The sequence below is a fragment of the Ixodes scapularis genome, unplaced genomic scaffold (genome assembly GCF_016920785.2).
Source record: "Ixodes scapularis isolate PalLabHiFi unplaced genomic scaffold, ASM1692078v2 PGA_scaffold1__304_contigs__length_218370807, whole genome shotgun sequence".
In the NCBI taxonomy this organism is placed as follows: Eukaryota; Metazoa; Arthropoda; class Arachnida; order Ixodida; family Ixodidae; genus Ixodes; species Ixodes scapularis.
Genome location: NW_024609846.1, coordinates 173,120,238 through 173,242,133, shown reverse-complemented (window position 1 = coordinate 173,242,133; position 121,896 = coordinate 173,120,238). Strand labels below are relative to the sequence as shown.

General features: G+C 45.7%; 1 protein-coding gene, 1 long non-coding RNA gene and 1 pseudogene across 2 annotated transcripts; all 3 read left to right on the top strand.

Annotated features, from left to right (window-relative positions):
- The first annotated feature begins 14,090 nt into the window (after positions 1 to 14,090).
- Positions 14,091 to 40,804, top strand: LOC120849282 (annotated as a pseudogene).
- On the top strand, positions 40,805 to 42,341 carry LOC120849274. Its single transcript, XR_005717897.3, has 3 exons — positions 40,805 to 40,826; positions 40,952 to 41,044; positions 42,188 to 42,341. It is a non-coding gene; the product is annotated as an uncharacterized LOC120849274 (long non-coding RNA).
- Positions 42,342 to 43,498: 1,157 nt separating this feature from the next.
- LOC120849281 lies at positions 43,499 to 47,026 on the top strand. Its single transcript, XM_040221469.2, has 5 exons — positions 43,499 to 43,609; positions 43,693 to 43,854; positions 43,937 to 44,123; positions 45,146 to 45,388; positions 46,851 to 47,026. The coding sequence occupies exons 2-5, from the start codon at positions 43,834 to 43,836 to the stop codon at positions 47,024 to 47,026; spliced, it is 627 nt and encodes a 208-aa protein (XP_040077403.1). The 5' UTR covers positions 43,499 to 43,609; positions 43,693 to 43,833.
- Positions 47,027 to 121,896: the final 74,870 nt, after the last annotated feature.

Here is a 121,896-nt window from a genome sequence, read left to right as displayed (position 1 = left end):
AGTGAAAAATATCCCAATGTCATATTTGAGTGAAAAATAGTGCAATATCATATTTGACTGAGAAATAGCGGAATGTCATTTGAGTGAAAGACAGTGCAATGTCATATTTGAGAGAAAATAGCGCATTGTCACATTTGAGTGAAAATTAGCGCAATGCCAATTTGTGTGATAAATAACGCAATCTTTTATTCGTGCGAAAAATAGCGCAATGTCATATTAGATGCAAAAATAGCGCAGTCCTATTTGAGGGAAAGATAGCGCAATATCATATTTTAGTGAAAAATATCCCAATGTTATATTTGAGTGAAAAATAGTCCAATATCAAATTTGACTGTGAAATAGCGGAATGTCATTTGAGTGAAAGACAGTGCAATGTCATATTTGAGAGAAAATAGTGCATTGTCACATTTGAGTGAAAATTAGGGCAATGCCAATTTGTGTGATAAATAACGCAATCTTTCATTCGTGCGAAAAATAGCGCAATGTCATATTAGATGCAAAAATAGTGCAGTCCTATTTGAGGGAAAGATAGCGCAATATCATATTTTAGTGAAAAATATCCCAATGTCATATTTGAGTAAAAAATAGTGCAATATCAAATTTGACTGAGAAATAGCGGAATGTCATTTGAGTGAAAGACAGTGCAATGTCATATTTGAGAAAAAATAGCGCATTGTCACATTTGAGTGAAAATTAGCGCAATGCCAATTTGTGTGATAAATAACGCAATCTTTTATTCGTGCGAAAAATAGCGCAATGTCATATTAGGTGCAAAAATAGCGCAGTCCTATTTGAGGGAAAGATAGCGCAATGTCATATGTTAGTGAAAAATATCCCAATGTCATATTTGAGTGGAAAATAGTGCAATATCAAATTTGACTGAGAAATAGCGGAATGTCATTTGAGTGAAAGACAGTGCAATGTCATATTTGAGAGAAAATAGCGCATTGTCACATTTGAGTGAAAATTAGCGCAATGCCATATTTGTGTGATAAATAACGCAATCTTTTATTCGTGCGAAAAATAGCGCAATGCCATATTAGGTGCAAAAATAGCGCAGTCCTATTTGAGGGAAAGATAGCGCAATATCATATTTTAGTGAAAATATCCCAATGTCATATTTGAGTGAAAAATAGTGCAATATCAAATTTGACTGAGAAATAGCGGAATGTCATTTGAGTGAAAGACAGTGCAATGTCACATTTGAGAGAAAATAGCACATTGTCACATCTGAGTGAAAATTAGCGCAATGCCATATTTGTGTGATAAATAACGCAATCTTTTATTCGTGCTAAAAATAGCGCAATTTCATATTAGGTGCAAAAATAGCACAGTCCTATTTGAGGGAAAGATAGCCCAATATCATATTTTAGTGAAAAATATCCCAATGTCATATTTGAGTGAAAAATAGTGCAATATCAAATTTGACTGAGAAATAGCGGAATGTCATTTGAGTGAAAGACAGTGCAATGTCATATTTGAGAAAAAAGAGCGCATTGTCACATTTGAGTGAAAATTAGCGCAATGCCATATTTGTGTGATAAATAACGCAATCTTTTATTCGTGCGAAAAATAGCGCAATGTCATATTAGATGCAAAAATAGCGCAGTCCCATTTGAGGGAAATACAGCGCAATATCATATTTTAGTGAAAAATATCCCAATGTCATATTTGAGTGAAAACTGCTGCAATATCAAATTTGACTGAGAAATAGCAGAATGTCATTTGAGTGAAAGACAGTGCAATGTCATATTTGAGAAAAAATAGCGCATTGTCACATTTGAGTGAAAATTAGCGCAATGCCATATTTGTGTGATAAATAATGCAATCTTTTATTCGTGCGAAAAATAGCGCAATGTCATATTAGATGCAAAAATAGCGCAGTCCTATTTGAGGAAAAGATAGCGCAATATCATATTTTAGTGAAAAATATCCCAATGTCATATTTGAGTGAAAAATAGTGCAATATCAAATTTGACTGAGAAATAGCGGAATGTCCTTTGAGTGAAAGACAGTGCAATGTCATATTTTAGAGAAAATAGCGCATTGTCACATTTGAGTGAAAATTAGCGCAATGCCATATTTGTGTGATAAATAACACAATTTTTTATTCGTGCGAAAAATAGCGCAATGTCATATTAGATGCAAAAACAGCGCAGCCCTATTTGAGGGGAAGATAGCGCAATATCGTATTATAGTGAAAAATATCCCAATGTCATATTTGAGTGAAAAATAGTTCAATATCAAATTTGACTGAGAAATAGCGGAATGTCATTTGAGTGAAAGACAGTGCAATGTCATATTTGAGACAAAATAGCGCATTGTCACATTTGAGTGAAAATTAGCGCAATGCCATATTTGTGTGATAAATAACGCAATCTTTTATTCTTGCGAAAAATAGCGCAATGTCATATTAGATGCAAAAATAGCGCAGTCCTATTTGAGGGAAAGATAGCGCAATATCATATTTTAGTGAAAAATATCCCAATGTCATATTTGAGTGAAAAATAGTGCAATATCAAATTTGACTGAGAAATAGCGGAATGTCATTTGAGTGAAAGACAGTGCAGTGTCATATTTGAGAAAAAATAGCGCATTGTCACATTTGAGTGAAAATTAGCGCAATGCCAATTTGAGTGATAAATGACGCAATCTTTTATTCGTGCAAAAAATAGCGCAATGTCATATTAGATGCAAAAATACCGCAGTCCTATTTGAGGGAAAGATAGCGCAATATCATATTTTAGTGAAAAATATCCCAATGTCATATTTGAGTGAAAATAGTGCAATATCAAAGTTGACTGAGAAATAGCGGAATGTCGTTTGAGTGAAAGACAGTGCAATGTCATATTTGAGAGAAAATAGCGCATTGTCACATTTGAGTGAAAATTAGCGCAATGCCAATTTGTGTGATAAATAACGCAATCTTTTATTCGTGCGAAAAATAGCGCAATGTCATATTAGATGCAAAAATAGCGCAGTCCTCTTTGAAGGAAAGATAGCGCAATATCATATTTTAGTGAAAAATATCCCAATGTCATATTTGAATGAAAAATAGTGCAATATCAAATTTGACTGTGAAATAGCGGAATGTCATTTGAGTGAAAGACAGTGCAATGTCATATTTTAGAGAAAATAGCGCATTGTCACATTTGAGTGAAAATTAGCACAATGCCATATTTGTGTGATAAATAACGCAATCTTTTATTCGTGCGAAAAATAGCGCAATGTCATATTTGATGCAAAAATAGCGCAGTCCTATTTGAGGGAAGGATAGCGCAATATCATATTTTAGTGAAAAATATCCCAATATCATATTTGAGTGAAAAAAGTGCAATATCAAATTTGACTGAGAAATAGCGGAATGTCATTTGAGTGAAAGACAGTGCAATGTCATATTTGAGAGAAAATAGCGCATTGTCACATTTGAGTGAAAATTAGCGCAATGCCATATTTGTGTGATAAATAACGCAATCTTTTATTCGTGCGAAAAATAGCGCAATGTCATATTAGATGCAAAAATAGCGCAGTCCTATTTGAGGGAAAGATAGCGCAATATCATATTTTAGTGAAAAATATCCCAATGTCACATTTGAGTGAAAAATAGTGCAATATCAAATTTGACTGAGAAATAGCGGAATGTCATTTGAGTGAAAGACAGTGCAATGTCATATTTGAGAGAAAATAGCGCATTGTCACATTTGAGTGAAAATTAGCGCAATGCCATATTTGTGTGATAAATAACGCAATCTTTTATTCGTGCGAAAAATAGCGCAATGTCATATTAGATGCAAAAATAGCGCAGTCCTATTTGAGGGAAAAATAGCGCAATATCATATTTTAGTGAAAAATATCCCAATGTCATATTTGAGTGAACAATAGTGCAATATCAAATTTGACTGAGAAATAGCGGAATGTCGTTTGAGTGAAAGACAGTGCAATGTCATATTTGAGAGAAAATAGTGCATTGTGACATTTGAGTGAAAATTAGCGCAATGCCATATTTGTGTGATAAATAACGCAATCGTTTATTCGTGCGAAAAATAGCGCAATGTCATATTAGATGCAAAAATAGCGCAGTCCTATTTGAGTTAAAGATAGCGCAATATCATATTTTAGTGAAAATAATCCCAATGTCATATTTGAGTGAAAAATAGTGCAATATCAAATTTGACTGAGAAATAGCGGAATGTCATTTGAGTGAAAGACAGTGCAATGTCATATTTGAGAGAAAATAGCGCATTGTCACATTTGAGTGAAAATTAGCGCAATGCCATATTTGTGTGATAAATAACGCAATCTTTTATTCGTGCGAAAAATAGCGCAATGTCATATTAGATGCAAAAATAGCGCAGTCCTATTTGAGTGAAAGATAGCGCAATATGATATTTTAGTGATAATGTCCGAATGTTATATTTGAGTGAAAAATAGTGAAATATCAAATTTGACTGAGAAATAGCGGAATGTCATTTGAGTGAAAGACAGTGCAATGTCATATTTGAGAGAAAATAGCGCATTGTCACATTTGAGTGAAAATTAGCGCAATGCCATATTTGTGTGATAAATAACGCAATCTTTTATTCGTGCGAAAAATAGCGCAATGTCATATTAGATGCAAAAATACCGCAGTCCTATTTGAGGGAAAGATAGCGCAATATCATATTTTGGTGAAAAATATCCCAATGTCATATTTGAGTGAAAAATAGTGCAATATCAAATTTGACTGAGAAATAGCGGAATGTCATTTGAGTGAAAGACAGTGCAATGTCATATTTGAGATAAAATAGCGCATTGTCACATTTGAGTGAAAATTAGCGCAATGCCATATTTGTGTGATAAATAACGCAATCTTTTATTCGTGCGAAAAATAGCGCAATGTCATATTAGTTGCAAAAATAGCGCAGTCCTATTTGAGGGAAAGATAGCGCAATTTCATTCCCGCCCCAAAACACATAGACCTGTATGATTATGAAATATGTGGGTCTCGCAGAAATTGTGTGGGTGAATGGGTCCCCGAAGGGTTCGCAGTTTTCGTTAGCGCGCGATCAATACAGATTCAGTGGTTACAATGAGGAATCCTAACATTTGTTAACGAGATTAAGCAGAACCAAGACACAATGAAGGCCAACATCTCGGACATCAACTCAAGGCTCCTTGCAGTCGAATACAGCGCCTCTGTTGTAATACAGCTTCAAACATCAGTAATCGAGGCCAGAAATGTTGCCCTTAGTGCACAGGGCGAAAGCATTGCATTGCGAGCACGTCTTGACGAGGCGGAGGATCAGTCCCGTCGAGACAATATGATATTTTTTGGGGTCACCGACATCGTTTCAGAAACCTGGGCCCAGACGGAAGAAAGAACGTTGAGCGTCTTGCGAACGTCACTTGGCATGCCAGTCACGGGCGACACTGTGGTTCGGCGGGCTCATCGTCTTGGAAGATTTTATCAACAAAAATAACGACCTATAATTATAAAATTTTCGTCATTCAACCTCCGAGACCGTATTATTGTCAGCGAAGACTTTTCGCTGGCTTCACGTAATGCGAGAAAAAGACTGCTAGAATTTGGTAAAGCTTACGGAGGAACCTTTAAGCTTAGGTACAACAAGCTGCACATTAACAACCGGTGTTGCACTTTCAACTCCGCAACTGGGAAAATCTACGAGCTTGGCCGCGAACTGACTCGGCCCCGTCAAAATAGCCGTGTACACTCTCAGAAAAAAAGGAGCTAAATGAGCAAAAAAGGGTTCTTTTCGCTAAAAAAGAACCGATTTCGGGGAAGATCCCTTAGAAGCGTGCTTTCTCAACCAAAAGCACCCCTCGCAAAATAAAAAAAGAAATGCAGAGCTAGTTTCCAACCTGGAAAGAGCGAGAAGGGTGCTTGTTGCAGCCAGGAAAGAGATAAAGCGTTCTTTGGAAAAAGAAGGTCGCTCAAGTCTTCTACCGGATAGAGGGACACAATGACCAGGCTCGAAAGGCTTTGCACGCGAGAAATCGGGTGCGCCATTCTGTGGAAACAAAGCTTCCCGTGCGAGCTGTCAAGTCCTTGAGAGCTTAGAGAGGTGGAATGTCGTAGTTATTTACCAAGTCGCGTTTGGTTATTTACCAAACCGAGATAATCTTCGCCTCGGACCACAGATGAAACAGGCTTCGATGCCTTTGACTCCCGGGCCACCTGCTTCAGCGGTTTGAACACTGGCGTTCATTTGCAAGCGTAACTGCTCGCCGTGTTTTATTTAATAAGAAATGTTAGTATAAAGCTACTCTTTGGTACTCATTTGTATAAACCAAACGGGTCATTGAATTAAAGTTTATTTGAAGAAATCTGTACCTGCGGAAATCGATTGTGTACTTTATTTCCCCCCACCCAAAAAAAATGCATACTATTTTTCAAAGGCGCAAAACTTCGATGAATGAGCAACACACACACAAAAAAGTGCGTGTTGCGTTGAATGAGTGATACGGTGATTAAGGGGCGTCGTGTTTTTTTAGTAACAAGAGCCATTTTATAACTCGCTTTCGTGTTTAAACAATATACGCATAACTGCGCGTATGAATGAAAAATAAATAGAACAGATGAACGTTTTCTTTTTTTTTCTTTTTTTTAGTATAGAATGCAGTTGTCCTAGCTTGTGGTCATGAGTCAAGACACCACCCGTATTCCAATACGGCGCCTCTGATTGTTTCGCGGCACGCGTCAAGCCGCAATTTCAAGGATTCAATTTCGATTTCAAGGAGCAGTTATGTCTAGAAGGATATCCGGAAATAATCTCATAGGCATATTCTATAAGTGCGTTTTGAGTGAAGCAAAACTAAACTTCGATATGTTGTGCGTTCAAATTTATGTGCAATAACGCAGTGTAAAAAATGAGTGCTCCGTCCGCCGGTGAACCCCGCTCTCCACTTTGAGGTCGCCCACCAAAAGTTAGGAGAATGGGATGGCATGAGGAAAAAAAAACAACACAGAAATGTGGTCGTTGCTGTTCTCGTAGTTTTCGCGAGCAATATGGCATGGTAGGATGCAGAACAAAATGGCCTCGGACGAAATGGCCCTGGACGAAACGGCCCCGAACAAAATGTCCCAAGTGCAATCCCGGAGAGAATGGTCCCAAGTGATTTTTAGACACTCATCTTTTAATAAGGTGCTACTCTGAAGTTCTATTAAGTACATTCAATGCTCTTATAATGCAACTTTTGTAGAGACTATAAAAAAAAGAAGCTCAATATAGACGGGCAGGCACCTGTCTCGTGTGTTTTTCTTCGACTTTGTACCGTTTATTTTGCACTCTTTTTCATTATCCCGATCAACCAACTAGCCCAACAATCTATTTTACTACTTGATACAACTCTTTCCGATCTCCCGCTCGAAGCTTTAAATTGATGCGGTACAGTTACATTTTGTGAACTTAATGTTTTGCTTTAAAGGAGTTCCCTCGGTAGTTCAACAGAGCTACAAGAAGACGTTTTGAGTGAAGCCATACGTAGCGCACATTTATAACTTAGTTTCTTTGTATGTATTGCATTATGCGAATATTTATCTTTTTATATCTTGGGATTGTACCAATTAAAGCTAATAAAAATAAGGAGCAAGAAAAAATACGAAAAAATTTGTTTGAACCATTTTGTCCGAGTTTATTATTCGAACAATTATGTCCTGGGCCATTTTTCCGGTTTTCGGGCTGGTTTTGTGTTTTTGATTCCCATTTCTAGCGTAAAAAGGGTAAGCGCCGACTGCACGCCCAAGGATTTGCGTGACGTGGCGCTTAACTGAGCTAATATTTGTTTCAGAAATGGCAATTGACGGTTCGAGGGTCGCTCCGATTGGAATAAAAATTATTTGTCAACGACATCTATTCGCTCTGTCTGATTGCTTTATTATCACCTCTCTTTCCAGTTCCGAAATAGGCTCGATTATCATTCAATCTTCTTTTCCAGGCATCTATTTTGTTAAATTCCTATATAAAACACGTCACTGACTGGACACTGAATCATCGAATCTAGGTGCGTTGTTGTATTGCCGTCACAAAAGTAGCTCAGCCACCAAATAGGCCAACAATCTATTTTACTACTTGATACAACTCTTTCCGATCTCCCGCTCGAAGCTTTAAATTGATGCGGTACAGTTACATTTTGTGAACTTAATGTTTTGCTTTAAAGGAGTTCCCTCGGTAGTTCAACAGAGCTACAAGAAGACGTTTTGAGTGAAGCCATACGTAGCGCACATTTATAACTTAGTTTCTTTGTATGTATTGCATTATGCGAATATTTATCTTTTTATATCTTGGGATTGTACCAATTAAAGCTAATAAAAATAAGGAGCAAGAAAAAATACGAAAAAATTTGTTTGAACCATTTTGTCCGAGTTTATTATTCGAACAATTTTGTCCTGGGCCATTTTTCCGGTTTTCGGGCTCGTTTTGTGTTTTTGATTCCCATTTCTAGCGTAAAAAGGGTAAGCGCCGACTGCACGCCCAAGGATTTGCGTGACGTGGCGCTTAACTGAGCTAATATTTGTTTCAGAAATGGCAAGTGACGGTTCGAGGGTCGCTCCGATTGGAATAATAATTATTTGTCAACGACATCTATTCGCTCTGTCTAATTGCTTTATTATCACCTCTCTTTCCAGTTCCGAAATAGGCTCGATTATCATTCAATCTTCTTTTCCAGGCATCTATTTTGTTAAATTCCTATATAAAACACGTCACTGACTGGACACTGAATCATCGAATCTAGGTGCGTTGTTGTATTGCCGTCACAAAAGTAGCTCAGCCACCAAATAGGCCAACACGCGTTGCTCAACAGAATTTGTTGCTTGTTTCCGTTGACGGAAGGTGTCACACCGAATCGAGAATTTCGCTCTTGTTTAATTTGTGTTTCTTTTGGGCAAGAGAGTGAACTGCCAAAAATTTTACCGGCGGTTGACGGACGTGCTTGGTGATGTGATCGCCGTGTTTCCTGGCAGACAGGGACGGAAAAGCGATGATATGTGCATATTATCTTCGCCAGCGAACCATGGTTCGGACGGGTGTATCTCGAAACAACCCATCCTTATTTGAACCCTTCTCGTTTGAACCCATTCGCAAAACGCCCTTCTCGTTTTAACCTTTCGCGTTTCGACCCTTTCTTGTTTATACCCGTCTCATTTGAACCCATTCTCATTTGAACCCTTCTCGTCTGAACCCATTCGCAAAACACCCTTCGCGTTTTAACCTTTCGCGTTTCGACCCTTTCTCATTTAAACCCGTTGTCATTTGAACACCGTAGTGAGATATAGAAAGAAGGAAAAACAGCTGAGGATGAAGGTTGAAGATGAAGCGAAGCGGCACCATCTCTTGCATAGCACATGAAACAATTTTCCTTATGCCTGCGTGCCACCCCGAGTCTGTTGACGTAGCTACGTGGTCACATGGTGACGTGGTTTCAAAAGTGCTAGCGCAGATTCGGTACTTCATTTCTCTTCTGTCGCTGTATGTCGTTAAGATGTCGTCGTTTGGAGCGGATAATTCACTGTGTTAGTCGTGTGTTGCTGCTTGTAATGGCCAATTCGGATGGTCATTTTCCCTGAAAAAAAGTTTTCCCATATCTTCGCCAAGGGCGTTCGCGTGGTCAAAGGCTGGCGGGTGCAAGCTTTTCGGGTTGCGCTTCTCAGGCGTGTACCGGCAATTTACCAGCAGAAGTTTTCCCGAGCTCCAAGAGGTCGGGCAGCTTGTCTGCCAGACTGTATCCGGTATCGTGACATCCGGATCGGGACAGGGAACCAAACGAAACAATGCTCGCTGAGGCGGCAAATAGCGGGTTCGAGTGGCAAACGAAGCCATCGAGACAGGCACCCTTTTGTGCTCCGAGACAAGATAGCAAAAACAAGGAAGAGAAAGATAATTTATGTTTCAAAGAAAGTCAACATTTTTGGAAGAATTTATCCAGCCTGAGCAAGGTATGTTTGCTCTGAGACACGGGCTGCATCATACATCACTTTATTTTACAACTCTGTAATAACAAGGTATTACACCGCTGAAAAAAAAAAGTATGCATAGCGATGCACTTTGAAACTTGAACACGCATTGCAATTTCAAGGAGGGTGGTTGCAATGAGAAGACTGAGGATTCCAAAAAAGGTACTAGAGAGTTTTAGTAGATCGTTCCGATACCCCCGTTAGCCCCGATAACGATACTATGCATGCGCAAGGGAGGCGGTGGCGGAGTATCGGGTATCGTTATCAGAGTCATGGGAACGATCTACAAAAACTCTCTACTAACAGTAAACAAAATATGGAAAGCGACGCTGGCAAGCCTCCGTGGCAACAGTTAATCGAAAAACAAACGAAGTTTATTGAAATTCGACGCGCGTGCGGGAAGCACCACACTGATTTATACATCTGCCCTTTCATTGATTTTATATTTTAATATTCTGTCAGCTGTACGGACTGTGGTAATGCCAATATTTTGAAAAGTTTTGTGAAGCCGCTTCTGTTTACACACATCTCAAAGAGTCGTAATTTATGTTGTTGGCGTATGCAGCGTGCTCATGGTACCATAGAATGAACGAAGAAGAAGTTAACAGAGCTCACTCGCGACCCAGTCAAATCAAAACGGCAGTTCATTGTGCTTTGCATTCGGGTGGAGACGTGATGCGCCGCTGGCGCGTTTTTGGTCGCCGGAGCCACATGCAAGGGCTTGAAGGCAATTAATTACCCCAATTCGCCATAAATACCACAGAAAGATTGCGAGATCACGATGTTGGATTAATTTGGGTTCGAAATGAGAGAGGTTAAAATGAGAAAAGTATTTCTGACAATGGTCAAAACCAGAAAGTATGTTTTGAGAAAATTTGAAATGAGAAAGGTTAAAACGAGAAAAGTCGTTTTGAGAAGGGTCAAAACCCGAAAGTTTGTTTTGAGAACGGTTTGAATGAGAAAGGGAGAAACGCGAAAGTTGTTTTGCGCTGGGTTGAAATGAGAAGGTAAAAACGAGAAGGTAGAAATGCGAACGGGTTCAAATGAGAACCACCCGGTTCGGACATCTCAACGGCACCCCAGAAGATAAGCCATAATGTGTTCAAAAGCGACGTTTCGGGGGCTAATCTGCTCACCACTAGGCTGACAGTTCGGTGGAATCGTCATGCTCGTTCGACCAGTGAACCTTCTGTCTTGCACTACGTGATCACAACCGCAGAGAGAGGTGTGAGGTGATAAAAACCAGGCGACTAATTGGTTCGGCAAGGACGTAGCTCCCACCACGCTGTCAGCTTAGCGGTGAACAGGGATGGGTCGCTGAAGGTCACTAGAGCCAACAGGATCTAGCTTCGTAGCTCGAGGGAGTGCAAGCGCTCGCTCGTCCGAGTGGCGGATCGGAACAATGTTTGACCTCCTCTCCCTTTGGGTTTGAAGCTCTAGAAGGAAGTACCTTCCTTCCTTTCCTTTTAGTCATCACTTGCAACATGTCAGCGGACGTGAGCACATGGGCGATTGGAGACGTCTGCAGGTGGCTTTTTGAAAACGAACTGCAATGTACCTGTTCATCATTTCAAGGTAAAACTTCTTCTTAAAGGGCAACTCCGGCCAAAACTCAAAATGAATTAAATTACTGGTATCGCTTTAGTGACACAAAATACGACCCCAGCGAAAATTTCACGTCCGTGGGACGCCGCATTCTCAACTAATACCCATAATAAATATGCGACCCGCCGCGAGCCGCTGCTCCTTAGCGGGCGGCCAGCGGGTTGCCGATCGCTAAAGCAACATTGGGCCGTGATGTCAACATCGTTCTCTTTTTTTTCTCCGTTCCGGACGGGCGCACGGCGCAGCCGTCGCGCGCGCTTCTTTGTGCCGCAACCACCACTACTTCGGCTTGTGATTGCGTGTTTAGCCGTTGCTTCTACCTGTAGCCCGCGTAGCTTCGGTATAGCCTTTTGTTTATTTGCTTGTGAGGACTCCTAGACTCGTTTTAGCGAGGAACTCGGTGCGCCCAAGACTGCCCAGCTGTTCCTCGAAAGATGCCGAGTACAACTTAAAGCGCTGTAGGCTGCTCAAACAACCCGCTGCGCAACCCGGGGGTGCTTTTTCACAAGTTTCCAACGGATCGGAAATTGGAGAAAATGTAGGTGAACGCTGTTCGACGAATGGATTTAGGAAAACCTTGGACGCCGACCCCCAGATCGAAGCTCTGCTCCGATCATTTTTCGCCGGAGAGTTACGAACGAAACCTACGGGTGTTGGTTGCTTGTGGCTTGTCAGCGAAGGGCTCGAGGCTTAAAAAGGATGCCGTGCCGTCGCTCTTTGTCCATCGTACATGTACAGAAAAGGTAAACATGATAAAAGTATCCTTATCAATAAATAAAACAGTCATTGTCAAGTGCAGTGTTGAAGATTGAGCATTCACGCTCCATGGAATGTCTGTTGAATGGGGAATAATGGACATGTAGAGTACAACCACTAACTAGCTCCAAACACTGAAGTTTGTAATGAAAAGGAAAACAATGTTCTGCTTTGCGTCACTGCTTGTTTACTACGCAATCTCGTGCGTAGTATTCAGGTCCGTAACGACTACTAGCGAACAGCCTGCCCGTGAAGCTCATGCGATATAAACATTCGCCTCCCAATCGTTCGAACCCGTTACGCAGCAGTATTAATTAACATAGGCTTGTGAATACCACAGGGGACTTTAAAGAAATCGCGAAAGTTCGGATTTGTAAGTTACAACTCTCTGATTTACCCGAGTTAGACTGGAGGTAAATATAATATTTAAAAATGCAAAAAAAAACACTTGCCTTAGTCAAAAGTTACGAAGGAGAACTTAAAATCCTATGTATTCCAATAAAAAAAAATTGTTGTGGGTGGGGGTCGGAATGCGGAAGGGAAAGAAAGTGTTTTCACCTTGCTAACGTTCTCTGTTTTTCTTTATCACCCGCAAAAACTTTTGCTAGCCTTAAGAAGAAAATGACTGCCCAAAGAACTTTTCTTTTTTAGTGCGGCAAGTTGTTTTTTTTTTTTTTTTTATTTGTACAAAGATTTACTACCTGGACGAACTTATGTGATGAATTGGTGTCGTAGCTTACAAATTCGGCTTTTACGCGCCTGAGGAAAAAATAACGAAAAAACAGACGTCTACAGCTTAGCACACGTCTGTTCGGGCGTCGCGGCCCGCGCCGGAGAGCCTCAAACCTTTGTGTCTTGGACTGACCCGCAGCGCGAAAGCGAGAGGGCCCCCAGTACTGTACGTCCCTGGCAGCGCGGCGTAGAGCAGCGCCGGTCCATCCACGGAGCCCCGATGACAATTTAAGCCTAGCGACAAGTGCGGGAGACCGCACGCACGCCGACAGCTGCCGAGTACGGCACCGAACGAGTTCACTCGTATTCCAGTCGCTAGCTTTTGGGTATACAAGCAACGAGTACGGCACGGCATAGCGCACGCGCAGCGGCGGCCGCCGTGTACGGCACGGAACGAGTTGACGGGTTTTCCAGTCGCTAGCTTTTGAATATACGCACTAACTCTAGCTACATATGCTCGATAACTACCACGTATACAGAATTAAAACAAAATCAACTTACCTTCTATCTTTAGACGGCTAGCGCAACAGAGGTAGGTGCCGCTTGGACTGCGTACTCGTTGAACGAGAACGATCTTGACGTCACGTTCACATAGCGGCTGATTTCCAGTGTTGCCGAAAACTCGAGCGGCTAGTTTCGGTTTTGTCGGCCGCGCCCCAAACAAAACTTTGAGACGTCGATATTTTTAAAACTACGCACAATAACGAGAAAAAAATTACACCTTGCAATTCAGAGGCGCTAACTGCACTAAAAACAGCCATAATCCCTAAATCGAAAGTATGGACCGGAGTTGCCCTTTAAAGGGCAACTCCGCTTCATTTTTGATATTGAGAAAACTATGTAGCCCTCTTCAGCATCATATAGGAAGACCACATGCCAAGTTTCGCGATGTAGTTCCGTCTAAATATTTATTAATCTGGCCAGCAAACTTTCAAACGAGCCAAGTCGCCGAAATCTGCTAACTCTAGCGCGCGACGTGAAGAGCAATCAACAGCGCTGTCAATACCACGGATCTGGCGCAGCCAACAGTGAGTCCCCTACGTCAGAGGCATGCGTATGTCAGTTCTATGTTTTGGTTGTTTTTACTTCTCCGGGCGAAATTGAACGAAGACGTCGTGAGTGGAAGTGGCTCCTCCCGGCGTTGCGTGTTGGCTCTGTCCACATGATCACCGTAAAACGCATGCGCCAAGTTGGGAGCAGACGCACTCGTTTCCTCGTTTCGCCTCTGCTGCAGTAGGAGCAGTAGGAGGACGGCGTTTTGTGGTTTTGTTACGGTTCGAGCGCGGGCAGCATCCCCGAAGCCTAGCTGCGATGCCTCGCAGAAGGGCCATAGGCTCACGATGTTGTGTTGCTGCCTGCTTGAACTATCAGTCGACCAGCCCGGGAGTTGTTTTTCACAAGTTCCCTCGCGACAGTGCGCGTCTCATTGTTTGGACAGACATCGTGCGCCGTTGGAACTCCGAGAAGCCGTGGTCTTGGCGACCACAGCTTCTCGGAGTTCAGCAGGACATTGATCTGTTCTGACCACTTTTTGCCCGAATGCTACCAGCGAGATCTGCGCTTGTTCTGCGACGCTGGGTTTTCAACCAAGTACGCGCGTCTGGATCAAAACGCCGTGCCGTCGATCCTCGATCCTGGATCCTCGCCTTCCGTAACAGCCGACGGACTGACGCCGGACGCCGTGTCGTCGTACCTCGTTCCTCGATCCTCGCCTCCCCAAACAGCAGACGAATCATGCGTGAAGCGTCGTCGGACCGGGGTACGTATATTCCTCGCTCACGTCGCGCTGGCCGATGCTTTTGTCTCTGTTCGTGCGGGCGAGCACGTGCGATCGCGAGCCTGTTGAGGCGACATTCACGAGCACGTCGCACGTGAACGCACGCGAACGTTTTGTGCTATATATCAGTAGAAGTGAGTGCGCGTGTCCGCGCGCGGGCTGGCGTGCTCTTGCAAACGCTCAAACGGCTGTACGAACTTTACCCAGGACTGAACCGAACCTGAAATTGGGAACCGTAACTCTGAACACCGCCGTTGTGTACTATAATATTAATATATTGTCACGGGTGGTGACCAAAAAAAACAGGAAATAAACAGAAATAAATAAACGTTTAATGTGGCGAACTTGTGCCAAAATAAACGAGTACAAAAGATAATAATAGAGCGTCGCGGGCGTCGAAGTCGGCGTAGCAGCAGAGTCGAACGCTGGTGCGAAACTGACTCGACAAGGTCGCGGGCGGCCTCTTTTCTAGAGTGCGTCGCTATCTCGAAGATTCGGCGAAAGCAGCTCGAGCGTCGCGTGATCGGGCGAGAATGAACACGCACTTTCTAGAAAACAAAAGCAGGAATAAATGATAGAAGTTACATGTGGTACATGAATAAACGAGAACTTTCTGGAGGTCCGTGACCGAGCGTTGCTTTCTCAGCCCTGGGCGCGGCATTATCCCCCCCTTTAAAAGTGCATCGTCCCGATGCAGCACAAAAACGGAAAACAAAAAAAACAAAAGGACAGCAGAATTGCTAGCCGGAGTTCACAGTCCACAGTTCACTCGTCGACGAGAGTGGAGAGTCCTATCGTTCGTAATACGGCTTCAGCCGGACGACATGCACCACCTCGGGTCGCGGCTGACGTCTTGCAGATGGGCGCGTTCCGTCGGGTAGAACTTCGTAGTTCGGATCGCCGAGGCGTCGGATGATCTTGTAGGGCCCAAAGTAGCGCTTCAGGAGTTTTTCGCTGAGACCGCGACGACGAATCGGCGTCCACACCCAAACTCTGTCTCCGGGCTGGAAGTGGACGTCGCGGCGACGAAGATTATACCGGCGAGCGTCGACATGTTGCTGGTCTTGAATTCGTAGTCTGACTAGCTGGCGGACCTCTTCTGCCCGTTGAGCAACCACCTGGGCGTCATCGCTCCCGTCGTTGACTGAAGCCCGCTCCCCATCGCCACGACGTTCAGCCTCCCCAGCGCCACGATCTCGCCGAGAGAGCCTGTCTCCCCTGCGTCGTCGGGAAAACTGAGTGCGGCAACGCTGGAGGTGACGTTGCCGAAAACGACGGAAGCAAACAGCCTCCAAGAACGCCGGAGCGCTCCCACTCTCTCGACGCCCCGCATTGCACCGACGCGCCTGCAACGGTGTCCAACAACCTAAACGTTGTTATTGATGGCCAAAACGCATCGGCACTCGTTGACACCGGGGCAGACTACTCAGTATTGAGTGGGAGGCTCTCTCGCCACCTTCGAAAAGTCACGACGCCGTGGGATGGACCGCAGATACGAACCGCCGGAGGACACCTCATCACGCCTGTCGGAAGGTGCACCGCTCGCGTCGAAATTCACGGCGAGACGTGTCCTGTGAAATTCGTCATTCTACAAGACTGTTCCAGAGACGTCATTCTCGGCATGGACTTTTTGTGGGAATACGGCGGAGAGACGACACTGGGGAGGGCGAACGTCGGAGGTACTCCTCGATGTCGCGAGGGCGTTCGCCGTTCCTCGGGCGTGGGTCGTTCGGGTGGAACCCACGCAGGCCCATTTGCCGGTAGGGACAACGACGGTAGATATGGTCGGCCTCCCCGCAGTGGTAGCAGATGGGTCGTCGATCCGCTGTCCTCCACACGTCGGTTTTCCTTGGCGCCTGCTGTTCTCGGCGGTCGTACTGACGTACTTCGTCGTTGCGTCGGGGGTACGCCTGCGTTGATGGGTCTCGTCGTGGCGCCACCGGGTAGTGTTGAGCAGTTGGCGACGGTCCTCGGGCCACTGCGGCGTAGGTCAGCGCCGGCTCATCGGCTGCGGCCACGCTGGCAGGAGTCTCCGGTTGAATTGCGCGCTGAACTTCTTCGCGCACCACTTCGGCTATCGACAGCGAAGCCGGCTGGTTGGCAGCAGGCAGCAGCTTCCTGAGTTCTTCCCGGACGACGTCCCGGATGATGTCGCGGATGTCCGGGATGCTGCAGCTGGACGGCGAGAGGGCAGCGAAGCCGGGAAGTCTCTGGTAGTGTGAGGCCCGTGCGTGAAGGGCACGTTCGATGTTGGTGGCCTCAGTAATGAAACCCTGGACAGTCGTAGGCGGGCTCCGCACGAGGCCCCCGAAGATATTTTCTTTGACGCCGCGCATTAGGACCCGCAACGTTTTCTCTTCGGGAGCGTTTGGGTCGGCGCGGTTCATGAGGCGGAGAACGTCTTCGACGAAGCTTGTGACGCTCTCGTTTGGCCCTTGGTGTCTTGCTTGGAGGAGTTCTTCGGCACGCTGTCGTCGCTGCTGGTTGGCAAAGGTGCGTCGCAGCTCGGCCTGGAACTCTTCCCACGTAGAAATCGACGCTTCGTGGTTCTCGAACCAGGTGCGCGCCGTGCCTTCCAGAGCGAAGTAGACGTTCTGAAGGCACTGCTCTGGTGTCCACTGGTTATGGCGAGCCACTCGTTCGTAATGCTGTAGCCAATCCTCCACATCCTCATGGGCCTCACCATGGAACGGCGTCGAGTTGCGTGGGGCGACGGGCAGGTATACGACGCTGGCGGTGGACGGGTTCTGGGACGACTGGCTGTCCATATTTGGCCTCGTTGGCTGCTTAGTCTTGGGCGGTAGAGGTCCGAATTCCGGGTGTAGACCTTGGGTGGGACGACTGAACCGGATCTCGGAAGTGCTTTCGTCGGTTCTTCGTGGGCTAGGCGTCGGACTTGCACTGCGGGCCCTCGGAGGGGTACGCGGCAGGGGCATGCGGTACCCCGCACCTCCACCAAAATGTCACGGGTGGTGACCAAAAAAAACAGGAAATAAACAGAAATAAATAAACGTTTAATGTGGCGAACTTGTGCCAAAATAAACGAGTACAAAAGATAATAATAGAGCGTCGCGGGCGTCGAAGTCGGCGTAGCAGCAGAGTCGAACGCTGGTGCGAAACTGACTCGACAAGGTCGCGGGCGGCCTCTTTTCTAGAGTGCGTCGCTATCTCGAAGATTCGGCGAAAGCAGCTCGAGCGTCGCGTGATCGGGCGAGAATGAACACGCACTTTCTAGAAAACAAAAGCAGGAATAAATGATAGAAGTTACATGCGGTACATGAATAAACGAGAACTTTCTGGAGGTCCGTGACCGAGCGTTGCTTTCTCAGCCCTGGGCGCGGCAATATTTCAATAATCTATGCTGTTACCAGTAGAAAGTACATTTAAGAGCAAACAAGTTGTTTTGAAAACCAGTAATCTGAACAATATATCCGATCATTATTGCAAGTTAGACTAGAAAACTGTTCGTTTGTTTGGCGACCAAGATACTCTAATATAGGCATCCAATTGGTATTTATGTTGACACTTGTTGCACATCGTCATTTTAGCACAGGGCAATTCTTTCCACCTCCACTCTCTACTCTTCCTCCCCACTAACATTCTGGCTGACTCCCAGACGGCCTGCCGGCACTTCCTTCTCACCACCTTGTGGTGAGAAGGAAGTGTCCCTACTCGACTCCTTCCTATACTCCACCTCCCACACTTTCCCGTTAGTCTGGGTGCCTGGGCTGTGTGTTTGGGCACGCAGCCGTCCCTGAACACACAGCCGTCCCTGGTAATGAGTGTGCTTGTGTACTCGCCCGAGAACTCTCACACCGGGAATATGGGGAAGATATGGGGTTGCCACCATCCGACCAACTGAACAACATTATTCTCCTCAGCCTTCTCTTACTCGCAGACAGGGCGTTCTATGACATCAACTCTTTTCCCACACTTCTCCACATGGTCTGGTAATGCCAGGACATTCCCTCTGTCTCGCCTCTTCCCAACCCCTCCCCCACCTCCTGGGAGGAGCGGCAGACCGATGACGCGGCCACTGGCCAGCAATAGCAGGTGGACCGTGCCAAATTGGTGGCCGCCATTTTTGAGGCCCCGGACTTTGGGCTTCACCTGGGGGTGCTGGAACCCATCCCTACGATAATGTTTATTCATTCATTATTTTATAACTTTCGCGTGGCCCTTACACTTAAACTAGGCTATAGGGTGTGTTATGAACAAATCAAAGACAATAAATATTGACCGATTGGTTTCACAGAGCGGTGACCACTGTAGCAGCAGCAGCAGCACAGTGTCGAAGAGCAGTAGCTTGCCAGTGGTCACTACATGGGATGACGACTTCGAAGCACCAACATATGAGTCATCGCTGGATGCGCCAGTGGCTCGAGAAGAACCTGTTGGTCAGAACCAAGCCAGAACAGCGTGCCTTAGCCAAGTACGTATTTTTGTTTTCATTGGTACAAATTAGCCATATCTTATGCATGAGCATGGAGATAACATTGTTATGAGTAACGAAACATGTTTACTAATACTGAACGTGCAGGTCCTTGGCCCGCAACGAAAAAGTGAATCATCAACAGCGTCTCGCATTGTTTGATATAAGGTGGTGTCAAAAAACAAAATTTCACTTCCTTCGATTGCACTTCGGAGTGCAGGGGGGGGGGGGGGGGGGGGAAGCCGCGGGCTGCATCCACCATTTGCCCTATTCGTTACGTGGAGGCGCTTGTTTATGAGCGAAGTTTTGCGGTGTTGGTGAATCCCACAAAACCTAATCAGCATCTCTACCGACGGCAGAGCTCAAGAAGCACCATCGAAGACGCTCTTAGGCCTCACATACCTTTGTTCACTACGCTTTTCTGTCCATCAAGGTGGCCCCGCAGCACCGACTGGGGCCATCTTGGCCACTAGTGAGCCAATTCCTCAAGTAACAGATCCTCTAAGCTCCGAATAAATATCAATATGTATGAAAATTGAGTACCAGCCGACGCTCCTTTGCATTGCCGACTTCTTTGACTGGCGCAGCCAATCACAACGCAAAAAAAAAAAAAAAATTGCGCAAGTTGGAAAACATTGTTTCCGCCCGCAGGAAAGCAAAGGGCTAAGGCCCACAAACTAAGAATTCTACCGTGGGTTTGGGCAGAAGGTATATCATGTGAAACAGCCTATATGTACACAAACGCAACTCTGTTATGTCTCGGCGTGGTGGTGGCGCGTCGGGCGCACTTCCGGTATGGGCTGTGGGCGGAAGACCCCATGCGAGACGTGTATTCCTGCATTGAAAGGAACCACACAAAGCCTGCCTTCTAGTCAAAATGCCGCAACTGAGGATGTACCAAAAAAGTCGAGAGGGGTTTGAAGGTTTGTTTTCACGTGCTCGGTTCGTCCGAGAACATGGATATGTGTCGTGAAAAGGGAAAACCAGACGCCGTCGGACCATGATTGCTTGAACGGGAAGCGCTTTGGGTTGAAATCACGGATACTCGTAGTCATCAGCTTTATTTGTTTTGTTCCAACATAACGCCGGAGAACCGTCAAGTTGTGCGGACCACCACTACGCGAAGTTTTGCGGTGTAACGAGCCTCGCTAATTTCGCTGATTCCGCTCAAGTAGTCGGAGATTGCCAGGGCAACAATTCGAACGCGAAAAAGGGCAGGGGAACTCACACCGACGCTTGAAACGTTTGAAAGAGCAGACGACAGTTCGAACGATCAGGCAGCCGTTTGAACTTGAAGACGCACTGAACATGGTCCGCACAACTTGACGGTTTTCTGGCGTTCATGTTGGAACAAAGCAAATAAATCTGATGACCACAAGCATCCGCAAATTCAACCCAAAGTGCCTACCGCCCAAGCAATCGTTGTCCGACGGCGTCTGCTTTTCCCTTTTCACAGCACATATCCAGATTCTCGGGCGAACCGAGCACGTGAAAACTGACCTTCAAACCTTTCTCAACACTTTTGGTACACACTAAAAATTTCAACACCCATGTTCGTGTTAAAAGGGTGTTTTTCCGGGCTCACACCCTTCCTACACCATTTTTACATGATTTTTGAATATCCAAGGGTGTACAGAAAGGCCTACACCCTTCGTACATCCTTTTTACACCCTACGGCTACCGAAATCATGTTAAGGGGGTGTTGCGGTGGTACACCCATGATTTCCGAGTCGTCGAACTCGGAAACCGCCGAATTGCAGACATACGCGCCGACAGCAGAAGTCAAGAAGCAGCCTGCTCAATTTAGAGGATTTCGTGAAGTTCAAGTAAGCACAATGGGCAGCTGACATCCAAGCCAAGCCAACGCTCAAGTTGTTTTCAAGCCAGATGAATGCCGGCGTTGTGTACAAGCTCCTTGGTTGTTTACGTGCAAGCGACCACGAAATAGCATCGGTTACTCACGCACTTCTGCTCAGAATGGTGAGACCACATCGGTTCTAATATGATACATTCCGTCTCATCCTGAGTTGTACTAAAGCGAAGGCTAGACGTGCGAGACGGTTCGGGCTCACAGCTTTACTGTGAGCCTGTACCGTAAAGGTCGGTTCCGACACTTGCGTTTGAGTGTGTTTGTCTGCGTTGCGTTTAGAACCGAAAACGAGTCACCGGCACATCTGTGCTTCGTATGAAGCGCGGATTTTAATTCAAAGAATCATCTTGGCACGCGATATAAGCAGCAGGGATGTCCTGGTTTCTCGCAGCCGCAACGCGGTCAAACGCAACTGTTTGAACCAGGCTTTACGTGGTTGTCCTGTGCTTGTCCCTCGCGCTTTATTTTTTCGATTTTAAGTATTCATTTTCAACTCGCTCGCTTTTACCAGTACTAGTAGATACTCAAGCTGCACGAGGGTTCGTGCAGTGCGACCATCTAGCGATGCTATGAGCTTGTGCTCGAGCCTTGGCTTTAATGCATCTTAGTGGGGAAGGCAATCATCGGGGATATATGACACACGATGATGCCAAGTCTGTTCACGGCGGACTCTCGTGCTGTTGTGATTGGAGGAGAAGGGGCGTGTAAAAAATTGGCAAATGGAACATGGTTAGCGGCAGCGCAAATATATGTTGGAAAAAGTTCAGAATATTGAAGTGCAGCAGCCTGAAACTTTGGAGTTAAGCAATTAGAGAATCATTTGAAGACATCTTTAGAGGTTCAGCCTTCTCTCCCCCCACACCAATATCGAAGGCTGCTAGGATATTGGTTCAGGCTAAGCCCTCTGTCTTTCAGTCAGCGAACTCGAGCCGTTCCACCTGACCTTGTTATTCCATAACAGGTATGTTAGAAAATGGAATGCAGATTTTCTTTACACGGCCAAAACATAAAGTGTTATCAAATAATACCTGCCATATTCATATTCTACATTTACAGACCGGGGCTGCCCCGCCTCTGGAGGGTGAAGATGCGAGCAGCCTCTCCCACCAACAGTGGCTGTGTGCTGAGAGCGAAAGCTGGTGCCTGACGAAGGCCAGATTGATCTTCGAATGGATGTGACTGCCTGCAAATGGCTACATGCGTTGATATTGGTGGGCATATCGACTGCACAGAATGCTTATCCCTACCTGATGGATGCTAGGAGGGTATGCATTCCATTATTTTTTACTGATGTCTACGACAATTGCTAAATTGCGCTTCCCCGCTCCGTGATTGCGGCTGCCGGACGACCATCTTGGGACACGGAAAATTAACCTTTTGGAGCGTTGCAGAGGCTGGCCGGCAGCGTGCTGAAGACATGTTTTTTGCTCGTTTGTCGTCATTGGGAGCGTTAAAGTGGCCATGCAATAACTTTTTGACTGGTTTTTAATTTGGACCGAACCTGAGCGCACTGAACGTAGTAATTTAAAGAAACTTTTCTTTTCTCAAATTTCGCTTTATTTTAAAAGTTATAGACAAATTAGACTTACAAAAACAAGCAAAAAATAACATCCTTCATGACGTCGTAGGTCCTGGCTTGAGTGGCCGTGAAGTAGTGAGCTCATCGAGCGCTCACGGCTGCCGCACTCAGTGTCGACGGCTCGAGAGGGTGCCAATAAAGCACGTGTTGACTAGGCTGTATGAAGCGGGCGGCCAGGGCAGCTCACATTGCATTTGCCGCGCGATTAAAGACTAATTCGGCATAACACTTCATTGGCCACAAACGACGGCAAACACGGGGTAAAGATCAGTTTAGAACGGGAGCCACTTCGCGCTGCCATACCGCCAAAGGGTCAAATCGCCAGCCAAGCCCGCGCCGAAAGCCTTGGGAACGCTCGGAACCGGTCGGATCCTCGATCCGGTATACGACCGCAGCGCCACCGCGTACATCCGGGACCTTTCTAAGCCCATTGTTCGTCGGAGCCTCATCCCACTACGCCTTTCTAGTACTGTATGCGCCGTTTTTTTCACCGCTTGGTGGTGGGTTTGTCGACGGGTCTTTTCTTGTTTCCGTACTTTATAAACTGCATTTGTTTCTTTTCTGATCTAAAATACTGAACAAAAACTACTTTTATAGATAATTGAAACGGTTCGCGACACTTATATTTTGTATCGACTAAAAAAAAAGCTTTTAGCGGCTCTGACCAGTAGTAAGGCCAGGGCCAAAGACGTCACATATTCCGCGCTTTCGGCAACGCGGGTCGCCCTCATAGGTGGAAAAGGTTTCCGCGTCGTCCGGTTAAAATATGACTCACTGATATTTAGTTATTCTCTCCGTGCCCGCTGGCTTGCCCGAACCCAAAGAGACGTGGAAACCGCAAAAGAGGTAGACGCTTAAGTATGATTGCAGCTCCCCTTTAAGTCCACACTCCTTTACTCCTACTCTGACACTCCGAGTTTCATACTCCAGGCACAGCAACTAAACGGCGCATGGCGTACAGGAGCGCGACACATTGAATCTATTGACGAGCCGCACAAGCTCCTTCCCACCGCACGGTTATGACGAACCTGGCATCCCGTGGATACGGGTGGGAGAAGCCAAAATTATTTCGGTGGTAAATTAATTAAAGCCAGTGTAGAGCGGCAGGGTACAAAGTAAAAGAGACGGCGACGTTATGAAGTTTCTACGAACGTTTAAGTATTTCTGAGAGGTTTGGAGACTCGCTTCGAGCATGTGCGGGGAAAGGCACCTTGGCTGATCTATTTATTGACCGTGCAAGCTGTTTATATTTGAATTAAAGACAACATTCTTGAACCCGTTTGTCGACGCACGAAACCCTCACACTTGCTAGATATTTCGTGGTTCCGTATTGCAGCGAGACGGAATGCGATGGAAGCTGTTGATGCGCTATGCCGATACCGGAACACTGTCGTTCAATAGATAGCACGTCAATTCGTTTCAGGCGAGACATGAACATGATGTTTCGGCTTTCCATTCGAAGTATCTTGATTCTCTGGGCAAAGCATCCTAGAAAAAGCAGCGCTCCGACTGTCTTCTCATCTCAACAACTTTTCTGTCGCTGTGCTGTCGGTAACCTTCCGTTCAATAGATGAATTCGTTTTCAGGCGAGATGCACGAACAAATCTTTCCCGCAATGCTAACTGATGCTTCGGCTTTCCAATCTAAGTATCTTTATTCGCTGCAGCTGAACTAAGCAGTTTAAAAAGGGCAGCCGTCCCACTGTCTTCTCGGCAACTTTTCTGTCGCCGAGCTATCAGCACGCTCGTTCGATAGATCACTTTGTTCTCAGGCAAGGCAGATGAACAAACCTTTTCCGGAATGCTGATTGCTGTCTTGGCTTTCAAATCAAATTGTTTTTACCTGCTGGATTAACCACTAATGGACTGAAAAGGAGCAGCTGTCCGGCTACGCCTTTTGTTTCAACAGTCTCAACAATAGCACAGCCATCTTGTTTGTGGACGTGACATCACAGAGCGCAAAGAAGTCACTTGTGCTCCAAGAAATGCTCGGAGCATGAAGAGCACGCTCGAGTGTCAGTCTCCGGCGGCGCTCCCCTCTGTTTAGTGAAAGGAGCGCCAAACGCTCGCAATGTGTAAAAAATGAAAATTTCCTTTGAAAACGCATGAAATTTTTTTGCAACAGCGCGGCACCGCAAGAAAAGGGCACAACTTGTCGAACGTCGAGTCTCGCCGGTCTTGCGGCGTGATCAAAGCTTCCTTGGCCTGCCAAACTGCTGCATCTCTGTGCCTTTTCACGCTTGGATACTTATCAAGAATCGATGCCATGGCAGAGCTTTGAAGGTATGTCGTACATAGGCGTCTTCTCTATCACCCAGCTGTTCCAGCGAGTTGCTATCAATAGGTAACGAAATCGGTGGTTGCTATTATGTATTAACCATGGCTATGTTCCAAATCTACTCAAATGGATCACATGACAGCACAAATAGAGCAATGCTGTGGAAGAAGGTAGGTTTTCGAAGGCAAAAGTATGAAGCGGCAATATTTGAAGTTTGTCAAACGTGGCCCGTCCATATGGTTGTGTGCAATCTGTCGCCGTCGCCATAGCCTCCTACCCCTCCTTTGTCGCCACTGGATCATGCCCGTTTCTGGACTGCAAGTGCCGCAAGTTACAAATACAGTCGTAAGAGTAAAGTAAAATGCTGCTCCAGAGGCACATGCATCTTCATGCACTTTGCACTCACGCAACAAATCCACACGGCGTTAATTCTTGATCGGTATTCAAGCGTGCGAAGACAAAGATGCAGCACTTTGGCATGCCAAGGAAGCTTTGATCATGCCGCCAGAACGGTAAGACTTGCGTTAGACGAGTTGCCCCTCTTTCTTGCGGTGCTGAGCTTTTGTAAAAATTTCCACGTGTTCTCAAACGCAATTCTCACCGTTCGGGGTTTTAACAAACTTCTTCGGTAAATGACAACGAACGAGCAGAAAACATGTCTTCAGCTTACTGCCGCCCAGCCTCCGCAACGCTCCAAAAGGTTGACTGATAATCTTTGTCCCAAGGTGGCCATCCGGTGGCCGCACCTGAGCTGCAATGACCAAGCGGAGACACGCGATCCAGCAGATTGTCGTGGAGATCAATGGTATTGCCTGCACGGCGTACTATTAGTCTTCAGAGCAAACACAAGTGTCGCTGCGGTCGCCACGTCTTGATTGGGTCAGGTGTACCGTGACGTCTGGTGACGGACTCCGCTTCGCGTTCTGGCATCTGGCTGGCTTCCCTGCGCCCGTTTCCTCACGATCGGAGGTTTGTGATCATGCTGACCTACTGTTCAGCGCTGCAATGCAATTTCCAAAAAGAAGCTGGTATCATATTCTACCACCCGAAAACTTCGAGATTAAAAAGAGCATGGACAGTCAGACTAAGGATGGGAAAGGCACCGTCAACATCGGCCGTTGTGAGCTGTAAGCACGTTGAGAAGCGGGGCTTCGTTTACCCAGTGTACAAGGCGCTGGGTGAGACTTATGCCGACAGAATTTTCATAGCTTTTCCAACCGTTTTTGTCACGTTTACCTTTATACAGGGATGGGCAGTATTTCAGATACAAGTATTTGAAATACGTATTTTAAATACTTTGTGTATTTTGCATCTGTATTTAATTACAAATTAGGTAATGAATTTGACGTGTGTATTTAAATACTAAAACGTGGGTATTTCAAATACAATTGTAATTAAATACAATTTTGTGGGCCGAAAATACACCCCTGAAATTTATTTTCACTGTCCAGCGCAGGAAGAAAACTACGTTCTGCACCGAATGCAGTGTCTCTCAATCAAGCACAAGCTTTTAGCGACTTTGTGATTACGCTGCTAGTCCAGGGCAAGAATAGTGTCGAAATCGACGTTCACAGGCAGGCTGGCTAAATAAGTGCCTGTGACAACTTGTGATGCTTTCCAGCCTGATTTCCATCCATATTTTTGCCTGGAACATTCTAAATGCGCGGGTCGTTCAGATTTTCGTAACTGGTGCGAGTTGCAACAATAAAAAATTCTCTAGCTAGTGCTGCGCGTCTTGGTCGTCTCGGTTCTTTGTTGGTCTATACCAAAATGTAATCCACAAAAAAAGCTGCTTGAAGCTCTGTACTTTTTTCACCTATTACGTCCAAGCTGATTACATAAGTTTGTGATTATATTTCTATTACCCTACTAGAGCCTCTCACACTAACTCCCGAGTGTGCAATGCAAAATTAAAATGAGATACCCAGAAACCCGTTGCAGGTGCCCTGAAGTCGCTGACGCAAATTGTGAGGAATGTATTTGGAAAAGTATTTGGAGGAGACCAAATACATTTAGTTGTATTTGTATATTGTACTTAAATGCTTTTTTGGAAATGTAATTAGATTTGTAATTAAATACATTTTTGACGAAGTATTTTGTATTTGTATTTCGATACATATTTGCATGTATTTTGCCCATCCCTGCCTTTATAATTGGGTTATAAGTATGGAAAGCTATCGGTGGAGGCAACTCCGTCGATGAACCCCCCCGCCCCCTCCACACGATATAAGGCGGTTGTGCAAGGGGTTGTGGAAGCGGCGGTGTAAGTGTTTCAGACACTGAAATTCTGTTCTTTGCAGATTCATGAGTTAAGCGCGAGACACAGGCGCGAAAAATCCATCCGATCCGACGTCCGATCCGACAGTACTACTGCCTGATCCGAAAAATTTGGTCGCTTCAGGCGTCAGATCGGCGATCCGACATGCTTCAAACGCGCCAGATAGTTTCGCACGGCGGACGGATTGTCGGATGCGTCCAGCCAATGACAGCACAGCTAGCGCGAACGTCATGATGACGTACTTGGTCTGTCGGGACGAATAAGAAAACGGGACGGGCGACGGGAAGCCAGACGCGTGGATCCCGCTGATCCATTCGAGAAAGATGGCCCCGGCAAAGAATGCACGCGCTAACAAGAACGAGCTCCTAGCTTCGCTCGTGCGAGCTAAACCATCAATCTGGGACCAGAGATCTATGAACGCGGACCTCCGCTGGAGTGCTTGGAAGTTGGATCTCCTGGGCGGAGCCGAACGGATCGTTGTGTCGCTTGCAAGGTCGGAAGCGTGTGCGTGTGTCTCAATTCGGAGCGGCGTTCGGACTGTCGGATCGGACAATTCTGCCGTCCATTTGTCTCGCGCTTTAGGAGAACATCAGACCCCGCTTTGCGGGCATACAAATGGCATTTAAGTCAAAGGCCTTTGGGTGGTCTCACTTGTGATTTTCTCCCCATGGCCCAGAATATATTTAACATGTTGCTCGAGCAGAGTGCAGCTTTTTCGCTGAGACGTTTTTGTTTAGAAACAAAGTTGAAAAAACCTCTTAATTTATTCAAATCATCAGCAGCGTTGATTGTGCGAGATGTAAATATATTGCAATGCTCCTGCAAGTGTGGTGGCATTTCTTCCTTTTCATATACCAGCTGTGATTCATGCACTGTCTGCCCTGGAAACCATGCTCGGAATGTTGGTTGAAGTTTCGCCTGCTGCTACAGACCATACCTCAATAAGGCCGCATATAATAATTCACTATTCCTACGTAAAATGCGCACAAAAAAAAACGAAAGTAATATGTCGACAGCTAACGCCGTCTCGGCCTTTGTAGGGCGAGTGAGGGGGTAAATTTTGTCCTCAGCATGACGTCACCCCGGCTCGCTGTAAAAGGTCGCCACCCAAACTTCTCGGTGCTAATACTCTCACCATACAATGCACCTGTTATTTGTTTGGCCCCTGGCCATGAAATCATTCTCAGTTTGCCATTCCATCTCACCGAGAGCCCGATTTTGGTCATTGAGGTCTCAACCGGCTTGCACTGAAGAAGTATTAGCGAGTTCGTTTCACGGCACTCGTGCCCACGCGTGTCCACTCGCAGCGTGGAGCGGGTTCGTTTCAGCCGGCACTCCACGAGTGGTTGCACTCTCCGAGTTTGTTTCATTGCTGACACCCCACGCGTGCATGCACTCGCTGCACTGAGAAAATCGAGATTGCGCCAAAATGCAATCCCGTCGTGCCTCGCTCCGGCTAGGCCGGCAAGGTGCTGGAGCAGATGACGAAAGTTTGTCTGCTACGATGTGTCGCGGAACTGAAAGGAAAAAAAGTAGATTTTCTTATAGAAATTGTGTCCCGCGGGCAACGGAATCAAACGCGAGCTTGAACTGTGAGCGTCTCCTATTTCATGAAGCAAGCAGTTGGCAAACCGTGCTCTATTTGGAGGTTTTAAGTCGCTCTGTTGCCGTAAAAACGCTGAAATATACCAGTGTGTAAAGAAATGCTCAGAACAAATGCATCAGCGGCTCCCGAGATGTTTATCACCAACGTGTGCGGGTGAAAAATTGAACATTTGTCGACAAGACTGCCCCAGCAGAAACTTTGACTGCCCAATAAGCATCAGAGAAAGCTAAATTTAGTGATTTTACCCGAGGCTTGGGCAACATCATCATGTTTGACATATACCTACTTCAGCTAACGTGCCCCGTCATATTTTGTTCGAGAAAGCTCTCGTTCTTGACGCCCTCACCAAAGCTAATATCTGATCCACCTGTAATGACGATCGAAATCGAAAAGTTTTGCTGGGTATTCCAGCAGACTAGTTTTAAGGCGTACCCTTTCAGTGGTCCACGCATAATGCCATACTCAAATGGATCAAGCTTCTGCTCGGACAGCATCATCCATTTTCTTCAGTGTAAACGGTTATGAGAATTGAAAGATCGCAACCAGCTGCTTGTAGACAGCTGGTTGCGGAAATTTACGCCGTCTGTAACTATCCCTATGACAGCCGAGTTGCTTGAAGTCATCGCAACTATAAACTACAGGCTGCAGCGACCAGCGTTTGTAGATAAACGTTGGTAGCGACTGTACTCTCGCATTCCCACCCAACACTCCGAACAGCAAGGCGCCAGTTTCGGTTTGAGGTCGGTATTCTTTCTACAACATAGATGGCGGCAGCATCAGTCTTCCGCACTTGGTGCATTTGGCGAATTCGTTTGAGTCCAGTTCTCCGTGCAACACTCTGCGAGTGCGATGCATTCTGGGAGAGAACTCGAACGGTGCCAGTGCGTGTGAAACAAACTCGCTATAAAATACCGCTACCAGACGCATCGTCTGCTAACATGAGGGAATAATAATGAGTTTGTTTGCTACTAGGTAGGTATCATTCTCTGACAGAAACAAAATGACGAACAGACTGGCAAGTCATCTGCGAACAGAGCCAAAAAGGGACAATCGTCTGCTATGAATTGTGTGCTGCGCAGAGCGAGATCAAAAACTAATTGAAATATGGAACAAAGGCTATTTTACGGATGCGATTGTCCTGTGCTTCGTTTGGCTATGCTGATTTGTTTTCTGGCTGTGTGTAACTTGACACCCACTGGTGCTAAAACAAGAGCTTGGGACAAGCACCCACCTTACCACGATATCAATCTCACTATCCGAAAGAGTATTGGATTTAATTACTGAGTGCCTTTTCCATTGACAAGAAGGCCCCAACATTTTCTAAGAACTCCAGTAGGGTTTTGTTGTTGCATCTTTATACTCGCAACTCATTCACTTTGCCAATTTCGTTTTTCTAGCCTGGCTCAGCTGGCAAGCTGAGCGGCGAGTCTGAAACTGTACCAATATTGTTTCCGGTCAGACTGTCCATTATTATTTATTGTTCTTCCCTGCTATTGTGATATGTCTGCACTGTAGTCATGACAGGGGCTTGAATGGTGGCTCCTACTTTCTACACATGGGTCCTAGGGAACATTTTGTAAGTGATGAGGTGCCCACAATCATGGGCGTCAGCAAAGTGGCGGAAAAGGGGGAGGGGGATTATTCTGAAGGGGTGTAGCTTTCAAACTTATAACTTTGAAAGAAAACGAGGTTTGCCCCCCTCCCCCTCCTTTTCCTGCAAAACGTACTGCAGATGCCCATGCCCGCAATCTAGGCCAATGGTTCTGGAAAGAGGGTTTGTGGAACCTCTGCGTAAAGGCATTTTAGGAGTCCGCAAAACTCTGCCGGCAATAATTTTTTTTTTTTTAAATATGATTTGGGGCATTGAGTTGAGCCCAGTCCGGCCATGGCACATTCACAGCTCCGGGAGAAAAAGGAATCTACAGAAGAATACCTCTTTTCACTCTTCCCCCTTTTTATTCTTGGTAAACACGTTTGCAGTCCACCCCCCCCCTTTCCCCTTTTTTTACACTGCCTGGCGTCTCCCATCACTTCTGCCAGTCCAAAAAGAGTTTGCTTGCCACGATTGGCGGTTTCCTTCTTCTCTCTATAGACCGTTTTATCGTGGGTAGCGCCATTTTGAGAGCGAGAGAGAAAAGGGGAAAGGGCTACCGGCGCTTTCCCCCTTTCTGATTGTGTAGAAAGAGTGGAAGTCCCGGGGATGAGAGGCTTGGCCGGCGTTGGGCGTCTGCAGTGCCCCAACTTCGTTCGCGCTTTCTTCTACGTTTCAACCTCCAAAACTTAATTAGAGCCATGGTCTTCGATGGCGACAGTCCCCCGGTCATCGGGACACCATTGCTGGGTGACAGGGTGCACGAATAACGACAGAAAGCGTCGAATACTGTCCGAGGACCTATGTAGCTTGCATGGAATCCGGCAAGGCAAGTACGGCCGGAATGTTTTTGAGCTCCATTGCTTTCCGCATGACTGGAAATGATGAACCATTTATACATTTTTGCTTGCAATGGGCCTATTTCAACGTAGCCGGTTTTAGTTGTAATCAACAAGCGATGCACGAAACGGGAACCTCAATTAACTTTGTAAACGCCCGGAGCTGCTACATATCGTCTTGCTGTGCTGTTTTTATCTTCGTGTCCCTGTTCTTATATGTCCTTGTGAATGAACGACGAAGGCGCTCTAGACGTACTTTTATCGAACCGCAGAAAGCCTCGAAGCAGCCACGAATTATTTTACTATTTGATGCAATATTTTGAGTTCTCACCTCCAATTTCTATCACTGGCACGTTCGCTGCCGCTGTTCCCCCCGTCGCCACACTGGCGGTTGCCATGACTCAAACAAAGAAATGTGCACACTGGGCTCGAAAACGCAGATCGCAACACACGAAATGTTCCTGCAGCGACTATCAAGCGCCTCAAAGCGCCTTAGTCAACGGAAACAACCCACCAGCGGCACTTCAAGGAGCGCTTTTGCCGGCTCTCTGGTATCGCGCAGGACATCGCGATTGAAAAACAAACAAACAAACAATAGAACTACGTTTTCAACCATTTCCAGCCTCACCCGGCGGCGGAAATGAGCCTTCAACTAAGTGCTGTAGATGATAAAATCGAGTCAGTCAGCACTGCAAATTATCACTATTAAGATAAATTCAGTTACGGAATTTTACAAGCTGAAACAGCAGTTATCATGAGAAAACTCGCACGCGCATTGCGAGCGTACCCCATGTTCATCGGCGGTACAGCTTTCGGTGCGTGCTCCATTCACGAAATTTTCCCAGCGAAGTCGAGAGGATGGCGTGGAGGAAACGCCTTTTTCGGTTTACGGACGCAATCCACTGCCGCCGGAGAGAGGGGTCATGTGGAAAGCGATGGAGCTCAAAGACATTGCAGCCGCTCTCGCCTTGCCTGGTTCCTTGCAAGCTACATATGTCCTCGGACAGTATTCTATGCTTTCTGTTTTTATTCCTGCACCCTATGACCCAGCAATGGTGTCCCGATGACCGGGCGACTGTTGCCATCGAAGCCCGTGGCTCTAATTAAGTTTGCGAGTTTCAAACAGGAAAGAAAGCGCGAACGAAGTTCGGGCACAGGAGACACCCAACACCGGCGAAGCCTCTCATCCGGGACTTTCACTCTTTCTACACAATCAGAAAGGGGGAAGCGCCGGTAGCCCTTTCCCCTTTTCTCTCTCGCCCTCTTTCAGTTAAACGGTCTATAGCATCCTTTCTGCTAAAGTGGAAAGAGTGTAGACGGAGCTTCTTCCCCTCACCGTACCGTCTTAACCTGCAACATACTATACTCTCGGGAACAAGATAATAGCCTTGTATCTTTTCTGCCGCCACAAATGCTGTGCTTAGCATGTTTTTGGCAGAGGCTTTTGCTGCCACCACATGCCACGCTATGAAGTGGAGTGCCACGGTGTGTGTGTGCCACATGTCGCATAAAGCAGTGCACTTTCAAGCTGCGTGGATGCAATGACGGCAGAAAAAACACCAGCAGAGCGGACAATACAGAGCATGTTATTAACAGCACTGGTTAATTCCCAATAAATCACAATCTGAATCATTACTGTAAAACCATTTATTTTTGCAAATCTGTCACAGAGGACATAATTGCGGCCACTAAATTTTGCGAATTCCAGACGCATGCATTCAAACTCTTAAAGAGATTATAAAAGCAATTTCGAAATTTTATTTGACGTCTAAAATGGGCGTCGGGCTCATCTCAGACACTGTTGACCAAGTTCCAGCCCGAACAGAAGTTTGTGTGCCGCACCAATCAATTAAACAGTTGTGGTAATATTTGCGCGGGGACGATGCCTGAGACCCCCCCCCCCCCCAAGACGGCGGCAGAAAGGTGAACTAAAGTGCGCCGTCAAAGCGTGACGACAACGGGCTCCTCGTCAGGCGATTGCTTCAAACGGTTTAAACGAATGATGCGCTCTTGGTTTAGAATTCGGTAGTGAGATGGCATACAAAAAAGTAATTTGAATGTTGGATAATTTTTCAAGGCTGTAGTTCGAAATTAATAGGTTTCATAGCGTGTGTAGGAATAGGTTCCATAGCATGTGTAGCGTGTGGGATGACAAGGAAGAAGACTTGTGGAAATAAATGACAGCTGTATGCTGTGCTGGTTTTGAGACGGTGGTGTGTATGTTCCTTTTTGTTTCCTTGTCTCAAGGAAACAAAATTTTGACAGCAAATTTTGAACCCTGCTAGTGCGCACACCTTTCTGATCCAAAACTGACTTCGAGACCCAGTAGGTTTCAAAGCCGGTTTCAAATAAGAAAACCAACGCAGAAGTCAACTTCGAAACCTAGGATGTTTTGAAGTGATTTTTGGCGTTAGTTCCCGAAAATATATGTCATCCGTTTGGTGGCCGGGAGCTAAAAGCATTTCATGCTTAAAATCATACTCATCAGTGCGGCCTTTATTATTCTCTGACTGAATCAATTCTGCTTTTATATGCAGGAGGGAACCATTTGGCTTTTCGAAGGCTTTACTGTGGTCATGGCGGCCTACTGGCTTTTCGGCTTCGCCCATGGCCAAAAGACGTACAATACGAGCTGCCTTCTTGAGAGGCTTTGTCTTATTCTAATCTACTCACAGCTACGGCCAGTTGCAATCAAGGTGATTGATACAATCAAGAAAACACCTGTAGCCTGATTGCTGATCACATAGTGCAATCGCCAAAGTCTGTGGGACTCCTGCCAGGATTGTTCCGATTTTCAAAATCATTAAAGGCTTTGTTTGTTTTTCTTGAGATGGCAGCTGCAAGTTGTGTGGCTCACATACCTAAGTATGCTTCAATTCATGACCAGCTTTATTCGTTTATATTCATCACATTTCTCTAGTCCTCCGTGTCGTTTCCTAGACATCAAACTATTAGACACCTGTATGGAGTAGTTACATTTTGTTTTTACGTTTTTATCAAAACGGTTTCTGTCACCCTGTCTGGAATTCATCACCCTTACTACGAAATGTCAAATTAATCTCACGTTGAGATACTTTTTAAAAGTGGAGATGACCGGCATTAAATGTTGTGTTTCTTTATCACTCCTGTTCATACTTTGTATATTACTTCAGTCAAAAGACACCACCAGTGTACAATACGCCCCGTCCGAGCACAAGCTTTTCAGCCTGGATAAGGTGAGCGTGAGTGAGCACGTAGTAAGCAGTACCGAAGGTAATGAGCGTGCACTGCTGCATTTTCAAAGTTTCAGAAATGCTTTTTTTTAGAAAAAAATAAAAGCCAGGCATTGTTGTGGTATATTCATAACATTGTGGCTTTCTTGAAGAATGCGGGCATTCTGAAGGTGTTGCCGAAGGCTTGCCAGGGTGACAGCGCGGTCGAAGGCGACAAGTGCGAGCTAGTACACGCTCTATCGCAAGCTCTTGTTCTGCGAAAGCGCTTCGCAAAGTCGCTCTTGCATGCCTGTAGCCTTTGCTGCCCTGCAGTGGTAATGGTAGGCAACTCCGGCTGACACAAGAAATCATCCCATCGCTGCCACACTCCGTTTCCCTTTAAAGGGCTGATGAACCGAAATTTGGATTTCAGAAAACGATGCAGGAGCCGTAGGCGGGACGCTACAATCCCTAAAACACTACTCGTAGTCACAAGGCGATATCTCGAATGGAGGGCCGTATTTTTGGAGAAAGAGGTTGAGATTGAACGAGGCCGATGAGGCGCGTGACGTCGAGATACCTAGTCTCCTCCTCTCTCTGCTTCGCCCCCTCAAGGCGGCGAGGCGGAGAAGACGCGAGGTCGTTCCCTCTCCTTCTCGGAGAAACAAGACAAACAAATCTGTCAAATGCGCCTCCTTTTTTTTTTAAATAAGGTCATCCATTCGAAATATCGCTGTATGAGTGATGTTTTAGTGTTTGTAGCATCTTGTTACACGCTTTTGCCGCCGTGTTTTATGGAATCCAGATTTCGGTTCAACATCCCTTTAAGTGCAAGTGAAACTGAAATGCCAAGAATGAGCACGTTGTCCCGAACGACAGTTGCACTGCACAAGCGCGCATGCTTAGCAACATTCAAAGCATGGAGATTGCTCTTAAAGCCTCTGCATCAGGCTTCCTGTTGCAGCTCGTGGTACCGAAGCAAGCTTTTGGGCAGACACTTTTTTATAAGCAGAAACTTCACCTGCCATCGCAGAGCTCCGACCTGTACTCGGAGTACTTAGTTGCGGTACTTTAGATAAAACAGAAGGGCAACAGGTGACGTAGAAACCTCACCTGCACCGCAGTACTCCGACCGGTACTCGGAGTACTTACTTGCGGTATTTTAGATAAAACAGAAGGGCATTGAGCAGTGCAAACTATGATTATTGTCAGGTAAGAAGTATTCAGTTGCAGTAATTGTTTTGCTTTACATACAAAAAAGCTGGAGTATGCTTAAATGCTGGGCTAGCAACCAATTGCTACCAGGGGCACTATGCTACACGACGGGACTAAGCGGAATCAAGGAACCGGGAGCCATCCAGCGACCTGGATGCAAAGATGGGTTCAGCTTCCACGGGATTGGTGCCACCTGGATCTTGTCCCAAAGGGCCAGCAGCAGCTGGATAGCCTCGCATTGCGATGCGGGGAAGGGGATGCCGAGCGAGCTCAAGGCATGCCGCCCACTCAGTGTGAGGGCCAGGTGCTCCCACTGACTGGCTAGGTGCATGTTGATGAGTTCCTGGAAGGTGTTGTTTACACTTAGCTGCCGGAGCTTGGCGTTCGACGCGTACGGCGGCACCCCCAGTGCCAGCTAGTACCCCTTGCGAATAATCACGTCTATCTTGCCCTTACCTCTCGACAGCAGGTTGAGATACGGATTTGCGCAGGCGATGTGGCTCACGACGAGTGGTTGGGTCAGCCGGATCAGGTCCGACTCCTCGAGCCTGTGTCTGTGATTCGTTATCCTTCTCGCCATGCGCATGACTTGCGTGGTTGTCTTGACGAGTCGGTCGACCGTGTACTTGGCTCCGCCGTCCCGCTGGAGGTGAAGGCCCCAGGATCCGAACCCGCTTCACCACCGGCACGGGGGTACCATCCTTTAACGTGAGGCGGATGTCCGCCTTCTTCTTCGGGAATTGGCTTGCCCGCGCGGAGGAGCAACAGCTGAGACTTATCGGGGGCGCGCTGGAGGTTGCCGGCCTCAAGGTAGTTCTGCACCGTCTCGATGACTTCTTCGAGGAAGTCTTGCCTCCCGCTGTCCGATCCCGACGTAGCCCGAATCGTCAGGTCGTCCACGTAGAGTGGCATAGAGTGTATGCTTCATCCGGGGAATCCGTTCCAGTAGAGGAGGCGGCTTGCACATCGCCAGGTAACAAGGTGGGTGACAGGACCGAGCCTTGCCGGTTGCCCTTGATCGGTATCGGGATGGTGCTTGTGCGGATGGACTCGACTCCGATGGTGGCCATCCAGTTGCTCAGGAAGTCCCGCACATAATCATACATCCGGGGCCCGCACCCAGTTGAGGCCAAGTTCTCGAACACCAGCGTGTGACTGACGTTGTCAAAGGCGCCCTTTATATCCAGGGCCAGGACCGCCCGTGTTGTCGTACAGGAGATTCTGTCAAGGATATCCTCCTTGGTCTGAAGCAGGACATCCTGCGTGGAGGTGTGACCAGAACCCGAAAATGGTGTTCATGGTGGCATTGAGTTCATACAGGATGGCCCCCTCAAATATCGCTGTAAACAGCTCATCAGGGCATGGGCATTTAAAAAACTGAAATGGAGTGTCCAGGTCTGTGACGCTCGGCGGTATACCTGATAACCTCTATTTCTTTTGGATCCTTTTCAAGGGAGTATATTTTCCACTTCGGGCCACTTTTCTTGTTTCTGGCACTTACTACTGCAGGAACTGTTTCACCCTCACTTTCTTCTTTGCTTTCGCAGCACTCATTTGATGTTAATGTGGAAGGGGATTGGCCGGATTCCACTCTTCGTTCCTACGTAAAATGTGCTGGCGTCCAATACCTGCCACAGAAAGGGTACTTAAGATTCCAAAAATGACTAAGAGTGTGTAAACATATGATGCCAGCATTTCTTTTTTCTTTTTATTTCCAATGAGCAACATTATATTATGCCAAAACTCTCCCTAAGTGCACACTGCATTTCACAGCGCGCTAAACTCTGCCGGAAAAATCGGCACCTGCACGCAAAGGGGCGTCGTTTCCTCAGCAGTGTATTTTACCTTGTGAAATTTTAAGGCGCTCCTTTCTTTTGCAGCTAGAACATCCTTAAAAATACTAAAAATGCGTTCGCCACGGACGACCGAGTCTTCCGCCGGGAAACGCTGTCGTTTGCATACGATACGCCTTGAAATTTTCACCCCATGGTCGATCAGACGCCGATTTTTCCAGTTGCTTTCCCATACCTTGAGCCACCCAGAAACACCGCGGGCGCCCGTAAATTAAAAAAAAAAGAAAAGAATGGAACGGCATTGAGTGTTTTGTTTACTTACCGACTTTGTGCGTGGACCGCGCCACGTTGCGCTGCCTGACGCACCCGCGTTTTGGAACGAATTCAGTTGACAGTTCCCTCCGAAGATGAAGCCACTGAAGCCACGGCGGTAATCGGACTGGTAGGCTGTTCCCTTTCGAACGGGCGGAAGAAGACTACGAAGAATTCGGCAGCGAACGGGCGGAAACTCGATTACGTACAGCTTCAGTAGTTGACGCTTTGTTTTCTCGATTGCGTTCGCGGCGTTCACCGTGGACTCGCGCACTCGGCCGTAGCCGAACGGCCGAACCAGCTGGACGGCTGCCGGCGCGCGTACCGACAGCATCGCCATAGCAACCACGCCGCGAGTGTGGTTGCCAGACAGAATTCACACGATTTTTTTTTCCTCGTCACTCACGTTGAGTTACTAGAAGTTAGGCGCGTATCATTATAATACATTATGCTGTAAGAAGTTATTAAGGGATATGTGTACCTACCTAAGACAAATGCAGAAAAAATATTATTGAAAAATAAAATTGGCGTAATCTTTTCATATCTTGCTTAAGACTAGCGTGGTCACTGGGCTAACCGATGCGCGAAATAGGAGGGCATATATACCGCTCGGGGCACTTGTTGGTTTGTATAAGTAGGATGTACGTACTATTTGTTGTGTGTTGTGCAATTGATCGGTGCTTGTTCCCTGTGTGTATGTACAGTGTTGTGCGTATGTCCAGGTCGTGAATAGATGTAACCGCGCGGCGGGCAGCGAAAAACAAACTGCTGTTTTCTTTTTTCAAATGTTTCACTTTTTTTTTTCGTCGCTAGATGGCGGTTGTCGCCGCCCAATTTGAAAAGTGTGGCGGTTGGTGATCTATAACTATTAGAGGGCTGGATGCCATTAGTCCATCCGTCATGTTGATCGCTCCGAGTTGTTCGGTTCCGCTGGTAGCTGTGTCGCCGTGTTATGCTGCCTGATTGCAACAAAAGGAGGTTAGGCGGCTTCCCCAGCGCGTGTTCTAGGTGCTGAATGCCGCTGTTCACGCACAAACGTTCATGAGTGGATAACGCACGTAACAGAGGTGAGCACAGGCAATAGTTAATCGAGAGCCGCGCGAGTGCGATACCTCCTACCCGCTGTCGACAGAGGGTGTCGGAGCGATTCGTTGTCGACTTGTCGTCCACGGCAAGTAGGCGTTTTGTTCAATAAAGCCAGCCTGCCAGTGTTTTGTAAAGCTATCCCTTCTTTATAAGCGCTTCTGATGCGATGAAAATGCGACCGGCTTTGAGCAGGCCGAGCGAGACTTCGGCGACAGTCTCGGCTGTTCAGTCTCCAGCGGTTTCGGCCTTACTCGTAATATTTGCGGTGTTGGCGCTTGGACATAGGGATGTCTGGAAAGTTTTTTGCGCCTACAGATGACACCAAACGAGCGTGCGAGCCGTATGCTCTTGCTCCGGCGAGAAGCCGCGTACGGCTCGCCAGGCTCGTATCGCCTGTCGCATACTGGCCGCCATATTGTTTTTAGGGTGTTAGCAGTTAACACGATTTTCACCACCTCCGGCGGCTAACACCCTTACACGAATAAAGGCGTTAGCCAGAGGACGAGCCATTTACACGAATAAGGGTGTAAAAATTTTAAGTGTGTACAGTCCCAGTCAAAGCGTTTTGACGAGAAGGCATGTTTGTGTCTAGTTTCTTTCAAAATAATGCAGGAATGCACGTCTGGCATGGGGACTTCTGCCCACGGCCCCAGACCGGACGTTTGCCTGACGCGCCACCACCGCGCCGTGACGTCACAGAGTTGAGTTCGTGTATACACAAACTCATTTCTGTTACGTCACGGCGCGGTTGTGGCGCGTCGGACGCACTTCCAGTCCGGGGCTGTGGGCGGAAGTGCCCATCTGAGACGTGTATTCCTGCGTTGTTTTGAAAGCAACCGGACAAAAACCTGCCTTCTTGTCCAAATGCTGCGACTGGGGCTGTACCAAAAGGGTTGAGAAAGGTTTGAAGGTCAGTTGCTTGGGCGGGAAGCTTTTTGGGTGTAATTCACGGATACTTCTGGCCATCAGATTTATTTGTTTTGTTCCAAAATGAATGCCGGAAAACCGTCAAGTTGTACGGACCACCTGCGAACTGCGTTCAGTGCGTCTTCAAGTTTAAACGGTCGCCTGATCGTTCGAACTGTCGTCTGCTCTTTCAAACGTTTCTGTTTGTCGTCTGCCCTTTTAGAGGACACCGGCCCGTAGACCAAACGTGGGCCCGGCACTTGCGATAAGAAGTAAGTGCAGGCCTCAAAAGACTTACGTTTGAAGGTTGGTAAGCAGGCTCGATGTAAACAGTAGATACGAGGAGATGTTGATCATTGTTACCAGTGGCCATCACCGACTTGTTAGGCCTGATTCACTTGGTTAGATTCTGCTTGCGATTTTCAGTATTGACGTCGACCATCTCAGCTACGGTTCACGCTTTTGCAGTCAGAGCGACGTCGCTATTGAAAATTGCGAGTGAAATCTCATCATGTGAATCAGGCTCTAGCTATTCTGCGGCGTCCACGCGGAATGAATCGCCGCATGTCAGATTATTCACGCGAAGTTTTGCGGGGTAACAAGCCTCATTAATTTCGCTGACGCCGCTCAAGTAGTCGGACATCGTTAGGAGGACGTAGAATCAACAATTCCAACGCGAAAAAGAGCCCGGGAACTTACACCGACGACGACAACATCGCATTTCAATGGTTTGTTTATGGGCGACGGTGAGCTTCTTGCCCACACCCCCATCGCGCATACGCGGCGCCGGTGGCATCCACTAGGGGCGCTCCGGTTTGTTTGTAAACATGAGTTGGTGTATACCGGTTGTAGTAACTATCGCACTGCTTTTACAGAGCGGGGACCAGGCTTCCGCTTCTGGGCCAGGGTGCAACAGCAGCACCGCCGCTTTATGCGACACCGTGCCAGCAACTACTGCAATTGATGGCCATTTTGAACCGCACTTGGAGCCGCCCATCTGCCACATATGTATGTGTGTGGTAACGAGAGGTATGTAGTGACTTGGTTCACCTTATCGTGTAATGACAGAATAGCTTTATCAGTCTCTCTCTCTCTCTCTTTGTGCAATGTTATTCGAGTCTATATCTGAAATGTAATGTTTTTTGGTGTGCCAGGTACACCGACACTGTCTGTGGACAAAGCTGTGCAAGCCTTCGAGGAGCTTTGTCAGACCTCGACTGAAAATCCGGCACTGCCAACATCTTCCGGTGAGTAGCTGTGGTGGCTTAAGAATATAGTGCTATCTATGTAATACAATTGTGACGAGAGTTTTAATAGTATACATAACATAGATGCATTATGTCCGTGTTTCCCCGAGTTTATTTTTGTCAAATTTGGAAAGTGTTATTTGGACTTCATTCTTCTATCAAAACAAATTTTAATAGTGTGAAATATTTACAATGAGCTCATCTATGCATTTCAAAACAAGCAAGTGTGCTTGTATTTACTACAAGCTTGCTGTAATAAATACAAGTGCACATGTTTGTATATGCATGAAAGTAAATGTCGCCTCGCTGTTGTAGGTGCCACAGAAATGTGCCGTGAAAGCGCAGGTTGAACAACATAGTAGTATAGCAACTTCAGCTTCACGCACCCCCATTCAAGTCACTTTACCCGCACCCACTGATGGAACTATGCTGTCCATGGTGACTATGGTCTGAACTTGAGACTGGAACAACCGCTAGCACCGTTAGACGTACAGCCTTATTTCTGCCGTGACCTAGAAATACATTGCCTTTTTCTCTGCAAAAAACAGACACCCACCGTCTTTCTCAGGACCGACGACCCTTCGCACTGATCCAACCTGATCTTTATTGCGCGCTTTTTTCTTTTCCCCGGTCGGTGTGACCTTCAAAATCCTATTTTTTTCGGATGAATTCGAATTGACAAAAGTTTTACAGGCAAATGGTTTTCGGATTTCATCGGCTTTATTTGAAAACACAGAACCACCGTTATATCATAACCATGGTGTTGAACCGCCGATTTTGTGTTTTGTTGTGGTTTGGTCTCGGTTCCAGCATGCCTGCTAGATATTAGTTTGGTTACTGCCGCTACCAAGCATGAACTGGTTCCAACCAGTTCATAACACTACCTTTGACTGTGGCCATTCATGCATTTCCCTCATCTTTCGTTGAGCCTGGGCTATTTGCAGTTGCATGGCAGAAAGGTGGAGACGTAATGTTTTTATTGCGTCAAAATAAACTTGGAAGGGTGAGAGTGACGGATATATATTTTTGCTCATCAATTGTAAAAACTGCACTGCATCACAAGTCATGTCATGCACACTGTTACTGTGCATGTTAAGCAGTTTTGACACCATAATGTTTGCTCTGGCATTCAATCTTTTCCAGGCATGGTTGGCCAAAGCCCTTTGGGGAGCGAGCCAGCTGTTCCCGGAAGTCCCCAACAAGCCCAAGAGAATTCTGCAGACGTTGAGCAAGAATTGCGCCAGTGGTGCTCTACGCCTACAGAGGACAAGACGCCAAGCCCCTTGTCGTTGGAGCGGGATGCCACTCCTGAACCCTCAGAACCTGGGGCATCGCCTTCGGACACCAGTTACACAGAGGCCGCCTTCCTGGACTCCGATGAGGATATCTGCCCTGAGCCAGATCTGTTGGACGAGAGTTACAGGCCGGATAACTCTTTCAACTCCGATGATGAACCGGATTCCGACACCAGCATCTGGTCCAACGACTCTGTGCACTCGGACGGTGCAACAGATGTCGAGTATGTGTCCACTGTAATTTTTCAGAAACCAGAACTCCATTTTATGAATAGGATTAAGCTAGGTCTACCAATCTGGAAAACTTGTAATTATCTGTGGCTTTTCTTCACCTGCAAAAGTTAGACAAATATAAGGGAAACAGTTAAAAGGTTGGCTATATCAGGAGAAATGACAAATGGAAGTGGCACGGCAGTAATAACGAAGCTTTACAGTCGCACATCGGCACAGCTGCACCCAATAATGTTCCCTGAAACATCATTAGATAGTGCAAGCCATTACCTAATTAAATGAATAATTAATTAATTTATTATACTACCAGTTCCTAAATGAAACTTTAGTATGGTGGTTACATGGGTGTTTCTTATCATACATACAGTTTATGGTGCAGTGAAGGAGCCTTAGAAGTACATCTTATAAAAAGCACGACGATCACACTTGGTTATTCGGACCAGGTTGAAATAACGGCCAGGAAATTTAATAGAGATAGTCTGGGAGAACCTGGCAAGGTCAATGAATATGAAAGGAGGAGCTTGTTAGATATCCCGGTTTTGTGCAAAGAACTGTGAGAGATGATGGCAGAATAGAAAAAATTAGAAGCGTTAAAAAAGAACTGTTTTTGAAATTTCCACACTATAATCTTTTGGTTTATTCTTTTTCTTTTTTTAACAGTGAAGGAGGGTGCAGCACGTCTTCAGCAGCAGTGGACCCGGTAAAGGAGAGGAAGTACCTGGTGACTGCATCACAGCTGCTGCTGCTGTTTTCGGTTTGCATCAAATGCCTGGCTCCGACACGGACGAAGCTGACACATCGAGGGACCCTTGTGCACGCCGTCATCACGTGTGCACGAGGGCACAAGACTGTGTGGGAGAACCAGCCCAGAATCAACAGCAAGGCACTCCTCAACATCCTGCTGCCTGCTGCCATCACGTACTCTGGAGCCAGCCCAACGCGCGTTCTTCGCCTCCTGGGATCTATAGGCGTGCAAGTCTTGAAGAAGACTCAGTTCTTCCGGGTGCAGAGCTCTTTGGTCTTTCCTGCTGCTACAAAGGTGAGCAGAAGTGACTACAAGATTGTCCGTTCATTAAACATGTTCACTGATTGAGCCTGACACTGAGTTTTCTTGTTTCAAAGACCTGGGAAGCTGAACAGGAGTCTCTCCTGACAGCCACGAAAGACAAGCTCCACCTTGCAGGCGATGGGCGTGCTGACTCGCCTGGCTACTCTGCCAAGTATGGGACGTATACACTGCTTGACACCCGCATCAACAAGATCATGCACTACGAGGTTCTTCAGGTAAGAAGTGGCTAAATATAAGATGACCTCAATGCATCACATGGATCAGGTATGCATTTTACGGCACCTTTTTCTACCCTAGTCGACAGAAGTCAAGTCGAGCAACCACATGGAGACGGAGGGCCTGAAACGTTCTCTGGACTTCCTCCTGAGCATGGGGCTGTCTGTGTATGTTCTTGTGACCGACCGGCACTTTGGGGTGAATGCCCTGATGAGAGACAGGTACCCCGACACCAAGCACCGGTTCGACGCATGGCATGTCGCAAAAGGTAATAGTATTGATAACTCCAATACCCCTGTACATGGGCCGTTTTAACAATCATTGAGTCAAGGATCATGGACATCTCACTGAGCTCAACTAAGTTGCCTGGTGCTACGCGGTACATGGGCCTAATGACCCGAGTTCTGATGCACGTCACGTGACCCACATGATAGAAAAAAAAGTATTGAGGATAATTGCGTGTAACATGTTTCACAAAACACACACAAAAAAAAGTTTAACTTGACATATACTGTAAACAACTTAAATTTCACGAATTGCCCATATTGAGATCCCACCATGTCGCAAAAATGAAAACCCACAAATTATTCCAAAAATTCAGCTTTGACCTAAATCGTAAAATATTGAGCCTGCTAAAAATAAGTCGTTCAGAGTGATAGATTTTAGTTTATTTTGAGAACAAAGAAAACTAAAATTGGAATATTTCACAGAAATTTAAAGCAAGAGTGACAACGAAAGTCTTACTGCCACCGACATCACAATGGCCGCACTTCCTCGACGTTTCGCAATAGTTTTAGTGGTAGCTCTGACTTCGTATCATACCTCTTCTGATAATATTTGCTGCTATGATAATTTTTAGATACCTTCTTCTGCAATAGTAAATGCTTCGCTAGCACTGGCTATCAGTGGTGATGTGGTGAATGCTGCCATCTTTAGCTCTGTTGGGGTGAACCCCCATCAGTTAACTGAGGTAGGCGAGCTCAGTTGAATTCAATGATCGTTAGCGGCTTGATGGTAGATGGCACTGCTGTGTAACACCGCCCGATCACGATTGAGTTAATGATCGCTGGCTCAATGAACTATAGTGCAACATGCTTTGTTGTCAAGATACACGTGGCATTATTCAAACGTCATATGGTATACTAAAGTTGACGATGTTGTCCATGCTGCACCAGTATCTAGATGCAATTTTACTATAGCTTCATATATTTAGTGTATCTAATATCAAAACTTGTTTTCCAAACTAGACTGGTGCTGAGCTAATAATCATGGAGGCTTTCTAATTTATAGGCATTGGGAGCAAGATGGCCTCTGCAGGCAAGACAAAGAAGAACAGCATCTTGAATGCATGGGTGAAGACTGTACGTGGACACGTCTACTGGTGTGCACAGACCAGCAGTGACAATGGCGCGCTGGTGCTCGCAAAATGGGTGTCCGTAATGCGACACGTGAGCAACGTCCATCAGCACCCCAGCCCCCTGTACCCTGCGTGCACCCATGGCCCAATCGAAGAGCGCTGGTGGCTTCAGGAAGGTAAAAAAGATTCATTCTTTAAACATTCATAACATTCTTTTCACTCCAGTTGTCGGCGAAGCTTTCATAATAAGGACAGACTTCCTTTGGCTGCTCTGGCCAGTCTACAATCAAATAGCACAAGGAGGAATCGGAGATGAATGCTAGTGTTTCCAGATGGGGGGTCAGCATACCAGATTGTGTTTCGGATAACTCGTATGCTCCCCCCCCCCCCCCCTTTTCCGCTCTGCATTTCACACCTGCGGAATTCAAAAGGAGGGTCAGGATATCCCCCCCCCTTCTAGACCTGCCGATGGGAGGACTCCATCTCATATCCAGCTCATAGTACTGAGCGGACATTTCAATTGCATCAAGAGGCTTAAACTGCATGTTTCTAGCCTTATATTTTAAGAAAAACACTCCACTTTTGAGGTCATGAAAAGACACAGAATGAGGAAGTGAAGACCGACTTGTAACATGCAAAAGACGCATAAAAAGTAAAATTGCAGATTATATGAAAATTATTTATGCAGAATTACTGAGCAGAGATCTAGCTTCTGCAGAGATGGATAAAAAATAAAATGGCAGTTGCATCACGTATACAACACAAAAAAGTGATTTGTGGACAGGCTGCAATGGGCACTGGCTTTGCTGTTTAACCTTTTGGGTGCCACCAGGAGTATACTCGGCTGCGCTCTGGCTTACCTGCTCAGTCACTATCGATATAAACTCAGCACTTACAAGGGTCAGGGTGTCTAGAGACCGGCAAAACCGGGAATTGTCAGGGGAAATTTAATTACCAGGAAAAATCGGGGGACTGTCAGGGATATTGCCAAAGAGCGAGCCGAGTCAGGGAAAATGTGCCGGAAACGCTATCGAGTGCCCTGAGCAAAGACTTGAAAACCTGTGGGCAGAAAAATAGGTAATAAATTCTGCTTGGAGCGGAGCCCGCGGGCCCTGCTCAATTGATGTAGAGTGTAATACCCGATGCAAAGGGAACCGCCGACAAATCCAGTAAAAGCCTTGGATTGGATTGAGGGCGCGACACTAGACTAGATCCAGTTAGAGCTACTAGATTTATTATTATTAACAAATGGGAAAGCTGCAGACCCCAATACAATCCAAGCCAAAAGTATCCGAAAGTGTGCATCTGGCGGCTATGCCATGCTGCCATTCGTAATTATTAACATGTCTGGTTCAGCGTCATGTTTTTATTGTGTTTCTGGAAGTGGCTTCTTCAGTGACTATGTCAGGGGGCAAGAAAGTGCTCATTTAATCCGGACAGGACGAACTCAAATATTTCGGAATATGCAAGTTGGGTTCAGCCCGTGCGAAAGTATTGTTACAGTTCTGAATGCTCAATGTCTTGTGTTGTAATGATCTGATATATTTAACCACCTCTACAATGGTCAGGGACCGTTGTAGAGTTGTAATAACTTGCTAGACACCCTGAGGGTTATTTCGGTACTTTCTCTTATCGCAGGGACCGAGCCATACGTGGCTCTCGAAAAGATCGTCATGTCCAAGCAACTACTCAAGGACATTCCAAGGGTGTCTGGAGACGGTCAGACCTATCGCCTAGAGTCGTTCCACAGCATGCTGCTCCGGTTTACTCCGAAATCCAGTCATTTCAGTTTTGAAGGCATGGTGGCACGGTAAGCAGGCATCCTGATATATGCTAGTGATATTTGTTTATTTATGAGCCTTTTCTGAAATTTCTACTGTGCACCACTCACGCAGAAAATTCTGGGGATGCACTTATGTACACTAGCAGATGAGCGAGTGCACATACTGTTTTTAGGAGCGAGGCCCTACGTCAATTTGTACAATCTTTATCTCCCTCGTCTTTAACGAGCTTCTCATTGTTACCGTAAGTCGAAGGGAAGCCATTTTTCATACATACTTGTGTCCGCACAATGGTGGCAAATTGCAGCGCTCCTTGAACTGTAAACGACTTAATTTTCGCGAAGGCCTAATTTTTGTGAATCGCCTACAATTTGCGAAAAATATGTCCCGCAAACAATTTTGGTAGAATGTAAGCACATAAGAATCTACATTGAGATCCCATTGTGTCGCAAAAATTAGAACCTGCGAATTATTACAAAGCTTGAGCTTCGACCCAAATCGCGAAATATTGAGACCGCGAAAAATAAGTCGTTTACAGTAAATGAGAAGTGTCGACTTAATTTTGATCACAATAATAGTGAGTCAATCAATGAGAATAGGATGGGTTGCTAGTGTGTGAAACGATGCAGGGCCATGTTCCCGAGGATGGTCTGCTAGCATACGACAGGTTGCCTGCCAGTGTGGATACGGTTACTAGCATGTGCTGTGCAGTGTGAAAATTTCTGAAAAGTTCTAATATGAAATATGCTTGGGGCATGTTTACAGTCTTTCCTCCCCTTATATGCGGCCCTCACAGGACTGCCGTCGCGGTGCTCCACTACAATGAGAACAGCAACCGTGCGCAGGCCACAACGAAGGACGAAAAAAAGCGAAGTTGTCTGAAGTTTCCCAAGTCACGGAAAGGCGAATGGGTCCTCAGCCCCATCATGGAGACTGCGTCGTACGGTAAACACAGACACTTTTATTCAGACATTGGCTGCAGCTTGACTATCACACTTTCTTACTCAGACTACGTCCAGAGGCTCCTCAATTCCTGCCTGGAGTTGGCCAAGGCTTCCCGGACCTACCAGCAGGCTGTGGCTGCGAACGGGCCGCGTCCTCGTCGACCACCTCTGTGCAGCGTTGCACAAAGGCCAGACAAGGAAGCAGCGGTGTTGGCCCACAGGACCCGGTTCGATCAAGCATAGTGGAAGCCCGTGTATGTGGTCGATGGGAATTCTTTTCTTATCCTGGCCACCACACAGCACGGGAGCCTGACGCGGCGAAACCTGCCCAGTCGTCCCCAAATCCACCAGACGAACTGGCTGTATGCCGTGTACCTGTACCGTCTGAGAAAGTAACAGAAGAATTGGTAAGAGTCTTAGAAAGACTTCATCTGCTACACTTTTACTGTGAACTTGGGGACCCTTTTGCCGCATCTCTATAGGAAAAGGCTTTTCGAAACCTGGAAAGCCCATGATATCTAGACATTTCTAGAAATTTCATGCGTGAAAACCTTTGCCGCTACTTCTGGTGTGCTTTTATAGAGAAGAAATTCACTACTGCCTGTATGGGTGTTTCCTCGTTCTTGAGTGATTGACTGGACAGACAATTTTAAAATTCAATTAAATCTTTTAACTCGTTCATTCGCCTGTGGACTGCAAATTGCAGACTGATGATGAGAAGTCCCTCGACCTGAGGAACTCTCAGGTTGTGCGGGACCTGACCAGTAAGCCATGGTCCAAGGCAGTAATGTTTGGATGTCCCTCTCACCTCAATGTTGTTATTAGGAAGTCGCAGACAATCTCTGCTGTCACTTGACTACAGAAAGCAACCCCAGGCTACTTACTGAACTAGTTTGTTGCAAAACGGTAATGGTGAGAGAAGTTTGTAGAATAGTTCCACAGTGTCTGTTCCAAGCTGTTTCCATGCGCTTATTGGAAAAAGCACTGGTTGTAGAGGTGATCCTTCTTTCGCTGCTTACTTGTCGGTTGTCTGACATGCGTGACAGTATTTGGACAAGCATTGGCTTCGCTATCCATTCTGGGCCACCACAGAAGCATTCACATAGTTGTATTTTTTTGGTTCACACCATTCGTCTGAGTGAAGCAGAAGGAACCAGCAGTTTTGCGTATAGCAGTAAGCCATATACAGAGGAAAGTTCTTTTCGTATCTTGTAGTGGGAGACAGTGCTGATTCCCATAGGTATTTGAGACCCCAACCCATGTTGACACACTATCACCCGAGGTAAATCGGGGTCTTGTTCTTTCTCTTTCTGTACCTCTTCTTGGTCAATTCAGCAGAGACTGCACACAGGGCAAGTGAATTTTCTTTTTTCGACGTATGACTTCGTGCAATCTGAGGAATTAAATGCAGGAAGACGAGAAAGCTCGACTGCCACAACATTCTCATTGCCCTTTTGGTGATCTTGAGGAGACGCATGGCCACCCGGCAATTCTTATCGGTTGTCGACCGTTTCCCTAAATACAGAGTAGTGTAACCAGAGCCTGGTGGTCCATCCTGAGCATGAAATGGTGACCGAAGAGGAAAACATGATGCTTCTCGCAGGCCCAGAGGCACGCCTATTCCTCTAACTCTGCAGAGCGGTTGCACTGGGCGCTGGAAAGCAATCGCGATGTGAACAGGATAGTGCGAATTCCATCTGGATGTTTTGCTGTAGCACTGTGCCTAATCCATAATCCGATGAATCTTTTCTGACGATTGTAGAATTGTAATTGGCGAATTAAAAAAAAAACTGACAAGTAAATTTCTCTCCAACCTGTGACGATAGCAGGCAGTGTCACGTCGAAAACTAAATGGAACAGTTTCGAATCGTGTTTTGACTGATGCAAATGCCACCTCTTGTGCTTTTTGCCATTATAAGGGGACATCTTTCCGCAGATGCACATGCAAGGGCCTCACGTGGTTGCAAAGTTAGGTATGAATTTGAAACGGTATGTAAGCAGGTCAAGCAAAGACCGGTTATGATGTCATGTCTCTTTGAGTAGAAGCTTGCATGGTGGCTTGAACATTATCATGGCATGGCTTAATTCCCTGAGGTGTCAACTTATGTCCAAGAAATTGAAGTTGCTGCACTGAAAAATGCATTTGTTTTTGTTCGGTTTCCAACCTGCGTCCTGTAGGCGGGGTAAGCCTTGTCTTAGGCGGGCATCATGCTCTTCAGTTGTGCAACTGAAGTTGAGCACATCATCCTGGATAGATTGACAATGGTGCCTGTTGTGTCCCAAAGAATACAGTTCTTTATATTTTGAAAAGCCGGAGCAGTGGAAGCCAGCCCAAAACATACTGTGAACAGGAAGAGACTTTCATGAGTCACGAACGCGATGAGGTCCCCGCTCTCCTCTATCAGGTTCAGCTAGTGGTACGCTGACGAGAGGTCCCACTGGTTGAAGATGTGGGTGCCAGAAAGCTGGTGAAGGAGCTCGTTTGGACACAGAAGAGGACGTGAATTGAGAACAACAGAGGTGTTTGATTTGCGGAAGTGGTCTGTGATGCATTATTGCGCTCGATCACCCAGGAGTGCTCCAACTTTGCCGGCTCTACAGGAACTTTGTCATGCACTGCAAAAGTTATCCTTCATAGATTCTGTTGCACCAGACTGATGGACACTTCGTCTTCACCTTGTGAACATACCCAATGGCGTGGCCCATACCTGAGAACAGCTGGAGGAAACCTTTGACGGCCTCTGGAAGGTCGTTTGCCGAATTGATAGTCACCTGTCATCCGCAGGAGATGAAAAGTCCAGTTGAATTTCCAACCCTTGTAAAGCATTTATAGTCCCATTACGGCTGTCTTGTTCGGACGATGTGGAATGTGCAATCGCCATTACTTTGCGCCAACTGTACTGGTGAGCTGGCTTTTTCCAAAATGTTTGGAATAGCAATGTTTTCTTACGGAGTAGCCAATGAATGCAGTACTTGTAGGTTGCAACTTACAAGAATGGAAGCATCTTCTGTAGACGCTTTCCAGAAGGATTGAAACCGAGGGTCTTGTGTCTACTAGGAGTTTGATAAAAAGGAACGCAAGTATCCTGCATGTGGTACAGTTTGCTAATATCCGAGTTCTATATTTCAGTTTGTTCTATGCTTGGTACTTGTGATCCTGTCAAAACTGTTTGCTTGCAAACAAAGGCAAAATGTCCAATCTTTCATTTTCTGCATGCTTGATTCCTTGCAGGACGTTTAGGGTAGTCTGCCATGTGGCACATTGAACCAGATCTGCAGTAAATGCTGGACGACCTTTGATTGGGTGTTTTGCCCCTAACTATTGGTTTCTTTTGGGCTTGAATCTTTGCCACTTGAAAACTGAGTCCCGCATCTTTGGTAAAAACTTTGGCCTCCTTCATCGCCCGCTGAACTTTTTAGGTGATGGCAAGAGCTGATTCGAGTGGTAGCTCAAGCTCTAGTAGTGGGCGGTTTCATACTTCGGCATGAATTGTCTTATTGACAAGTTGATTGCAGATTATTTCATCTGTTATTGTCCCAAACCAGCAGTTTGTCGCAAGGCCCCGGAGAACGTGACACACTCTTGTACTGTTTTGGCCGGTCATCCACGTGTGCAACGAAAAATAAATCTTTCCAATGTTTTACTGTCAAGAATTTTTGTAACTCTCTTGCCACTGCATCATAGGCTCTGGAAATGGGCGATGCAGGTCTGCGCGATTCGGAGGTAGCTCCTGCAGTACTTGCACTTAGATGAGTGGTAGCAGTGGACAAGGCAGAATCATCCGGCAGTTTGCAGTAGGTCCGCTGACTCTCAACTTCAAGTGAGCTAAATAGAATGGCAGTTCTGCCATTATCTAATGTCGACCCATTGGAAGGGATCGTGTACTGGCGTACCATTCCTCCATGAAATCGCAGGCTCGCCTGGGTATGGTAGGAAAGACGGGTGAATCAACCTTTATAATCGAGTTGAAGCTGTCGATTGTGACAATTGTTATGTATAGGGACTGTCTATGCAAGTTTAACAGAAGGCAAGCTGTTCCCATTCAGAGCTCAGTTCGTTCATTCTTATTCATTGTCTTCTTCGGCTCAACCTACACGTAGACACAACAATTTAGGTAATTCAATATTCCCCCCTCCCCCAAAACAAACACCTGGCTATGTGCCTTCTTCGATCCAAGGTACCATGAGCACAACTAACGTTTGCAATATTCGCGACTCCAGCTTAGTCTAGGGGGTGTGCTGGTCAGGCAAAATGGCGGACAAAAGGACGTCGTTTTCATCGTTCAGCACGCGGACCACCATAAATATCTTGCATTGCAGCATAACATCTGTGTTACATAAGAAAGCAAAACGATTTTTCGACAGTAGAAACCTTCTAATCAATGCATGGGAATGACATGGCAGAAGCATAAAAATAATCACTGGAAACAGTGTTTATTTCTATGCTGCCTACAAGAACCAAGCTGTGATAGCAGAAGACAGAATCAAAATGACCTCCTCTCTGGAGCTTCTCGGCGGTGCCGCTACGCAGCGTCGATAGATTTTGTTGGAGTCGCCAATACACTAAGCGGGATTTACAGACTGTCTTACAGTGTAGTGCATTTATATTTGATATGCTATAAAAGTTCTGGTCTTACTTGTTCCGATCCCGAGCTGCTGGCTCCAAATATGTTGGGCGAAAAAATTTCAGCTGGTCGTACGCTATGTTCAGCAGTCGCACATCCAGACATACGAGCAGAAAAAGTTCATTTTCTGTGACACACCTTCCCAAGTTTTTTTGTGTGATTTTTGGCATGTCCCTGCAGCATTGCCCGACCTCCTGGGGGCAATTTCCACATGTGCATCTGAAAGAGGATACATTTCAGTTGAAAAATTATCTTCTATGCTTATGTGAAAAGGGAGCTTGAGGCAGATGTGAGAGTGGCGTGCCAACGTTTCACTAGGAGACCTGCCTTCTTCAGGAGACCTAACCCTGAAGAAGGTAGGTTTCCTAATGAAGTATCAGCACGCCGTTCTGAGGTCCACCTGAGAGGTTAGGTCTTCACATTCTTCCTGCCAGCCTGGACTCCCTTGGTGCTATGTTTGTACTTTCTATAGTTCTGGTCACCCCAGAAAATGCAAGTTGCACAAATAGTTCTTATCTGCATAATGTAGTTCGTACTGGACTTGGGAATCCTGGCTTTCCTGTTGCTGGCTATCACGTCGTTCCCTTGCTAGCAATGGGGGATCAAAGTTGTACGGATCAGGCACATATATAGCTCCTTGCTGCAGGCCTCCCAAGTCTGCTCCAAGCGGCAGGCTGTCGTCGTCGGACATAGATACTGAAAATAAAGCATTTGGATCAATGAAACATTTGATTATGTATGATTAGTTACATTTATTTTTCTCTGACGGTTGCATTAGCTCTGGCAAAGTGTTGTAAACAAGAATGTCTAGTAGGAGTTATTTTAATTGAGTTGTGTAAATTACACATGTGTATTACTTTGTTGTGCTGGTTTTGTGGGAATTGTGTGTATGTGATTGTTCTTACCAAGCTACGGTATCAATAAAAAATGAAACAATAATTGCACCCTCTTTTTTGGTCCTTGACATTTGCATAGGTGGCTACATGTGATTACTTATGCTCATGCCACTAATTTGCTGTTACCCTCTAACAAAGAACAAAACAAAACAAAAAAAACGTGCGTGCAAATATTAGCTACACTCTGAAAACAAACAAATGTGCACTGAAGCGTAATTATAGCAGCATTGATCATTTTCGCGGACACTTTTGCTATTGACAACAAACGTGTAGTCTGTCGTACAGCTCTATAAAGGTGCACAATTGGGCTACTAAATTTGGAAATATGTGCGGTCAAACCGGTCAAACGCACACCGCCTTGGCCGCATTACGCGCCGGGCGTTTCCGTGTGTACGAGTAAATGTCTAGCGCCTGTAGAAACAAGCGGCAAGAAAACTTCGCCATTTTCGGGAAAAGATGCGCAAATTTGGGGGTTTACGTGCCAACCCAACGAGGGGTACCTAGCACGTCCCAACGGAGGTCTGATTATTAATTTGGACCACTTCGCAATCTTTTGACGGGCAACGGATATCTCGGTTACACGGCGCCTTCTCGGTAATAAGCAAGCGTAAAATCACGAGCATCTCGGTCGGGATTCTAACCCGCCAACTGGGGATACGCAAGCTGACCTATGTTCCGGGACAACATTTTGTGGCATATCGGAAAAATTAGAGCGCGAGTACACAGCTTTCGCCAGCGCTGAAAACCCTTCCTGACGAAATGTCTGGTGATGCCAAACCTTCGACGGCACATAAACGATAACTAAAAGAAGAGTTAGGGCACGGGCGAGCTGGTGACCGAAGACACGGAAAGACGATTATGTGGCACGTCACCTCGCACAGCAAAGCTTCGTGGGATGTGTGATGGTTGTAACTAAGCTCAAATGTATCAACTTCGTGAGGACAAACGAATGCACCACACTGTTGATTTTACTACAGTTCTTTTGTTCCAGCGGGCATTGGCCGTGGCACGCTCGTACGTAGTACATATACATGTATTGTTTACTCTATTTCAGCTTCTGAAATGCCTACGAAACATACGCTTGAGAAAACTTGCCTTTTCTGTAAAGAAGCGCTAGCTTCGTCCCCGGTGGTGAAGACGTCGTTGGATGCTGTAGAGAGCTAGGTTGGCGAAAAGTGCGGAGCAGACGACACTGGCGCTTGCTCCCCGCTCGCCCGCCCGTCCGCGATCGTGGAGAGATTCACGTGACGGCTCGAACCACGTGGTTCGTCATAACGTGCACATGCCTCTGACGACACGAGACCAATGTTGCCTGTCGCATTCAAAGTTTCGGTTTCGGTTGCTGCTAATGTTGAAAATACAATTACACAAAAAATATTTCACATTTCGCGAATCCAAAGACGTCAAGTTGTTCATCAGTGCTTTGGGAAGTGGAATCACAAGTAATCCCAATTTTTCTGGAATTAAGGGATGGGTCGCTGAAGGTCACTAGAGCCAACAGGATCTAGCTTCGTTGCTCGAGGGAGTGCAAGCGCTCGCTCGTCCGAGTGACGGCTCGGAACAATGTTTGACCTCCTGCCCCTTTGGGTTTGAAGCTCTAGAAGGAAGTACCTTCCTTCCTTTCCTTTTAGTCATCACTTGCAACATGTCAGCGGACGTGAGCACATGGGCGATTGGAGACGTCTGCAGGTGGCTTTTTGAAAACGAACTGCAATGTACCTGTTCATCATTTCAAGGTAAAACTTCTTCTTAAAGGGCAACTCCGGCCAAAACTCAAAATGAATTAAATTACTGGTATCGCTTTAGTGACACAAAATACGACCCCAGCCAAAATTTCACGTCCGTGGGACGCCGCATTCTCAACTAATACCCATAATAAATATGCGACCCGCCGCGAGCCGCTGCTCCTTAGCGGGCGGCCAGCGGGTTGCCGATCGCTAAAGCAACATTGGGCCGTGATGTCAACATCGTTCTCTTTTTTTTCTCCGTTCCGGACGGGCGCACGGCGCAGCCGTCGCGCGCGCTTCTTTGTGCCGCAACCACCACTACTTCGGCTTGTGATTGCGTGTTTAGCCGTTGCTTCTACCTGTAGCCCGCGTAGCTTCGGTATAGCCTTTTGTTTATTTGCTTGTGAGCAGACTTGCACGTAATCCCTTACAAGTAACGAAATTACTTGTAATCCCTTACATTTATCGGTAATTTAGTAACGGAATAATCACATATTTTCTAGAGTAATTTTAAAGTAATTCCCTTACATTTTTAACGTAACGAATTCCTTGTAATCCGTTACGTTTTTTTCAGGACCAGCCCCCCCCCCCCCCCCCTTTCTAGAGAAAGGGTTGTTTTTATTTTGGTAAAGTTGGGCGCAGTGACAGTGTCACGCGCATTGACCAGCGCAAGAGGAGGCTTGGCACTCTTCAGTTCTGCAAAGCCTTTTTTTGCAACACCAAGCCCCTGAATCTATTTTCTTTTTAGACCCTAACAACAATGTCATGAAATTTAAATAGGCATTTCTACAAAAAAAAAAGGGGGGGGAAGGGACAAGTTATATCCGCTTTTCGTAGTGACTTTGTTTTTTGTTTCTTTGCGATCAAAGGCGGGGTGAGGTGGACACCAAGTGATTGTATGCCTCTTCGAGGAAACTCTAGGCGGTAAGTGCACAGACAAGAATTAATAATGTCCTTCTCGGTTATAGTAACTACGACCATTTCATAATGTCACAACACGAGACAACGCTCCGTCTGCCCTAAAATCCACTAAAAGGGATGTGATAATATGCGAAGGTGTTATTGCCACAAGCATGCTCGCTCTTTGCTGCACACTTATCATCTTCTCTTAGAAAGCAGGATGTATTTTTTTTCTGCTTCTTTCACATTATTTGAACCTGTTTTGAACGCTACTTACTTTTTTTGTGGTCTAATTTTTAGGGTTGGCCCATTTTATTTGTGAATTTCAGCCAGGTTATCCACATCTCAGCCACCCTTTTTGTGAGTCAGCTTTTTGCGATCACTCGGAAAATAATAATTGCCTTCCTTTTTTTTTCGCTGTTTGTATTCCAGCACGGCGCATCTCTACAAATAAAAGATAAGAGATCTGTACAAATAAAACATAATGGTGGCTGACGGAGACTTGAGATTCTGGGCTTGCAGAGAGAGTGAAACTTGTGAGTGGGGAGCCATAGTGTGGCTCAGTTCTCTGCCCTTCGCTGCCCGTGGCATCAGCGGAAGTCTATCTGGAGAAAACCGGAGTAAACTGCAATCGGTCCGTGCTCCGTGCGTTTTGAACGGCATCAAGAAAGATACACACGGCAGACGTGCATTTACATTTCCTTATTTTAACCGACGTTGTGATTATTTTTTCTATTACTTATATTTATATATTAAAAACGTTTTCTTATTCACCAACGCGCCTCAACCGAGGCTCGACCTGTTCAGAATCAAAGGAAGAAGAATATCGAGCCAAACCTTAAATATTATTTTATGATCACCTTACTGGTACCAACTCTACTAAAACTCTCGAATATCAGGCAATGGCTGCAACGATTAAGCTTGGCCCTATCTTCGAGCTAAATAGTACTTCCATTGCTTCGCTGAAAAAGCTCAATGCAGAGCATGAAGCATTCGTGAGGAACAATATGGCACTCCCATCCAGTGCCTCATCTCAAATGGTGTTCAGCGTAGCAGTCGACATCTTCAGTAAGAAATGACGCAGTATATGTCTGACAAGACTTTCAAGAGCCAGCTGTTGCTCAAAATACTCAAGGCCAATAAATGGGACAGGTGGCAACAGTAAGAACTTGAATAACCTTCTTCCTTTTGTTTCTTAATTGAGGAAAATATTGTTGAAAGTAACGCCACGAAAGTAACGGATTACTTTTGAGAGTAACGGTCACTTACTTTTATGAGAGGGTAATTGTAATTGTAAAAAATTACAATTTAGCCTTGAGTAATTGTAAGTGTAACTCCTTACAATTTTTCAGTAACGTGTACAAGTCTGCTTGTGAGGACTCCTAGACTCGTTTTAGCGAGCAACTCGGTGCGCCCAAGACTGCCCAGCTGTTCCTCGAAAGATGCCGAGTACAACTTAAAGCGCTGTAGGCTGCTCAAACAACCCGCTGCGCAACCCGGGGGTGCTTTTTCACAAGTTTCCAACGGATCGGAAATCGGAAAAAATGTGGGTGAACGCTGTTCGACGAGTGGATTTAGGAAAACCTTGGACGCCGACCCCCAGATCGAAGCTCTGCTCCGAACATTTTTCGCCGGAGAGTTACGAACGAAACCTACGGGTGTTGGTTGCTTCTGGCTTGTCAGCGAAGGGCTCGAGGCTTAAAAAGGATGCCGTGCCGTCGCTCTTTGCCCATCGTACATGTACAGAAAAGGTAAACATGATAAAAGTATCCTTATCAATAAATAAAACAGTCATTGTCAAGTGCAGTGTTGAAGATTGAGCATTCACGCTCCATGGAATGTCTGTTGAATGGGGAATAATGGACATGTAGAGTACAACCACTAACTAGCTCCAAACACTGAAGTTTGTAATGAAAAGGAAAACAATGTTCTGCTTTGCGTCACTGCTTGTTTACTACGCAATCTCGTGCGTAGTATTCAGGTCCGTAACGACTACTAGCGAACAGCCGGCCCGTGAAGCTCATGCGATATAAACATTCGCCTCCCAATCGTTCGAACCCGTTACGCAGCAGTATTAATTAACATTAGGCTTGTGAATACCACAGGGGACTTTAAAGAAATCGCGAAAGTTCGGATTTGTAAGTTACAACTCTCTGATTTACCCGAGTTAGGCTGGAGGTAAATATAATATTTAAAAATGCAAAAAAAAACAGAAAAAAAAACCACTTGCCTTAGTCAAAAGTTACGAAGGAGAACTTAAAATCCTATGTATTCCAATAAAAAAAAATTGTTGTGGGTGGGGGTCGGAATGCGGAAGGGAAAGAAAGTGTTTTCACCTTGCTAACGTTCTCTGTTTTCCTTTATCACCCGCAAAAACTTTTGCTAGCCTTGAGAAGAAAATGACTGCCCAAAGAACTTTTCTTTTTTCTTTTTTAGTGCGGCAAGTTGTTTTTTTTTTTTTTTTTATTTGTACAAAGATTTACTACCTGGACGAACTTATGTGATGAATTAGTGTCGTAGCTTACAAATTCGGCTTTTACGCGCCTGAGGAAAAAATAACGAAAAAACAGACGTCTACAGCTTAGCACACGTCTGTTCGGGCGTCGCGGCCCGCGCCGGAGAGCCTCAAACCTTTGTGTCTGGGACTGACCCGCAGCGCGAAAGCGAGAGGGCCCCCAGTACTGTACGTCCCTGGCAGCGCGGCGTAGAGCAGCGCCGGTCCATCCACGGAGCCCCGATGACAATTTAAGCCTAGCGACAAGTGCGGGAGACCGCACGCACGCCGACAGCTGCCGAGTACGGCACCGAACGAGTTCACTCGTATTCCAGTCGCTAGCTTTTGGGTATACAAGCAACGAGTACGGCACGGCATAGCGCACGCGCAGCGGCGGCCGCCGTGTACGGCACGGAACGAGTTGACGGGTTTTCCAGTCGCTAGCTTTTGAATCTACGCACTAACTCTAGCTACATATGCTCGATAACTACCACGTATACAGAATTAAAACAAAATCAACTTACCTTCTATCTTTAGACGGCTAGCGCAACAGAGGTAGGTGCCGCTTGGACTGCGTACTCGTTGAACGAGAACGATCTTGACGTCACGTTCACATAGCGGCTGATTTCCAGTGTTGCCGAAAACTCGAGCGGCTAGTTTCGGTTTTGTCGGCCGCGCCCCAAACAAAACTTTGAGACGTCGATATTTTTAAAACTACGCACAATAACGAGAAAAAAATTACACCTTGCAATTCAGAGGCGCTAACTGCACTAAAAACAGCCATAATCCCTAAATCGAAAGTATGGACCGGAGTTGCCCTTTAAGCGGACAATATTCGTAATTTCTATTAAAAATTGCTATAAGTACAGTAGCGCTCAATATGGCAAGAAGGTGTTTGATGCATATGCATAATAAGTAGGACAGGGGGCGGCCTCTTATTAATTAAGCTACTTGTCGCTTGAATTTTTTTTTTTTTTTGCTATTTTGGCTTGCAGTTGTTCAAACAAGCACGTTGCAAAAAAAAAACATTATTTTGACAGTCTCGTATGTTGAACTACACAAGAAAAAAAGGTTTTTGAAGCCAACACTGGATCTCATTACTACAATACTTAGTTTATATAATATGACAAAATACTGAGTTCAAGCTTTCCGCCAGAAATATCTCAAGAAAGCCGCCAGAAATATCTCAAGAACAGAACTTCGAATTTACAGCGCGAATGAAACGAACAATGATATCTCTTCGTAAATGTAAAAACTTATGCTACCGGGCTTTAATTAGCGAATGTATCCGTATTTATGGCCCCAATAAACGCGAGCAAATAGTGCTGTAAACGTTTCTGTTTTTTGACCGGCCAGGGACATGACACTCCTGGAGCCAATCACTGCAGTTTACGGCACCGCTCAACTAAGGACGATGCCGAACATTTGGTTAGACCCAAAGATGCAGTCTGCACTGTGACATTAAGCAATGCAAAACGTCCCGCTTGCATTGCTTAATGTAACAGCGCAGACTGCATTTCTTGGTCTAAACGTATGTTCCGCGTCGTCATTCGCTGAGCGGACTTCGCAGATCGCAACGATTGGCTGTCGGAGTGGTGTCCGGAAATCGACAGGCGCGAACGTTTTGTGCATTTTGTGTTTGCACAAATGTGGATGTATGTTTGATAAAAATAATTGTTGTACTTGGTCTTATATTCAGTGCTGCAACTATTATGTCAATAGCTTACATGCGTAAACGGCGCATAAACGTAACAAATTGTTTTTGTTTTAGGGATTCGTCGATACTGACAAATGTGAAGGCGCCGTGAGCGTTTGCCGTCATGTCTTGCTCATGAAAGAAGAGATAACTAAAGTGCCCCTGAACGTCGACCTCATACAAGACCGCATGATGCGGACGTTTCAGTCTTGCCAAGAATTGATCCTCAGCGAGGCTGGAGTCCTCACAGTCCTTGAGGAATTTCCGGCAATGACGATTCCCGGAATGGTAATTCAATATTGTCTTCTTTATATTTAGTCTTAAAGTTTCGAGATCTTTGCAGGTCATCAGGACTTCAAAAGTTTCTTACTACCCGTTTTATTGCCTGTGAATGAGACAAGGGCTTTTGATACGCGCTAAACGATATAGTTTTACCTCGTAATAAGGCTAGGCAATGAATTAACATTCCAATTAAGTAGCTATTGTTTTACTCTCAATCACGTAAGTTTTATCGGCATATTGGTTGAATTTAGAGTTACGAAAAGTCTTATAAACAAAACAAGTAAGGAGAATAGTCATGTAATTCTTTTTGTGTGTTTATAACACAATTGTCTCTCATGGCTACTTAAGTGTTTTATATGATTATTATCTAGAGTGGTTTTGAAATTTAAATAATAACTTACAAAAATTTTATTTGAAATGTTTGCCATGCTTTTCTTGTGTATGAGGCACAATGGCAAGTTGCTATTTGAACTTATTATCGTACAAATATGTACAGATACCTTATTTTAAATGTTTGCCATACCTTACTTCTGTATAAGGCACAATGACAAGTTGCTTTGTAGTACCCATTATAAGGCGTAGTAAAAACTTGTCCAAGAAAATATCGGTTGTTCTAGGCCTTTTCTGAGATACAATATCATGCCAGGAGATCAGCGCGACCTATAGATTGATTAACTAATCAATATAAAAGAAAACATAAATCGAAATTATATTAATTGACGCCCAGCCCTGCTCCACTATAGTCAAAGGAAGTGGTCATTTAGTTAATATATATATATATATATATATATATATATATATATATATATATATGGGTGGTTTCATTTCAACTCAGGCACGGATTTAGGGTCGAATTTTTAATTTTGACGAAAAAAATATATGTTTTGGGGCAAATCCTATAATAAAAGAAGACGCAAACGGTTATTTCGTCGGATTTTTCTTTCTCAAGTTATGGACCGTTGAAGCGGTCAAGGTGGAAATTGATGTTTTTCCAGCCTATCGGAGGTGCCATATTTCACTCCTTCCCTTTTCCCTACTTTTTACGCTACATCAATATAACTTTTTGGGAACACTCTAGACATAGGCTTTTTCATGGTAATTAAGCGTCCAGGTCATAACATTCTTAATGATATTTTTTTTATTTGTCAAACCGCCTCTCTGTGACGATATTTGACGAAGTTCAGCAAGCTGTGCTGTGTGACCTAATCAACATATTTTTATGATCTTTATACCACCGTAAAGCGCCAATTATGCTCTTTCTTTTGAGTATAATTTCAATATTTTGCCACAAGTATATATTGCGCTACATGTGCCTGAAAAACGAATATTTCGAAAAACTAGCAAGTTTGGAGTCGATTTTCTAAAAAACCCCACTTTTTGTTTTTTTCATTTTTTTATTCACAGTTAGTTAATATAGTAGTCTATCAGGAACTACCAACAGAAATTGTAATATATTGTATGTATGGCCGCTATTAAGACTCGAATCTCGTGCTATGAGCGTGCTATGAGCGTGCTATGAGCGTATGAGCGTATGAGCGTAACGATCAGTCGGCTAATTAATTGAGATTCGTTAATTAACTTTTTAATTAATGAAAATATACATATGGCTTCAATTAGAAACTTGCTCAGCGTCATCGAAAACCACTATATCAGTAATTTTCAAAAAGACTTTGAGCGCGTGAGAAGCGTAGTAGTGCACTAAAGTTACCACTCGTGGAGCAGGTACAAAGCTAGCGGTTGCGGTAAGGCGCCCGCGCTATTTTTCCGTCTCTTATGTAGCCCCAGCTTTGTACCTGCTCCACGAGTGGTAACTTTAGTACAATACTACGCTTCTCACGCGCTCAAACTCGCTGAAAAAGTTTCTAATTGAAATCATATGTCTATTTTCGTCAATTAAAAAGTTAATTAACGAAATTTAATTAATTAGCCGACTGATCGTTACGATTAGCTCACTATAATATGTCCCCCTGGCCGTATAACTTACCTCCACAAGCGGCATAAGTGTAACTTTCAAGGTTTTTTTTTAACAAATTTGTTAAGCTTTAAACAAAAACCTGTATATATATATATGTGCGTGTTTGCGTGTATGTGTAAGCAATCCGTGTGTACAAATCCATAGCGCATAAATGTACTTTTGTAAACCAGCAACACTCTCCATTCGTTGTTTATTTTTCAGTTACTACAAGAAGTTAAACTGCCGTTCGGCAAAGACATCCGGAGGACATGAGAGCCAAGATGGAGGCATTTACAGCTTCTACATTGGTGTTCCTCAAAGGAAAAAAAAACGTCGCTCTGAACCTCGAAGAGCTGCTTGAAGGTATACTTTAGCCGGTGTTTTTGTAATCTATCACAAGTTTCAGACTGCGACGACGCAGAGGTTTACCTTCGTCCACCATAAATATGCTGGGTTAACTTATTACCTCATTACGAACTCATGACAGCTTATCGGCGCCATTCGTTTAAGACAGGGTTAACTTATACTCGGAAACAACTTTCTGTGGCGTTTCTAAAGTGAAGAGTGCGTGTGCATAGCCTTGATTGGCGCTTTATGCAGAGGAAAATACATGTGTTTATATTCTTGCTTTCTTGTTGTAGGAAGTCCGGACACTGATGCCACTAATCCATCTCCAGGAAAATAAATTTGATATCTCTTTGGACGGTGTCCTCACAGTGAGCGGCATCAGAACGACAGTAGAAGCTGTGTGCACCCGTCTCGTCTTAAAACTGTTTCAAATTTTGTTAGTTTTTTTACTGCGAACAGAACAATCAATTTTTGCGACCCCAATAAAGTATATGAATGGACATGATCTTTACTTTTCTGCCTGTCACCTAGTTAATTACGTACCGGAATGAAGTGTGTTGCCGCTGGCCAGACTGATGTTTGTCAACCTGTCAAAAAGGCCCAGCGCTAGCGGTTAATGAACAATCTAAAGACTTTGGTTGGTATAAAAAATTCACCTTGTGGAGCAAGAAATACAAAATACGATTTACTAAAAACTAACTAGGAATGTTAAAAAAAACGATTTGTCATAAAAGAAGGTTTGAAGTACAAAATATGGTTTACTAAAATAACGCTAACATAATCTAAAGAACTCTGGATTTATTGAAAGAAGGGTTCCGAATAAAACATGAAATAGGGTTCATAAAGAAATACCAAAGAAGAATCCGTAAAGAACCTTGAAATGAGGTTCATTAAGAGCACGAAGAAGGGTTCTGGAAAGAACCCAAATAGGGTTCATTAAAAAGAACCAATAAGCGATACGGAAAGAACCCTGAAATAGGGTTTATTAAGAGCACCAAAAACGGTTCTAGAAAGAACCCGAAATAGGGTTCATTAAGAGCACCAGAAAGGGTTATGGAAAGAACCCGAAATGGGGTTCATCAAGAGCACCAAAAAGGGTTCGGTAAAGAACCCAAAATAGGGTTGATTAGGAAGAACCCAAAAAGGATCCTAGAAGAACCCCGAAATAGGGTTCGCTAAATAGAACCCAGAAGCGTTCTGAAAAGAACCAAAAATAGGGTTCATTAGGAAGAACCAATAAACGATCCGAAAAGAACCCCGAAATAGGGTTCATTAGAAAGAACCCTTTTTGTGGGTTCTTTTCAGCACCTTTAAGGGTGCCGCCCATTGGACAAGCGAAAGAACCCTAAAAGGTGCTAGTTGGCACTTTTTTTTTTAGAGTGTACAACGTCACGGCTGCAGTTGGCCCTTCCCCTCTTTGATGGTGCGAATGGCTATATAGGTGGCTCCGTAGGCGGCCCTGTAATCTTTGGCGGCCCGTTTCTGCAGGGGCGGCAAAACGGGCCGGCTATGCGCATAATAGCGGGGGGGGAAAAAACACTCTCCTCTCCGCTAGATGGCGGCAGTTGAGGCCGCCCAGCGTTCCCCGCGGGCGCAGCCAGCGGGCAGGCAAGCGCATAACGATCATTTCTCTTCTCGGTGTGCAAGGACGATGAATTCCGAACGTACGAAGTACGAATCTAATCGGAAGCATCTGCGGGTGACATTTGGTTTCTTATCATGGTGATGTAAGCCTATGAAGGTAAACGTTCGGCAGCCCTCTGCCTGGTTAGGAGTAGACATGAAGCAAAAAATAGGGACTCTAACATAATATTTAATAAACATTTACCCGACGTTTCGGGACCAGTTCGGTCTCTTGTTCACGGGTGAGTGACGAAAAGAAAAGAACACGTTTCGCCTAAATGTGCATACGGATGTAGGGGGCTTTGCTCACGTCACGCAGTCCCGAGATGTAGCTGCTGGGCAGGGAGCCCGAAGAACGATTCACATTCGCCAATTCCTCTCCAAGGCCAGCACGGTGCTTCCCTCGAAGTCGACAGTGTGGCCGGCTTCTTCTGCGTGCTCCGCAAGGGTGCTCGCCTCCACATCCTTCTTCCGGACATCATATTTGTGTCGCGTAAGCCTCTCTGCGAAGTTCTTACTTTCGCCAACGCATGAGGCTGGGCAATCCTTGCATGATATGCGGTATAAAAAGCCTTGGGCCCTTTCTTTGGGGGGCCGATCCTTCGGGAGGGTGAGGCGATGACCGATCATTAGGGTGTGTATTTTCCGGTTTTAACCGAAAAACACCGATAAACATTCGTCGGTGACGAAAGTATAAAATCGGGTAAAACCGAAAAACACCGGTGGTTGGATATTTTCGCCCCGGTTAAAACCGAAAAACACCGGTCGTCGCACGATTCCGACCTAGCGAAACCCCTTCCCCGTAGAGGTTCGTCAAACGTGTTATCTCGTGGATCCTGCATTCTTCCAATGTCTATACATGGTTCGCACGTGGCGTCAGTCCGCCCTCCTTTCTGGGGGTCAAAAGCGTCTAGTTAACGCAGTGGAAACTAAGCTCTCACACCGCCTTTACCCCATTGTGTCGCCCATGGCCCCTTTTTGTGGAAAAATGAACGCAGTGGAGGGTACGCTCTCACGTGCCCTTTCCTCATTGTGTCTGGCCAAGTAATGTCGGTGCAAGCCATGTATTCAGGGGTTGCTGTGGTTCCTGGAAAACACTGTTAACATCCGTGTCGTACAGAGCTACTGACCTTTCAGAACTGACATGTGTTCCTTGTTATCTGTTTAGTTTCCATGGGCTTTTGGGGAAACGGAAAAAGGGTTTTGTTGGCGGGGGAGTTTTTCGGCTGTATATAAAAGGATCGTTCTGTAAAAAAAATTGCAGACGTGTTTGAGAAGGCGCGTCCGTCCCGCGTCTGCGGGTTTTCTCAACGTGAGACTTGCTTCCCTTCGCCGCCACGCGGAGTAGAAGGCCACCAGGATGGGAAGGAAGTAAGCGGAAAGCTCAGGGTGACAACGCTACAGATTTCATGGATGAATCGTCGTTCTGGTTCCGCGTGCCAATTGTTAATCCGTGCATAAACGTGGAGCTGCCAGAGGGATTTGTGCCTTATGAAAGTATCTATCGGCTGCTCCTCCGAGACGAGAGCTACCTGAGTGACCTAGAATCAGAGTTTCTTTGTTACCGCCAGTATGCTGTGACTAGCACCGTTGATCCAGTGTTATTTTGGAAAGTTCATTTACCTGACTGGCCACTACTGTCCCAAGCCTCGCTGGACATTTTGGGATTTCCTGTGTCCAGCGCAAATGTAGAGCGTGCGTTTTCAAAATTGCGGGTTGTGAACCGCAAGGAACGTGCTGCCATGACGGATGCAAGCCTCTTGAAGTATGCTTGCATCTACTATAATAGCCAAGTGTGAGAAATATATGTTTCCTTGAGAAGTGTATGAAATCTTTGAATAAAATTGGAGCTCTGTCTGTGATCAATCGCATTTGTTTCCACCGATAATCACCGATTTTAGCCTCGTCGTGAAACGTTCCACCGAAATACACCGGTGTCTCGAAAATAAATAAACACCGAAAAACATCCGCCGATTTTTCTCACAAATAAACACCGGAAAGTACACACCCTACCGATCGTCGACACGGGCTTATGAGTCACCGCAATCCCGTAGCGACCGAGGACGTGGGAAAGGGTCTCGCTGGTGCGGCTAATGCAGGGGACACAGACGCCATCGGAAGGAGGACTGCTGCGCCCTAGGGGTGGATGCCTTGATTTCTCGAGTATCCGAAGAATAAACCATTTAGGCTAGCCGTTCTTGCGGAGATCCGATGTAACGACCTTGATTTCCCCCTGGAGGCTTTTCTTTGTGGAGCAGGTGGCGAAGGCGCGCCTGAAGAGTGCAGAGGCCACCAACGCTTTATGACATCGGGGGTGGTGGGAATCAAACACAAAGGGGAACGTGAATCGTTCTTCAGGCTCCCTGCCCAGCAGCTACGTCTCGGGACTGCGTGACGTGAGCAAAGCCCCCTACATCCGTATGTGCACTTAGGCGACACGTGTTATTTTCTTTTCGTCACTCACCCGTGAACAAGGGACCGAACTGGTCCCGAAACGTCGGGTAAATGTTTATTAAATTTTTGATTAGAGTCCCTATTTTTCGCTTCATGTAAGCCTACACTCTAAGAAAAAATGACTACCCTGGGTGGTCAAATGGCGCTTTGGAGGCTTTGACTACCCCAAAAGGCGAGTTACTAGCGTTTGGGCAAAGTGACGACCGCAAACCGCTGTCGAATGACGACCTTTCTGCATTTGACGACAGGGGTGTGGTCACTTTCGAATCCGATATTCACGTGCAGGCAGTCGTAAATGATATTAGTAACTTGGATAGCTACTGGAAGACTATAAATGATATGCTTCCTTAGCTTTCGTGGTCTTTTAAGATCCGCCAATATCACATATGTTGGGAAATTCGCGTAAATTGGTGGAATAAACATTTTTTCAGCGCGAGCAGCAACACTGGTCTCGACAGCCGTGGACCGTGGTGGGGTGTAGCTGTGGCATCATAACAACGACAAACGGCGTGGGTGCTTGCCGAACTGAGGTGAGGATATCTTTCTGCCCTATTTTATTGCAAAGAATATTTTTAAAAAAATGATTAGTTGTATATCTGATCGTGTTAAACTATTGAACACTGGGACCGAGGATCGGCAGGGTAAACATGCTCAGAGGCAGGGCCGTACCCAGAAAAAAATTGGGGGGGGGGGGGGGGCGGGGTTTTCGGGGACAACGGCGGCCATTTTGAAAGTGTCTGTTGTCTTATTTTTGCCTATGAATCATGTGCATCGGTGGCATATAATGGAGAGTTATAGCAAACCGAAGAACCGGTCCCGGTTTGGTACCCGGTAGCCGACCGGTGCCACTGCGCGTGCGCAGAGGTGGAGATTAAAATCGGCTGGCTGCAAGTGCACCGACCAGCGCCATACCCAGAAAAAACTTTCGGGGGAAGGTCAGAACCCCCTAACCCCCCTGGTTACGGCCCTGCTCAGAGGTATGTGACTGTGTCGCGCGTACTGTTTTCATCAATCTCGGACTTGTTGAATTTCTGAGCTGCACCCGTCGTGGTTGTGATCTCCTGGCTGTACGTACGTAGCGCGCGAACTTTTCAATTCAGTAGCAGGTTGAAATTCAGTGGCAGAGTATTAATTGGCTTTTACTAGATTGTTGTGTCGTCACGGGCGCTATTTGTGCTTTTACAAGCGCCAGCGCGAGCCCGAACTTGCGCCTCTTTCACCGTTTGCGTTCTTCTGGTTCGATGTTCTGCTGTACGATTTATTAAACCTAAATCTAAAAGTCAATCGCCTCTGCCTCGTCACCCATCAGGACACCCCATAGCGCTGTCGCTCTGCCGGCCCTTCCTGGATGCCTCCTGCTGCCAAGTAGCAGCCGGATCGTCGAACCACAATCATCGTCGCCTCTCCACCAGAGGATCACTACATGTTGGTGCGTCAGCTACCGCTATATTTTGGTGCGTCGGCCGAGCCTGTCGGCCCGTCCCGTTTCTTCGACTGTTTAACTATTTTCTGGGCACAAAAAGAGCCCCCACGGTTTTTCACAACCTTCTAGCACTCGTGCTAGTTAATTTCTTTTTTTTTTATTAGGGCAGTATGTAAGCTTTTGAGGTTCTTGGCAGTGTTCCAACACTTGTGTTACTTCAGTTCTTTTAGGACAGTAAATAAGCCCCTGATGTTCTTCAGTGTTCCAACGCTCGCGATTGTTCAGTTTACCAGTCTGCCTTGCAAGACGTGGCCTTTCAAACCTTCTGATCTTTTCCCCTTGGCCGGTCGCTCTGCTGTACCGGTTTTGGACTTTACGAAATTTCATTGCATTGAGACATGCTGCCCTATACCCCGTTCAACCCTAAGCCGAGACAGAGCCATATATGTAGAAAGTTTGGCGATTCGTTGGGAAGTATAGGAGACAAATGAGGAAGTGCCATTGGCCGAAAGCAGGCTGGGTGGGTTCCAGGGCGTCTTCACAAATTCGATTGTGGCCAATCAGAAGCCGGAAATAATACCCTGGCGGTGGTTGCGAGAAACAAAATTCATAAGTGCGTCGGAGTAACTCTCGGTGACTGAAAATCTGGTGCATGCGATGTTTCAATCACGGTCATCCGAAATTATGGTGAAAGAGTGCGACTGGTGGAACGATCGACATAATCCGTGCGACGCCGTCTGAGCGGTCATACTCTCCCCGAGCAAAACAGAGTTGAGTGGCACATTTGTTTCTTACATCTTTCTGCATGATCATGATTGTGACATCCTGTGCACCCTATATTAAACCATAAAGGGTCACTACACTTCACACTTACGTGCTTATTAAAACCATACACCAACATATACCTATGATTAAAACAGTTTCTCGGTACTACCGCTAGGGATTCTTTTAGGCTTCTGGTTGGCCAAGAGGGAATGTCAAGCCCACTTTCTCCTTCTGGTGCACGCCCAGGCTCTGCCTGCGCCTAGCACTGTCCAAACACTATCTAAACACGGCTCTGAGCTGAGACTGCAGTGGGAACTACTTGCCCGCCGAACTAATCAGCCACCTCCCTTTCATCCCCTGACCTAGTCCTCGGTCTGTGGATATGAGCGGGAGCGTGATCACATGGCGAAAGGGGGATGTATGACCGGTCCATTGAGGACGTAGCTTTCACCTCAGTTTCAGTTTAGGGATGAATGGAATATAGTCAGCGCGCAGGATGGCCACTCAGCTCCGGCCTCCCAAGAAGTTGGTGTTTACAAGACGGCCGCTGTCTTCATGGGCCTCCTCGCTCGAAACCGTATGCTGAAGAACCAGCGTGCACCAGCATGCGACACGAAGCTTTATCGACGGCTGCCCGTACGCGGACGAGCTAGCATCTCCTCCGTTCTAGACGGGTGAATCGCAGTGCTGTGAAATTAATTGTTTCTCTTTCGATTTTTCCTCTAAGAAAACGTTTTTATCATAAATGCCTGTAACCACAACAGCCGCCATTAAGTCAACATTTTCCTCTGATTGCGACTATCTCAAATATGACAAACTTTTCTCGGATATGAAGTTTTTCCAATATCATTTCTCGTTGACCACTTCTGTGTATTAGAAGATAAGTGTTGTGTTCTGGAATTTTTATTATTGTCTCCCTATAGCTACTGTTAAAAAAAATACTAAGAATGGGAGAGCAGTAGTTTTTCGTTCTGCTTTAATGGGGTACGGAAGCAACATTTTAGCGCCTACTTCTTTGTGTAGACATGGTCTGCTTCGTGACAACAGCTCACAAACAGCAGTCTTTCGTCTATAAAAGCAAGAAAAGCAATTTTAAAACAAATAAAAAAATGTCCTAATACCACCTGGTAGTTGAGGTCTGAGCTTTGTTGGAATGTCTCACGTCACAGGCCCATCAGGAGCTACGCCACGGTGTGGCGTGTCCGAAGGAGGCGTGCGGGAGCGAGCGACGCTTGGCGCACGTCTGAGGTCTAGTACACCGTACCTTGGGCATTCCGACTTGTCAGAATTGTAACGCGCTGACGATAAAGCTGGCGCCACCTAGTGACGGCGATCGTAATTACTATACCCTTGGCCTCGTATGGGCCCGTGGCGTTGCGAGTGTGACGTCACGGGTAAATATCCCCAGATTTGCGTGCCGACTCGATGGCTGTTTTTGAAGCGCTTTCTAGAATCTGTCGGGTTGGAACAAAAAATATAGCCATCTGCTAAAAATACAAGCGTGCCATTATCATTTACGGATATCGTGGATCATATTTCACTTAATTCGAAGTGTTCCGGAAATATTCCAAGTTTTGATTCTGTATCCCCTTAATGTCTTTCTTGGGGTTTTGTTTAAAAAAAATATAAGGAAAGGAGAATCTAATAATTGGCTTTTACTAGTTTGTTACATCGTCACAGACACTATTTGCACTATTATGAGGGCAAGTTCGAGATACGAGCTTGCACCTCTTTGCCATTCTTGTTCTTCAGTTCTGATGTTCTGCTCTATAATTAATGAAATCTAAACCTAAAAGTCAATCACCTCTGCTTTGTCGCCGGCAGGGTTCGCGTTGACTGTGAACCCCGCCACTACTCGTCTCCCATCAGGGTACCCCATCACTTGGCCGCTCTACCAGCCCTTTTTGGATGTCTCCTGCTGCCAAGGAGCAGCCTGATGATTGAACCACCGAACCTCCAACATTTTTGCCTCTCCGTCAAAAAACTACTACAGGTAGGCTGGCCCACTTGTGGGGAAGCTGTGTCCAGAGCTGATCTGCCTGGTGTTGCTGCTGTCCTCTTGAGGTGCCTACTGTTGTCATTCGTATACCATCAAATGAGCAGACATTTTCAGGAATCCACCATAGGCCTAAACTGCGCACCGACACAGTCTGTCCCACACCAAAAGGATGGTTGTCTCCCATGTGCGGGGACGAGACCAAATGCATATAGACAAAAATCAATCGGGGATCTGATGTGGTAGCCAAATAACAGTTAAGAAGAATACTTCCCACCTTTTGCTGAGGTTCTGCAGCAGTGGAACTTCAACAACAGCGGGGAAGTGCTTGCAAGCCTGGTTCCAAGACTGTGAGGCTGAACCTCATAAATTCCCCCTTGTCTCCACATATCGCATGCTCGGATAACCTGATGAACTGCGGGTGATACAAAGGGGTGGTGGGGTGATGTACATGACTGTTGTAAAAACTGTTTGAAAACAGTACTTATTAATCTGGGTTCGTTGCCATCAAACACAAGTGTCCTTGGCTGTCCAAATCGATCAAAGATGTCGCACTGGGCTTCCACTGTGGTCTCGGCGGATGCTTTTATCTGCTTTGTGTTGATCAGTATCACGTAACTCTCCAGCTGTACGGCATACTATAAGCCATGTTCAGCATTGCTTGGTATCCAATCAGCTGACCCGAACCTGCACCAGGGGCATTTAACAGGACTGGGCACATGTTTCGCACCTTCTTACATGGTCTTAAATGTCTTTGTCAACTCCGGCGTACCAGAAGATGGTTTGTGCCAAGCTCTTCATGACTGACCTGCCTGGGGCCCTATGTTGCGCTTTGTGGACTCCCACGGCGACTAGGAACATGGAAGTGACGTCAACAACGCAGCAAGCACAGTTTAAGTGTTGATTAGTGAAAGTCGCTGATGACGAATTCCTGCAGAAGAAAACAAAGCTCACTTTTTCTTTGTTTTCTTCTGCGGAAATTCGTCATCAGCAACTCTCACCAATCAACATCCAATCTGCGTTTGCTGCGTGTTTGACGTCACTTCCTTCTCCCTAGTCGCCGTGGGAGTCCAAAAAGCGCAGCATAGGGACCCAGGATAGGCGTCATGGAGCATAGCCTCCTGTATACTGATAATGCCTGCTCAATTGCCAGTTGCCAGCTATCACTGCAAAGGTGTGTCGCCTTCCTATACAAGGCAGAAAATGTGAATGAAAATAAGCCTCTCGTGCGTTCTTGTATTCTTGGTGCTGTTTTTGGCATTTGTCGTGGTACCTGTGGGCAAGAACTTGCCGGGGCTGTCATTTCACGAGACCCCAAGCAACACCCGGGCTCATGGAAAGTGACTAAAGCTTAATTTGATGGAAGACTGCGTCCCAAATTCTACCTCCCATATACTTAATAGTGTGTGGTAGGCACCTTTTTGTGACGTACATGAAGGAAGGCTTGTATGGTCCTCCTTCGTGGATTCTGCTGAGGTTCCACTTAAAGCCCAGCTTGGCTCAGGCCTCTCTGGTGTCAAAGCTGGATGAGCCCATGTACCCTCCCAGGTCCTGTTTTGGTGCTGCTTGACTGGCTGTTACTGTTTACCTACGCACATCTTTCTCGCACTTCTCGAGGTATATAGTGACGGGCGCCTGACAAAAGGCACAGTGCATCATTACGAAACGTGAGCGCTGGTACAGCTAACACTTTCCACAGTGCTTATGTTACTTCGTAGCGGTTGTTACCCCAGAGGACCCTGCCTGTTGCGATTCCTCTTCACCTTCTGAACTTTAAAGCAAAACCAATTATGCAGCAAAACCAAAGCATGCACTACCTTTCAGCATTTTAGCACCGCTTCTCGGCATCATTGTCGTTGTTGCAATGCTTTGTTTGTTTGTAGTTGAGATGGTGATATCACAACACCTCCCTTGTCGCACATAGTGCTTTCAGTGGCTTCGCAGAACACGAAAACATTCAAACTGCATACACCTGACACTGCAGTGAAATTACCAAAATATGCAGTTGCAATTTCTGCTTGCGTCGGCCAGCTCCCCAAAATGCGACATTGGGACGTGCCATGTCACAGTGTCATAGGACGCCAGCTACGATTGATGTGGGAACCATCATGCAATGCCTGTCTTTGTCGTGCACGTGTTTCACATCTACTTTGCCAACTGATGCAATGAAAATAGTTTTTGTTGAAGGCTACTGAGTTGGCAGGTTACAACCGCCTGAGCATTTAGCTAATTGGTGATTTCACTTGGCTACTCGTTTCAGTGGAATGTGTAAGCTTAATTCTGTTTGTCCATAATGTATTTATTGGCTGGTTTGTTCGAAAGTAACTCAGTCGGTCTATCTAAGGAAGCCTCAAGAAAAAGCTTTGCTAAGGCAGCACTAGCCTTGACAATTTTTTTTGTTGAGACCAAGATAAGGCCACCTGATTTTATTTTGAGCAAGCCAGCACACTGCAGAGGAGGAATGACCGAGATTTAGCATGAAGTTATAGGTTTCACATGAGCACATTCCATTTGTAGCTGAAAAAGAGGTGTCACTTAATTAGAAAGACAAGTGAAAGAAAAGCATTTTTAGATGTTTGGTTAAGAGAGCTGTGCATACTTTAGCTCAGCTTTCAGTATTTTGGGTACATTTTGCTTTGTAGCTTTGAGTTTATCCATGATAACTATTAGTTCACTTGGAGCATGTAAAATACATTGGTTTTGACAGACAATTGCACTTGGGCATCTATCATATGTCTTTGCTGAGCCTTCATTTTTTTCCAGTTGAAGTGTATCTCTTACTTGGCTTGATCAGTATCTACTTCATGTACTGAATGCCTTTTTACAGGGTTGCGTTGCCGCAGGAGACTTGTGCGCTTGTGGGCGTTTGGTGAGTGGTGTCACCAATCACCATGAGCCCCGAGCCTAGCATGGGTTCAGACCCCCCGCAAGCCTGGCTGTGCTAGGTGTCCCCGTGTCTGATGAAACTGGGGTCTTGGCAGTTGAGCCAAGCCCGGGCTAGGTTTCCTTCCAAGGCCCCCCAGGTTAGGCAACACACCACCCCAGCCCACGCCCTGCACAAACAATTGTCTTGTGTTGGCTCGCCTAGGACTATTCAGTCAGTCGCCTTGCTTCACCACTCCTTTCCTCTGACGTTCTGCTCCATCCTTGTACCCTTCATCCTTCTGATGAAGGGTACCTTTCATCAGAAGCCTTTCATCTTTCTGATGGAACAGAATTCTTTGAAAGTGAAGAGGAATAGACCGATCTCACTAAGCGTCCGGCGCATGCGTGACGCCGCCATAACTTTAGTTCATAGCAGGCAGACGGCCGCGCATGCGAGAGCTCGGGCCGTGTCGTGCTTCACACACGTAGAGCTCCAGCGGGGTTGTCGCACGTGCAGAAAGACTAAAGTTCCCTCGATGCACTCCGGCAGTGGTGGCGGAGTCAAACTGCATGCTGATGAGATCGGTCTATTATATAACCCATGGGTGTTGAAAACCACCAGGGTGTGACATGAAGACACCAGATACTTTACTATGAAAATATCTCACCCCATGAGAATCCAATGGCCTGGACACAAAGAGGCTTTGCATGGTTGAAACGACTGGATGTGCAGCAGCCTCAGGGTTTTTGCCTTTGAATAGACCAATCTCACCAGCCAGTTTCATTAAGCCGCCGCTGCCACAATGCATCAAAGAAACTTAAGTCTTTCTGCATGTGGGAGAACCCCGCTGGAGCTTTGCACGTGACGAGACGACACGAGCCGTCTTGTGCACTGCCTCCTGTGAACTGAAGTTATGGCGGCATCACGCATGCGTGGAACGCTTAGTTAGATCTGCCTATTGGGACAGTTGATGGCAACAATAGATGACTGTTCCGGTCTATGGTTGTGGACACCTGGAGCACTAGTCGAGACAGCTGCCTCTGCTGTCTTGGCAAACCCGGTATCTCGGCGTGCCCATGGCAGCCCTCTCCCTTGGTGCGGCATGACTGGTGTACAGTGTGGACGGTGTGATCCTCATGCATTCTCTCAGATGCGTGGTGTCTACACCGTTAGGAGAGCAACATTTGGCAGTGTGGGTACGCTGGCGTAAATGAATGGAGACAAATGTATTTTTCCTGGTAAAGTATTTGGTGACACTGTCAACTGGCATGCTTGTAGCCAGGCTAGCAATGGCCGTGGTAAGGTGACTCGTATCCTAAATGTCCCAAGATGTCTCTGTCACATTTCAATGACTGCATTAGATGTGCTTACAAGAATGGGACATTTACAATAAAAATATAGTAATTCACTAAGGATAGATATTAAACATATTTTAATTTCATTATCACTGCAGGTCAGAAAGTTAATTGACAACAAAATTTGATTGCCTTATTTTTTTCTAGTTTTGTAATTGTAATTCGTAATTGTAATTTGTAATTGTAATTTGTAATTAAATAAAATAATTAATAAAAATAATAATAAAATAAAATAAAATAAATAAAATAAAAATAAATAATAAAAATAAAATAAAAAAATAAAATAAATAATTAAATAAAAAAAATTGTAATTGTAATTTATGGTTTTAGGTGCATCAGCAAAAGACATAGGCATAGTTCCAAGTGATCACTCCGAAAGTTTGGGTCTATACAGCATGAACTAATTGTATTTTTGGATAGTGATCATACCAGAAATAGCACGTTGCTATTTCAGCGGTTGCAGCTCGTGAACTCAGGAGACTGGAATTGCAGCTATTGCTACTTCAAGATGTAACGAGATTTCAGCTGCTCGTCAGACCATGGCCAGGCGGTGGAATGGATCCTCAATCTTTTGGGGGGCGTGCTTGTTGGTTTAGATCGTGAAACTTCCAGAATTCTGTTTGCCTTGCAATGTCAAAATGTTGAAAAAGATTTTTCGTGTGAAGCCAGCCTAAAACATCTCTGTTTGCTACATTGTTACAGGTTTGTCACCCTGTTTTTTTTTATATAGTGATTTAGAACTGTTGTGGGAAACACCAGTGCCCACCGCCGAGCACAGCACCTCATGTGGCAAGCACCAGCAAAAAGATGCGAAAGATGGTTAGCAGACAAGGCCCACCATGTAATAGATGCCACCAGCCCGACAACCCACAGGACCACGTATTGTGTGCAATGAATCAGTTATCGTCGTTAACCTGTCTCGACCACGACATGCCGGCAGCGGTGGGATCCAGTGTTGCCCATGAGAAGAACAAAGGCTATATAAAAATCATAGGAGACGAGTGAACATTGCAGTATGCGCTTCTGCTATTTGTATTGTAGCCACCAACAGCTTGTCAGCTACCCTTGAATAGACCCTTTTCAGAAGTGTGCACCAGCTATACTATGTTCACCCTGCCGGACCCATGAGCCGCCTCCCTCTTATCACCCAGCGATGTGATTGCTGCGCCAATTGTGCCAAACTGCGTCTAAGTGCTTATTCTGCTACACTTGCAACATTTGATCAAAATGTGAGGAACTAGCACCCACATTGCACCAGAACTTAAGTTCAATTAAATAATACTGAAAATATAACAGCTGCAGGCCTTGCTGCCGGGGCGAATCGTTAGTGTAGGCTCGTGCGGGTTTTCAGGACTTTCGATAATCGTCTCAAATAACATACTATTCGATTTGATTTCGCACCAAGCACTGACAGTACTCAGACATTTCGCAACAAGTTTCGCGTTCGTAGTCTGTTCTGGTGGGTTATTTAGCTTTGTTGAGTGCGCTTCTCACCGCATAGTGGTGTAATGCAGTGAAGCAACAATTGCAAATTAGGCGTCGCTATTTTGCGTGTCTTGCTTCGCCACAGCGCACATGCGTACTCACAGGAAAGGTACTCCTCCAGAGCGAGACGGGGTGCAAGAAGGTATATATGGACTCTTGTAGGTTTATTTTTTATGCTTTGTTTTTTTTGTTTTTTTTTGTCTGAATTAAGAGTTGCAGTTTTTTACACCCCCCTTAGAACTTGAAGGACACATAAATCTAGGTGCTCAAAATGATTGTATTTTAACATTTTTTCAGTGGGATTTCGTACCTAAAATAATCATCCACAGCAGTTTACGCTGTTCTTCATCAGTCGTCTTCTTGTTGCCATGTCTGGTGCTTCCACAAGCAACTAAACAGCTGGTGTTTGTTCTCCTAATATTTGCCATCTCTCCTCACATTTGCAGTGATATAAATGAAAATGAAGCGTGCGGTTGTGCTCCAAAAGCTCTTTTTGCTTCTCCAAAATGAACTTTTGGCTGATCAAACAGCTGCTCCAAAATGGCTATGACCAATCACATCACTGCTTTTATCACCTGACCCAACTTTTTGCGCGTGGGTATGGCCGGGAGCGTGATGATGTGGCAAAAGAGAGGCTTATGGCTGGTCTAACGAGGACGTAGCTTCCACCACAGTCTCAGCTTAGAGGTGAGCGGAGTATGAGAGCTGCAGCACCAATTATCGAAGTCTGCCATTATTTGGGCACACACTGTGGCCGATGTTGCTTGATGTTACAGAGAAAATTGCCTCATCTCAATTAACCTTATGCGAAATTGCTTGGTAGTCTGACAACACTGAGAGCGTCACTGTTTTAATGTTAGCAAGCGTTGTCAGTACTGAAGCACGGTGGAGGGCAGTGTGTGATGGCGCGGCAGCTGTGTTTTCCGCCTTCTGACCATGGAACGGGGACGAACTGTTTAAACAACCTACCGCAACTGTCTGATGAAACTTTCGGAGGCCTGTGCAGACGCTGGCGACAACCCGCAGTATGTAAGCTTGCCCTATTGGAAAAACGTACAAGAGACAAACCTGCTGCTTGTACAGTTCTGGTATGACACCGCCGTAATTTCTTTGTGTTACGCATGCAGCTAGTTTGGTTTGGCGTTCTGCATAACTGGAGATACCGGCACCGCTATGGCTCCGGGCATACTTGGGTAGTAATTCAATTACAGTAATTAAATTACTGTAATTTAATTACTTTTCCTAGTAATTTGTAATTGTAATAATTACTTTTGGCTGAAAGGAATTGTAATTGTAATTTAATTACTTTCTAGCATCAGTAATTGCTAAATTTCAGGCACAATTACAATTACTTTTGCAAGATTTTGCGGCGGTGGCGCTTTTCCCCCCTGGCCACGGCGACGAGAGCACAACCGAAGCAATAAAAGAGAGAGTCTCCCAACCTGCTCAAAAAAAGGGAAAAGGGAGGCTGGGATAGAACGGAATGAAGGATTTTGTAGACTGCAAAACGATTTAATGAAGAATTTCAGAAATAATTTGATAAATGAGGGCTTCATTCGCGTCCGTTTTCGTTCCTGTCGTAGTTGAATCTGACTCTTCGTCTCGTTCGCTTCCTGTTGCTCCTGTTTCTAGGGGTCTTTCTTATTTCTCATTCCCACACGGGGGTATGGGGGTCGAAGTCGAGCTGGTTGGCTCCGATCACATCATCCGGTCGAGGCGGGGAGGTTCGAAGTTTTCCTTACGCGTCTTCGCCGCTAGCATATTCGCTTACATATTTCAGTCAAGTTTGGGGACTTTTTTGTTCATGTAATTATTCTCTTTTCTCTATGAGTTTTCACGTCTTTCTCCTCTATCTCGTATGTTGGTACCACTAACAGAGGGTCGTGCTACTCTAATATCGAGGCGAAGAAGCGCAGTTTAGCAACAACAGTTGGAAGTAAGGCAGGGTGAGTCGTGTTAATTAGACCTGCTGCTTCTTTGCTTCTTCGCCTGACATGACGATCCTAAATTTATTATATATCTCAGGAGCTTTTTTTTTTTTTTTGGTGTTACCGTGCACTGAATTAACCCAGAATCCCTGGCAAGAGAGTTGCTGCTATTGTGACACTAGTTTTGTGGAAGCGACCGCAGTTCGCGTGCTACGGTTACCCACATCCGACATGTTACAAGTCCACAGACAGGGAGAGGCAGCGAATCACCGAGTTTTATGATACCAGTACTGTCGCATATTTGTTTCCTTGTATTATTTTTAAGTTTATTTTTTGTTGGTTTGACTTGGATACCATTTGCACAAGCTCTAAAGAGATTCACCTCGCACCTGTGAATTTTGTCGCCATTTATTTTTATTTTTTGAGAATATAAGAAATCAGAAGTTCATTACTCCAAACTATTAAGTTCTATAATCCATTTAACAAATTTCATAAAAGAAAAGTACAATGCGTGACATTTATACAGCGGCCATATAACTTGTTTACAGTTATATGGCCCAAGGTGGGTAACTCTCAGAAATAAGTAATTGTAAAGTAATTGCATTACTTTTAAAAAGTAATTTGTAATTGCAATGAACTACTTTCGCGTAGTAGTAATTGTAATTGTAGTTAAACTACTTTGGGGGCTAAGTAATTGTAATTGTAATTAAATTACATTTTGAAAGTAATTTACCCATGTATGGCTCCGGGTCTGTCTATACTGGCAGCCACTTTGCTTGCCGGTATGATTCGGTGTGGCTGGTATGATTTTGCGTCCGATGACGTAGGCGACTGCCGTCGTTCCAACAAAACGCTTATACCACGGGACCACCGGTATAACCAAATCATACATGCAGAAAGACGACCGCCATCTTCCAACGAAAACGTCCATCGTTCACCACCGCTATCGTTACATACACCATACATGTCGAAAAAGAACATAAGCCACGTTTACACGAATGCGACTTAGTCGTATTGAATCCAGTTGCCGCATTCAATATGCGGTCATGTAAACGGCATAATGCGCAAAGCGCATCGCATTTTGGAACGGGGAGGATTATCGGAAGGCGCTCGCTGCGGGAGCGAGTGAACAGCTGAGAACATGGCGGCGGCCAACCTCGTCGGCGGCGCGGAGAGCGGTCCCGCAATTTTTTTCCCGAGAACGCAAGCTTTTATTGCGATCATAAGTAAGCGGAATATAGCGGAGCTGCTCGGTGAGGGCGGCCCCGTCCAAACCTTTGCGAAGTACGACTTGCGCGTCCAAAGGGGTCACAAAGGCTTCGGTGCAAGCACGAATGACACCGAGAGCTCCGAGCACTGTAGAGCACTGCATGGTAGCGCAGAACGAGCAGCTCCTACCTCGGTGCAGTTCCTGGCTCCGCAAGAGCCTCTCGGACTCGGGGTCCGGTTGGTCTGGTCGCGATCGGCGAGGTCTAGCGCGGCGAAACGCGGAGGCTTCCTCAAAGCGTGCACACACACGTCGCCTCTCGTTCAGAGTGAACCGGCGGCCCGGCCTGGAGTCCTAAACGCCTTCCGTCTCCCAACTTCTTCCACAGCACCGAAGACAGCGGGCACGATCTTTACGTTCACTGAATGCGTCGAAAGGCCTCCACGTGCGATGCACCGGAAAACGTGGTGCGGCTGGTGCCGGAACGGAACTGCATAACTTCGAGCTTTGAGTCAACGTGCACGGCAACAAACCGATCGTGACACCAAGCCGCGGATACCTCATCGCCGGTCGACAGCGGCAAACGGCCCGTTGCTCGTATCGTGGGCCGTGACTCGTACTCGGCCAACTTGGCGTCTTTTCGTGGCCCCTCGCGTCGTCGCAGCCAGCCACAAACCCGACAAACCCACCAGCCCAAAACCGTAGCGACCGTAGCCTGCGTTGGAGAAAAGCGAAACTGAAACTTAAAGCTTCCGCCCAGTGGCTTCCGCTGCCGCGGGTTTTCTAGCTTCGCGGCTTCCACTTCCGGTCGTCGCGGAGATGGCGAAGATGGAGCGGTGTGGGGGTTCGTTGGCTCGTTTACGGTTACGGGACAGATGTTTTGCGGTCCGTTTCTACTGCGTCTCTGGCTCTCAACTGGACGGCACCTCTCATAGTTCAACCAGACGTGGTCAGCCTGCGTCAGGCCGGCTCGACTCGTCCGATCGCCGGACCGCAGGCGACTTCCAAGTACGGCCGTTAGGCCTAGGATCCGTGAAACGGTAAGCGAATCTCGTCCCGTTTTCGTTCTACTTTTAAATTACGTTAGGTGCGCTACAGTATAAGCATGCGTGCCAAGTGTTCGTGACAATTTTGAACTAGAATAATTGTGCTTCATTGCGGTCATTTGCCGAAAATGTAAATCGAGCAATGAACGAGGAGCCATGCTTGAAAACGGTGTATGTACGATGTTAACTTCTACCTGGGCGGCTAAGAAAAAAAAAGACTGGTTACGGTTGGAAGCGAGGCTGGTCCCAATGCAATGGTAAGCACTTAGAGCGCCTTTTTGAACGGCATGTTAGCAATATAGCGATCAACGAGACGAGCGACGGCGAGAAGCTACGAGAGCCGGCGCCGAGCGCCGAAGATTTCTCACTCTCGCTGCTTGCGCCGCTCGGTTCTTGGGCTTCTAGAAAACGTCGCTCATCGCCTCGGTCGCTCGCACCAATCGCTTTCATAATGTGTCTCGTCGCGCGGCTGACTGCCGTGTTTATTCAATATAAATCGACCTTTTTTTTTTTTTTTTTCTTTTTTTTTTTTTTCGGAAATCGTGAATAAAGAATTTCGACACCTACATTCGCGACCAAATTTTGCGACCCTACCGGAGGCATGAAGCTATCGAGTCACCGAGCCGGCGTTGCCGTAGAGCCGCGCCGCTTCTTGTTTCGAAAAGCTTTTGGTTGCCGAAATGGCTCGCCGCCCGCGGTGGCCGGTCGGGCGTCGGATTTCGACATCGCGCCTCTAGCGTTCCCCTTGCTGGGCAACGGGTAAGGAGAGGAACGCGATGCGCCATGCACTTTACCCTCCATCCTCGCAAACGCGCACAAAAAGAAAAAAATGTTATTTTTGTTAGTTGCTTGAGGCGGCTCGGCTCGCGTGTTGCTCATGGCGACACGGCGGCTTTGCTTGCGTCTTTGTAGTTTGTGTTCCGTCGCTTCGCACCTTTTTTCGTTTCTTGTCGTCATTTTACAACGGTGTCAGTGAAGTATTGCTGCGAATTTGCGAGGATGTCTACCCAGCTGACGAAGCTTGGGACGATGATAACATGTCCAGAAGTTCTGACGGTGATGAAGTGTTTGGCATCGCCCCGTGATTTAGCTGAGAGTGATGCAAATAAAGGTTTTTATCTTTCTTTTGCCCAAAATTTCCCCTGTTCTTAAAAATAAAAAAAAAGATCGACCTATATTTCAATTTTTTTTTTTTTTTTTTTGTTCTGGGTGGATCCAATAAATAGGGTTCGACCTATTTTCGAGTAAATACGGTAACTTCAATTTTTATTTTGGGTTACGTCGGACGCAACTCGAATGCTTGACAGTTACGTTGGGCGTAACTTTAATTTTTATTCCGGGTTCCGTCGGACGTAACGTTAGACACTCCGTTACACTTAAGGAAAATAGGGGCTGCTGGTTCATCATATAAAATTATAAACCAACCATTTGTGTTTAATTAAAATGCATCACTGACCTAAAAAAAAAATACTGCTATCCTAGAGTTTATGCTATAGGAATGTAGCGCTTCAGATAAATTTGTTAATTTTTACTTTTAGTCCCTGCCCCCTCCAGATACAACATCTGGCCTAAAGCAGTGTTCCGGATCTCCTTCCAAGACCTCAGGCGGGTCGTCATTCAATCCATGAGTCGGCGGCGTCTCATGGGCGTGTTGCTGGTGCTTACTGGATGGTGCTACCGAGGGAAAAGTGGTCGTGCTTGGGCAAGGCAAGTATGGCCGCCGTAATTATAGATATTGTTTTTACCTTTGCTCGAATCCACTTTTAAGAAATGCACAGTTCGCATGTGTGCATCTCTCAATGTTTCCACAGTCGGCTGTTTTTTTTTTTGTTTTTTTTTGAGTGCTCTAACTCTGTCAGCGCTAGCTTCTCTAGATCATGCAAATGGGATGCAACACTAAACCACATATGCTCTCGCAACAAACGGTGCTGTGCAGAAGCACAGTGGAATTTACTCTAGCTTTATAATGCAGCACAAAATGGTTGACTCCAAGTATAGCTACTTTTGTGACTCCGTTTAACCAAAAGCTCTGCCGAAACAAACTTGCCGCCTTATAGGTAGTGCAAAAGAACCTCGCGTGCCTAACGTGGAGAAGGGCATTTGTTTCATAGGTCAATTTTTCCTTAAACCAATACCTTCAGCCTCCTTGAAATGTTAACATTATGTGACACACGGAAGAACAGTAAACTCTTTAATGTTGGCAAACCTTTAATTTTCGCGGCCTTTAATTTTGCAGAATTCAGTGGCTGCGATTATGTCCTCTGTGACCGATTCGAGAAGAAATATGGGCCACGAAGATAAGGGGGTTTTACTGTACATCGGAGGAAAGAGGAAGTCACTTATGTTTGTATGCAGGAGTAAAACCAACAACAACAATCATGGTGTCGACACTTTGTAAGCCTATCTGTGTCTATTGAATGATATCAATTTTGTTTTAGTTCGTTAAACATTGTTGCCTGTACATTGTGGGATGTCGTCTTCAACACGAGCAGTGGTTTTCTTCTCAAGCAGGCAGCATGAACGCGTGCCGGAGCACAACATAGTTCATTTGCAGGTGGTACCGCAGGTTGAAGGATGGTTGGCACAATATGGGGGAATCACAATTCAATGTTCTACCTCGGGCGTAGACAAGATTTGCTTATTCTAAATCATTTTGTCTAAAAATCTGGGATTTGCGATGAATGTACCCGGATGGTTGGAAGGGCCAGACAAGCCTTGTGAGCGCTTCATTTTCTAGCGTCTCAGTCCTGAACCCACTCACGCACCACATGTGTAGATGTTCCGATAGGTGGGAGCACTTATTTGGAAAATGGTGAATGGCAACTGTTATCTTTATCAGACTTCTGTATTATGGTCAAAGTTGGACCGCATATTTTCAATACTTTTTCTCACTTAAAAATATGTCATACTAAAATATGTAGAATAGCTGATGACAAAAAGAGAATGGCTGGGCGTCCTCCAGCACGTGCTTGTGCTTTTCACCCCACTTTGGACAAATGTGCTTGCTCCAGGCTCATGAGGCGCTGAAACGTCATCGAAGGTAGCAGACGGGCTGGTGGTGGAACAACGGAGACTTCTCCCTGCCTTTCTCATGCTGTCAGTTAGCGTGTACCTCTATACTCTAACTTAGCTTAACCTGCACAGAGCTGAGGAGAATAGGCTTGGCGAGTGCCCTTACTGCATATGCTGAGGTAGAATAGCCGAGGTACAGGTGGGGCACTTTCTGAATCAAGAACATTGTGTATCTTACCTTCAAAAACACATCATTTTGGGGGTGCAAAAGGAATTGTAAGGCATATCTTTGTTTGTATTGTCCTATTACGCATCGCAGGCACGTAGCCAGGGGGAAGCTTATGAGGCCCGCCCCCCCCCCCCCCGATATCTTCCATTTTGCATGGGTCCTCCTCTCCCCCCTCCCCCTCATACAGCGTTTTGTCATGAGGGGGCCCCCCCTGAAACAAAATCCTGGCTACGTGCCTGACGCATCGACTCCAACTTAATGCGGAGTCAACCCACCCTGTTGATAAATTTAATGCCTGCCAGGTAATTTGTTTTGCATTCAGTTAATATATCAGTATTCAGTTAGGTATCCCAAGTCATTAGTCGTTGAGATGCAGTCTCTCTGCAAGTCAGTCATGTTTAACATTCATAAAACTGCTTGTCAAATAATGGCACTGTCGAGGACATGTACTCGGCTCGAGCGATCGCTGTGCACAAGCTGGTCGTGTGGTTACAGGCAGCAAACATCCCGGTTGGAACGTCCTACCTCGCAATGTAGCTGAAGACTAGGTCAGGGCCCCACTCACAAACGTCTATACTTTGCATCTCTTTTAAGCTGGACCACTTTTGACACTACAAGCCATTGCAGCAAAAACAGTGTGAGACATGATTATAAGCTCGACGTACCATGGCATCCAACTAGAAGGTCACATGGCTTGCAGCTTCTGCCGTGGTTACCTTTAAACTGAGATAGTTTGGAATAATGCTCCCGGTTTTTAGTGTTGCCCGGCACGGTTAACAATTTGGTGATATAGTGCTGCATTGAAAAATCTGCATTCGTGACTGTATCACCTTATGAATGCATACTAGCTATTAAACTCTCCATTCTGCAGAGAAATGAAATGCACTTTGCTTCCAAGTGCAGCTACTTCTGAAACTTCATGGTATGAAGCACCTTATGGCTGCAAGCTCTGACCGATCTTGTTCTCTGGTCTTCGCAGGCCCATTGCAGGGAGTCACTCCGAGAGCCTCACCAGAGGTTCCTGCCCGTGGTCGTTCTAAATTTTTTTGTTGTAGGTATGCATCCTTTCTGTCTTTCCCTTAATTGTACTCGGGCGTTTTCTTTTCATTGCCGCAGATTTGCCTCAAAATTGGTTCAGCACAAAAATGGATGCTGTACAACTGTATCCCGCATATTTTGTTCAAGATAACTTTTCTTTGCGAAAGTTAGATTTTTTTTTATGAAGGTTAGTCTTTTTTTGTTTTTATTCACAAATTTATTTGAGTTTCCATGGGCAACAACATTATGCCAAGGGCAAGGACAAGTTCACTGCTCTAACTTGTTCTCAACTGATTGCAAGAAATTTTGTTAATGTCGTGAAACCTCTTTCCAGCACTTGCTTTGCAGCATGGAAACAAATTATACATGGGACATACTTTTCTTTAGACTGCTTGTTCATTCTGCAGGTCTGCCTTCTATAGATGTGCTACTGGAGAGCAGGCGAATTCGATTGTTGGTTTTGCCATTGCTTTTTTTTTTAGCCGTTGTCTGTTTTGACTAGTTAGCTGAAAAAAATGATCTAGTACCCTTTAGTCAGTAAAATAGATAGTGTGTGCGGCTGTTAGTGTCAAGTAGAGATGCACGCTTTTTAGGCATTTTGCGCAGAGTGGTACCCATTTTTATTGGTTAGCCTCTTGGTGCGCCAACTAAACTCTTTCTATCCAGACACCTGCCCTTTGCTTTTATTTGGCAGGCTTTGGCAATAAAATAATACAGTGTTATTCCTCGGTGGCTTAAAAACCTAAAGAAAGAAGTTTCTTCATGTTTAAACGCAAAGTTTTATAAAGGCAAAAATCAATTTAGCCAGTAGCAGACGACACATAGCCTCAGCAGTGCTTCGCGCCAACAGCGTTGCGTCAAAATAGCGGTCGTCTCCTTTTTGCTGCCTTCTCTCTCCCTCCTTCGGCGCTCTCCTCCTTTTCCTCCTCTCCGTCACGTTTGTCACCACACCCACTGGTTAAACTCTCCCACTATACGGCTCTGCATTGCAGTAGTAGTTTTTTTTATAGTCTTTAGAGTTAAATGTGAATATTTGACAGAAATCTCCCTGGTTGGGGTGAAAGAGGGTTAAATGAATGCATTTGATCATTCGCCTTAATTCGGTACCCATCATTTCAAGGCCTGTGTGGCCTTTTCCTGGGGTGTGTCTATGACTGTGGCTGTGAAGGAGCAGTTTTTTAATAGGTGCACGTACAAAGTATAAAAACAAAAGGATCTATGTGCTGATCACGAAAGAATATGCTAGCCATTCTAATGTAGCTCTGCCAAGTACTTGATTGTGATTTGTTTTTATTTCCAGCTACTTGGTTGCCTCAAGATCTGGAGATCCTAGTGGCCACAAGCTTGGACTCAATCTTCTTCTGTGGTCCGGCCAGGACCATGGGGGAGGTAATCCCAGCAACAAGAGCATCACAGTATCTCCCTGCCTGTGACTTTCGATTAGCATCACGACAAGGGAGTCCTCATGCCACCAAGTGTTAGGTATGCTACTCGAAATAAGCATTCTTACCTCTTCTTGAAGTGAAACAGCAAAAGCACTACTAAGCCTAAAATGCAAAAAACATTCAAATCTCGGGTTGGATGGAGTTCCAATTACAAAAAGGCGTCTGCAGACATGATTCACATGTGAACTTAAAGCCCACGGATGTAGGTTCGACAGAGTCACAGAAATAACTTCCCGCAGATGGCTTCGCTAGTGCTATACACAAACAAATTCTTAAAATAATCATTGTGTTACGTTGGTGTCATCAATCTTATGTACCTACCCCACCCAGCAGTCGCGAGATGTGAAATATAAAAAAATGGGAACTTGCACATTGTCAGCTCTGCAAAGATAATGTATTGAACCGAGCATAGCACGTTCAACTTAAGAAAGCAATTCAGTGCAGGCCTAGTTTTAAGCTTCACATATTTGTTATTGCCCTTCATAATGAAGTAAAAACTGCTTAAGTTGTGGCCCACTACAGGCTTTCTATTAGTGTTAAAAAGTGTTAAGTCAGTTTAAACAGCTCGCTCCAAATATTTTCTTGAAATGAATAGGTTTATGGAAATTATTATGTGGATGTTTGCAGACAGTCATGGTGAGACCAATCTTTAGTGCTAAGTGTTCCACTTATTCAGAGTTGGTTGAGTCTGTAAATATTGTAGGTCGCAAATTAAATTTTTATAGTATGCAATGGGCACAATCATCCGTAATGACTAGCTCTACCTAGGGGAACTTCATACGTTTACTACGGCAAGATGGTTTCGCAAAACTAAGTATTTAGTTTATTCAACTCCTGCACTAACCTTATCTCTAGAAACTTTTTATATTCTTTACGATGCTGAGTTAGGATTCTGGAAGTAGTTTTTCTAGAACTACGCTAGACATTTCCAGTTGATAATTTTTCTCGCAAAGCATTCGAGAGAGCCAAACCCTGTAATATACGGATGGAATTCCAGAATGATGCAACTGGCAGTTTGAAACATTTGGCACTGTAACAGTAACAATGACATGTCACTTGCCTATGTAATGCTCATTGTCGCAGATCAAACTGCTTTTTCCGTCTGCACTCATTTTCAGTGGACTCATTCAGCGAACTCGCACCCGAGACTGCAGCGCTGGGTTCTGCGAAGTAATTTGCATAAATATAGATGCAACAGGTTTCTTTTGAGCGTGCGTCTAACACGTATTCTTCATATTGAATCTGCTACCGTATTCATGACCATGTCCTTAATTGTATCCACATTCCAGCTTATTTTTATTTTGACATTTGAGTTTTCTTCAGTACTTTTCTCAACATCTGTGCTTGTTGTGCCGTACTCAAGACCATACATCTTGTCTTTCACTAATACATCAATATATAAAACTGTTGATGCTGAGTGAGAATTCAAGGTACCGAATCTGTCGTGCGAGTTAAATAAGAACCAATAAAAAGCTCTACAAAGGAAATTTTGTTAAAGGAGGCTGTATAAGCACTAGAATAGCACATGCCATGCTAAAAAAAAAATACAAATTCTTGTTAGGTATGCAAGGATGACACTGCTGTGCTGTTTCTGATGTGTCACAACAAAAATCAGTGCCATACAGTGTTCCTTATGGAAGTACAAACTGTCGAATTCAAAGCCCAGAAGTTTTATTCAAGAATGTTCCTCAATACAAATGTATTTAGAGATCTGAGCCACTGACTCATACATGACTATGTGGTGCACATTCATTTTCATGTGCATTATAGTTTACAAGGTCTAGTCTGCATTGATTTATTGCATTCATGCTGAAACTGGGAGGGGTTCTCTGGGTATGAATAAAGATATAAACATTTCTTAAAATCAAAACATTTCAGAACAGACTATACGGCTCTGCATTGCAGTAGTAGTTTTATTTGTAGTCTTTACAGTTGAATGTGAATATTTGACAGAAGTCTCTCAGGTTGGGGCGAAAGAGGGTTAAATGAATGCATTTGATCATTCGCCTTAATTCGGTACCCATCATTTTAACGCCTACGTGGCCTTGTCCTGGGGGGTGACTATGACTAAAATAAGAGGATCTATGTGCTGATCACGAAAGAATATGCTAGCCATTCTAATGTAGCTCTGCCAAGTACTTGATTGTGATTTGTTTTTATTTTCAGCTACTTGGGTGCCTCAAGATCTGGAGATCCTAGTGGCCACAAGCTTGGACTCAATCTTTTTCTGTGGTCTGGCCAGGACCATGGGGGAGATAATCCCAGCAACAAGAGCATCGCAGTATCTCCCTGCCTATGACTTTCGATCAGCGTCACAACAGGGGAGTCCTCGTGCCACCAGGTGTTAGGTATGCCACTTGAAATAAGCATTTTTCTTACCTATTACTAGAACAGCAAAAGCACTACTAAGCCTAAAATGCAAAAAAAATATTCAAATCTTGGGTTGGATGGAGTTCCAATTACAAAAAGGAGTCTGCAGACATGATTAACATGTGAACTTAAAGCCCGCGGATGTAGGTTCGACGGTGTCACAGAAATAACTTCCCGCAGATCGCCTTGTTTGTGCTTTACCCAAACAAATTCTTAAAATAATTATTGTGTTTCGTTGGTGTCATCAATCTTATGTCCCTACCACACCCAGCAGTCGGCACATGTGAAATATAAAAAAACAGGAACTTGCACATTGTCAGCTCTGCAAAGATTTATACAGTAAACAGAGCATAGCACGTTCAGCTTAAGAAAAAAATTCAGTGCAGGCCTATATTCCTGGTTCACATATGTGTAATTGCTCTTCATAATGAAGGGAAAACTGCTTAAGTTGTGGCCCACTACAGGCTTTCTATTAGTGTTAAAAAGTGTGGTAGAAAACAAGATTGCGCTTGGAAGACGGGGACATAGGAAGGACAGACACAACAGAGCGCTAACATTCAACTGATTTAATTCAAGAACCTCAGCGTAGAAACGGACTTTGTCACCGCACCACATCTCAACCAATCCGTTCTGCCACGGACCACAAGTACGCCAACTCCTTATCCGCCAAGTCAATTGACGCCATACTGACACAACTTGTGCCGGAACTATTTATAGTGTCAGCCTCCATAATCTCGCTAACAGTCCTACCTTTGTGCCTCTCAAGAACAGTAGACGAAGCAAATAATTGTTTGCACCCGCAGTCATGACAGTGACACGACAGATCATCACTGCGAGTGCAAACCATTATTTGCTTTGTCTACTGTTCTTGCTAGGCACAAAGATATGACTGTTAGAGAGATTATGGAGGCTGATGCTATAAATAGTTCTGGCACGTGTTGTGTCAGTGTGGCGTCAATTGACTTGGCGGATAAGGAGTTGGCGTACTTGCGGTCCGTGGCAGGGCCACGGATTGGTTGAGATGTGGTGCGGTGACGCAGTGTGTTTTTACGCTGAGGTTCTTGAATTAAATCAGTTGAAAGTTAGCACTCGGTGGTGTCTGTCCTTCCTATGTCCCCGTCTTTAAAGCGCAATTATGTTTTCTAACGTACCATACGAACTTGCCCAACAATCAGCACTTGTTAAAAAGTGCTATTGTGTTTTAAGCAGCTCGCACCAAATATTTTCTTAAAATACATAGGTTCATGAAAATTATTATGTAGATGTTGGCAGACAGTCATGGTGAGGCCAATCTGTAATGCCAAGTGGTCCACTTATTCAGAGTTAATTGAGTTTGTAAATATTGTAGGTCGCAAATTAAATTTTTATGGTATGCAATGGGCACAATTATCCGTAATGACTAGCTCTACCTAGGGGAACTTCATACGTTTACTACGGCAAGATGGTTTCGAAAAACAAAGTATTTAGTTTATTCAACTCCTGCACTAACCTTGTCTTTAGAAACTTTTTTATATTCTTTGCGATGCTGAGATAAGATTCTGGAAATAGTTTTTCTAGAACTACTCTAGATATTTTCAGTTCATCATTTTTCTCGCAAAGCATTCGAAAGAGCCAAACCCTGTAATGTACGGAGGGAATTCACAGAATGATGCGACTGACAGTTTGGAACATTCGGCACTGTAACAGTAATAATGACATGTCACTTATGTAATGCTCATTATCGCAGATCAAACTGCTTTTTCCGTCTACACTCATTTTCAGTAGACTCATCCAGCGAACTCCCACCTGAGACTGCAGCGCTGGGTTCTGCAAAGTAATTTGAATGAATAATGATGCAACAGGTTTCTTTGAGCGTGCGTCTAACACATATTCTTTATATTGAATCTGCTAAGTGTATTCATGACCATGTCCATAATTGTATCCACATTCCAGCTTATTTTTATTTTGACATTTGAGTTTTCCTCAGTACTTTTCTCAACATCTGTGCTTGTTGAACCATACTCAAGTCCATACATCTTGTCTTTCGCTATTACATTAATATATAAAACTGTTGATGCCGAGTGAGAATTCAAGGTACCGAATCTGTCGTGCGAGCTAAATAAGAACCAATAGAAAGCTATACAAAGGAAATTTTGTTAAAGGAGGCTGTATGGGCATTAGAATAGCACATGCCATGCTAAAAAAAATACAAATTCTTGTTAGGTATGCAAGGATGACAGTGTTGTGCTGTTTCTGATGTGTCACAAAAAACAAAAAAAATCAGTGCCATACAGTGTTCCTTATGGAAGTACAAACTGTTGAATTCAAAGCCCAGAAGTTTTATTCAAGAATGTTCCTCAATACAAATGTATTTTGAGATCTGAGCCACTGACTGATACATGACTATGTGGCAAACATTCATTTTCATGTGCATTATAGTTTACTAGGTCTAGTCTGCATTGATTTATTGCATTCATGCTGAAACTGGGAGGGGTTCTCTGGGTATGAATAAAGAGATAAACATTTCTTGATATCAAAACATTTGAGAACGGACAAAAGGAAGGATCTGAGAACGGTATCTTAGATTCTCCTTTTTCTTACAGTATATCTAATGTTCACTTTATTTCACCTGATGCATTTAGTTTTTAGCGCAGCTGTTAGCACCCGTTTCCGCGTTTCGCGGCGTCGCTGTAACCGCCGAACTAAACTTGGCAGGAAATTGAATTAATGTTGTGGTCATGTGACGTTAATATTTCCGCTAAGTCTAGCTGAGAAACTGAGTGTTTTTATGGATGACGTGACACGGTCATGCGACGTCATTTTCCCCGCTACTTTTAGCGGAAAAACTGCATTTGTGTTGAGGTCATGTGACATCAATTTCCGCGCTAAATTTATTGGGAAACTTAACCCGCTAAATTTAGTGGGGAAATTTCCCCCTAAATGGGAGGGAGCAGAAGAGGAGGAGGGGAGGGGAAGGAGGGGCATACCCTCCCATCTTCCTCTTCGAGAGCTGTACTGTATTTTCTCATTACAGAGAATTGTAAACGTCTCATATTTCATCTCATGTTTTTTCAACTTTTATATTGCAGGTGCGCTTGCAGCACAAATCTGGGTTGTGCTGATCCTCTACGCACAAGTTAGGAACTCCTGAGTGACAAGAGTGGGAGTTTGGTCTGACAGCTCAAGGGACACCGTTGTTCAGTATTGAATTTTTAATTATCTTCTTTTGAGCAAAGTTAAGCTTTGCTGCATGCAGTTCTTCTAAAAATAAATACCTGCAACCAAATTTACCAGGTCACGACATTTCGCCTCTGCTCTTAGTGCTCCTGGTGAGCCTCGGATGAGAGCTTACTGGTGTGCAAACATCATAATTGTTTGAAACCACTCCCTGATGTAGAGACTTATTGACATCCAGCATTCCAATGAAACGCTGGATATCCGCAAGTCTTTCTTGAACAATGCAAGCGGTAAAGGAACCATACAATCATATTGTATTGGGGGACATTCTACAGAGTGTTTTTTTGTATATTTTACAGATTTTTTTAAAAAAAGCCGTAAAAGCTACATTTACGCAGTCTGTACACGTGAATTATATGGCCAGGGCGGCATAGTATAAAAGGCTAATTTGTAATGATCAGTCGGCTTATTACAGAGATGTGCCAGACTTCTTTCAGAAAACTAGGTGGAGGTTCATTCTCGCGTGGTTTTATCCCGCGAATCTGAATATCCCGTTCGTTTTCCACAAAGATATAACTAAACGTGAGAAAACACAAAAAAAACATCCTACCAATAGTGACATCGTAAGAAGACCTTTCAGCCCCCAAGTGTATGTCGCTTAAGGGCCGCGCGTCCAGTCGCAAGTTTTCTAGGTATATTCTCCCGCATTGACACCAGTCGTGACACATTTTTCTGCCCCTTTAAAAAATAGCATGTGCGTGCATAGCTTTCATAGGCACTGAAGATGCGTGAACAAAGATTTTGAAAGCTGCTCTTGTGACGTCGCTCTCTAGGGAAGTGCTTTCAAAGCGCTTTAAGAATGACTCTATGCAGCCTCGATTAATTAAATTAGCAAATAATTTTGATATTTGAGATTCTGGAGGTCAAATGAAGAAGATTTAAAAGTGTTTTCTCAAATACAAAACCGCTTCAGCCTCTCTCTAAGTATAGTATGTTCCTAAAATTTTTAATCAGTGAAAATAGACCCATGGTTCCAATTAGAAACTTCTAAGCATCATCAAAACACACTAAATCAATTTTCTTTGTGAAGATATAAGACAAGAGCAGCATTTTATGGTGTTCTAAAAGAATGGTCAATTTGGACGCGTTTCCAGACTTCGGTTTCTTACCAGAGCGCATCTTTGCACCTACGGTCCTGCTGCCCGGTGGCCGCAGTGCGAAGCCGCCCCCTCGCCTCCCTCGTAGGATGGAGGGAAGCAAGGCGCACGTGTGTTGCGCGTCTAAGCCCCTGGGGAACAGGACCGTGGGCGCAAAGATGAGCTCTGATAAGAAACTGAAACCTAGAAACTCGTCCAAATAAAGCATTTTTACAGAACGCGTAAAATGCTACCCCTGCATTATATCCTTCTAAAAAGAGTTGATTTTGTGGTTTTCAGTGACTCAGCAAGTTTCCAATAGAAACCATAGTTTCATTTTCACTTATTAAAAAGTTAACTAACAAATTGTATTTAATTATCTGACTGATCGTTACGACTAGATCCCTATACTACGTACGCCTGGCCATATTACTCTCCTGCACAAATCGCATTAATTTAGCTTTCACGGCCTTTCTAAACATATATGTAAAGCTTAAAACTAAATTGCCGTGTACAACAGTGAAAAGGCGAAACCACCATGTTGGAGCCATATGGCTCCAACACGCCGGTATCGCCTTTTCGCTGGTATAGGATGTCCCATATTACGTTATCCATGTATGGTTCCGTCCGCCTACATGGTTCCGCCATAATCCACTACGCCGGTATAGGATGTCCCATAATACGACACGCTTGTATGGTTCCGCCTACCTGTATCGTTCCGCCGTAATCCACTATACTGGAGCTGCCCTTTCGCTTGTATAGGATGTCCCATATTACGGTTACGCTTGTATGAGCCTTTTCCATCATCTTTCCATCATCGATATTTTCCAACAGGGTGTACAGCAAAGGCGTAGGACGTGCTCCGCTGCTTCGACGAGGTTGTTGCCAGCGTGCACAGGCCTCCTAGAGCTTCATCAGACAGTTGCGGTAGGTTGTTTAAACTGTTTGTCCACATTTCATGGTCAGAAGGCAAAAAACAGCTGCTGCGTTATCGTACACTGCCCGTACGGCTCTTCCTGATGCCTCCACCGTGCTTTGGTACCGACGACGCTTGCCAACATTAAAATGGCGACGATCTCAGTGTTTTCGGATCACCAAACAATTTTTCATAAGGTCGATTGAGCCTCTTTGACTGGTTGCCACCTTTTAAAAAAAAAACAAAAAAAAAAACATGGCATATACTGAAAGCTTTTGGTGTAGTGATTCGTTCCAGGTTGGATGAAAAAATAAACGGAATGAATTTCCTGAAAGGCGGGCTGTTTCTAGTACCAGCTTCCGCCGCTAGCAGCCCTTTGCAGCACCCTTTCCGAGCGAGTTTGCCGACTGGCATTGTCTGCTATAAATATTTTTTCCAAGCACTCCAAAATGTTTTTTTTTTTTTTTTTTGCAATGTCTGATATGAAAGAACAGCATGGGGCTGTGAAATATTGCTTTAGGTAAAACTGTGCCGAAAACTCTTGTAATACTTCAGAAAGCTTACAAGGGAGATGCTAATAAGAAATTGCAAGTGGTTTTCTCGCTTTAAGACTGGTGATTTTTTGATCAATGACCAACCTCGGTCTGGGCGACCTTTAACCTCCTCAACTGAAGAAGAACACAAACAAATTTGGGCATTGATCACTCCGAGTTTGTTCCTCTTGGTGAATCTGTTAATCAGGTGTTTTACCGGGGAATTTTGCGACACTTGCGAAACTCAGTAAGGCGGAAATGCCCCAATATGATGGAAAGGGGGAATGATAGTTCCATCACAACAAGGCCCCAGCAGACACTGTCCTGGCATGACACCGCTTCTCCACCTCCCGTATTCTCAGGACATCGCCCGTGTGACTTTTTTCTGTTCACCCGTATGAAAAGTCTTGAAAGGAACTCATTTTATGGATGTGGAAGGTCTTTCAAAGTCAGACATTGCAAAAAACAATGAATGATTTTGAAGCGCTTGGGGAAAAAATTCAAAACATGCCGCTAGATCCTTAGCAGACGACGCCGGTCGGCAAACTAACTTGGGAAGGGTGCTGCAAGAGGTGGATGCTGGTACTACGAACGCCCGGCCTCCTGAAATTCATTCCGGTTATTTTTGGGTACCCACTCCTACTTTTTTATTGTTGAAACTTTGGTTCTATGGCCCAGTACCTTGCTTGGTGTAAATCCCTTTTTGTGTTATACATATTTTCAAATATTTTTTTTTTAGAATGGGGAAGTGACTGTGATGTTGCATATTTTGATGATTTAATATGTTTGTAATGCATACATAACATTGTTTTTTTTATAAACGTTCCCTGTTTCCACGCAAGTTTTCTGGTTTGTTTCATATTCAAAGGGTTGTTTCTGGCTTTTGAAAGTATCATTACTATAACTATTATAGTTCGATAGTCTGGTGCTGGAAAAAGACTCCTTTTCAGATTTCCATTTCCACAATGTGTCAAAAGTACCTACAAGGTTGTTTTAGGAGTTTTATTTATTTTTTAGAGGAAAATATTTTCAATATAAAATTGTATAATCAGGTTTGGAAAATAAAAGAATGCAAACAATTGCCACCTGAGCACTTGTCTTCATTATAGCCACTTTATATATATATACACAGTATAGTTTTGGTTGTAATGCCCTAATGTTTTGAGCTTAATACACTGTTTATATCAAGTGTCCCCATTCTTGAAAAGTGCCAACCTTTTGTTGTCAACAGAAAACTGAAAGTTTTAAAATAATTTGATATCGGTGTACATGTCCTCTGAATGCAGCACAAAAAAAAAGAATAAACCTCGGCCATGCTAGTTGTTTTTGTTTCTTTTACAGGTACCGCGATCCTTTTTTTTTCACATGAGTATAATTTAGGAGATTCTAAAGTGGAGCGAGTCGAGCGACTCATCGGTCACTTGATCAACACGGGAAAGCGTGCCGCCAGCGTCTGCCCGCTACAATTGTCATTTATTCTCAAGCACTAAATTTAAGTGCTTGAGAAATTTAAGCCCAAACATATTTCTAGGCAAATTAAAATTGTAGAAACTTGTGTGCCTTTATTTATGGCTAAGGTGGGTACATTCAAACAAAAAGAACAATGAAATTTCAAACCAGTAAAAAATTATTGAACGTATCAAATATGATACACTGGGCTTTTCTTCTACGTCCTTGCCAGCTGCAGTCTCGTGGCTTGTGGTATTCAAAGAAACAGTTGCGTCGCTTGCTCAGACTCGGAGTTACATTGCATTTTGCGCACACAACTGTGCTAAATCTGTTCACACTGGGCACACAGTTCCTGCATCAAAGTCGGTTGCTCGCCACAGTTGGAAGATGCACAACCCCGTCTTTTCGAACGTAATCTTGGGGATGACTTGGCGTGAACTTCCTCTTTTTCATCGGAGGCGAAGGCAGACTGACCGGCCGTCCTCTTGGTGCTTTTCCAGTAGAGATCGGGCTTTCTGATAAACTGGCAATGAAGGTTCTCAGCTTGAGTGGCCGCTCCTTCAGCTGATGGCTTTGGCGCCTGTGAATATTCCACGCATTCACGACGCAGATGAAGATAGCATGATATATGAAGTACGTGTACCAGCGCCTCGACCGAATGGTTTATTTGTACAGCGAAACCTGATAATTATGCTGGTCGCTCCCCCCCCCCCTAAAACTGTTTTACATACCAACAATTGCCAGGCGTGTGATGTCAATGTGGAGTTTGGCCTTCCGGTCATACCGTTTGACTTGCTGAATTGACTCAACAGAGACGAAGTTAGACACTAGGGTAACAGCTTTCCTGTCAAACCAGCGAACTACCACAATTCCTTTGTCATGTCAACTCTGTAATCATGTGAGCCTTGGCCAACTTTTCTCAGAGTCTTCTCATCCTGGAGTTTGCAGTTTCTCAGCCGATTTTGCCTCAGAGTTCCAACGTACTGTATTCCTCTCGTTAACTCTTCAACAAGGTTCAAAGAGCTAAAAACATTGTCAGCTGCAACCTTGAAGTTTTCATTTGAAGGTATTTCAGAGCAGATGCTCAGGACAGTATCACCCCCAAGTTCAAAAATGTAGTTTTCTTTGGAGTGGCCTTGGTATACCTCGAACTGGTAAAGGACACCGGTAGTATTGCCCGTCCCCAAAACTTGAAACCCCACGGCGTCGGTTTGTTTGGGATGTACTGTTTTAGCGAGCTCCTTCCGGTAAATAACACCATTATCTCATCCACCGCATTGAACTCCTCTTGTTCAATGCTCTAGAGGTTGTGCTGAAATAATGAAATCCAAGGACGAATCTTCCACAACTTGTCCTCCTTCGCTTCTTCGGTGGTTTCCATGTTGTTTACAACATGCGTGCACTGCATCAGCTTCAAGAAACAATTTCTCGACCTCTTGTCAGCAATAGGAGAATACTTTGTCCCAGTGCTTAAAGTCTACCGTAAGTTGAGGGGGGTCCCTGCAAGAGGGTAGGGGGGGGGGGGGGGGGGTTCTGAAGAGATGTACTAGATGCACATAAAATAAACCCCACTGCTGACTCTGCCCACGCTGTTCCCGGAACCCTACAATTGCTAATCCCCAAATGTCCGATTTCTAAAAACAAGCTTTTTTTTTATCGCAAGATATGCTTTTGATTTCACTCATGCTGGGGCTGCGGAGGGGGGTCTTAGACCAACCGTTAAAATCAGTGGGGGGTCCGAGACCCCCTGAGACCCCCCAGATTTTAAACCCTGCCTTGTCCCATTCTCCCAGTAGCACGGGAGCATTTTGTAAGCCCCATTTTCGGTATATTCTAATATATTGCTTCAGCTCTTGCAGAGTTGTGTCACGGAGCTGCCGTAATTCTGCGTACTGTACAGATTTGTTTGCTCCACTATCATAGTGAGCATATCAGTACTTGGAAACTGGCGGAAAATGAACAATGGTGAATCTATGGCATCCGGCTCAGAGAATACTTTGGAAAATTCAGCATGCCTGTTTTGGAGCAATTCCTTCGCCATTTGTTGTATGCACGAGAAGACGAAGCTACAGATGATCCAAAGGAATTTTCTACGGTTTCTTCATCATCACTTGTCTCAGAGGGCTCAGCCGCGGCGGGGGGACTAATTTTCGTCACTTTCCGACAGATCACTAAAATCGCCGACATCTTCGCCGGCGACGATGTTGTTCAATATGTTCCTAACTTAAGAACCTAAATTAGAAGGAAAAATCAATAATAAACAAACTGTTAAAACGTGTACCATTCAAAGCTTTACCAAGAAAACGTATCAGAATTGGTGCAAAAATTGTACCACTGTATCGAAAATTATCCGCAGAAATTTGAAGCAATGTTAGCAAGCGGACGGGACTCAAAAACAACAGCGAACGGAATAATGTGGTTCCGCAACACTTTCTGAGCAAAAAGAAAAAGTGCCTAACATAGGACGGCTTACTGTTTTTCGAGTAAAATGACGCCGACGGTATGCCTTCGAGCGAGCTGCTACGTGCAGCCATCTTGCTCTAGCTGCCAGCGGCAGCCTGGCGGGGCCTTGCTGAACTACCCAAATCGGAAAGCTCTCTGTGAGTGTATCAAAACCGATACTGCGGGCTTTGGCCTTAGCCATAGAGTTATAACAATAATAACGCTGTGGTCTCAGCTTCACGCAATTTATTGTCACTTTTTGAGTTATCAAACTCCACGTAGCAAATATGATACTTGGGGCTTTGTGGGGTATTTAACAACACAAGACTAAAAATTATGTTACCTTCAGCCGATTACTGACTAGGAATGCAGATATTATTGTAACCTTTGCTGCTATTACACGCGCGGAACGAACATGGGGCAACATGACATTAGTAAGCTTATCACTGCGTGAATCTGAAACCGAAACTGATGGGGAACATGCCATGTGATGTTACTTTAGCTGATTGCTTTCATATCATGTTGCCTTTCAAAGCGTTAGATTAAGAGAGGTGTCTAGCTGGCCAATCTAGATACTCCGAATTACTGTATACTAATAATACTTGCAGATACTCTTTGTATTCATCAACTAAACAGCGGCAGTCACTTGCCTAATCCTTGTCAGAACCGGGTAGGGCATATATACGAATCGGGTCGGTAGGGTGGTCAGAGTAGAGAGTCGCGGAGGTGTTGTGTTGCAGTTGCTTGTGCCTTGTACTGTTAAAATGTATGTGCCCGTAACAGTGTTCGGTATTGTGGTTGGTGTGTCTTGGCGCATGAGTTGTCATAGGTGCTGTACGTACGTAGCTCAGGAGTTTCAGGGGAGCTAGTGAATGAGCGTTTTTTTTAGTGCATCTAGCGGTTACTACTACACCTCCTAGGTGGCGCAAGCTGCCGCCTGATTCAATAAGCGAAGTGTTGTGCAGTCCTGTAGCTATTGATTACAAACAGCTGGCATACGGTCCAGCCGTCCAGGCTCTGCGGTCCACTGGGTTCTTCTACGTACGTCTGCGGTCCACTACGTGCCTCTCAGGTTGAAAACAATCGTAATAAGTGTGTCACTCGGCCACCTAAATTATTGTTCTGTGTCGAAGAGCAGCGAAGTGCAGGCAGCAATGGATAACCACGTTGGTTGAGGTAGGCACAAACAAGAAGAGATAGGAAAAAAACAAAAAGAAAGAAAGATAGCGGGGCGTTGGTGCCAGTTAAACGCCTCCCGTCGGTGTCGACGAAGGTCCCCAGCGATTCATCGCCGCAAACGACAAGCATACGTTGTCGTCAATAAAGTCAGCGTGCCAAGTACCCGCGTTACGATTTCTTTTTTGAGCGTTCTCCGCCGGCGGTAAAAATACAGTCAATCTAGCGAGATGCCGTCGGGTGGAATCGCGGCGATTCCGGCAAACACGCTGCCGTCTTCCCGGCTAAATGGTACGGTACCGGTGTCTAAGGACGGATCTTTAGAGTGTCTGATTGCGCTAGGAAGACGTCGAATAGGCGTGTGCGCCCTATTCTCTAACTCGACCGAAAAGCCGTGCTGTTCGCTAGGCCTTACCGTGGAATCCGAGCCTCGCTAACCGTCCGCCATGTTGCTTTTGGGGGTAGTCATATTTGACTACCTGCTTTTTGACTACGTATGAGGTCGTCATTTTTACCCTAGAGGTCGTTATATTTGGGACAACTTTTTACCACCCCAAAGGCAGTCACGTATGACTACCTGTTTTTTTTAGAGTGTATGTTAGAGAATGCACCGAAGCCGCGTGACAGTGAGTTAGTTCTTCTGGATGCTCACGTCGAAGGATACCAAAGGAAACATGTGAATGCGATAGGTTCACACGACCCGCTGATCTGGCGGCACGACCAGCACGACCAGCACTACTGAGCCAACTTGGCTGGTGCTGTTAGTGCGGGCACAGTCCTCTTCAGCATAACCGACTGGGTAATTATGTAGCTCACTAGCTAATAACGAATTAGAGTCCATTGCTGAAAGAGTCCATAACTAGTAACTTTTGTTCTCGCCAACAGAGGACAAGTGGGACCCTATCCTGAAGGATATAGGTATCTATACACAATATTTTTGTATTCTAAGAAGCACGCTTGGAATCGGCTTTTTTCATATTTGGATACCGGCTGGCGTCGCCGGTGGAAAGCGGAAAACAGGTTTGCTTCGTTTCACCTTAGCATGGACTTACCATAACGGCTACGAGCGCGGCCTCTTCGCGTTTGACGCCGGCTCGGCTGCGCACAAGCACTCGTGGAGGGTGACAATTTTTAAAGTTATCGGGTCACAGTCGTAGCCCTTACGGTTTACCTATGGTAAGGTCAAGCAAAGAAAGCTAGCCAGCTATGCCTCGACGGTTTCCACCAGCATTTTACAGCGACAAGGTGTAAATAGTTTATAGGGGGGTACTTTTCTCTTGCCGAAGTGTCCGCCGATAGAGCACGGCGTATACGGCGCACTCATCAGTTTGCCCCGTCCGAGGTATCTAGTCGCGCGTCTCGGCCGGCGTCGAAGATCGCGTTGAGCGAAGAAGGACGGCCACACAAGGAACATTTATACTAATAACATTGATGATGAATGTAACATCTAGAATACACTAAGTTTGCCCTTGTGCGTGCACTCTCGTTTGCTCACGCGTCCGCCGACGTCGGCCGAAACGTTCTTTTTGTGTGAATGAGTTTATAAGCATTTATTAGACTAACTGAATTTAAGAAATATATTGTATTAAACAATATTTCTGAAAAAAAAAAGTCAAACTATCTGTTTTACAATATTAGACGCAGTTTAGCAACGTCTTTACCCTGACCTGATCATACTTTTAAATTTCGTAATTCCAGAAAGTTAATTACTCAAAAATTTTGACACCATATTTATTGGAACGTCAAACTTCAAGAATTTTTATAGTAAACAAAATTAGCTTTTTATGTACAACGTGTAGTTTTTGAGCAACGATTTAGCCGGCGTTTCATGACGCAGCCTGTATGATATAGCCATGGACCTGTAGATCCCCGCAAGTGGACAGCCTGAACTCCCCTGCCTCGTGGCGTCAAAATTTTACTGTTTTGTTCCCACTCTTCAAACTGCCACCAAATCTAAAGGGTCTATCCATATGACGTCAGATTGCTTTTTAATGTCGAGTAACTACAAACAAGCATGAACGCCGAAAGCAAATGTGGTTATCTAATTGGCGAATTTCTTTTGCTTTCTTTTGTTTTCCGTCGAGGATATGAATAAACGTTATGTTAGCGGCCATGTTTGTGGCCGATGACTCAGCATCTGAATACTCTAACGTCCAGCAAGCTACTTTCTAAAAACCAGCTGTTTGATAGATTTTAGAACGTAATTAAGGTACAAGACATGTTCTCTCTCCATTATTCTCTTGTAATAAAAGGCTGAAAATTCTTAATCGCAGCAGCATCATGCCTTGACGACAGAGGCAACTGGCCTTCGGACGTGCCGCGGAGACCCGTCTCAACTGCGGCGGGTCCTAGTTCGCCAAGTGTGTCAAGTGAAAACAACGACCATGCTTCCACCAATTTTTTTCAGCAAGTGACGGAAGTTTTCATATACTTTTCTATTTTATTGTTTGAATCTGGTATTTATTACAACAAAGCACCACCTGTATCTTCAGCTGTGCATCTAATTTAAACAAATAAATGGATTGTTTATCTGCGGACCCACTGTTCTTTTAAATGTCTAGAAACCATCGGCCTTGCCCTTGAAACAATTCCTGTATATTTACTTTCCCTTAGAGCACTCGAGAAGTCAATATCTAAAGTATACAATTTGAGCTGGGCAATGTTTTTCCAATATATTTCGACTCACAATTGAAGCTGCGACGTGACTATGTGAATGACGTCTCACAAGAAGACGTCAGGCTCAGTGCCCAGTCACAGCTTTGTTTTTACGGTGAAAATTTTCTGTGCTTCTCAGTCCCCTGGCATTCTTCGTGGTTCACAGTCCTGGATCCTCCGAGATACTCTGCGGTGGAGTGGACGACGGGACATTTTTATAGCCAGCAGAAAACGGGCCACAAGACGCTCTAAAACGGGCCAGCTAAAAAACGGGCCGGCAAGATCCAACTTGTCATGGCAAATTTTGGGGACATCTAAAAAGGGACGGCAAACGGGCTGGCAATTTTAGGTGGCCCCAAAAGTTCCCGTGACAAGTTGGATCTCATTTGTCGCGGCTATAGGTGGCTCCCTAGGTAGCCCCCGATTAAGAGTGTAGAGCTAGGTTGTCGCAGTTTTCCGACGTCTCTGCTTTGTTCACTAACATAAGGAGTGTAATAAAAAACACGTGATGAATCGCGTTCCATTGTTAATACTACCAATGCTGATGTTGTTATTTTAGCCGAAACATGGCTTTCTGGGAAGTTTGATGTTTCAAAAAAGTTCAATGTATATCGGAACGATAGACAGGGCAGGTGTTGCTGTGGCGTCTTGATTGCTATTGCTGGCCAAATTAGATCTTTTTCATTAAACATTGAGTGCGATAAAAAAAATCTAACCTCTGTCGGCCTTGTTTTGAACCATAAGAAGCGGATCATGGGAGTATGTTATCGGCCACCATCATTTTCGTCATCATTTGTTGAGACTTTGCATAACGCCATCAACACCATAGTGATGCGGTATCCCAGCGCACCCATCTTCCTTCTGGGTGACTAATTTTCCCGCCATATCATAGTCGGATGACGTTCATTGAATGATTGTACACACTATAGAGTGTAAATCGTTCATTAACTTGTGTCTAGATTTTAACCTTTCGAGATTAGTTCTTTATCTCACCATGAGTGTCTCCGACGACAGCAAGCGTGTTTTAGAAATCGTATTGACTACTCACCCTGAGCATGCGAGTGACATAGCTTATCTTCCAGGGATCAGTGATCACTCTATGCTACATTTTCTTTTTAAAACGTCGGTATCTAGGCCGACTGTCCAACGAAAGAAAATACGCTATTACAATGGAGCGAATTTTTATCAGATCAACAATGATCTTGCAGTTTTATTTGTCCAGTATTTGACAGAAATTTCAGGGCGCTCTGTTAATGAAAACTGATATTTGAATAAAGATAAGATAATCTCCCTTATCGACAATACGTTCCGCTACGCGATATACCCCTTTTGAAAAATATTTTTCACCGGAATGTCATTTCCAGTAAAAGTCATTTTTACTGGATTAAGGGACTGTTTTTACTTCCAGTAAAGCCGTAGCTTACCGGAATGCCACCGGATTTCTTACTGGAATGTCACCGGTTGTTCTACAGGAATGTTACCGGGTTTTAAACGGGATGTCGCCAGATTTTTTACCAGACTATCATTGAATTTTTACCGGAAGATTATTTCCAGTGAAAATCTATTTTACTAGATTATGTGACTCTTTTCACTTTCAGTAAAGCCAGAATTTACCAGAAGATCACAAGATTGGCCGTAATTTACATTGTTTATTTTTTTTTTCTTTTTCTCACACACATGGAACGAGAAGCCGAGACTGAGCGTTCGTTCCTGGCCGGCCGTTGCTTGTTGAAGAAGAAAGAAAAGGTCAGCAAAACGACCCTCTCGCATTTTCCCCACGAACCCAATGCGAGGGAGAGAGGGTGCGTGGGGACTCGTCCTTGGTGCGAAGCACCATAATTACACAACCAGTCCCCGGCTCGTCTGGGCTTCCCCCACCCCTGCGTCGGCTTCGAGTGAAGTTCGGTAAACAGGGAAGCGAGTCACCCGTTTCGGGTAAGATTTCTAGCAAAACCGGGTCGTCTGGTAAACGAAAGTGCCTGCTGGTCACATTCCAGCGAAATCTGGAAACCCGATGCCGGTGAAATTCAAGCGAAATCTGTTTGCCGGCAAATAATCTAGCAAAGACTGGTAAACTGGTTTCGGATGAAAACGGGTGAAAGTGCCCACCTTTTTGGATCGTCAAAAGAGTTCGCTGCACGCACTTCTTGCAGGATTGCAACGTCGTCTAGAGCTAAAACACGCACTCACGAGAATGCCGCTGCATTGGCGGCCGCCATTACAAAACAGTCCCCCTGCTCTTCTTGGCTTCCTTGCCTTTAGCCGTTCCCCTTGCGTCGGCTTCCAGTGAAGTTCGGTGTCCGTCAAACGAGAGTGGCTTCCGGTAGGATTTCAGCGACGGGTAATCGAAAGTGGTTCTGATAAAACTTCCAGTGACAGTGGCTGCCGGTAATATTTCCACCAAAGACTGGTAAACTACGCTGGTTTCTGGTGAAAATGAGTGGAAATTAACCCGTTTTCGCCGAATGTCACTGGAAGTTTTTGCCGGATTTTAACCGAAAGTGGCTCCGGTAAAACGTCCACCGAAATGAGCGCGTTGCAGACACCAAACATCGGCTGTGGCCGCCCACGAGAGTGACGCAGGCACATTGTAGACAACTTTAATTGGGCGGAATATTTCGATGGTACAAAGATTTGCGATTAGGAGCGACGTTTGTGTACCTTCCCATGAAATCATGTACATACACGTGATGTTTTTTTTATAATTTTGAAGTGGCACACGAATCTTACATTCTACCAAAAATTAAGTCTTTAGGGCATTTGTTATTTTCTCCGGCTTTCAATGACTTTCATTAGTTCGACGCTTTGGGGCCGCGAACTTTCTATCTTCAGAGCTGTGACCTCGACTACGTCTTCTCATAGCTCATCTCCTACGTCTTCTCATCGCTGTTCACGCGCATCTAAGTACGACACATAAACAGTCGTTGCAGAGGCCCCGGGGAGTTTTCGGGCCAGCTCGGCGGCAGACGCACACAGGAGACCGCGGTGAGATAAGCGAACGGCAGGAACATCCTGGCTGCCTTGTGGTTGGGCTGAGTGTCGCATCTCGTTTTGCCATTGCACTTTCCACCGGTTTGTCTTTTCGTTACGCTAAGTACTTTCGGTTACGCTGCTCGACCTATCAATGTTCTGGTTCCGTTGCTGGTCGAAAGTCATTCCTAGAGACAGGGGGCCGTAAGACGAGCGAACCCACCACACGGCAAACATAAATGCGGCTACGGAAAAAATCACAGTAGTCAGAGGAAATATCTTCACACCGGCTGTCATGTTGGTCGAAGGGTTATCTGGAAGACAAAAAAACAATACAAAAAATAAGCAGCTCAATTATAAAAAGCAGGGACTGTTACGTGCAAATTTGCGAAAGAAGAAAGATAGAATTCAATTAAAAGGTGTATATACACTTTTTAATTCAATTCTGTCTTTCTTACCTCCGTGCCAGCCGTAATAATGAAGCCGTATTTACTCCGATCACGGATAGTTCGAAAACGGCAGATAAGAACACGAGCGTTTTTTTTCTCCTCATATTCATCAAAACGTATGTATTTAGAGTCAATGCCCGATTTTTTTATCTATCAGTGTGTGCATTTGTAGCGCTCATTCTTTTTGTCAAGGCAAACGTTGACGTACTTAGCTATTTTAGCGAAAGTATGTTTTTTATAACCGTATATTTGCCGCAGATGTCTGTTTTGGTTGAGCGGTGTAGGCTTATCGAATGAATGCAAGGAGCTAGTGTCATATGTTTGCTCATGTACGAAATTTAGCGAAGAATAATTTCCTTTCAATATATCACTTCGATCATTAAGGCCTGGAATATCTAATAGGTGTATTTTTATGCGATATACAGTATACCAGGGTAGCCAAGCTGCGGCTCGCGGCTTCACCCCCCCCCTCCCCGCCCTCCCCCCTCCCCCCGGGTCACATGAGCACTTACACAAAAAAAGAAATTGAACTTGTTTAAAACCAAAAGGCATATTGCCGTTCGGTAGTCTTGTGCTACCGCTACCTCACGTACAGTTGGACTGCTTTTTACTCGGATAGATTGAAAGTTGTTCGAGTTTCGGTTATTGCGCTGGAAAAATCAGTTTTTCCACTGAATTTAGCGGGGAAAATGATGTCACATGACTTCATGTCACGTCACTTAAACACAAAGTCGGTTTTCCCGCCAAATTTAAGGGGAAAGCTGACGCCACACGGCCTCAACACCAATTCAATTCACCGCTAAATTTAGCGGGGAAACTGAATTTGTGTTGAGGTTATGTGACGTCAGTTTTGCCGCTAAATTTAGCGGGAAAACTCAATGCGCAGTGTTGCATTATGGGACATCACGGACCTACACACCAATTCAGTTTCTTCGCTACATTTAGCGGAAACGGGTGCCTAAGAGATGCGCTCTAAAAATCGCCGGAGTACCCCTTTAACAACAAAGTAAGCCAGTGATATCCCTGCCACACGGTAAAATTAAAGGCCGGTTCTCATATGCAGCAAAGCGCTGATGAAGCGCTGCTCACGTGTCGTCAGCTACTTGTCGTCTGCCATGAGCCAAAGTTTTGACTGTGCGATGCAAAGATGGTGAACGCTCCCGTCAGCATGCACCTAGCGCGAGGTCAGCGCTATGCTTGTAACACTCCGCCGCAGGTGTGAACAGGCCTTTAAAGGGCAACTCCGCTCCATTTCGAAAAACTTAGGCTTCCATGTGATTCACATTCACAAAGCACTACTAAATAACTCTACGTCTTCGGATTCGCGAAATGTGGAATATTATTTGTGTAATCCTAATTTAAACATCAGCAGATACCGAAACCGAAACTTCGGTTGCGTCAGGCAACATTGGACTCGGGTCGTCAGAGTCATAGCACGTCACGTCGAACCACGTGGTCTTGTGACGTTCGGGAGGGAGCGAGAAACAGGACACGCGACGCGGGCAGGTCTCTTTTTTTTTTTTTTTTTTTTTTTTTTTTTTTTTTATTGGACGCGGGCAAATCGCTTCGCATGGCGTGGATGGTGATGGCCCGGGGGAGAGGGGGAAGGGGAGAAGACGAAAGAGGAGAAAGGGAGCGGAGAAACGGACCGATAAGCGCGCAGGGCAGCACAAACTAGCGCATCCGTGTTACGGTGATCACGTAAACGCCCGGTCAGCCAACACCGGGAGGAGAAACTCATGACGTCATCGTTCAATTTCGCTCTGAGAAGTAAAAACAACCAAAACGTGAGAATGACGTTCATGCCTCTGACGTAGTGGTTCAACGTTGGCCGCTCCAACTCCGTGGCATTGACTGCGCTGATGATTGCGCCTCGCGCCGCACGCTAGAGTTGGCAGATTTCGGCGACTTGGCTCGCTTGAAGGTGTGCTGGCCAGTTTATTAAATATATAAACGGAATTAGATCGTAATATTTACATGGGGTCTTCCTATATGATACTGAAGAGGGCTACATAGTTTTCTAAATATCAAAAATGAAGCGGAGTTGCCCTTTAATGTCATTTCCATCGAGCGACATTACCTGCTCGGTCATCAGCGCGCCCCACACCTAGCGCAGTGCGGTATATGCACGCGCGGCGCTCGTATGCAGGTGCACGAGCTGATGGGAATTGATCCTCTAATGTCATTTGACGGAAATTACTGCGTGAAATTTTCTCGCGTCACAGGGTCATAAAAGGTCGACAAAAACAATGGGTGTCGGGGAAGCATTTCGCAACTTAATTTTTATAAAACGGCGCAGACTTTAAAGTTATGCATAGCACCTATATACTGAAAAAGCCTGGCAGATCGCCACGAGAAGCGTCCACCAAAATGAAAAAGGTGGAGCGGCAGACAACGGATGAGAGTAGAGCCACGTGACTGGTGCCCCGCTGCAGCGAGAAGCGGAAACGCACTTCTCCCGAGCGAACAAGTGGGTTTCGGAACCTCGCCGCAGCAAAAGCTGTGAGCTGACGTCCAGGTTCCCCTAGAGTTCCCGCATAGGCTCCCGACGGGAGCCAGAGTTGCGCGTTCATGCCCGTAGCGCCGTCTTTCCTTCACGGCATGTTGATCCTGCTCCTCACGTGACTGAATTCAGGGAATAGCGGCGCCGCGCGTTCCAGGCGCGCGGCGTGCTCATAAGCAGGGGAACGTACTGTCGGGGCGCGTGCAACGTGTACTTTCCTGCACGGCATTTGATCCGGATCCTCACGTGATCGGATCTCGGCGAATAGTGGCGCGGCGGCAGGTGGAAAACAGACGCGCAACTCTGGCTCCTCTAGGCAGCCTATTGGCGACGTGACCGATCGAAAGCGTCGCGGTGGTCGGCCCTCCACGATTGGCCGAATGCTGACTATGAAGTCAACAAAGGATTCCTTATCGACAGAAACAAGAGTAATGTAAGAACTTCGATTTTGACGGTGTTGGCAGTATTGGTTTAAAAGATGAATGATTTCCAGCTTCCAACATGCTAATTACAAACACCATCGAACTTGTTATTCACGGGGTAATGACGTCACGAGAGGTAACCATAGGAGGGCGCCAGCCAAACATCTCGCCGCTAATACAGGAACTCTAGGTTCCCATAGAGTTAACACTGCTGAATGCTGGGCTAGTTGGTATTGGTCTTGGGTTGCCAAAGGCATGGTAGCGCTTTTTAGACGAGGGCAACAGAAAGAAAGACAAGACAGACACGAGCGCTGACTGCAACTATTTAATCAACATGGAAATGTGGCATAAATGCACGCTACGGTCCTATCAATCAGCCAACCCCAGGTCTTGCCGCCGCTCGCATGAACTGCACCTCCTTATCAAAAAGGTCGATGGATGCAACGCTGACACACCCCACACCTGCCCTTTTTATCTCGTCCGCTTATCAAAACGGACGAGATAAAAAGGGCAGGTGTAGGGTGTGTCAGCGTTGCATCCATCAAACTTTTTGATAAGGAGGTGCAGTTCATGCGGGCGGCGGACAGGACCTGGGGTTGGCTGATTGATAGGACCGTAGCGTGCATATATGCCACATTTCCATGTTGATTAAATAGTTGCAGTCAGCGCTCGTGTCTGTCTTGTCTTTCTTTCTTTTTTTATCGAAGCGGACGAGATAAAAAGGGCAGGTGAAGGGTGTGTTAGCGTTGCATCCATCGATCTTTTTGATAAGGAGGTGCAGTTCATGCTAGCGATGGCAAGGCCTGGGGTTAACTAGAGCCACTCTATATGGCAGCGTATCTGCCAGAGTAGCGACACGACGCAAAATTATCTAGATGTACGACGTCAGAAGCGCTGATAGTGATCTCCATTTTGGGCCTGGGAGGTGGCCATGGTAACTGTGCTTCTAGCGACGCCGGGCGGCAACCTTTGTAGTCTAGTTGATATCTCCATTCGTTCATTGAAAAGTGGTAAAAGACGCTTGGCATCGCGGTACGGCAAGAAATTCTGGAGGAACGGTGCCTGTTTTTTCTGAAAAGTGAAACGATTTGCAGCCTAGGGACTGTCGGGCGACGAGAGCTGCTATGGTATCGTACGTGCACGGACAAGGCGAGTGGTTTTCGGCGCCGCCGGGATGGCGGCCGCTTCGTGGGACGAACGTACCGTCCTAGTACTTTCGGACTTCGCTCCGATGGAACAAAATCCGATTACGCCGGCCGCGACAGGACGATTGGCTCGGAACATGACTGCTGTTCGACTGCCCTATAGTGAGCGAGTATATTTGTTTATCATCATACTTCTTCAAGACCCGATCATCCCTTCAAGATGAGATTTTCTCACCGACTGGTGAGGAGCAACGTCGACGGGGTTCAACTAGAGCCACTAAATGAGAAGCGTAGCTTATTTAGTGGCACTAGGTTCAACCAAGAAGGACGGCATGGTGGTCTCTAGGGAATTGTTTGCGCCATCAAAAGAGACGGACGCCAAATATGAAGTGTTCTTGCCGACAGGCCAAATGGTCGTTCGGAAGTTTACCGGCATTCAAAAAGTCAATATTTTTATCTGGTGTAGATTTTAACACGGATTTTTATCCGTGTTAAAGGGGCCATGAAATTATTTTTAAACTTCTTCCTTACCTGTAATCCTCAACTCAGAAGAGAACTGTGAAATCACGCAGTCGTGACATGCTATGGCACCTTTGAGATGACCCCAAGCTTTCACCGTGCTTTTTAAGCACACCGTAGAACTTGGCATTCGCAAGTAATAATAAGTTCCGTCAGGGCACTCATTCGCTAGAAACGCGAATTCAAATATCCATGGAGGAATTGATTGCTGACGAGCGCATACATCCGAGCGACGCAGTTTTCGTGTCCAATGCGTGAGTTGGGGTCGGCTGACGTCAGTTTGGCCTTTGTAGGCATTGTAAAGAGGATACTTAGAACCATACACACATGATGATAACGTCATAGCACACTGACATTAAGGAGCACAAAACGGGCCCAGCTACAGTAAATAAATATTACACTCGTAAGAAATAAATATGTCTGTGACTTGTTAATTACAAAGACGAACACACCTCTGAGCATCTAAGCTTAATAGTATGTGTTGATGCATTGTCATATAGCAGGACATTTCATATACGTCACTTGAGCAAACGCCAGCTTTTCAGTTGAAAAACAAACCAAAAAACACTGCGATCAAATGCAAGCTATTACAACGAAAGCAAGTTATATCGAAATCTTCAAAACTGCCAATTCTTAAAATTGGCGATTAGTAAAAAAGGTTAAAGATCGCAGGAGCTTCCTCGCTAAAAAATACTGTGATTATTCGGTGACCCAGAGCTTAAACAATTTCCCTTAGGCCCCACACGCGCCGTACACCTTTCGTTATGATTCTCAGAAATTCAGACTTTCAAAGGAAGCTAGAAAAATGCGAAAATTTTATCCTAAAAGCTATGTGGAGCGCAAGTTCGTCTGCTTCTTTTTGCAGGGGTTGTGGTGACATCAGAACGCCGAGATCTGAGTGGCTCCGATTGAAGGAGAGTGAGTAGGCCTAAAAGCAAGCTGCCTTGAGGTCTACCCACTATTCTTTATTCAGAACCAATCAGAGCTCGGCATTCTGACGTCACCACAACCCCTACTAAAAGAACAGACGAACTTGCGGTGCTCATATCGTAAAATCGTTGATTAGTATACTTGGGAGTTGTGTGAATATTTATGCAGCGTGTACTTGGTCAGCTATTTCAAAGTTGCGACGAGTCACTCGCTGTAGATGAGCAATTTAGCCCAGGCAGTATAACCGCTAGCTCTATAGGTCGTTAACGTGCACCACGCAGTAGTGATACACAACCGCAGGCGGTACGATCGATGCTCATCCAGATCGAAACGGGCAGGGGTGGGGATTGAACCCAGGTTCCCTGGTTGATTAGTACAAAACGTAAACATCGCAGGAGCTTTCTCGCTAAAAGTTTGCCATCATGCGGTTACCTGGGGCAAAAAAAAATTCCCTAAGGCTCAACATGCGACGCATAGATTTCGCATCAATTCTCAGACACTCCGACGTTCAAATAAAGCTAAGAGAATGCGAAAATTGCATGCTAAACGTCTTATCGACCCTCAAACACATCCGGAAACCCGAGCACCGCTAAGGTGATATTAATGATGCTGTCACACAGGTGCTAATATCCAGAGCGATCTTGCACAGAAAGGGTATAAAGTATCATTCTTTCAGATCTTCACGTTATACCTACGTCAGAAAGCACGAAGAAGCCCTAAATCGTCGGCAAGCTGCGGCATATCACGACTTCGCGCACCGAACAAACACGCATCCACCAGCTCTGGGCGCTGCCATCTTACCGATGACATCACGGCTCTTGAGAGGTCACGTGACGAGTCGTCACTCGGTTGCTACGGAAACCGAGCCAGCTCAGCTCGTTGCTATGGTACCGCGTGTGACCAATCGCGGTGAGAGGCGGCACAGGGAAAAGCGTGGCGCTACTCTGGCAGCTAAGCTGCCATATCGAGTGGCTCTAGGGTTAACTGATTGATAGGACAGTAGCGTGCGTATATGCCACATTTCCATGTTGATTAAGTAGTTGCAGTCGGCGCTCGTGTCTGTCTTGTCTTTTTTTTCTTTTGTCCTCGTTTAAAAAGCGCTACCATGCCACTGGCAACCCAAGTCCCCTAGAGGGCCTTCATACACACGCGCGCTTTTGCTTAAGTGGTGCAATCTCAGCCATTTTTCCGCTCAATCGTTTTTTTTTTATGCATTTGGAAGCGCGGGCAATCTGGTGTCACTTAGTGTCACTAAATAAGCTACGCTTCAGAGTAACGTCACTTGGCCATATTGTGTCTTAAAATCATGGTTGCCAGTTATCTGAAGCTTTATCTGAAATCACAGGAAGCGCTTTTCCGCCCTCCACAAATGCTCAAACAGTTCGCGGCAGAGCAGAGCAATGTTACATAACCTTTCTAACACCGAGCCGAATGCCGAGGAAGTCGCACTTTTGAATCATGACGATCGGCAGTTGCGTCTGCTCTGCATACGAGCCAAAATGGCGGCGCCCACAACAATGTCGGGGAACGGAGTGCCGATACTCTAAGCGTAGCTCATTTAGTGGCTCTAGTGTCACTCAGCTCAAGCGCGTAGCTTCGGCTAATGCACAGACGCCATTTTACCGCCCAAGTCACGCACCGAGTGCGCGAGAGCATCACGCGCTGGCACATTCAAGGCAACAATGGATGTCTTCACCGTGAGACAGACAGACATGTAGGCACCCTAGGTTCCCCGAGAAATGGCTCTGTGATGCTCTGTGCTACCAGACCCTCGCGCTCCGAATCTGCGACCGGGCACTCTTTGGATCCGTCATCGAACTGCCAGGCTTTGGGAGTATAGAGTAGTCTATGGTTTAAGCTATACTCAAAGACGGCTCCAACAAAAAGTAGGTGTAGTAATCTCCTCTACACGGCGGTACGAAAGGAGAGGACGCTAAACAAAGACATGTTGCCTGCTGGGTGTCCCGTAGTTCTCTGACGTCGCTGACGGACGGCGGCTCTTTTATTAACATATGTCACGTGACATCATAGATGCATAAACACACATAACAACAAGATAAGACAACCCGATAAACTCACCATCAAAGCATACTAAACAGAACACACGTTACGCCATCTGGTGGCAAAATCACTTATCACAGATCACTACACACTTCCCTCCTTAAAATTAAAAAAAAAAAAACGGAGGGAAACAAAGCACAAAACACAATTCGAATTTCACCACAATAAAGACAACGCTCTCCCCTTGTCTGTTAAAAAAATTTTAACATATGGAACCGGGTATCGGCTCACAGCGGCGTTCCTGGCAATGAGACGGCAGATCGTTTGGTCGACGCTGAGCAGTACCGTAGCTCTTTTCATCCATGTCACCACAGTATGACAAAAACCATAGACAGTTTCTACATCAGATACAAACACAGTCTCCGATTCCCTATAGCCTACCTCGAGTTGCTACAGATTTGGACTGAAGTTTGTTTGCCTTTGTTTTTCTGTTTTGATGTCCATGACACAGGTGTAGTGTATGTTAGTAATTGTTAGTGGTTAGGTGTTGTCAAGAGTTGGTGTTTGTCGTGGACATCTTTTTACCTTGGCCAAGGATACCTAAAGCATTTTCATTATTACATGCTATGACATAGTGTTATGTAAGGATGCAAAACAAAGACTCATTGAAGACATTTGGAGGAATATAAGAAACACATGGAAAGACATCTCCAAAAACAAGCTCTTGGACCTGAAGACTACGCTCCACACGGGAACTCCAAACAGTCTCCAAAACAACAACTATGCGTTAAACAATGTCGATAAATGAATTCTGTTCACTTTCCATATTTGAGTCATCTGAAGAAATGAAAGACATGACATAGTCTTTCAACTTTGCTGGGAGACGTTTCTTTCGTTGTGGTCGTAGGGGAGTACTAGTAGCCAATGGGGTTGCCAAAGTCACTGACGGCTGGGATACGAAAAAAAAATCACGTCTTGAAGGGTCGCACTGCACAACCACTGGGTCACAGGGTACCTCCACCTGCTGGGGAGCCCCACTTGGTTCGCCAGGACTTGGTTCCTCTGGGGAAGCAGGCTGCACGGAATCTCCGAGCGCAGCCGGAGGCTTGGTGTCGGGCCACCAGGAACATCCAGGTTGCCCAGGCGTCGGCCCAGACTCACCAGCCAGTGGAGATTGAGGAGGCCCAGGGTCAAAAGCACCGGGGACGAGCAGTGGCCCCGGATCAGGAACTGTATGACTTTCAGGTATACTGTGTGGAATACTATCATTTTGATCTATATATGGTGCGAGGACATTTGGAAGTGGAAGTGAAGGAATACTATTGGAGAGTTCACGAAAATCTTCCTCGTCCGAGTAGATGTCGGAATCTCCCTCACGAGGCCGTGCAGACGCCTTCGTCAATTTACTGGCATTCCAGGTCCTTCCATCATCGAGCCTGTACGTGGCTGATCCCAGCTGGGCTTCAACCCTTTTCGAGTGTGTATACCTTGATTGAAGTTTGCCACGATGTGTGGGCTTGAACACGCGCACGGCTTGACCGGCGGAAAACTGTGGCCGTTTGGCAGCCTTCCGGTGATCCCAATATGACTTCATGTTTTGTTGATAACTTTGAACCCTCTCGGGAAGAAGAGCACGTTGTTGTAAAACGAAATCAGGAACCTGCCTTGTAGGCATCCCTTGGAGGTTTAGTTTAGACCGGTGGATCCGGCCATGCAATAAAAGTGAAGGGGCAAACCCCGTCGCAGGATGTACCGTACGGCGGTACGCTTCGAGATGGTCTCGAACAGCGTCTATAAGAGGACGGCCTTGAACTATAGCTGCCTGAAGGCACGTCTTGAGAACACGGTTAAATCTCTCCACCTGACCGTTACATTGTGGATGATACAAGGACGTTTTCAAATGTTTTATGCCATTTTCACGAAGGAAGTCTTGAAATTCTTTGGACATAAACTGTACCCCGTTGTCTGTAACAAGCTCACAGGGAAGTCCTTCATGAGCAAACACATTTCTCAAAAAGGAAATGACAGTTGAAGACGTTACTGCTGCGGCAGACTGCACCTCAGGCCACTTCGAATGATAATCTATCAAGACAATGAAAAACCGTTGACTCTGTGGCGCCCTGTCGATAGGGCCTACGATATCGACAGCAAGTTTTTCCCAAGGCTGGTCGGGGAACTTTATGGGCTGCAACGGAGCGGGTGCGGCCTTTACAGGTTTATCAGTCAAATGACACACCGTACAATTTTCCACTTTTGTTTTGATCTCCTGGCTCATGCAGGGCCACCAATAGTGTTCACGTATGAGGCTTGTTGTTCGTGATATTCCTTGGTGTGTCTCGTGTGCAAGATGGATGATGTTGTCACGGAGTGTTGATGGCGGCACGAGCCTTTCTCCACGATACAAGATACCTTCATACAGTGAAAGTTGCTCACGCACTTGAAAGAACGGTCGCAAGTCGGTGTGGATGTCATTACCCTCCGGCCAGGACGTGGTAGTGTACCGGATTACAGATGGAAGGATAGTGTCACTAGCCGTAGCCTGTTGAAATGCGAGTTTGGACATGGGGACTGTGATAAGAGAAACGACCTACTCGGTAAATTCCATACCATTCTCCGTGTCGTTAACGGGTAGCCGTGAAAAAGCATCGGCAACCAGGTTCGCAGATCCCTTCTGATATTCAATAGTGAAATTATAATTAAGCAGTCTGGCTGTCCACCGGGTGATCCTCAAAGGGCGGATCCCAGACCCCTTGTTAGAAAGCAGGGCGACTAGAGCTTGGTGGTCTGTTCGTATCACAAAGGACCGACCCCACAGATACACATGCCACCTCTCACAGGCCCACAAACAGGCCAGCGCCTCCTTTTCACCTGTTGAATACCTCCGCTCGGCATCAGTCAACGAGCGCGAAGCGAAAGCGACAGGACGCAGTTGACTTCCGTACTGTTGCTGTAACACAGCCCCAAGACCATAGTTAGATGCATCCGTAGCCAAAACGATAGGAAGTGTTGGATCAAACATCGACAAAATCGGAGCACTTTTTATGGAAGCCTTTACATTTTGGAAACTGGCCTCGGCTTCCAGGGCCCAGTGAAAGCGAACTCCTTTACGGAGAAGACGACGCATGGGCTCTACGACAGTTGAGCAATGAGGGATAAATTTACTGTAATATTCAACAAGTCCCAGAAATGCTTTCAGCTATGCTGGTTCGGTAGGGGTTTCAAAATTCAGGACTGCATCTACCTGAGCGGAAAGGGGTGCTAGTCCTTCCGCGGAAAGATGGTGTCCCAGAAACGAAAGTTCTGTAACTCGAAAAACACCTTTACGATTTAGCTTCATCCCGGCTCGGGAGATACAAGAGAGGACCTGACGCAGATTCTCGTCGTGTTCTGCCTGCGTAGCACCGTAGACTATTATATCATCAAGGTAAAACTGGACTCCTTTGCAATCCTTCAGGATTTTTGACATGATGTTTTGAAACGCTGCAGGTGCCGAAGCCAACCCGAAACAAACGCGCTTGAATCTGAACAGTCCCTCATGCGTGATAAAAGCAGTGAGATCACGACTCACCGGGTCGAGACGAACTTGGTGGTAAGCGGACGCCAGGTCCAGCTTGGAGAAGCAACTGGCACCACGCAAGGAACCCAGTAGTTCATCGATGTGGGGTAGCGGGAAAGAATCGATGACTACCGCTTGATTTGGCGCACGGAGGTCAACACACATCCGGATACGTCCGTCAGTCCGCCGAACGACGACGATAGGTGAAACCCACTCGGAGGCATCCACTCTCTCGATCACACCTTCTCTCTCCAGTCTGAAAATCTCTTCCGAGACAGCATCCCTCAGGGTCATCGGAAGACGGCGCAGCTTGGACTGTACCGGTGGCACGTTGCAACGCTGCTTGATAGTATGGGTGGAATTCTTGACCAAACCCAAACCTGGACTAAAGAGATGTTCAAATTCTTCGAAGCCTTTGGGCAACTTGGACTGATCTGGAAGAAAAGGACCTGAAACTTGAGATGCATTTGTATTTTCATAGTGTGGCAGTTGTGCTGTGATTTCATGGCTTGTATTCTCAGGACTTGTGTTTTCAGGAAGATGTGGTTGATGGAGCCCATGGCTCTCAGGATGGCGTCGCGGAATCGCGGCTGTCGACGAATCGTGGTCAAAGTCCGCGGGAACTTTCGGAGTGGTCTCTTCCGAGACCGATGACGATGTAGACACGTTGGCACCCGAAGGTACAAAAGAAGATGACCGGGACCTTGCATCTCTGGATCCGGCCGGTTGGCGGTTTTGGCAGGACGTGATGGTGAACGGCCGTCGCTGCAGGGGGACCGCCGACTTCACATACTGCCGTGGAACTCCTCCTCCCTGAGCTGCATCAACATGCGAACAAACATAATCATTTTCATCTCCTGATAATCTTATGCGCAACGCTCGGACGGCGTCGACGCCAAGTACCGATCGTCCAGTCCGGGTGACAAAAAACTCCAACGGTGCATAACGATCCTTAAAAACAACTTGAGCGGTGAAGCATCCAAGCACAGGAATAGTGTCTTGCATGTAGTGAACAAGAGTTTTCGAGGGCGGGCATAGTCGAATGTCGGAACTCCGTTGTGCTTCATTAAACTCTCGTTCATTCAGAATGGACACAAAAGAGCCAGTGTCGACAAGGAGACGAAGAGGGGTTGTATTTACCTTGATGTTGGCCATGAAGGCATCCCGACGATAAACACCTCTTGCTGCTTGCTCGGCCGACTCAACGGGGACGCTCGGCAGCATCTCCGGCACCAGGGATGGCCCAACAATGTTCACAGGATCGTTACCTCCTGACGGCACATTCCGTGAAAACGGTCGGGCAGCGAAGTAACGGCCGGAGCCCTGGATCGCTAGGTTGGACATTTGAGAAAAGGTACATGGAAGTGACGTAATGCAAAGGAGGAGCGTATCCTAGCAACACTCACGTGGCGGCTCTGCTCACTTTGACGCCGCTACGTCATCGCAAACTTGACACCCGTCACCCATTTCAGCGACGTCCGGAGCCAACCACCGACGAGCGGAAGTAGCTACGCATTCCCTGAGGCGTCCCTACGCGCGGGATACGGGGTAGGATTTACTACGACGCGGGGAGCAGTTCCTGCGTTTAGCGAAGGAACGGCAACCAATCCTGTGCGTCGCTGGCCGTCGCATCAGTTCTAGTACAGGTAAAAGTATCGAAAAACAATCAAAACCTTTTGGGCGTTGTTAAAACAAACCGCTTTTTTGTGTCCTTTTGCAATACATTTAAGAATTAATTGGAGAGAAAATTGTTCCAATATTATGCGGGATGTGCGCTACGCGCCTTCTTCAAACCAAAATGTCGAACCAAGAGGAGCCGGGTGTGCCGGGGGCAGCGGAGGGGTCGGCGGAACCAACTGGGAGCGCGCGAGTGACGGCTGTTTTAGTCAGAAACAATTTTTTTATCTTTCGAGAACTTGCTATTGCTGTGCTCAAATAAGAATGTTTGGCGCAACATCTGTGATAATTCTTTCAAAGTGGTCCAGTGTTTATATGGTAATATGCTAGTCAGAGAATATATATATATATTTCTTTTTTGCTTTCGAAATTTAACTATTGTGCTCAAATAAGACCAGAGTGTTCAACAAGATATCTGTGATATATACTTAAGATTGCCCAATTGCTACATGGTTCCAGTCGATGCTCAGTTTTACTTCCAAGAATGAAATATTACATTCCATGTTATCACACTTTTATTCATGAAGTCACAGGTTTTTCTTTAGGAAATAAAGCAATTTTCGAAACAAACTACATGTGCACTGTCTTGAGATAACACAATCACCTAACTTTGATGAAGTACCATAAAAGAGATAATAAAATAGAGCAGAAGGCAAGACGCTTTGAAGCATTTGTAAAATGAAACAATGTCCATGACAACAATATCCCTGGTTCGATCAGCAACTAAGAAAGCAATCTCTGCAAAAGCAAGCATTTCTTTCTAGAGGTAGTCTAAATTAATTCTGAGTTCTTTGCAGGGGCAATCCAGATGACCTGTTGGTCTGGCAACTAAACCTCCGAACCTTTTCTGTCACTGTCGACTACGTCTCGTGCCTTCTGCTCATAAAAATAAAAAAAGGCTGTATCGATTTCACCGCGATGCACTCGACACGTATCCAGAGGCAGCACGCTGGCTGTGCGACGAACTTCACAAGGTGAAGGAGCTGAAGAGAGTATGTAGCTTGTGGACGGCCATGACTGTGGAGCAGGAAGCGAAGTGTGCACTTTACGGCTTCCACGGGGAGGGCTTCACTGAGGGCAAGGATGTGACGGGGTCCTTGGTGGTCAGGACCTCAGTCGTGGTGGCGAGATATTCCCTGTCGCTGGCGGCGTCCGTGCTGGGCACCACCGCAGCGAGGGCGCTGAGGGGCTTCCCGACGGTGTCCCTGGTGGTCGGGACTACCGTCGTGGCGGCGGACCCCTTGCGTGTGGCGCTCCGCACGGGCACGTCTGCGGCGGGTTCCGAACCGGGCGACAAGGCGCTGCCTCAGAGCCTTCCCCCTGTCCGAGAGGCCGACCGGAAGGTCGACCGGAGGGCCGGCAGGAGCCAGCCTCTCGAGAGCCGACGCTGACCTCTCCGAGCTCGGCTCAGAACCGTCCGAGCTCGGCTCAGACTCCAGCTCTGACTCTTCAGCGTCGGAGTCTGACTCCGGTTTTGGCTCGCTCGATGCAAGGCAGATGTTGTGGAGCACTGCACATGCCGAAATAATAGCGGTGGCTGTTGAAGGGTGGTAATACAGAGCCCGGTGCCTTTGCAGACACCGGAATCTGTTTTTCAACAGCCCGATGCAGCGCTCCACAACAGACCTGATCGAGGAATGCGCCTTATTAAACCGGCCGCAAGCGGTGGAGGTCGCGTGGTTCCCGGCGACAGGGGTGATGAGCCAAGGCTCCAAGGGGTAGCCGCTGTCACCTGCACATGTATAGGATGGAACATATTACATTCTTTACTTTTTAAAATAAAAGGCAAGAAAACAGCTGTGTGCAACTATGTCAATTATAATGTAACTTAAGTGTGACTTAAAAGTGTGTTAATATTTCTGCACTATAGTATCAGTTTACATTATGATTAATTAGCACCAGCTTGCCTGCAAACTCCCTGTTATTTCATGTAACTATGTGTTTTCCTGGTGGGTTGTATGGGATGTGTGCACGATTCCTTAGGGGTGCTGTGTTGTATGCAAGTGCATTATTAGGCCCTTGCATCCGACAGATAAAAACTCTGTTGCTTTTGGGAGTGTGGCCGTGACCTTAGGCACGGGCAGAGCAGAACACGCTGGCTTTGTCTTTGGCAAGCAAGGGGATAAGGCGCCAGTTCGACGAACCTCTTTCCGAATCCTCGGTGGAGTTGTAGATGGGGAAAAAAGAGCGGGTAATTAGATTGGAAAGGAGTCAGGTCCTGTTGGGACACGGAGGGTCTAATAGGAGGAGCTATATAGGCAGACCGAAGAAGAAGGGTCAGGGAAAAGTATCCAGTGTGTGGGACAGAGACGACCCGAGGACAGATTTGGCGAGCCCCAAGTGGCCAAGGAGGAATTGATCCCATTCCGTACAAACTGACGACCATCAAAGCGACCAGGCTAGCCCCCAGTTATCAGTGAAAGAGCTCCAACTTCATGCAAAAACCAACCACCAAGAGGGTACAGGCAGACAGTAACAGTGAGTGGGCCGAACCGGACAGCGACGCGCACTGCGGTCGCATGCCTTGCATAGTCTATCACTGTCGTGAGATTGGTGTAGTGTGGCTTTCGTAGCTTGCAGAGTGTGAGAGTTATGTGGACATAAAGAGAGATTAATGGCCAAACTTTGGGTGTTGTCTCACTTCAAGGAGTTCCAGCAACTGTGTCTGTGTGCCTCACAACAAGCACAGTACGTGTGGTACTGTGGCTTTCAAGCAGTGGGAGCCACCGTGTGCGTAAGGAATGAATTTAGTATGCTCACCAAGCAGGAACCGGCCGTCGCGTGGCACCTGCCCTTGCTCGAGTTGGTTTCGGAGCCAGGAAAATCGCCACACGAAGGAGTCGTGCACCTACCCGGGATACCGTGGGTCGATGCACATTATCCGGCAGTCGGCGTCACACACCTGAAAGTGAGAGAGATATTGACATGTAATTACCTGAATCCACAAGTAGTAGATTGTACTTATGGTTCACAAAGCAGTCGCAATTTCAGAACCTTTTAAGTTATTTTGTCTGACACATGCATGTCAACACACCTTCCTGGATGCAAGGTACAACTAACTACCTTGGAACAAAAATAATGTTTTTTTTTTTTTTTTTTTTCTTTTTTTTTACGGAAGTTTGCACGTTTTAACAGACAAGTATTATTTTTGGGAGAAGAG

Coding starts and splice junctions, on each gene's coding strand:
- LOC120849281 (XM_040221469.2), top strand. CDS start 43,834: ATGCACTACGAGGTTCTTCAG. Junction 44,124..45,145: donor CGCATGGCATGTCGCAAAAG/GTAATAGTATTG, acceptor TCTAATTTATAG/GCATTGGGAGCAAGATGGCC. Junction 45,389..46,850: donor GCGCTGGTGGCTTCAGGAAG/GTAAAAAAGATT, acceptor CTCTTATCGCAG/GGACCGAGCCATACGTGGCT.